A 144,179-nucleotide genomic window follows, 5' to 3' on the forward strand; every position below is an offset into this window, starting at 1 on the left:
GTCTATTATTGCATACCGACAACATTTTAATTCTTCTTTTATTTGATTGCAAACTAGTCTTGCCAACTGTGCCTAAACTACATAGGGTTGGTAGGTTGGTTGGTTGGTTGATTTGTGGGAGGGGACAACAGCGAGGTCATCCGTCCCATCGGATTAGGGAAGGATGGGGAAAGGAAGCTGCCCGTGTTCTTTCAAAGGAACCACCCCGGCATTTGCCTGAAGCTATTTATGGAAATCACGGAAAACCTTAAACAGGATGGCCGGACGCGGGTTTGAACCGTCGTCCTCCCGAATGCGAATCCAGTGTGCTAACCACTGCGCCACCTCGCTCGGTCGTAAACTGCGTATGACTACCAGTAGTTCGAATATGTTCCACAGACAGTTTATATTATCTATTAGTTTTTATTCTGTGGATCAAATATTTTGTGATTAGATGATACCATATCTGGTTGCTCAGACACTTAAATTTCTACAATGTCTGGCACTGTGCAGTAATGAAGAAGTCATGATAAAATATTACTTTGATCAAAGTAACGATTGGCTGTGCGCAGTTTGTCAGTCAATTTTTAACAGGGCGACCAAAGATTTTTAAATTCCTTGTCACATATTGCCAGACGCGCAGACGTTAGCGGAGACACTCGACGCCAGTCCCTTAGCGGACTTACCTGTCCGTGGCGCCTATTCAGGACTTCCGACAGATGGAGGGGTCGGATGAAAACATAGGGGGGAGCTCTTGCATTTTAGATGAGTGGGGCGGGCTATCCCCTAGGCCGCAGCCTTAGATATGGAGAGAGGGGTTCCATATACAAGGGTAGCTGTGTTTCACGGGGAGAGACTGGAAGGAGTCTTGCAAACTCCTTCTCTGCCGGATACGCGGGAACAGTCTGTGAAGCAACACCATTGTCTGCGCACTCTCCTGCAGCTAAATGAATTTGCGGACAAGCTATTTGTTGCATGCTACAAATAGCTTCCAACCCCAAGGGGGGAAGAATAGTGCAAGGGAAGGTCATCTTGCTTTTATTGTAGGAGACACCCCATTGGCAGATAGCAAAATGGCATTGGCCTAGTAGGTTCAAGTTATGTCGCCATTGCTGTCTCTTCAATTTTGATTTTATTGCAGCATAGAGCAAAAATTTGGATGCTATCCCTGAACGCGTCCTTTGTAGACATAGAAGTGGCTGTCTAGAGAAGTCTGCATTTTTTGGTACGAGATGAGCGTTATTTTAAATTTGATTGTGGTTAAATTTGGTCCGTGACACTCAAATAGCTGTGAGCTCCAAGTTAATTAATGTCATTTGGATTAAGTCTACGTCTTTCCAAGGCAGTTAACAGTGCATGGAGGTGGGTACTTCATACAAATATTATCGATTTTCTGTGTTATCTCATTCGCATATTTAGCGAGATAAATGGAAGTTTTACGTGGTGCCCTAGTATCTCTCGTCTTTATTTACATCAGCACTGCACAAGATACATGGTAGTGGCAACATAACAGTCACATAGTCATCTTCGAATACTTTCTCTTAAATTCACTCAACGGCGTTTCACGAAAACTAAGACTGCCTTCTTCCAAAAATTCCCATTGACGATCCCCTAACATTTATGTTAGCCCTTTTGTATGTGCTATGCCGACTCCAGTTAGATCAGAGTGTCTTTGAGATCGGCAGATGGACCGGGACTCCAACCTGCGACTTTTGCCTTTTGCAGGCATGTGCCCTACCGACTGAGCCATCCAAGCACGCCTCATTACCCATCCTCACAGCTTTATTTTGTACCTCATTTCATACCTTCCAGGCTTCACAGAAGTTTCCCTGGATACCTTGGCGGGATTAGCACTCCTAGAAGGAAGGTTGTTGCAGAGACATGGCTTAGCCACAGCTGTGAGCTTAGAAAGGTAGGAGATAAAGTAGTAAAGTTGTGAAGGCGCGTCTTGAGTCGTGCTATGGTAGTTCACAAGGGGACCACACCTACTGGTCGGCACAGGTTTCGTCCAAGCGTGTGGTATGTACAGGACTTCGCCAGAAATGAAATTGACAGAAGTGTGAGTCCCAGATGGCAAAGCATTTATAAAAAAAACAGCATTTTTGGCGCGGATCGGATAAGGCATGACCAGTTTTTTTAGCGTAGCTTACATGTGGTCGGAGAGCGGAAAGAGTGCAAAATGATGATCCGAGGGTTTTGGGGGTCGAGTCCCTCGATGGAAACCGTATTTTCCTTTTTATCTTTTCAATTTTGACGTCACTTTAGCTGCAAGTACCTTATGTCTCGACGACTCTGCAAATGACTCTCTAACAAGGGATTGCAAATGTGTGTAATCCCTTCTTGGAAATTTATTTGCAATCCCAAATTTTCCTTTAATTTTCATGCATTTTATGAACATAGTAATAAAATATAAGTAAATACGATATATTGAATGTCGATTTACAGTATTTGCAGCTTAAAAACTGAAGCAAAAAAGTATCCGCGTAGGATCTCGACACCACAACCCTCAGTTTACCGTGCTGTGCCCTTCCCACTATGCCAACCACTGCCTGGAAGCTACGCAAACGTAAATAGATAATTCATTGTACTATAAATTTTGACAAAATAGGTGATGACGAGTGGGGGCGGTCTCCTTGTCAGTCGGTTAGAGCACATACGCGCGAAAGGCAAAACTCCCAAATTCGAGTCCCCGTCCGGCACACAGTTTCAGTCTGCCGGGTGGTTTCAACACACACATTCTTAAAACTTCATTTACTGGTTTCGGGCATGAACAGTCATCAGAATGTCATATAAAAGAATACAGAGTATTGTGTCACATAATTTCAGTCTACTAACGTTGGTGCTCATCCTAAGGATGAAATCATGTAACACAATATTGTGTATAAAGTTCTTTTTTCCGATATTCCAATGACGTGCTACACCCGCTGCGCGATTCTCAGTCGCAGCTTAAACCTGTGTAAGCAATCCTTTTTACAGGTGCACTGCTCTTTTACTTTTACATAACTACACCGGAATCCATACTTAAGTGCCTAGCAGTGGGAGCTCTGATTTCTCTTATGTTAATACGATGATTATTTCTCCCTACGTAGGCGGGCGTCAGTGAAATATTTTCGCACTCGGAAGACAAGTCCGTGACTGGTATTTTGTGCAGAGATCTCGCCGCAACGAAAATCGCCTATGTTTAAATGACTGCCACCCCAACTCACGTATCATATCCGTGACACACATTGCCAACACCCTTCCAACAAATGTATTCTTCCATTCGGCTTCCGTAAAACTGATTTTAAGTGATTGACCCATTTAAAATCGTTGCCAGCCATAGTGTGATTAATGGTACGGCTGTTACAAGTGAGCGTCCCAGAAACTCGTCCATCTTCAATGACTTATCACTCTTTTGTTAGCAGCTAGTACTTCACAAAATACGTTCGTGAGAGACGGTATATAAATGTATGTTGTTTGAAAAACTGTACAGTGCGGTCACTCGTTAACAAATCGCCGAACATACGGGCACCCGGTATCTTCCGAAACCAAGTTTAGATAGTTTATTATCGCTGGAGCTGTCACTCATCGCTGGTAAATCTTTCATAGTAAGTAGCGTCCTAATTGAACAAATTACAGTCCTTGAAAAGAATTCGGGGGGGAGCGTGGGTACACTCCCCTTCCGACCATCGAAATGTAGGTTTTCCGCGCTTTTCCACAGTCATTTAGAGATGAATGCGGGGATGATTCCTTTGAAAAGGATGCGGCCCATTACCTTCCTCATCTTTTCACAATTAGACATCGTGTTACGTCTCCCTGAAGTCGACGTAACCTTAACCCCTGCTCCACTTTCCTTCTTCGAAGGGAGTCGTATATGTTTAACAACAACAAGAGAATTTTAAACATACCGTACCGCTACGCTGTTTCAAATGAAGTAATTAGTAACCCGCTGCGCTATTCCAAATGAAGTAACTAGTAATATATATTGTTGAGGGCAGTATTCGTGGAGTCTTGCTGTGGTTGTGCTCTGGATATTAACTTCGGTACCCTGCGTCTACATTTTTGTGTAGTGATAGTAGTAGTAGTAGTAGTAGCAGTTGTTGTTTTTATTCTGGATTCCAATATACCGTATTATTCCCAATCTTTTAGCTATAAAATCGTATTTTTCTCCATTCACTGCGATAGTCTTACGCCACCGTACTGGGAGGGCCTTTTTGCCCGCGTGTTACCAGTCAACATATTGCTGCATCAGTAACCTCCCCCTCATCCAAGTACTGCTTCCCGCAAAGTGCATCGTTCATTGGGCCAAACTGATGGCAGTTGGAAGTTGCGGAATCCGCGCTGTCTGGTAGATGAAGATGAACAAATGGTTCAAATGTCTCTGAGCACTATGGGACTTACCATCTGAGATCATCAGTCCCCTAGAACATAGAACTACTTAAACCTAACTAACCTAAGGACATCACACACATCCATAACCCAGGCCGGATTCGAACCTGCGACCGTAGCGGTCGCGCGGTTCTGGACTGAAGCGCCTAGAACCGCTCGGCCACGACGGCCGGCTTGTATATGAACAGCCCAGTTGAGTCCTGTTATCTCTCGGTTTCGCAGACTTGAGTGAGGCCTTTGCGTTGTCACAGAGACGTTCGTTTACATATTTGTGGCGACACATCGAATGACAATGTCCGCACGTTCGAACTTTGCAACAGTCACAGTTTCGTGTGGCCGGCCGGCAAGCAGGAGATTGGACAGGTTTGTGCGGCTGTGTTACGATGATGAAAGACTCCTCGCCTTACGTCTCACCGTGCTTTTGTTCACTGCCAGGTCTCCATAGCCATTCTGCAAGTGCCTACGAATACCTACGACGCTCTGGTTTCCAGCCAAAAGAAACTTAATGACAGCTCTCTGCTTGGAATACACCTCCGTTAAAGACGCCATTTTAAAGGTTGCGTACAGCGTCGTCGCCTATCGGAACTTCATGAAACTATGGGGGCCTGAAGTGAGAATATTCGACAATGTCCCTCAACAAATATGGCATTTTTTTCAACCGAAATTCGCCAAGGGAAGAAAATGGGTTGCACTACTTACTGAAAGCCCCTCGTACTACTGTTCATTTGTCGTTATTCGACAACTAGGCTTGTCGTCGGATTCAGTTTCTGTCAACTTTTTCCTTAAAAAAAAAATTCCCTCCAGTTTCTTCTGTTGCCTCAGATTTCGCTGGCTTGCCCCTCTGCTAATTTTGCGAAAATGAGGAGTGATGCACGCGTTCTGTGCCATTGTTTGACCGTTTCCTGTGTGAGTACTACTTCGCGCGTCCAGCCGAAAAATTACATTACGTTGCGTTCCAATGTCAAGGAATTCCGCTGCGACTGCAGGTACTACAGTCACAAGTGACGGCTGGTATACAATATTAATTTATAATGGTGTTAGTAAACAAAAATATTTATTCCCCGTACAATATGCTTTTGTATGTATCTTGGAATGTCTATAACGATTACGTTGATTCACATTACCATCTGAAAACCGTTGACTCGATTTTTTTTGAATCGTTTCGGATTTCGCTTATTGTTTCACAACGCATTAGCATCAAATAACACACACACACACACACACACACACACACACACACACACACACACGGAGTAACGTTTTCTCGGTCTCAAACCCAAGCTTAATAATTTGTGTCGGAAGGGAATATGGTAACACAACACGGCTCCCAGTAATTAGCATTTTATTTTGTAGTGCGCAACTCTGCTCGAAAACTCGCACAGCTCCGTGACCCCGTCTACTCTGGCACGCTCTCAGCTCGCCCCTCGCCTGTGCGCCCACACACACACACACACACACACACACACACACACACACACGGCCCCATTGTACGGGGCACGTGTCCCGGCGGTATCAGGCTGCGAGGGCGGCAGCCGGCTTGCGCCGCACGCAGCTGTCCCCATCCCCATCCCCTTCCCTGTCCTATCCGCGCAGATGGCAGACACGAGCTTCTGATTCATCGCCACGGCCCCCTCACAGAGGCACGGGCACATCCATCTACTGACACTGTCGGCTCTGGGAACTGCACCGTTTTTGGGACGTGCAAGTTCATGCTCTCGCTCGAGTTTGTGGTGCCGTATCATCGAAAATACTTTCACATGTTACTTACCACCCCGCAAAAATCTTATAGAATCATCCCTACTTGGGCGGAAATTGTTGTTATCGTATTCAGTCCGAAGACAGAATTGATGCAGCTGTCAGCGCTAGTCTGTCCTACGCAAACCTCTTGATCTCTTCGTGAGTACTGCGACCTACATTCCGTTAAGTAAGAGCGTGACTGGTATACACACAGGTGGTAAAAAATATCGCCTTAGTTCTTTCACACCCCAAAAGAGTGCCGGCCGGAGTGGCCGAGCGGTTCTAGGCGCTACAGTGTGGTACCGCGCGACCCCTATGGTCGCAGGTTCGAATCCTGCCTCGGGCATGGATGTGTGTGATGTCCTTAGGTTAGTTGGGTTTAAGTAGTTCTAAGTTCTAGGGGGACTGATGACCTCAGCAGTTAAGTCCCATAGTGCTCAGAGCCATTTGAACCATTTGAACATCCCAAAAGAAGGAACATTAGTCCTTCGTACAATGCCATAAAGCGTTAGTTTACTTTGAATTCTTGACTGAGACACGTAAGAAGAGACATGAGTGCAGTATACGCCTCGCGTTTATCCAAGATGTTCGATGCCGACTACCACACGTTGGTTCATCGACGAAAATGAAGATTGGATACTGCACGAGGACAATAATCCGAAGCACTGCAGCATCTTTGCAGCGACCGGAAAAAGGAATAAGGTGTGCTGATACTGGATTGGCCTTCACAATCGCATGCGCTGATCCCATTGACAATATATGGTCTAACATCAAACGAAGTTGCAAGGGAAAAAGATCTTCACTTTGAAACACCAGTTATCGACGCAGATTCGATGCATTTGGACGTCTCTCCGACGTGAATACGCGGAAAACTTGGTTTCAAACATGCCCCTGAGATGCCAAGCAATTATCGACGCTGCGGGTTATCAATTATAATTAAATTTTTCTTTTGTTTGTGTATAATGTACAGGGTGACAATTATTGAACTATATGAAATACGATCGTTATAACTTCTGAACGGTTTGCGTTAGGACGTTCAAACTGTACGGTTGGCCGAGGGCATGACGGGAATTAGTATGCGCATGCGCACACGTCTTGTTGTCGGCCATTTTCATTTGGATGGGTTCGTCGCTAAACAAAATTGGCGAATTTGGAGGACTGAGAATCCGCATTTCGCGATCGAGACGTCTCATCACTCTCAACGGCTGACTGTATGGTGTGCAATGCCCGTCCACGGAATAATCGGTGCGATATTCCTTGATGGTACGGTGACTACCGAACGGTAGGTAAAGGTTTTGGAAGATGATGTGATCCCCACTATATAAAAATGACCCTGATTTCGGCAAGATGTGGTTCATGCAAGACGGATCACGACCGCATCTAAGCAGGAGTCTTTGATGTCCTGGAGGAGCACTTGGGGACCGCATTCTGTCTCTGAGGTACCCAGAGGTCACTGGCATGGGCCTCCATTGGCTGCCATATTCTCCGGATCTGAACACAATCTGCCCCTTTTTTGTGGGGCTGTATTAGACAAGATGTACAGCAATAACGCCAAAACCATTGCTGAGCTGAAACAAAGCCAGCCAGGAGGTCGTCGACAGCATCGATGTTCGGACACTTCAGGGGGTCATGCAGAATTTCGCTATTCGTCTGCGCCACGTCATCGCCAATGATGACAAGCATATCAAACATGTCATAACCTAAATTCTAATATCTGTAATACATGTTATATAAAGTGTGTGCACTCCGTAGTTTGTAACTAATTTGTTTATTTTCATGTAGTTCAATAATTGTCATCCTGTATGTACATGTTTTAGTTTGCTACCAAATACATTTTTCTATTGATTAGCCCGACAACGACGTTATTTAGCAGACTGTAAATCCAAAATCTTCAACATTCTTCTGCAGCACCACATTTCAAAAGAAATCCTCTTCTTATCTACTGTCTGTCGTGTAGTTTTCACTTCGTACGTCGCCGCTCTCCAAACTACCATTTAAATGCTTCTTTACACGTGAACTTGTATTCAGTGTTAACAAATTCTTTTTTCATTGATGCTTTTCTTGCTGTTCAAAGCCTGTATTTTATATCCTTCCATCGTCCTGTTTTCCTGCCTAAATGGCAGTACCCATAAACTACTTTTAGTGTCTAATTTCCTGGTCTCTTTCCCTGAACATCGCGCGATTTAATTCGTTTGCTTACCATTAACCTTGTTTTACTCTCGTTGATATTCATCTTTAACCTTTTCACAACATACTACCCATTATGCTCAGCTGCTCTGTAAAGCCCTTTGTCGTCTCTGAAAGACTTGTGTGTTCGGCTGACCTCATGAGTTTAATGACTTCTCGCTGGGTTTAAATTCCCTCTCCAATTTTTTTCTATGGTTCCGTTACTGCTTGCGCAGTGTACGGATTGAATAAGATACGGGGTATGTTATGACTTTGTCTCGTTATCTTCTAAACTACTGCTTCCCTTTGACACTGGTCGACTCTTAAAACTGCCTTCTGGTTGCTCTAAAACTGTGATGTAAGTGAACATGAGTTCTGGCTCCAATATTTTCCGACCAGTAATTGCATGCGTCTGTCGTATCTTTTATACTGCGGGGTTTATAGCCAGAATGCACAGAAAGGTACCAAGCCAAGTGATTGCACGAAAGTCTATCGCTCGATCAACATGATTGTGCTTTTGGTATTTCTTTCAATGTCGCTAACGTCATATGTTGTAAAGACAGAACTAACAAAAGCGTAATATTAATTAAAACAAGTCATGAGTTTATTCAGGCCGTGTGTTGTTTGAATAAGATGATTCATTTATCACTGTTTGGCAATTAGGACGGAAAGTATTCGAGTGTACATCAACACATAATGCATAGGTCAGTGGAACATCGTACATGAATACAAACGAAAGTGCTGAGACAAGTTTGCAGTTACATCGTCACTCCAACTGAATACAAATAAAATTCAATACAAGATACCTGCTAACACTTACTGCCAAACGAACTGTGTAGCGTAAATACAATTGAATCTACATTGAAAATGACGAGTCGTAAGGTGATTTGTATTCTACGTATACAGACTTAGCCTCCACTGTTCTGTAATTCATTGCGATTTGTGAAACGGGTCACACACAATTACGCCATACTAATGTTTGCCACCCAGTTCTTTTAGTTCTACCAAGTGCGATTCCACGGTATACGAAGAATGCCCTTTCGCATATTTATTTTTTATTTTTTTTTAATATTTTTTTAATTCGCTCCACATTTACATGTTTGTGCTGCGGTAGTTCTGCATTATGTAAGTATGAATAAAAGTTTGATATCGCACATCAGTGGAAAAATGCAAAGCTCTTTTACAATATCGCACATTATTAATCAGTTTGTCAGTTCATCTGCTGTCTACATGACAGAAATGACACTTCAGTGATTTATAGGATGAGAGTGTGCTTCAGAACGGTTTGAAGTAGTGTGTGTCCGCCCTTAAGATTAGGTTTGGATACAAGTGAGTTGACGCTCACGGCAACAGCGAAGACAATCACTTCGCAGTTAAGAAGATATTTTTGCTCTGAAACTGATGATACCTTGGTGGTTCCGTTGACACTCGTGTCGCTTTTTGCCTGATTGAAATTTCTCGTTGGTTAAAGACGCTGGGAGCAGAGTGACAACTAAATCCAGCAACATACGCTCTGGAACGACAACATGGGAGGCGAATAGAGGTGACGAAGCGTGGCGATGCAGACTGAGCGAAGAGGGGCAGCTGCAGAACTGATTCATCCATCTGACACCATCTGTCAGCGACATCCGGCCGCTGTTGTCAGCGCAGGAAGCCGGCATCCAAGTTGCAGTTAGAGTGTTCGCAAAATACGCTGGCACCGATGCCTTGACAACACATTTCCAACGTGTAATATTACCCCTATGTTATATTTACTGGTTGTTTGCCAGTAGCAAGGGAAAGATGTTATCCACGTTTGCGCCATTTTAATCAGGCAGCTACAACTACATTAACACAGCGAGATCAAAATTACAGACGAACTACATAAACAGAATACTAATACCACCCGGTTTCACCCAGCTCCACTTTGTATAATAAGTTGCAGCTGTCACACCGCCAATCCGACTACTTTCTGTTCATGCAGTCGAGTAATTTCCGTCACTCATCTCTTTTGCCATCGTGTTCCTATGACGTCTTAATATTATACTGACAGCGAAATTTGTCTCAAATGAGCGCTCTGAATACAGGAAAAGATATGATAACTAAATGGTTCAAATGGCTCTGAGCACTATGGGACTTAACATCTATGGTCATCAGTCCCCTAGAACTTAGAACTACTTAAACCTAACTAACCTAAGGACAGCACACACATCCATGCCCGAGGCAGGATTCGAACCTGCGGCCGGCGAACCTCTACAACCTGCGAGTTTGATGATCAATGAAGATTGTTGGAGGCCGGTCTGGCACCGTTGTTCACCTACGCAATGTTTCGCATCATTCTCTTTACTACGTAGCTAGATTCACGGCTTTTACACCACCAAAAGTATACTGCGACCGACAGTGGCAACAAATTGTCTCAATCGTCAACGAACGTTCACGTGCGCGTAAACTTCGGTAAGTGGCAACAAAGGCGTACTTAGATTACAGTATTTGTAATAAAATCGTTGGTTGTAGGTCATCACGAGGCAGAGAAAATCCCTGACCCCGATATGATAACTGACCAGCATAAGTACGGACGTCTAAATGACGGATCGAAATGGAAATACGACTTTACATACGTTTGCGCAATTTTTTATTCACACTTTTAGTGGCTTTCCACTGTGTTGTACTTTTTAAACGATGACAAATTGCTGTTCAAGCACAACGTACGTCTCTCATAATTAATTATGGAGGCCAAGAATATAATTAGAAGTTCTTTATATTCTGTTACTGGCAGCGGCTCTATGACTGTAATCTTGAAGCTGAATCATATTACTGATCGTAATGTTCGGACAAAGAACACGGTACCGGTGTAACTATTCGTATGCAGTACATGACTTAAATTCTTCATTCAATTCTAAACTATCACTTTACCTGTCGGCATCGATAATCTTAATTTGTTCCTTTGAAACTACTCGAAAATGGAGGTTGGCCTTCATGGTAATGTGTTGCCATTCTGTTTACCCACTTCACCAGAAATCGACTCATAACCTCACATGGACGACACCCACCCACAAGTGTTCGTTTAACGGCTACTTGCATTAGTAAATAGTCAAAAATCTAATTGCATTATTCTGGTTGTTCTACCATGTCGTTTTATAAGATACGTAAAATGTTTAAATACTGTAATATTAAAATAATAAACAGAGCATATTGCGTTTCTGACGCTGAATATAAGACAGTCGACGTAAATTTTAATCGCTGAAGGTCATGTGCACCGTATGTATTAATGTGTATCTCCTTATACCTCCTTGTAGCTACTCCTCGCACTTACACCATTAGCTAGGAACGGGCTTTACTTATGAGTTCTGTACATTATCCCTAAGAAGCCTAACAGAAGCCCGACACGTAGGACCCCTATATATTTTGTCATACACGACCGTGAAAGGCTGGACAGCCCGACTAAAGCGTGACATCTGGCAAACCTACTTCTAGGACTGCTAACCGCGCAAACCCACTTCCAGGACTGACCGAGCGCTGTTTCGACAAAATCGGACAACACACTTTGACTTCGGGCCGATGTTCGTTTCCGGTCGCTAACAACGTTACTGGTCTTGCCACACCCGTATGGTTGCCCTGTTAGCGTCGTCTTGTCACTATAATCACAGGCATTAGTTGTCGAAATCCCAATACTTCAGACTAGACATATATGCAAAAGCACTGACAGTCAGTACACTGTTGACCGCTAGCTAAGGTTGACAAGGTTGGTTGCTCCGAGAAAACTGTGTATGGTACCGTTCGAGACATTGGATTACTGTTAAATACCCCCCCCCCCTTTTCAACCACTGCACCGATAGTCTTTCTAGACTTGGAGTGAGTTACGGAGTGAGTCATTAGTGGCTTAAGTGCTGAAGTAATAATCGTTTGTTGCCCTAAAGTGTAATGATGATCATAACCGTAAATTGCGTTAAGGTGCAAGTGATATAATTAAATCTCTCTTGGGTATTAATACTCCCTGTTAAGGCTAACAGAGGTTGGAAAGACGGAATCTTTTTCGATTTTGCCAAGGAAAGTGGCGCAGCGGTAACTCACTTGACTCTTGTTCTGGATGACGTCATCCAAAGCCCTGTATTACTACCAAAATTTCTCTTTCCCCGATTTCCTTAAATAGCTCGACACTGATTCGCGAGGACTTCTGTGAAAATGCATGGCCGATATCCGCCCACAGAGTTTTTTTTTTGTCTTTAATAATCCCGTCGTTGACGGGACATAACCCTAATCTTCTTTCATCCTTTCGCGATTTTCTCTTACAGTTCCTTCGTATTTTTGTTCTCTCACTCAAATTTCTGGAGTAATTATATCATGAATCCATGATACAAAAGTAGCCCTAAAGCTGGCATGAACCCGAAGGTTGGTTTGAACACAGCAGTGCTTTTCTAAGCAGTTATAGAACCTACACTTGTCTGCTCAAAGGAATACGGATACCTGTTAGTGGACATTCTTATGGGGTGTGTCCACACTTCTTAATGACGACTTGAACTCTGCTGGGAACACTTTCAATGAGATTTCCTGAACGTGTGTAGTAGGAGTCCCTTCTTCTCCAAGAGCCAAAACTGGAGAAGGTAGTGATGTTGGGACACTGGGGTCTGTAGCGAAGTTCACGTTCTAATTCACTCCAGAGGTGTTCCTTTGGGTTCACTTTCGGTTGTCGGCAGGGCAGTCCATTTCAGAAATGTTTTTGTCCACAAAACTTTGCCTCACAAATGGTGCTATATGACAGGATGCATTTTCGTGGTGATAAGTCAATTAGTCTCTGAACTGCTCCTCTCTTGTATGCGTTACAAGTTGCTGTAAAATACGTTGATATCCCTTCGCATTTAGCTTTTTCTTAAGTGCATCAAGGGGACAACACTAACCACGGGAAACACCCCCGTATCGTAATACCGCCTCGTTCGCACTTCTGTGACGGCAGGTAACGCTCTCCACACATTTATCAAACCCAAACCCGTCCGTCTGATCGCGACAGGAGATATTCATCACTTCAAATCACTCTTTTCTATTCATCCACTGCTCAGTGGCGTTGTTCTTTACGCCGTCTCAAGCATCGCTTAGCATTGATGCAGAAATGTGTGGCGTAAGAGGAGGTGCTCCACCATTTTATCCCTTTCTTTTTTTAACCTCTTACGCAGCCATTGTGCTAGCTGGACTGCTGGTAACATTTTCCTACTCACTAGCGACCCCTTCCGCTGATTTCGTGCGATATTTTACAAACGCCGAGCACAGTGCTCGACTGTCCGTGTTCGTGAGGAGTTTGTGTCTGTTTTTAAGATAGTGGACCTCGGAACAGGGTGCTCCAGAAGTATGGTGCAATAGCTTGTCCAATGCTATCTGAGACGTACTACTGGGAAAGGTCAGTTTGTGCACTATAAAATCATGTCCACCCACCAGTTCTTTGACAGGCGTTCAGTACTGCCGTTGGTCTTTGTCAGATATTGTTCCGTGTTCTAAGTGCTCGTCGAGGCTATCAAAGGGAAGCCTATTAATTTACAACGGGCGCCATTATATGTGCACCAAATAAGACCAATAGTCGCTAATGAATACCGACAAGACTATCGCAGCCCAACAGAAGCTAGTTGAAGAGCTCACTTTTTAGCAACTGTATATAGTCGCTCTTCTTCAAGAAAGATCCGTACCTAAAGACTCGAAAGTTACATCAATACACATGAAAGGAAATACGAGTAATCTTTTGAATTACAGACCCATATCACTGACGCCGATTAGAAGTCACATTTTGGGACATACACTGTCTACGAACATTATAAAATACTGCAGACAACCTTGTAAGTAGGGAAACCACGCTAGTGAGTAATCGTCTTTGGTGTAATAAACGGCTTCAGCTGTATTTAGTCCCTTGTTTATAAATCACTACCGGTTTCGTGCCACTGAAAGCCACACTAACATTCTGATTCGGGCTTAGACTAAAAGCGAAGCGGAAGGTTATGGGACAGAAACAAAGGTCATCATTTTACACTGAATCTATATATTTCTCCACAGTGTTCCAGGAGAAATGGTCAATATTCAGGGATATGACAGGCACAATCATTGGAAGCAAGAAAGCCCAGTGAACATGGGCACTGAAATGCATGCTTTACGGGCTACGAGCAATTGTTCATCTTCACTTCTGTTAAACATATGTTCTACTGAACAAGTGCTCATAGCTCATAAAGCATGCATTACAGAGCCCATGGTTGTTAGACTATTTTTCTTTTTCTGTTTGGTCCATACTACCTTCTCACAAAATATGGAAATCAAAGAGCTTCTACTAGAAGAGATTTGTGTCACACTGTCGAAGGTGAAGAGACGCTCGTAGCTCTTTAAAAGTTTCATTTTAGAAACCATGTTTATTAGACATTTTTGCTTCGAATGATCGTTCATGTCATATTCTTGAATATTGTCCTTTCCTCCTGGGACACCCTCTGTATACTATAAAACTGAATGTGTGTGTGTGTGTGTGTGTGTGTGTGTGTGTGTGTGTGTGTGTGTGTGAGAGAGAGAGAGAGAGAGAGAGAGAGAGAGAGAGAGAGAGAGAGAGAGAGAGAGAGAGAGGGAGGGGGGGGGGGGAGGAGGAGGGGAGCCTGGAAAGAAAGAAAATCCTACCTTCCATAGGGGTGGGGGTGGAACGGAATGATGTAGAAGTATAACTATGGAGTTGTCTGGAGTGATTTCAACAAAACCTTGTACATAAAGGACTCGTTACTTGCCTAAAAGTACTGTGTGGCTAATATACGGTTACTTAGCACCCTTGGGGTTGGTGTGGGGATGAGGAGCCGTGCCACGTAAAAAATTTTAGATATCGACCAAATATTCGAGTTCCTGACGGATGGCAGCCGACCGGTGGGTGGCGTATCTGGAGCTAAGAGCGGCCCGGGCGAAATGGAAGCAGCCGTGGAAGCCGGTCCAAGGCTGGCCGCATTGCTGGGAGCAGGAAACATTGGGAGAGTGGGAACGCCGTCTGGTCAGTTCCGAGGTCGCGTCCCGTTAGCCAGCCAGCCAGTCTGGGGTACACGCCGCGCCTGCGCACGCTACTTCACAGGGACCGGCGCCGTAGCACGAGCCGCTGGGTGTCTGTTGCCTGCGTTGATCCCCGAAGCCTCCGGCCGCTTTTCCCTTCGGCCTTGGCGAGCGCACAACACTGATGCCATTGCAGTAATATGCAGTCCGAAACACTAAAATTCTGAATCTGGGTTAGACTAAAAACGGAGACGAAGGTTGTGGAACACCCAAACAAAGGTCATCATTCTACAGTACCAGCCTGCGAGAATGATCACTGCGGCGAGCCAATAAGTTTATTAGGTTGTTTCGGGACCTAAGATACTCTACCCGGCAGAATACCACAGACAAATTCAACATCCTCTCTAGACTGTATGGTCTAAAACAGCAGAGTGCAGACACGTGTACAATATACAGGGTGATCAAAAAGTCAGTATAAATTTGAAAACTTAATAAACCACGGAATAATGTAGATAGATAGGTAAAAAATGACACACATGCTTGGAATGACATTGGGTTTTATTAGAACAAAAAAAAAAACAACCAAAGTTCGCAAAATGTGCGACAGATGCCGCTGGACAGCAAAACTGCTACCGTGACGGGTGAGAGGTACGCCGATATGTTACAGAGTCGCATCATCCCCAGCCTGGCTAATAAACACCTGCTGGAACGTACGATGTTATGCAGGATGGCGCTCCATCCCATATTGCTAGACGCGTGAAAGATCTCTTGCGCGCGTCGTTTGGTGGTGATCGTGTGCTCAGCCACCACTTTCGTCATGCTTGGCCTCCCAGGTCCCCAGACCTCAGTCCGTGCGATTATTGGCTTTGGGGTTACCTCAAGTCGCAAGTGTATCGTGATCGACCGACATCTCTAGGGATGCTGAAAGACAACATCCGACGCCAATGCCTCACCATAACTCCGGACATGCTTTACAGTGCAGTTCACAACATTATTCCTCCACTACAGCTATTGTTGAGGAATGATGGTGGACATATTGAGCATTTCCTGTAAAGAACATCATCTCTGCTTTGTCTTTCTTTGTTATGCTATTTATTGCTATTCTGATCAGATGAAGCGCTGTCGGACATTTTTTGACCGTTTGTATTTTTTGGTTCTAATAAAACCCCGTGTCATTCCAAGCATGTGTGTCAGTTTGTACCTCTCTATCTACATTATTCCATGATTTATTCAGTTTTGGAATTTATACTGACTTTTTGATCACCCGGTATGTGACAGACACGTACGCGGGGGACATCGCGGGCAAATAGCTAGTATTAATGTAAATTCCTGTATCCCGAGATAATCGTCTTCATGCGTAGTGCCTCAGGTGGCTTCTTTTATCGCTTTTAGCGAAGGTCGTAGTTTCCGCATAGCTCCCGCGTGCACAACGATAAGCTCGTGCAATGTTTCCATTGAGAGGGCAACGCTCCCGGGGATGAATCGTTTTATCTCCAGCATTTTGCGACAGGAAGCAAGATGAGATATCTTAAACGATTGTTGTTTTTGTCTGTGCGCGGTGCTTGTGTTTCGGGCCCCCTAATGGATGCGCCCCATTCGTAATGAAGCGCAGGCATGACTTGGTGGGTTAAGTGGTTGCAACAATTTTTTTTATACTCCCACTGCTTGAACTTCCAGGAAAACGGTGATCTCATTTATTTGCCACATACCAGTTGGGACGTGGAAATTATTCAACATTCATTTTCACGACTCTGGGAAGTTTCCCTGTAAATAACTATAGTGTACATAATGTAGTCACAAGTTAAAACATTTAGTTGTAATTTGGTGCAAGATCTTTGCATGATTTTACTCAAGATTTGTTTTCGTTCGCTTTCTCTACACACGACGCCACAAAATACAGAAACTGAGCAACTAGTAATATCGTATGTTGGCGTCAGGATTTGTAATGTTACTTTTTACTTATATTTGATTTTTTTACATGAACATATGATGCTCCACATTCTTTTTGAAACTGTTTAATGTAAATGGTCTCGTTAGGTAAAAAATCACTGATGTCATCGACCTGGAAGTGAGTTCAACGCCACAGTGCTGGACTAGGCATGGTCCTATTTGGAGGCAGTCTTCTACAGCTTACCGGAATTAGCCTGAGGCTTTAACAGAACACAAATACAATTTTTCGAAATGCAAAGCATTTTTGTCATTTCTTAGCCCCAAGATGCCGTCTCCATCCTGTTTTGTAACGTTAACTGTTTCCTGTGCTCATCTTATAAACGTCCACCCGTTTCGATGTATGGCTTGTTCTGGATAGAGTGGCTGTGGTGTATTGCAATGCTCACTTACAGTGAGTTTTGCACCGTGGATCAGATGATGCTCCACATCGAGTAACTTTTTATTAGGCGAAAATAATATGAAAATAAAGAAGTGTTTGATCCTAAGATTTCTGTACTGCAGTCTTTCCACTGACATAACCAGTAGTGTAAACATTTTTCCATATGTTACAACAACAATAATTACACTTGTACTGGAGGAAACGTTGTTTGAAATAGCCCAGTCTTGTACTGTTAACCATAAGACAATTATTGTTCGCACACACGTGAAGGTGGGAGATCTACCTAAGTAGCATAACATGATTAATAATTGTCTTCGGAGCCTTTCGCGACGGCATACATGAATAACACGTTGTCGGTTTTCTCCTGACGACGATGGCGGTGATGGCCATCGAAAGCGCGAGGATTTTATTCAAATTGACGCGGCTGGAAAACCGAGAACGTTTAATTCATAATTAATTAAAATTTGTAACCTATAAGACATAAAACATTTAACCCATAAAGTGGCAGTTAACAACAACTTAACAGTGTCGATAGCTTACGTGCACAAAATGACTGAAATGACATGAGGTTCCTCCAAGCAATGCTTTTTGGTCACTTAAATCGATTTCGTTCATCGTATTGGAAAATTATGGTTATTTAGTTAAATCCCTACTCGTGGAGTAATAATTTCCTGTGACGCTTACGAGGCATCATTAGCAGTGGCTCGAGCTAAATGATGTGCATAATCCCACATTTGCAAGAACTGTGCGACCTGCCGATAAAACAACGTTTTTGCGGAAGCAGAAACGACTGCCTCATCCTTTTCTGACATATTTGCATGCCTGTTTGTACTGCCTCACGGTGTTAATGGGCGAAGATTAAGAAGCCAATTCAACGATGCTGGTGTGAGAAGAGATACATGTTTCCCAAGACTAAAAGTATTCCATTACGATGTGCTTTAGCTAAGCGAGAGCCGATTTACCATGTGGCTGTACAGCCGCGTGCACTGATGTCATTGCCAGAAAAGACGACGGTTTGGGTCATCAGCTGAGGACGTCCGACACACACGCACAGGTACCCGTGTCCCTGAGCGGTGCTCTTGGCGGGAAGAATTTGGCCAGACATTCCTTAAACAAAACGAGCATAAATCATGTGGGAATTCTGTCTGATTGAACCCAAAAAATCTAGGGCAACCAGCAACCGTTACGGTAGCTGATAGAGTGGATTCCTAGGCTGTATCTCCATCTATAAAAACGTCGAACAAGTTATGCATTCCACCTGCTCACAGTAGTTCAGACGCAAATTTGACCTTTCTGCTCCTGAGATTTCCAGGTCAAATAGCAAAATAACTTGATAAAAAAAATAATGCATCAGATTTTTCATCGTCTTAGCCCGGAAAGGGGGATTACGACATCGTCTAGAAAGTTACCACTTCGAAAAAAACAGAAGCGATGTAATATTCCAGTTGTAAAGCACGGTACGGAATTCCCGTCGACACGACACTGAAGAGTCGACTATCGAACGACCGTAGTCGTTTAATGGCGAGAACAAGTCTTAAGTTCAGGAGACCACGTTGTCTGCAGCCATCTTACAAATTTAGAACCGTAAATGTTGTTGTTCGATTTCTGTAATGACCCGAAGCTTATCAGGATGATTCATGCAAGTGAAATTTAGTTTCTGGGCCCTCTCGCTTGGAACTCCTCCGTCAAACGAATGCATCATACCTTGTCCAGTGTGACTCATCTTGTTAGACGTTTCCTCGACTAGAACCGGAGACTCTTGGCAGTTGAAGGGTGCCATTCCCGGTGATCAAACCAGTGTCTGCATGGTTGCGACACTTCTTGCAGGGCGGTGCGGCGGAAGCGGTCTTCAGAGGAATTAATATCTCTCTTTATGTTTCCAGTATCTTGGCGTGTTCCCAAAAGGTGAGTTTGTGGATTATGTACTTATTTCAGGGTCAGTTTTAGGGTACGATAATAAGAGTCAGCCGCGAATTATTCCAGTATGTGTTATTACGAATTAATTACGTTATCGTCTCCTGCCCTAAGTATTTTATGCAGTGTGGGATATTTTTGGTAGCAAAGATGTTTGAAATAATGTAAGCTATTATGAAATCAACACATTCATAGTGTTAATTGAATTGTAAATAATGCTTACTAATACGGCCTTAGCATAGCGAACATTTAACCATCGCTAAGTTTATGAATACTTCTTGCTGAAGTTATTTGTCATCATCCGTAAGGTGGGCTTGATTCAGTTACCTTCAGCAAAATGGCTCTGAGCACTATGGGACTCAACTGCTGAGGTCATTAGTCCCCTAGAACTTAGAACTAGTTAAACCTAAGGACATCACAAACATCCATGCCCGAGGCAGGATTCGAACCTGCGACCGTAGCGGTCTTGCGGTTCCAGACTGCAGCGCCTTTAACCGCACGGCCACTTCGGCCGGCTTACCTTCAGCAGTTCACATCATTACAGCAGTTCACTTCACATCATTAATAAACTGCCTTGCATACTCATATCTAGCCCAGCTCCTGTTGTTCTTCCTTCCACCGTTCCTTCGATTACAGTATCAGCAACGAGTGATGTAATATGTGCCGAACGGTTTTATATCCTTGATTCATTATATTCTTTACAAGACATTTTCTTGCAGGACGTCGTCATTCCTTAATTGACATTCTTGTAGCACCACATTTCGACGACTTATACTTATTTCATTTCTATCTCCAGCATTTACATTTCGCGCGCATACAGAGCTGTGATATACACCCAGCTTCTCATGTCTCTTCTTATGGAGCCGAGCGAGCGGCCAATATCTAAGGAAACTAGTTTTAATGAGTAGGAAGCTCTGCGGCGTGATCTTGCGACCACCTTCGCTTATCTGTGTGTTACAGATGAATATTCGCTCCTTTCAGAACTGGAGTAATACTGTCTACGGTGACACAGTGACTGACTTTTAAAACAGTGCCGAGACATGTGTATGGTGGGGAATTGATGCTGTTATTGACATTTTGTAAAGTCCACAGCACCATTATTCTATTGTTACCATGTAAGTATAGCGTTTGAGGTCGACGATCTCATTTAGGTGCTCTTCGCAATGCAGGATTGTCAACGCTTTCAGCCAGTGACAATGCAGTAGATTTTGTCTGTGACACAACTTGATTTTTACAGAAAAAAAACTGTGGCCGGGCTGGGTTGTTGCAAAATGACGTTTGACAGTTGACTCAGCAACGTATACATCAGTTTGCACCACCTTTGTTTCTTTAACGCTACGTCAGTTGATAAAACTGTAGGCACGGTAGTAACGTCAACGAACACATTCCACCTTGTGCAGTGTGTGCATCGTTACTGAATAAATCGTTACGAGGGCCGTTTTTCCCATGTAGGTGGGACTCGTCAAAATATTTTCGCATTAGGAGGAGAAAGTTGTTGACTGAAATTTCAAGAGCAGATCTCGTCGCAACAAAATCCGCTTTTGTTTTAATAATTGCCACCCCAACTCGAATATATCCGTGCAACACTCTCCCTTATTCTGCGACAATACAAAACGAGCTGCCCTTCTTTGACCTTCTCCCAATGCTCTCCGTCAGTCTTATCGGGTAAGGATCCCATATCGCGCAGCAGTACGTCAGAAGAAGATGGTCAAGCTCGTGTAGGCAGTCCAGTAAATTTGTTGCACCTTCTATATAAGTGTTAAGTTTATAAAACGAAGTCTTTGATTCACTTTCACCACAGCATATTCTGTGGGATGGTTCGAGTTAAAGTAATTAGTAGTTGTAATCCCTAGGTATTTAGTTGAATCGATAGCCATTAAACTTCTACGATTTATCGTGTAACCGCAGTTTAACAGAATTGTTTTTAGTTCTCATTTGGAGGACTCGCACTTCTTATTGTTCAGGGATTTACCACTTTCCGAATCCACGTATGTGAATTATTTTACAATTCGTATTGTTCTTCAAACAAGTATACGAAAAAGAATGACCTGTGAGCAATCTAAGAGGCCTGTCAGATTGTCTCCTAAATCGTCTATGTAGATATATTTATTCTTAAATAGAGCCCTTACCATATATCTTACTCACGGCGCTTAGTCTCGAATTTAATGACAAACTTGACGTGGTAATTTTAGTTCAGTGCCGCGAGTGGTAGGCTAGTCGGTGCTTCACTGTCATAAGCTATAATGTGTCCTATAATCTTCTCTCTCCCAAAATCTTCTGTAGAGACTTGACAACAATGCTTCATGTTGAAAGTAGGCGTCACGGTTCCTACCGGCATGATCATAATAACTTTTCATTGTTAAATTAAAGGACCGTACGTTGCAGACATTGTCATCTTACATGGATCAAGCGATTGTTTGATTGTGTTGCTGTCTCTGGTGCTTCAGCCGAGCCCAAATTAAGTATCGAGTGTAACGCTTTCTGTCACCAACTTTTCTTTCAAATCTGATCACGTTGATCAGCCTTATTGCAGTTTTAATTGGAATCTTGCGCGAATAGTTTGATGTAGACTAAAGTTTTTTTCTCCACGAATAAGTTAGTTGACGCAGTGGTCAAAGTACACTTGCTGGATCTGCCTTCGGGACGAGCGGGGTTTCAAATCCTCGTTCAGTCCTGCAGTTCTGGTTTCCCTAAATCGATTTATACGCTTGTTAGGGTAATTGCTTTTAAAAAGAAAAGACTGGTTTCCTTTCCCATTCTTACCCAATCCAAGCTTGTGCTCCGGCACTAAATACCTCGTTGTCGACGGGACGCTAAATCCTAATACTACGCTGTCGATTCCTCTGTATAGCAAACATCGGAAATTTGCCGACGTTTGAAATAAGAGTTTAGCGAGCTCTTTCTGTAGTCCATTTTTTCCGTCGCGGGCCAATGTTTTTTTTTTTCAGACACATGTTATTCTTGCTAACAAGGGAAGCTCCCCATCTCCCTCCCCTACTGGTAAAATGGCCAATGAACAGCCCGTCAAAAACTGAACACACATCAAGCATGGAAACAGGAAGAAGGTATACTGAACTGGGGGGAAGAAAAAAAAAAAAAAAAACAAAATAGAATCAGTGGACGGTCCAAGCTTAGCAAGTGCAGTATTGAGCAGGCTTGAACAGCTGCGGGGTTAAGTGGTCACGGTTGTGTTCAAAATTACTTAGTGCCATTAATTTTTATGTTTTTTTCCCCATAACATTATGAACTCTCCACCCGGTCATTGAAATGTTTGTTCTCTTCTGTAATCTTGGCAGGTGTCATACTGTACACAGGTTATAGGATACGGTACCGTCGCAAGTAAATGTGATGATAAGTGAGTGGAGGCGAGATACCACATAGACGTCTCACAGAAATGAAACTGGTATGAAGTGTGTTACAACAAATGAAGTCAAGCCTCAAAACTTCCAAGACGAACTTAACTCCAAAAACGTTAAAAACATATGTTTTGACAGAGCGTAGAGAAACCGTGTGGTTGTGAAACTGTTGCGTTAATTCGTTGCAGCTTACGTGACAAACCATTACGTTTTCATAATTTCCTTGGGAGTGCTCACATTCATACAAACACCTAAAACTGGCAAGGAGATACATCTCACTCGTTCACCCAGTCACTCACCAGTCGTACAAATTACGTGCGTCGATAAGAGATTCCTATCATATGACCCACGTACCATCACTAATGCCGTGTATGACACACCAGACGTGTTTTCCGGTGGAGGGTTCGGCTGACTTCTCCCTTGTCATCGAACGTTTGCCGTTGCCATTTGGAAGCCATTTCCTTTCGACTGCTAATAGAATGGTTGCTTGGAACCAACTGTCAGTGTAGGTCCCCCCCTTACACCATGCTACAGACACAGTTTTGAATACAGCAAACGGCGGAAAAAAAATTGACACAAGATAGGTTCGAACACAGCTTGCCGGCTTGGCAGTCCGATATCGTAACCACTTGACGACGACGCCGTTGCTCTAATGAGCTGCTCTACATTGCACTTACGCTGGGACCGTTTACTGTTTCCATTTTTTTTCTACAGTTCAGTACGCCATCTTCCTGTTTTCATGCTTGATCTATGTTCAGTTTTTGTCGGGTTGCCCACTGAACCCTCTTACCACTAAATCTGAGGGGGGTGCGATGGAGAATTCCTCTTATATGTATGTTTTACGTGGCAACATTAGGCTGCTCAAACAATTTTTGAACGCATAATACTTTGACCTGCTTCTGACTCTGACTTCCTGGACACCCAGAATGTCCTGTGGACGCGTTGGCTACCTACCTGATGTCAAAACTTTTTCGATCCAGTTAGGCAGTGTTCGACAATTAATGCCCCTAAAGCACCTTTTTGCTCTAAACTCGGCCGGCCGGAGTGGCCGTGAAGTTCTAGGCGCTATACTCTGGAGCCGAGCGACCGCTACGGTCGCAGGTTCGAATCCTGCCTCGGGCATGGATGTGTGTGATGTCCTTAGGTTAGTTAGGTTTAATTAGTTCTTAGTTCTAGGCGACTGATGACCTCAGAAGTTAAGTCGCATAGTGCTCAGAGCCATTTGAACCATTTTTTTGCTCTAAACTCTATGGTAGTGTTTTAAGTGACGTAGTCTGGGGAACAACTTGTTATCGGTTTGCATTGCTAGATACAGAGGAAAATGCTGTTTAATGCAGCTAAAGCGCGAAACTGAATGTGTGCCTGTTGTGAAACGACATCGAAGCAGCGTTCTGTCGTTGCAGCTTCTTTCCAGCGATTCTTTCTCAACAAGAACGGTGATATTCCGTTGTACGGAAATAGCTAGCGTCGGTATCAGTTACGACCTTGATTCCCATATGTGGATGACGCAGGCCGGTTGGCATAGAGCGCTGTTCATAGCTTAGAATAGCTGACTTTCTGTGTACCAAACGATTCATCCCACTTGTTTACTGACACGATGGTGGTTCTGCAAGAAGCCTCTTGGAGACCAATTACCTGAGATGACTCTTCTTTCTTTACTTTGAGCGTCATACCTTAAACAGTGAATGTCTTGCGTTACTTCGCAGTCGTCTTTTTAATAACTAAATTTTAAGCTTTTAGAGTACCTTTTTTGCATTTGGAGGCGTTGTTTTTATTGGTGTAGAAAGCAGAGGAAGTAATTTATCATTCGGTTGATGGCGACGAGTAATGAGAACACAGTCATTTCACATTTTCACTTCAAAAACTTAACCACTTCCTTGGTTATTACTGAAACAAGAAAAAAGAAATTGTGAACTTGACGAAAGTGCCTTGAGCTAATTGAAAGTGCTCGTATTTTGTATGTTATTTGACATTGTAACTATTAATACAAGAAAAAACAGTGCTCATTGGAAACTAATAGCCATCGATTGCATATAAAATTTATCTATTACCTTTCGTATGAGGAACATGGGAAAAAACGGCACGCGAGCCGGGTTCTTGGCCGTCCCTGATACTGCGAATTAGTATTCCATTATTGTAGAGAGGTAGCAGAACAAGAAATATTGTAAATAAGCAATTGTTTACTGTCGTACTAGGAAGAAGACTACGGTTGCTTCCAGAAACAATCGTTAACTAGGAGAACCAAGAATGGAGGATCACGCCCGAAATTAGTCACATAAGTGATTCTTCCCGCCGTACAGCAACGATTTGTTACACGAAACCAACGTACTATGTGAAACGGCAATATTTGTTACAAATAGTGACATAATTACATCGATTCGTATGAAGTTATGGAACAGTGGTAGTTACTTTAGTGGATTTAGACGGAAAAATTCTAGTTTTCACATTTTCGGATTTTTATCCCATTATAAAATTTGCAATTTTCTGAATTTCTTAAAAAATGTAATCTACACTGGTTGAAAATGGTAATATTTTTACGTGCATTCCTTTAAGATCTAATAGAATCGGTAATTTTTTTATATAGAAGGCAATGGATTGCTATGTTTCAAAGATTAAATGGTGGTCATGTTCAGAAGCGGATGGGCACCAGGTTGACGAAGTTGAAACAAAGTTTGAGAGACAAGAAACTTTCTGGTGGTAAAATCATAAGCGGCAGGCTGACAGACAAAATGATTGATGAACTACAGCAGTATTATGGGATGGCCATTAGAAATAATACTGAGGATTTGTTGAAAATGAAGAAGGCAGTATGGGCTACCTTCTTTCACAGACTGTCAACCGATGAAAAACCAGTACACCACATTTGCCCTCTTTGACCTGATTCGTGGTGCAATTACCGCAATACCCAGTACTCAAAAAGTTAATACAGCCATAAACATTTCATCCCAGCAGCAGTCATGGATATCATAAAACCTATTTACAGAGACCTGGCAAATCCTGAATTACTGAAGAAGTGTCCATGGTCAGACACAAAATCCTAATGACTCGTTCAGTAAACTTATATGGACTCGCTTACCCAAAATTTTTTTTTTGTTGGAATGAAGACACTAAAGTGGGGAGTCAGTGATGCTGTTACTGCTTTTAATGGTGGCCACATTGGTAAGGTGAAAGTGCTAAAGCATATGGGAATTAAGTACGGTGCAGGTGCTTCTGAGTGACTATAAATAAAAAAAAGTAAGCATACATTGAGTTACAGTCTTTTCAAACTTTAGAAGCCGTTACTGAAAATTTACATTTTCTGTTGTATTTCCCCTAAATCTCAGAACCCACTTCGAGTAGAGTATTCAAATTTTCAGGGAGTAATAACATACATATCCTGTGTACTGAACTAAAAATAGTTCAAATGGCTCTGAGCACTATGGGACTTAACTTCTGAGGTCATCAGTCCCCTAGAACTTAGAACTGCTTAAACCTAACTAACCTAAGGACATCACACACATCCATGCCCGAGGCAGGATTCGAACCTGCGACCGTAGGGGTCGCGCGGTTCCAGACTGTAGCGCCTAGAACCGCTCGGCCACCCCGGCCTGCTCTACTGAACTAAATGAAGAACATAATGTCATGTATAACTATAAATTATTTAGGATAACGTAGAAAAAAGTACACAAAATTTTAACTGTGTAATTAAAAAAATTGTATTTCTGAAAGTAGTGGCTGAAATGCAATTATTGTAGTTTCGTAGACTCTAAACATACAGTTTTAATGTCCTGTAAAAGTTTCATGTCAATGGCTTCAGTGGTTCCCGAAATACAGGGAAGCCAAATCACTAAATTTAACATTGTCGGGATAGGGCGTTCCACCTCCCCTTAATAGTATATACTTGTTCTGAATCCTGCATTAACTATGCCCCACGATAAAACGTAGTAATTCGTTCCATTGGTCTAATAGCGTACTTTCAAGTGGCTATATTTTATTCAGTTAAAAAATGGAAGGGATAATAGTTGTTTGTAGAGGAACGGCTCGTGAATGTAGACATAAGACGTTACCCAGTACAGTACAGCTTACTTTGTTTCAGTTTCTAGTACGTGCAAAAGTGTAGTTATCTGTTCAATGACTTATTCTGATGATAGGATATAGGTATGTAGCATTGTTTTCAGATTACCAGTGCTTCTCAAAATTGAGAATTTTTAGTACTAGTAAACGTGAAAGGATGTGGGTTGCGGTTGTAAAGAGCTTTATTGCTTTTTTGATAAGGGATTTATTATTGTTTCCGAACTTCATTTTCTCTCGAATCGTTTTCAGAATCACAGTCTCTAATTATTGTATCAAACAGCGTGTGTACTGTGATCAATCTTAATGCGGATGTGGGGAGCGATGTTTGGCCAGGTACGGAGGGGTAACGGGCCTACTTGTGTACTAGGGTTGATGGTACAATGCCAAATACGTGCGCATGTATTGTTTTAGCAAACAACGCAGTTGCACCACGAGACACTTGCTTCTGGAGCTGCTGAATAAGTACAGCGAGGGGCGTGTGACGGGAGCAGAGGCCACATGTAAATGCTTCTGGGGGGCGTGCCTGTATTGTGTGTCGACACCTGCCGCCTAATTGTCACCAGGTGTTGACCCCCCCCCCCCCCTCTCTCTCTCTCTCTCTCTCTCTCTCTCTCTCTCTCTCTCTCTCTCTCTGTGTGTGTGTGTGTGTGTGTGTGTGTGTGTGAGAGAGAGAGAGAGAGAGAGAGAGAGACAGAAGGTTAATTCACATGCCCTCAGTTGTCATTTCCTTCGTCCTCTTGGAAACGTATCAGCATTTAGACCAAATTTTATCGTGTGGGACTCTTGCGTGACCCCAGTAATTTCAGAAACGCTAGTCAGTGTACGGAGATTTGTTGCAATTTCAGTGTTATTAGTGGCCGACAATCCAGGCATTGCCCGTATTTTCATTTTGCATTTTTTCTGTTGGAAACGAAGTCTTACGTATACTTCTGCATTAGACTCGGTGTGAGATGATCCCGGACAATTTCTGTACTTCACGTGTCTACAGCGCGATTTTGTAAGCAACCACATTTCAGGCATTAAGTCATCACTGATAACGCAGTGGCCGACGACCTTCACTTAACTACCGAGAGCAGCGGCGTTTGCGTAGAGTTGTTAGTGCTAACAGACAAACAACACTGCGTGAAATAACCGCAGAAATCAATGTGAGGCGTACGACGGACGTGTCCGTTACGAAGATCGTGCGAAGTCGGACTGTAGTGGGCTACGGCAGTAGGTCACAGGTGTGACTGCCTTTGCTAATAGCACGACATCGCTTGCATCGCCTTTCCTGGGCTCGTGAGCTTCTCGGTTGGATGTTAGAGGACTGGAAAACTATGGCCTGGTCAGATGGGCTCCGATTTCAGATGGTAAGATCTGATAGTAGGGTTCGAGGTGGCGTAGACCCTACGAAGCCATGAACCCAAGTTGTAAAAACTCCACTGTGCAAGCTGGTGATTCCATAATGGTGTAGCTGGTGTTTACATGGAATGGACCCAGTCCTCTGGTCCAACTGAACCGATAATTGACTGGAAATGGTTATGTTCGGCTACTTCGATACCATTTGCAGCCATTCATGGAATTAATGTTCCCAAACAACGTCCGAATTTTTATTGCGTCATGTCTCCGGACCACAATTGTTCGCGACTGGTTTGAAGAGCACTCCGGAGCGACTGATTTGGCCACCCAGTGCCCGATATGAATCCCATGGAACATTTCTGGAACATAATGGAGAGGTCAGTTCGTGCTTTGGCAACGCTTTCGTAATTATGGGCGTCTGTAGAGGGAGCATGACACAATATTTTTGCGAGGTAGCTCCAACGTCTTGCTGAGCCCATGCCACACCGAGTTACGACACTACGCCGGCCAAAAGGAGTCCCAACACGATATGAGGAGACATCCAATGACTTCTGCACGTCAGTATATTGACGGATATTGTTTCCTCCCACAGCCGTTTGTGCTTCGCAGTTGAAAGGGTGAAAAGCGCTGCCAGGTGTCAGGTATTTCCGTAAGTTGACTTGATTGTAGGAGTGTCTTGGTAACAAAGAATAAATGTCTTAATACTTAATGCATGCTGCAGCATTTTTTTCACGTATCTCATTGTTTATGACGTCATATCGTCCGATCTGTGTGTCATACAATGATTTAGCATTGCAGATGCTATCATGGGCATACGTGAATATTGTTTGCAAAATGTGTTGCGAATAGAGTTGATGGCAAAGAAGCAATACATTTAAACGCCAAGCCCAATTTCTATATTTCCTTTCAGTCTTTATTTGTGCCATTATGATGTCCAGTCTCAGATTAGGCCCTTTTCGTATCCTCAGCTCAAAGTGGTTCTACACAAAAAAGCTTGTATTTTCTGGTGGGTTATTCCAACTCATTTCAGGTCTCTTACTGCTATGATCCGTTTCATTGTTTCACTTTTAGCTATACTGCGAGTTTAATAGAACTTCCCAACTTTCCTATGTATCTGGTTGGTTCCATTCTTTAAATATATATGCACAGAATATTTGTCTGCAGTTACCATATCCGAATAAATGTTGGTACATTTGTGGTCTCCCTCATTTGCTGTTAGTCCATATATTCCTTCTTCGTGTATTTTCCTAATAACTTCCTTTTGTCGTTTTGATTCTTTCAACCTCCGTCTAACAAGTGGTACACAGAAGAAATTCATGTTTTAGGACCGTGTTGTATCTCAGTTTTGTGTATTTTGCGATGAACCTTTCCGTGAAAATGGCGTTATCTGCGTGTGAATGCGGATTCCTTTTGTGGCAACGAGTTTCATAACTAGTATTTTCTAAGACAGTATTTTTACAAATTGGACCAAATTTCGAAAAACCTAGATTTTTGGTATTTAGTTTCTAGAAGTTGATTGTAGGCATGGGGGCTCCATAGCTGCCTAATTCCAGATCCAGGCAATAGGGAATGTTAACCAGAACCTAAAATTACATTTATTCAAAATGGCTCTGAGCACTTAGAACTAGTTAAACCTAACTAACCTAAGGACGTCACAAACATCCATGCCCGAGGCAGGATTCGAACCTGCGACCGTAGCGGTCTTGCGGTTCCAGACTGCAGCGCCTTTAACCTCACGGCCACTTTGGCCGGCTACATTTATTCACTCCTGGACTTTGCTGTTAACAATCCATTGAAATTTGGGAATAATGGAGATATTCTTCAACACAATACTAGAAGGAAAACTGATATAGCCTTTACTCTAGTGCAGTTGTATCCAAGCTGTCGTAATTACCTCCTGAGGAGTAAAATTACTTTTCTGAGGGGGTAAAAACGAATGGATTCAATTGTGTTTCGGTCAGGAAAGTAATTATTTTTTTAATATCATTACTATTATCACTGTTTCATACTGATTACATTAAATTACCAATAATTACTAGCATAAATGTGTGTCACAATGTGATAGATGTTACGGCTTATGAAACGAATGAATAAATAAATAGTTCAAGTGGCTCTAAGCACTATGGGACTTAACATCTGAGGTCATCAGTCCCTTAACTTAGAACTACTTAAACCTAACTAACCTAAGGACATCACCAACCTGCGACCGTAGCAGCAGCGCGGTTCCGGACTGAAGCGCCTAGAACAGGCCGGCCACAGCGGCCGGCGGATAATAACATCGCACTCACATGGTCCACTCACTACATACATACTTTGTACCTTGCATCTGCGACAGTTAAATCCAGACATTACTATGTTATATGCCATAGTTATCTCCTGGCCTAACAATGAAACTGGATTATTTTGGCGAGAATGTAATCGCTCAGTGAGGCAGATAATTGTTACAGACGAGGTGCCACGTCGGACGTCTGACAGCACTATCAAACGCGACGACAAAATACGGGAAAATCTCTCATGCCTGCCGGACCATAGGGTTTGCTGCATTAGCGCGGTTTTTATGGTATCTGGAAACAACGGCTGGAACGTTCTACCAATCGTTCTGTACGTTCTTATCACGGAGCTCTGCCACAACAGCTTTGTAATAGTCCTCATCCTTGGAAAATTCGTGACGGCTGCGAATCAGTTCAGAGATGGCCTGAATGTTGTCAACTATGGTCGATGTCCTTCCTTCCGAACAGCATTATCCACTTCCGTACAGCCTTAATCAAATTGTTTGCACCGCTTCACTACGAGTAGACGCGACAGTTAATTTGGCCCATATATCGCCAGAATTTCACGATGATTCTGCATAAAATTTAGAAGCTTTGCCCATAAGAATCTTACTCTCCCGTGCACTTCAACTCTGGAGTACATTAAGTGCCCGCGTCATTTCATCTCTTATCTGCATCGCAGCAGAACTGTCTGCAGGAAACCCAGAACATATACTCTGTTCTGACAATGCGCCACCTCTGTCGTGCAATGCACACTGCGTGGGAAGACATGTGCAACTTACTTTTTGTAGTCCCCTTGTATAATGAAACATAGTGATAGTTTGTAATGATCAAAGCTGGAACAATAATAAAGTAACGTGGGTTTTTCGGTAATAAAATCGTTTTTTTGCCTTCGGCGTGGTGTCTGCCCAGCAAGTCATTATATGCTATAGGTAGGTAAGCAAGCCGAGTCGTCCCGGAAGGAAGTCACTACTTGCCCACATCCGCACAGCTGCCTGCGCGCCATGACGGGCCGTTCCGCATCGCGGCCAACAGGCTTTCAGACTCACTCCCTGATGAAACAACCCAGGGGATATCTTAGCCACCTGCCGGGCTCACAGAGAGAAGCCAAACGTCTCGGCGAGTTCCCGAAGACCTTGGTATTCAGTTAAGTAAACAACCATATGATTCACCTCTAGATGGACAACGCTGGGTTTCGGTAAGACTGTAACCACCTAAGTGGCTACGAGAAGTGTTTTGCACTGTTGAACATAGCGACAGAAAGGACAGAAAATATCAGCGTTTAACATCGCATCGAAGACGAGGTCATTAGTGACTGAGTGCAAGCTTGGTTGTTGAAGCAGAGTCCTTTTCAAAGGAACCATCCCAGTTCTGTGTTATTCGATTTATTTTACTCATAGGATGCCGCGTACTTGGGAGATCTCCTTACCCAAATAGCCGTTTCGTCAACATTCTCTAGAGAACCAGGAAGATGGACACTACCTTTTTCGCCTCGTGGAAGCAGCGATAAAAAGTCTGGCGAGTCTGTGAGTATTCCCATTATTTAACTTGCGAATCTACAAAATCCAGAAAAATATTGTCACGTTGCGTAAATTTGTGTTTCACTGTAATCCCGTTAGTTACAGAATTTACAGTTGTGTATTACATCTTGAATATTTAAGTCTACGGGACGCAAATTTCTGACATACGACGCTGCATTCGTCGTCGCCTTCCGTCACTACCATGGTCTCGATTTTCAGGTATTCTCAGTATTGATTTTTCGGTTGAGGAACAAGCAAGAGCTTATAAGCGATCCCGAGCCATACTGTTTCTCAAATATACTTTTACGCTTTTACACCAAAAGAAACTCCCTTCTACTGTAGAACTTGTTGCAGGAATGGTAGCAGTGAGACAAAATAGTTTGAACAATTCTTCCAGGAAGTTTCATTCTCAGTCATTCTTTTGGTAACGTCTACCAAACTGACAGACTGAAATTGTTCTTTACTACGCTGGAACAAAATACAGCCTCTAATTCTGCATACAACTGCGAGCGACTGAAGGACGCGCCATACGTTTGTAATAATGGATCAACACATATGACCGTTGCTAGGTGTTTTGCCGCCCTAGGCGAGGATTGAAAAATGACACCCCTCTTGTTTACTACCATTGGTCTCCCCGAATCCCCCCCCCCCCCCCCTCCCTCCTCCTCCTCCACCACCACCACCACCACCACCACCACCACTACTACTACTACTACTACTACCACCAACACCACTACTACCACCACCAACACCACCACCATCACCTAACAGCACAACAATGCAAATCTGCTATTATTCTTCTAATCTTAAAAGCTGCCCTCATTTTCTGGGGACAGTTCTCAGTTTTCATGTTTTCTCCTCAATTCTTCGACAGCAAATGTCCTCAACTTAATACAGGAATTAGCCCAGGAAACTGCCGATATCCTTCGAAGAATTATGCTTGACGCCAGTTTATAAGCATGCAGTATGTTTGTGAGGCTGCTCTGGAATGAAGTGGACGAGCGTAATAAAATGTGCGAATGTTGCAAGTAAAAATAAGCGTCGAAATTCCGGGTAAGCAGAGGCACTGATTCTCCTTTTTTAATTGGAGATACGGTATACAAAACTTTTAAAAACCGCCCGTGTGCCGGATTCCGCAGAGCTTTAGTGAGGTATAAATTACCTTTCAACGGCAGTCTGTGTATTTTTGGTTGGGCATATACACGTCATATCGCCCCCCCCCCCCCCCCCCCCCCCCCCGTCGAATGAGTTCGTGAAATTGTTTGCTGTGGATATGTCCGTAAAACTAGCAAAATAGTAAAACATATGTGTTTGTTCTCGTCCTTGGAAAGATCATACAAGCTGTGGATGTACGTATGTAGATATCTTTTTAATTACTGTTTTCTGAAGGCTTGTTATTGGGTATTTTGTGGGAATACTTAGCTCTGTTTCCTTCAGTCTTTGCTATCACGGCCGTTGGTGCAAGAAGCACCTTGCTTCCCATTAAATTGAGAAAATTCCGTGTTCGTCAGTTTTAACGAGGAACACTGCACCATCTGTACACTACGCCAGTCTTCAGGGAATTATCAGAGTTATCATGGTCCAGGATAGACGCAAAATACTTGTTGCGAGCCATCAGTCAGACATACCGAGAAATGGAAGCAAAAGAACGCACACAGAAGAACGGAAGAGAAACTCGGTTAGAAGATGAACAGTGTTTGGAGGAGAAGAAAGCAAACTCATCAGCTAAAAAAAGTTCACTAACGCTGCCCAGGTGTGCATAATTACGTAAAAGAATGTTACAGGTGAAATTTTATCCCGTTGTCGTCGTCTTTAATTGAGTCAGCTTTCATGCAGCTATCCGCGCTAGTCTCTCATTGGCAAGTCTTTATGTATGTAACTGCTTGCGTCCTGTTTCTGTTTCAGCGTACTTCAAGCATTCAAGCCTTGTCTCGGCATTTTTTATCTCCAACACATGCCTCTGCTATCAAAGGAACTATTTCTTGATGCGTTTGGATGTGTCATACCGACCTTCCTCTTTGATGTCAAGTTGTACCACAGATTCCCCCCCCTCCCCCCCCCCCCCCAAAATTCGTTTCAGTGCCAGTAGTTATTCTTCTCTAGTACCACGTCTCTTGCTGTCTAAACTGTTTGTCGTTCACATTTCACCTCCGTACAAGGCTACACTCCCTACAAATACCTTCGGAAAGGAGTTCCTAGTACGCAGAATTTATATTTGATGTTAATAAATTTCTAGCTTTTGGAAAGGTTTTTCTTGGTGTTGCCAGTCTATATTTTGTATATCTTTACTTCTGTCACCAGTTCTTTTGCTGCCTAAATGACAAAACTTGTCTAATACGTTGTGTTTCAGTTCTGTCTGCATCACCTAATATAATTCGACCACATTCCATTAGATTCATACTTGGGTAGTCGGGACCGTATATATTCACAATTTTCGTGATTCCAGATAAATGCTGAGTGACAGGAACACGACCTATTTCTTCGTGTGATACACTGGGTACGTCTTCAGAGTCAACTGAAAAAGAAACCCAGTCTCTGGCAAGCCACCTCATTCAGTTTTCTGGTAGTTCAGAGACTTGGATGTGGGTTCAGTGCTTAACGGGAGCAACACACAACCGTTATTGTCTTCCACTACCAGATTAGCAGGTATGCGGCAGTCTGGTCCGAACCTGCTGTTGTGGGGAGCCTCAGTAGATTACCAGACTGACTCTCCCTCAAATACATACGTACTCCCAAACGACGGTGCTTCCTTACATTTAAGGTATTCTAACCACGCTTCCTATATAGCAGTGGATAAATTAGCTTATTTCTTGTTGAGATTTTTCTTCCTTAGTCGAGTGACATTTTTTCCAATGCTCTAACCGTGACCAAGTGCATTGCCACAATATACTGTGGTTATAAGCGTTCATTAAAGCAGTATTTAGCTTCACTCTTTGGGTAGTATTGTTTAAGTATTATTCTGTCAGTGAGAAATGTATGAGATATGTTATTGCTCTAGCGCTTGCTACGTTAATGTCAGATTACGACAGCGTATTTCTAATTACAAATCTGTAGTTTCGTAGCTATATCCAGTATCAGATGCAGGAATTCAGACCGTTAAAAGAATCTTTAGCTGGAGAATTTCATCTGCGCTTTTTAAATTGATCCATCGGATATTTCAACAGTGCTAGTTTTGTCTTAAAGAAAAAAAAAAAAAACCTCATTAGATGGCGTATGTAGTTCAGAGCATTCTCTATTGAGGATAGTAAATCATTTTGAAATGTGGTGCTAAAGAAAAAAATGTTAAAGATTAGATGGTCAGATCTTGTAACCATTGAAGAGGTACTAAATTAAGTTGGGGGAGGGAAAAAATAGACGCAACTCGACGTATGGGATCGGTGATACGAAACATTCTGAGGTGTTAAGGAATCATCAGTTTTATAATTGAGGGAAAAGTGGGGCGGGGGGGGGAGGAATTGTAGAGGGAGACCAAGGCCTGAGTACAACGACGACGACAAGATGATGAAATGTACGGTCCGGGGCAGATTTGCCGAAAGCTACAGAAAAGGCCACAGAAGGTTTGTATTCTCATCATTTGGACTTGCTGCTCTTGTATATGCTGTGTTTGGAGTTTGTATTCTGTTTCGGATGTTGTCCTATTAAAGTGCTGGACATTTCTGAGATTGTGCTGACTTGAGAGCGCTAGTTCAGTACACCAGTAAGTGGTATAAAGAAAGGGTATCAACCATTTTTACCTACCGCTCATTTTTTTTTGTATCGCAGTTAGTAGTAAAATTTGCCAACTGCCCACCAGTTCGTCAGTAACGTTGATTTATAAAAACAGGGAAGTAACTTTACGTAATGAAATTAATAAAGCGGAGTTGCAGCAAGTCAGAGCATGAAGCATATAATAATAATTACTTACCAAATACTTTTTCCAAATTTTATGTAAAGCTAAAGCAAATATTTTTAACGGCCCACTATGAACGCTGGAATCCCAGTAATGGGCAGTAGGGACCAGATAGATTACAACTTTCCCCCTTGAGTTAGTAGTTCCCATGGGAAGCATACTCCGCTGGCGATTATGAGTGTGAATTTTTCCGCTGGAATTCGTCTCCCACAATAGATTTCTCGCCAACACGTTACAATTGTGAGTGTGTTATTAGGGTACAGCTTGTTTTTACGAAACGATTCTTTGTGAAGGGAAAGAAGTTTTGGACTGACAACGGAGTTACTCGTTTCCGATATGGAAGAGAAGCTAATTTTATTTTTATGATCTCGAAGGACTATAAATGCTGATATATTTGGTAAATAAACAGAATAAAAATTGTTGGCAACAAATCTGTATGCTGCGTAGCTGAGTAATTTGTGAAAGCTTGGCAAACGCCCTCGTACTGAAAAAGTAGCCCGTGATAAAACATTCAATGATTTTGTGCGCAGGAATGAATTCTCGTATGTATTTACTGATTGAGGAGTTTCCTTTTGCGATTTCCCTTCACCGTAATGTTGGAATACAACAATATTGCAGGAAGTTTCAAGTACGATTATTATGTGAGAAATTTAGGAATATACTAAAACCATCTCCTAGTGAAGATAAGTTAGACCAATTACAACGCACACAGATGCATTTAAACAATCATTATTCCACGATAGGGTTTGTAAAATAGTATTCAGAATAAGTCGAGCAACAGTAGTGAGTTTTGCTATTTGGGGAGCAAAATAACTGATGATAGTCGAAGTAGAGAGGATGTAAAATGTAGACTGGCAATGGCAAGGAAAGCGTTTCTGAAGAAGAGGAATTTGTTAGCATCGAGTATAGATTTGTCAGGAAGTCATTTCTGTAATTATTTGTGTGGAGTTTAGCCATGTATGGAAGTGAAACGTGGACGATAAATAGTTTAGACAAGAAGAGAATAGAAGCTTTTGAAATGTGGTGGTACAGAAGAATGCTGAAGACTAGATGGGTAGGTCACATAACTAATGAGGAGATATTGAATAGAGTTAGGGGGAAGAGAAATTTTTGGCACAACTTGACTAGAAGAAGGGATCGGTTGGTATGGCATATTCTGAGGCATCGAGGGTTCACCAATTTAGTATTGGAGGGCAGCGTGGAGGGTAAAAATCGTAGAGGGAGACCAAGAGATGAATACACTGAGCAGACTCAGAAGGATGTAGGTTGCAGTAGGTACTGGGAGATGAAGCAGCTTGCACAGGATAGAGTAGCATGGAGAGCTGCATCAAACCAGTGTCAGGACTGAAGACCACAACAACAACAACAAATTAGATTTAAATAAAGAAAAAATTAAAATAGAAAATTGGACGCGAAGAGCGTGTGAACTCACCCCCCCCCCTCCCGCCCCTGGGACGGGAATGAAAGGTTGTTGTTGTTGTTGTGGTCTTCAGTCCTGAGACTGGTTTGATGCAGCTCTCCACGCTACTCTATCCTATGCAAGCTTCTTCATCTCTCAGTACCTACTGCAACCTACATCCTTTTGAATCGGCTTAGTGTATTCATCTCTTGGTCTCCCTCTACGATTTTTACCCTCCACGCTGCCCTCCAATACTAAATTGGTGATCCCTTGATGCCTCAGAACTTGTCCTACCAACCGATCCCTTCCTCTAGTCAAGTTGTGCCACAAACTTCTATTCTCCCCAATCCTACTCAATACCTCTTCATTAGTTATGTGATCTACCCATCTAACCGTCAACATTCTTCTGTAGCACCACATTTCGAAAGCTTCTATTCTCTTCTTGTCCAAACTATTTATCGTCCATGTTTCACTTCCATACATGGCCACACTCCATACAAATACTTTCAGAAATGAATTCCTGGCACTTAAATCTATATTCGATGTTAACAAATTTCTCTTCTTCAGAAACGCTTTCCTTGCAATTGCCGGTCTACATTTTATATACTCTCTACTTCCACCATCATCAGTTATTTTGCTCCCCAAATAGCAAAACTCCTTTACTACTTTTAGTGTCTCATTTCCTAATCAAATTCCCTCAGCATCACCTGACTTAATTCGAATGAATGGTTTTAAAAACTAATATACGCGTCCGGAACGGGATGAAACATTGATATGTGATACAAGGGAAGTACCGTATGCCATGAGCTTCACGGTGCTTGGCAGAGGATAGACAGAAGTCCGCCACTGACAGGCCGTGTGCTACACCCCCTCCCCCCACACCGGCCCCTTGACCGGTATCGCTCGCCCCCAGGGAGCAGAAGTGCCAGTCTGCCTGCGCCTCAATGTGTTACCTGAAGCCTGCGGTCGCAGGTCTGAGGGTTACAGAACGCTGCCGGGATGTCACCGCTGGAAAGTCGCGGCCGCAGTTCTCCCGTGCAAACTCTGGTCGTGGTTGTGTTGCAGGAAGATCGACGCAGGTGGGCGACATGTGCAGTTTGTTCAGTTGTTTACAAATACGCGTCCGTGTGGTGTCGATTATCGAGTTTACGTAATGCTGACCGTAATGTGAAACACGAAGTGTTACAACGGGAGTTTACTTTCTGATGTTCTGTTGTTATGCATAAATGCATACAATTTAGTTTATGTGTTGTGACGAGAAACGTGTGTGTGCCCGACTACTCTTACCTATTGAGAATTAGTTGGGTCGTAAGGACACAGATATTGTCTTTGTGGGATACGGCAACTGGTAATGAGCTAAAACTGTTTTTCTTTTGTCTTTTGTGCGGCCATCGTGGTTTTTTGTTATGTGGAATATTCTTCCAGAGTTAAGAATGATCATATGATATACGTTCTTACCAAAAAACTTCACATTGTGCAGAGGAGAAGGTTTATTCCTTATTTTTCAACCATGCATTTCAGTTTCGCTACTGTGACTGAAATAATTTATGTGTTACGAATACCATGGAATAGTCATCATCAGGAAGTAGGGGGCTTAATGTGAAATGTTCTCCCTTTTTTTTTTTTTTTTTTTTCACGGACAACGCTTTGTGAGTGAGTGGTGCATTGCTATCTTCGCAACTCCCTTGCCGTGTAACACAAAGCCGAAAGGGAGCCGCGTTGCCGGTTCGCCCATGTCGACCAGGTGCGGTCTTTCGCGTCGGGTGGTTTAGTTTGCCGTACCAGGTACGGTGTGCGTTTTTAATTTAATGTCAGTGAGGACAGTTCCAACATCGAAATTGCTTATTTTTAAGATAGTGCCAAAAAATGTGTCCAGCGGCTAGTGAAAATAATTTGTGACGTGTGTGACTTGTGTACTTCACCTGCATTGTTGCAGTGTCTATTGTCGCCTAATAATCAGTAAAATGATCCACTACATGTTTATCTTTTTCCTGCTTTGTCTGCACTTAATTTTTTCACAGCTTTGGTATTCCATGGTCTGTATCAGCCGATATTGAAGGGTTGATGCCTAAACAACAATCGTCTCTTTGAAAAACCTCCCGATTTGTCGCTGCGTAGAATTTTTGTTACAATTTCCGTTTTTGTAACCAGATGTACTCTACCACAGTTGTCTTATATGTTTGGAGTCGCACCTGAAATGAATTCCTTTTAGGATAAAGTTTTTCCTGCGTTGATTATTTTATTTGCAATCGTAGCGATTACCCGAAATGAATTCCTTTTAGGAGAAATTTTTTCCTGCATAGATTATTTTATTTGTAATCATACTGATTAGCTAATTTGAACCCCGTGAGCGCTGCAAGCAAACATAATTTGTAAACCTCGTTCAAGCCGGCACAAGGTAGAAACATTTGTGCAGAAACAAGTACACGGTGTTTTGTATTGTTTGGATTTATCTGCGGCCGATATTATGTAACATTACGTTAAACACATTTAGCGATTCCACGAAAAAGGGGGGGGGGGGATAGAGAGAGAGAGAGAGAGAGAGAGAGAGAGAGAGCTGCGGGATGTGGAAAGAAGTCTATTTGTTAGTGCAGTGCAATGAAATTGCTAACATTACTAATGTTAATTGTCTTCGACTTATACAGCTTCACCATTTTCTGCAGGTTCTTTTCATTGTTAGCTACTGTTTGTCATTTGGGAATTTGATACCACATATGATGAATTATTCCTTATGTTTGACATGCGAGTGTGTTCATTGTACTTCCTTGCGCTGTGGCACATATCCTCATTATTGACGAGTTGCCGCCATCCACATTAGGTTTTTCTGAGCACATCTTTAGGGCTGACTCAAACGCTCATTGCTTCAGGTGTTTCCGTCGATTACTTCCGATCACTACAGCTAGAAGACGTGCCACTGGGTAATTTCTTTACAGGGTAGTTTGCTATTTTTTGATATAACGCGACGTCTTCGCATTTCATTCGTTTCCATCCTTTTCATGTAAGTGAATTCCCTAGTGGCAGGGTAAGCCACGCCGTCATATCCGTTTTTCAAGTGGCCCTGGTAAGATGCGATTTTCGGAATAATCTGTGAAGTGGCCCTGAACCTAGGGACCCTGTGTCGAAAGAAAAATATTGATAACACGAGGTATCTATTCATATAATGCGTTATGTATTAGAGTAAATATTCTATCTGCTCCAATATCTCCGTCTGTTTACGTACACAGAACACTTTTAAAAAGCATCAACCGGAGCAACCTTCAGAGAGATGACTCTCCCATCTGTTTTTGCAATGTGTCTATAGACTAATTGAGATAGAATATTTTCACAGCTTTTAAATACAATAATACAAACGTTGAAACCAGCAGTGTTTTTATTTTCGTGACATGTTAACAATTTTTAAGAAATTGGAACTTTAAATATGAAATTATAGAACAACTATCAGAAAACAGCTGAATGTTACCCAAAAATAAGTAAATTAAATCTTACGTACACTTACTACTCTTCGTTCGTGTTCTCACTCACAAACAATGTTTTATCCAGTCGTTTAGCCGATAATCTGTCGCGTGACTCTGACAATGCACTTGCCTGCCTGTGAAAATAAACGGCCAGGAGGGCACTGATGTCCCTGGGTTGTAAGGTACTCTTTGGCTAGCTTATAGAAGTAAGATAATAAAACTTTCACGAGTTCCCAATGCTTTAAAGGTCCAGTCCATTGGGATGACACAGGTGTCGCCAAACAAAGGGTCTTTCCATCCATTTGATCACCCAAAGCAGGTTCGAAGGAGGCCACTACCCTATCTTTTATGTTTTGATTTCCGCGTTATAATGTTTTAAGGTTATTCTGAAAGTCATGCAGCGTTTCAGGAGAATAATCGCTATCTGCTTCGCTGTTGCCGGTGCGTTAATGTAGATATTGCCTTAGCACATTACTCATTACTAACAAGGGAAACTCCCGCCCCCCTCCCCTCAGATTTAGTGGTGAGTTGGATAGCCCGTCAGAGACTGAAAACAGGAAGGAGGTGTACTGAACTGTGGAAAAAAGAAGAAAAACAGAAACAGTGTACGGTCCAAACGCAATGTATGCCATATTGAGCAAAGTCAATCAAGCTCTTTTTTTCCACAAAATTAGGAACTTTCGTCCGTCATTGACATGTCTGTTTAACGTATTCAAATTTGCGTAAATGAACTGTATTACAACGAAGGAATTCAAGAGTCAAAACTTCCACAACGGAACGCAAGAGACATAACATGCGGTATCTGTGTAGAGCAAACAGGAAGTACGTCTGGAGGTCCCTTCATTACACATCACTGTTGCAAACTGACATAACGCCATGACACACAGACAGATTTTAATATAGCAGGCAGACACGTCAATGACCGGAGGAAAAGTTCTTAATTTGGGGGAGGGAGGGGGGGGGGTGTTTGGACCTTGTGACATTTGAACCTGGAGCTCCCCTTTCTCAGTCCAACACCGTGACCACACAACCACTAAACGAGCGTGACTAACGCTGCCCAAATTGCATACATACGCCGTCGCGTTCTCGTTACTCGAGCACGGGGTCCCGTGTTCGCGTCACCATTAATGAAAGTGGCGAGATTGGGCTGGGCAAAGGGTGGGAATTTGTATGGGCGCTGATAACCGCGCAGTTGAGCGCCCCACAAACCAAATATCATCTTCATTAAATTACATATATTAAGTCTGGACCGTTCATTGTTTCTGTTTTTCTTTTTTTTTTCACAGTTCAGTAAACCTTCCTGTTTTCATGCTTCATCTGTATTCGTTTCCTGACGGGCTGTCCAATGGGCCAACTTATCACTAAATCTGAGGGGGTGCGTTGGGGAGTTTCCCTTGTAAGATCATTCAGTATGATATATTGTAAAAATTATTAATGTGAGGAAAAGTAGCAACTCAGAAGTATCGGTATCGAGGCGAAAATACTCGATACCAAGGAGGAGTGTGCTGTTTGTCCTCTATGCCAAGTGATCGTTTTTAGCTATCCGTCTACTCCAGTTTATTATCTCTGAGTATTCGGGTATTGATCATTTTTAGGTTATGACACGGCGCTTATGACCTCCGCTGTTTTGTTCCCTATAGCAAGAATAAACAAATAAGAAGTAGCTATTTTTCTGTGTTCCTACCTATACCAGTGTGAAGAACCATGTACACACCTGATCAAAAGTATCCGGACACCTGTTAGTGGACAATAACATGCGGTGTGCCTATTCTTCGCCCATATGACAGCTAGAACTCTGGTGGGAATACTTTCAATGACGTGTCTGAAAGTGACAAATGGGAGCCCATTCTTCTTAAAAGACCGAGTGATGTTGGACGCTGGGGTCTCGAGGGAAGACGACGTTCTAACTCATCCGCAAGGTGTTGCATTGCGTTCAGGTCGGGACGCTGGTCAGGCCACACGATTTCAGGAATGTTCCAGATTTTTCATAGGGTGAGTTGTCATGCTGATTTAATGATCTGAGAGGTGTTCCTTTGCTTTTATACTGGCGGCTCCGCCTCTCGTGACATCTGGTGGTCAATTCCGCTCTACATAGGGATGTCCAGTAGCTTATGATAAGATAGTGTATGTTTGGACATAATGGGGCAAAGTAGTAACAATAAAAGTTTGAGTCAGGTATGCATCACATGTACACATGAGGTGATAACAGGGAATCATATCTGGGGCAACAGTCATTGCAACCACATTGCTGCGGAAGATGTCCATTGTAGGGTGCGTAACCAGCGGCCTGATGGCCGGACACGCGCAGCTCCCTGCCCTCCCTTTTGTGCCTGGTTATTTGGCTAACGGTGCCCCACCTTTGTCTTGTTCCAGGTCCCGGTCCGGCTACGACAGTAACTCCAGCGATGAGGGCGGCGCTTCAGACGAATCGTCGGCGGAGGAGGCGGCGGCGGCGCCGGTCTCCGCCCGGGCCACGGGAACCAGGAAGCATATAAACAAAGGCCGCTGGAGCAAGGAGGAGGTGCGTACCGCACAGCCACAGCCGCCGTGCCGGCTTTCCTCGTAACAGCTGCGTGCAGCTCTCCCTGGGTCGCGTCCAGGGTTCGCTTTGGAGAGCGTCACAGTTTGTTTACTGTCTCATCCCTCCCTCCTTCCCCATATTTAAATTGCTATTACCGCCATTTCCAACGCTACACAGATGAGTACAATTTTAGTAATGATACTTCACAATCTCATTATGAGAAAAATGTATAAAATACTTTGGAGCAACAAACAACAGCAACCACCACTATCTATAGTAAAAACTACCCTTCACAAAGCACTGGTTATAATTAAAGTGCATCTACTCACAGGGGTCCAGTGTGGGCTATAATTCATCTACATCTACATTTATACTCCGCAAGCCACCCAACGGTGCGTGGTGGAGGGCACGTTACGTGCCACTGTCATTACCTCCCTTTCCTGTTCCAGTCGCGTATGGTTCCACTTCAAATCGTTTCGTACGTATACTCCCAGATATTTTACAAAAGTAACTGCTACCAGTGTTTGTTCCGCCATCATATAATTATACAATAAAGGATCCTTCTTTCTATGTATTCGCAATACATTACATTTGTCTGTGTTAAGGGTCAATTGCCACTCCCTGTACTAGGTGCCTATCTGCTGCAGATCTTCCTGCATTTCGCTGCAATTTTCTAATGCTGCAATTTCTCTGTATACTACAGAATTTCTCTGTATACTACAGCATCATCCGCGAAAAGCCGCATGGAACTTCCGACACTATCTCCTAGGTCATTTATATGTATTGTGAAAAGCAATGGTCCCCTAACTCTCCCCTGTGGCACGCCAGACGTTACTTTAACGTCTGTAGACGTCTCTCCATTGAGAACAACATGCTGTGTTCTGGTTGCTGAAAATTCTTCAATCCAACCACACAGCTGGTCTGATATTCCGTAGGCTCTTACTTTGTTTCTCAGGCGACAGTGCGGAACTGTATCGAACGCCTTTCAGAAGTCAAGGAAAATGGCATCTACCTGGGAGCCTGTATCTAATATTTTCTGGGTCTCATGAACAAATAAAGCGAGTTGGGTCTTACATGATCACTGTTTCAGGAATCCTTGCTGACTCGCACAGAGCAGACTCCGGGCTTCCAGAAATGACATGATACGCGAGCAAAAAACATGTTCCAAAAATCTACGACAGATCGATGTCAGAGATGTAGGCGCATAGTCCTGCGCATCTGCTCGACGATCCTTCCTGCAAACTGGAACTACCTGTGCTCCCTTCCAGTCATTCGGAATCTTCCGTCCCGCCAGAGACCTGCGGTACACGACTGTTAGAAGGGGGGCAAGTTCCATCGCGCACTTTATGTAGCATCGAACTGGTGTTATCGTATGGCAGCAAAATTTCGTAGATACCTTAATGCGTTAATGCGAAACCGATTTACGCTGGAAGAAAAAAGGCCACCACGTACAAATCTGACGCTGTCAATGCAAGAAAGACGTATAGAGATGGACCTATATGTAATGGATTACGAATGGGGCGTCGGCAGAATTCGGGAACCGTGTCAGAGTTGTAGTTGACAGCAGGTACGCTGAGCGCGTGGATACCCGCCTTACCGAGCTGGAATACGCTAACAGGCAGAGAGGCCAGCCGGCTGCAATCGCATCCACGTTTGCGGATACTGACGCAAGCAACTCAAAAGCATTCTCCGTTCAAAGTAGCTTTTAGTTTGTAACATTCATTGCCCATTTCTGAGATTCGTAAGTGTACATCCTTCCTTACACCCAGAAACCCTCCAGGCAGAAAAAAAAGTCCACGAATCAGTACGGATTTAGAAAGCATCGCTAGTGCGAAACTCTCAGCTTGCCCTTTTCTCACGCGATAAGCTGCAAACTATGGGTGAAAGGCAAGAGTCCATATTCCGAGTTTTCCGGAAAGCGTTTAGTTCGGTGCCCCACTGCAGACTGTTAACGCAGATCCGTGCATACAAAATGCATAGGTTCTCAGATATGTGAGGGGCTTGATGACCTTTCAAGTAATAGAACCGGTGTCCTGGACAGCGAGTGTTCATGAGAGACAAGGATACCATCAGAAGTGATCCCAGAAAAGTGTGGTAGGATCGCTCTTGTTCTCTAAAATTTGCAACTGTTTGCTGATGACGATGTGTGGTGTACGTGAAAATATCGTCGTTGAGTGACTGTAGGAGAATATAAGATGGCTTATAATTTCTATGTGGTGATGAATCGCAGCTTGCTCTAAATATAGAAAAAATGTACGTTAATGGAGGTGAGTAGGAAAAGCAATACTGTAATGTCCGAATACAGGATTAATGCTGTGCTGCTTGACACACTCTTGTCGGTAGCGATACGAAAAGAACGAGTACGTAAGGTCGGTAGCAGGAAGCGAAGGTCAACATTGGTCGATTTGAAGAAATCTAGGAAACTAAAGCTCACATAAAGGAGACCGCGTGTGAGATCCCTACCAGGTCCGATGAAAGGAAGACATAAAAGGCGTATTGCCAGATTGTTATCGGTAGGTTCGATCAATATTTCGAGTGTTACAGAAACATTGCGACATAAATGGAACTTCATGGAGGAAATACGCGTCCCCCCTCCCCCACGGGCGAAATACACACACACACACACACACACACACACACACACAAAGGCCGGGAAAGTTGGCGACACTTGCAGAAACAAACCAAACTCTAGGTAGACACAAAAAAATGGCGGTTGAAATGTTATGTTACAAAATTACAGTGACTACACGAAATGTCGATGATTTTAACAGGGTTTTTTTTCATGATGGAAGCGTGCATAGTTTTCAAATAATGAATTATACACTTTCCTATGTCGTTCCATATTATTATAATAAACTTGCAAGAACAGGTTTTAAATACATAATCAATAAGTGATAACGAAAAATTCGTGTAATATTACTGGCAAAAGGCGCTTTTCTTGTAAACTGCTACAATGTATGTAAAGCAGCTGCGAAAATAGCAGCCACGAGAAATTATATTATCGCATGAAGGTAAAGTAAGTGTGTGTGTGTGTGTGTGTGTGTGTGTGTGTGTGTGTGTGTGTGTGTGTGTGAGTGTGTGTGTGTACGTACTTGCGTGCCCGAGTGCAGAAGTGCCCGTTTTGGGGAAAACTGCATAGTTTCAAATGTTTATCTGGTGTTCCGTATCAATTTTGATGATGCCCTGCTATGTCAGTGCTTTCCGCCGGCGAGTGGAGCAGGCACTCTGAACAGGTCGACGCCTATAAGGCAAGGGATGGGTAAACACATCTAGGTTGCTGCTACTAATGGAGTGACCCTTGCCAATACGGGGGCGACGGAAAACCCCAGCTTGTGAACGAGTCTTCTGCAGGACTTCCTGGAAACTGCTCCACGCGAACAATGGGTTATTTGTGCAGTCCCATTCTAGGATTGCAGGTTGGAGTGTTCCAGGTAACTTGGACGGAAGTGCAACTTCGGTACCATTACCTCTCTGAGAAAAATAAGATAATTGACCATGGTCATCGTCACATAGCATTTATACCGTGATTGTTACAAATAACTCGGCCTGTTCTGCTGCCAGTCACATATTTAAGCCTTTACGTAAAAAAAAATAGCTACGCATTTCGGACATGACGTGCGTATCACTAGACGTTCTTAATGGCATTTTTGTGAAAATTTTTGTGAAAATTTAAGTTACAAAATAATCTAAAATTAACTAATTGCTGGTTTACTGAGACTGATTTAATCTTGGCGCAGCCGGTTCTTGTGGGAAAATGGGCTGGGCGGGATGTGTAAATCGTAAGTACTCGTAATACCTGCCACATGGAGAATCTAAAATGGTTAGTGCAACATATGGACGCCAAAGCACTGTCATGCGCTCCCCGTACGCTGCAGTTCCGCAGTCATTGCAGCCCGACACCACGGGTGGTGCAGCAGTTGTAATTGTTGATTGGTAAAAATCTCAAATGATGTAGCGAAATCGCATTGTTTGCGTGACCAGAGTGGAGAAAAAAGTGTGAACTTTGCGCAAGGCATAGCCGGTCCAAATTTTTATAAACTGATACGGAAGAAGTGTGAGCGTTGTTCAGAGCCCGGTCAAGGCGATTGCCAGTTGTAGTTTTGCGTAACAGATTTTCTCCCCATTTCGCTCGGAATTCTTTTCGCCTCACAAGGTGGTGTGTCTCTAGCATGGCGCACTCCAGTGTATATACAGTGTGTGCCCAGATCTTTCTCGGAAATAACTCTGGGGGCGACAGGAAATGCCGCCTTACTGCAAAGCTTGTCACAATACGCCCGACTCACCAGCGGCGCCAAATAGTTGCAAGACCTATTCACTAACTGTAGCTGTGTTTGCATCCGTATGTAATGTACTTTTTGCTTGTTTTGAACGAAATTGTCTACCTCATTGCGGAGCATTTGCAGATTTCACTTAATATCCGTATCCATGTGCCTTGCGAACGACGGTACAGGTATGGTGGACGATATATAGCGTACGTACCAGCAGCATTTTCCGTTCCCTACTCTACCCTGTTTTCGTTTTTGCGCATCCAAATATAGAACGCGTAGGGTTGCGAATTCGCTGCCTTAACTGCATCTGTCTGGAGCCACAATGATGCTATCCTGTACTCGTGGCAGAACTTCAGCAAAATGTTGCGCACGCCCCCCTGCCCCTCTTTCCTACCGCAGAAAGTACCTTTCACAATTCTTTTTTCCCTACACAGATTTCGCTAATGATTTTGGGAAAGGTTAACAGAGATTAATAACAACGAAACAAATTGCCCAGTGATGTTTGATCCAAGAACTACATGGGTTCAACGTTTGCACAGTGATAAGTTGGAAACATGAAATTTTTTAGGTTCTTTAACGTTTCTCTGAGTTTCATTCGCACTGGGATAACAACAAAGTACCTTAAATAAGGCCCACTTCCAGTGGACTTCCGACACCAGGTGCTTAAGCAAAGGGAAATAATACATTTGTTTATACGAGGGTTCAACTTAGTTGAGCAGAGTTTAGCTGTCAATCAGCACAACCACTAACAATTGCCGTAATATTATTAATCAACCACAGAAGGCTTATTGTTGAAGTCTTTATTGTTTACACGCCAGGTACTACCAAACGAAACTGGGCGGACGAAAAGTACTGGTTGGAAGGGCAAGTAAGTTACATATTCTCCAAATCTTTTTTACGTGTTTCCTGCACATACGCATCTCTGTCGTCCAGGTCGGCAGAGCAGCCTTAAGTGAAGTCGCATGTTTGTTTCAGTACCCGATTGCCTGTGCGACCAGTGTAGGCGGCAGCTGTGTGAAACAATTTCCACGTAAAGTCACAAACCATGTTACCGATAGACGCCCATTATATAGTAGTCATTTCTTTATTAAGCCTATTTTACACGGAGACAGTACGTTGCGAAACCAGATTTCGAAAGTGTAATGCTGGCCATTGTGCGCGCGTAGCTCACAGTGGCGAAAGTCGTGGGGTATGCCAAATTACACTACACGAATCTATCAGTAGCGTGTGGTTAGGTTAGGTGAAGTTTCGACAAAAAGAGACATAGTGAGTAACTGAAAAAAAATTGGTTTTTTGGAAGTTACGCTATATCCAGGTGCTTGTGGATCGTTAATGACCAACATTACAAGAATCAAGTGCAACACTGTTTTACGCTTTTAGCATTGCTTTTAATGCGTGATAAGTCTAATGATTTGATATTAGTAGTTGGAGACGTATTGGTAACCCACTCCGGTTCGTCTTAAAACATTTATGATCACTCTTGTTGTACTTTTGTCGTTTACACTCCCAAATTTATTACATTCTGGAGAATTAAGAGTAAATATTGTCCCACTGTTGTAACTGGAAAACAAATTTGTCGAAGACTGTGAATAGACAAATTAGCCACTCCTTTTAAATACCACATCATTCATGAAAATCGGTCGATATTTTCCCTGGCTGCATGATTTTCCGTAGGTGAGGTAAAGTAAAAAGTGAGAAAATTGATGGCCATATTGATTGAGCTGTGGCATCATAGAAAGTGCAATAATTTTCAACTTTATTGCATTTGTCATATTTCGTTAGATGTCACAGAGAAGTCTGGGATGTGGAAAGTGGTGGAAGATGTACGTTTTAAGTAGAATCCAATGAATGACGTAACCTTATGAAATATTATTTTATTAAATTGCTAATGTTAATCATATTTTAACATAAAACATCGGTTATCCATCGTCATTTGAAGATTATCAATTGGGTATTACCAACCTTCGAGTCGCTGGTTATGTTGGGTTTTTTAACCAGCAGCGAAGATGAACTTGATTGAACTATTAACAGAAGTAAAAGACATACATCAACAATACGGATTGGACCACACTCTCAGCAAGTCCAGACTAATGGTGATTGATTGAGGAATACAGATTGAACTCGCAGTTCGATTAAAGGAAGAGGTGCATTCTTTCATCTATCTTGGGTCAACCATCAGCTGCACGGGAAGCCGTAAAGATGAGACGGATCATGCTAAGGCTGGTAGCTATGAAGCATCACACCAAGATCTAGCAGAACAGAGCAGTAACGAACACCACAAAGGTCCGGCCTGTTGAAACACTCGTGTTTTCCGTCTTTTTTATGATTTCGAGACATGGACCCTTAAACCCATAGACAAACAGCGTATCGATGAATTTGAGCTTTGGTGCTGCTGGCGCAGAAAGCAGCGCATAGGATGGGTGTGGAAAGTGAGGAAAGATGTACGTTGAACAACTCGGTATCTCCACCTGGCTTTCTTTTTGTGTCAGCCAAAAAATTTTCCTGTTCTTTGGCAACACTGTGAGAAGAGGTGGAGAAAAAGTAGAGAGAATAATTACTGACGCTCAGATCGAGGGCAAAAGACCGAGGGGAAGAGCAGCGAGCAGGTGGATTGATCAAATCAAGAAGTTCTATGCTCTTATTGTTCAGAATTCTCTGAGAGAAGCTAGTAAGCGTCCAGGATGTCATGGCAGTTTTAAAAGCAATCCATCTGTGGATCTGCTTGCTGCAAATGTACATATGTATCCTGCAAGCAACTGTACAGGGAATGGTGGAGGGTGCATCGTACAAGTGTAACCGATTTTTGTTTCCTGTTGCGTTCGCGTATTGAAAGAGGGAAAATTGTTATCTCGAAGCCTGCTAACAAAGGAACCTCCCCATCGCACCTCCTTCAGATTTAGTTGTAAGTTGACACAGTGGATAGGCCTTGAAAAACTGAACACAGATCAATCGACAAAACAGGAAGAAGTTGTCTGGAACTATGAAAAAAATAAGCAAAATATACAAACTGAGTAGTCCATGCGCAAGATAGGCAACATCAAGGATTGTGTGTGTTCAGGAGCGCCGTGGTCCCGTGGTTAGCGTGAGAGGTCCTTGGCGGTACGAGAGGTCCTTGGTTCACGTCTTCCCTCGAGTGCTCCGTACGCGGACAAAGATCTTGCCTTACTCCTTGCCAGCTATACAGGGCAGAAGGATCAGGATTTGTACAATTGTATTGTGGGAGTGGACGTGTTACCATTCCTCCAGGTTGTACACCTCTTGTGCAACCGTTAGATGTGATTGGTTTTCGGCAAGTGAAATACTTTGTGAAAAGCTTCTATGATTTTGCAAAGCTGCACAGGTACAGAGAGCAGTATTGTTTACGTGATCATGTGTCAACTATCAAAGTTCAGGCACTCACACATAATCAACTTCGCTCTCCAAAATTCCAGGACATGTTCAGATTTGCTTGGACATATGCAGGATTTGACGGTCTATACACGAAAAAAAACATATGTTTTGACAGAGCACAGGGAAAACTGTGCGACTGTGAAACTGTTGCATTCGTTTGTTGCAGTTTATGTGACAAACTCTTATGTTTTCATCACTTTTTTGGGAGTGATTATCACACCCACAAGAAAACCTAAATCGGGCAAGGTAGAAGAACCTTTTTACCCATTCGCCAAGTGTACAAGTTCGGTGGGTCGACAACATATTCCTGTCATGTGACGCACATGCCGTCACTAGTGTCGTATAGAATGTATCAGACGTGTTTTCCTGTGGAGGAATCGGTTGACCTATGACCATGAGATCAAATGTTTTCGGTTCCCATTGGAGAGGCACGTCCTTTCGTCTACTAATCGCACGGTTTTGCGGTGCGGCCGCAAAACCCTGACACTAAACTTATTACAGTGAACAGAGATGTCAATGAACGAACGGACAGATCACAACTTTGCGAAAATAAAGAAAGTATACTTTTCACTCGAGGGAAGACTTGAACCAAGGACCTCTCGTTCCGCAGCTGCTCACGCTAACCACGGGACCACGGCGCTCCTGAACTCACACAATCCTTGATGTTGCCTCTCTTGCGCATGGACTACTCAGTTAGTATATTTTGCTTATTTTTTTCTTAGTTCCACACAACGTCTTCCTGTTTTCTTGATTGATCTGTGTTCAGTTTTTCAAGGCCTATCTACTGTGCCAACTTATAACTAAATCTGAAGGGGGTGGGCGGCGAGCTTCCCTTGTAAGATGACATAACCAAACATGTCCCTTCTTATGACCCCTACGTGAGATGATGATAGTGGCAGGATAATGATCCCACAGTCTTCTTCGATTACCGTTTCTCTTAAGATATCCAACAGGGTTTAGCGAGAACTAAGTTGCCTTTTTTTCAAAGGATACCCACTTAAGTTTCACAGGGTGTCAGTAAAACTTTCACATATGCTGCAATAAACTGTTACGATCATAGAAGCATATGCGTGAATTCGTTTGATGTTTGTTGTTATGCTTGTTTCATTAGGGCTCCAAACACTGTAACAGTACTGTAGAATTGGTTACGATACCGTCTTGTGTGTGATTTGCTTCACAGATGCATTGGTTGTCTCATACGCTTTCCAACAAATCTTGTCTTCCATTCGTCGTCCCCAATACTGATTTTATGTGATCGTCCCATTTCATACCACTTCTGAGTATTACTCCTAAGCATTTACTTTACCTCACCTACGAAAAATTAGGCATCAAGGAAAATATTGACTGATTTTCGTGAATGATGTATTTAAAAGAAGGGCCTAATTTCTCTACTTGCAATCCTCGACAAATTTGTTTTTTAGTTACAACAGTGGGACAATATTTACTCTTAATTCTCCAGAATGTCATAATTTTGGGAGTGTTAACGACAAACGTACAACAAGGGTGATCATAAATGTGACCGAAACGACAGCTGCCTTATATTATAGTTAAGTCTAAGGTTTGTCATAGTCGGCCTAGAATCGATACGGTCGCCCAAAGACAACACTGTCCTGTATTCAACAGCGTCGCCGTCCAGTGGGACGTATTGGGTTCTATTAGTCAAATATTCCTCTAGCTAGCAAGTTTCATATTATGAAGATACCAAGTATGAACCTATCTTGGTTAGTAGTCGACGATATGGTGCAATGTCGAATGCCTTTCGGAAATCTGAGAATAGGGAATCCATTTGTTCGTCTGCATCTGTTTGCGGGCTGTCGTATGAAACAAGCTGTTTTTCACACACTTGTCGTTTTCTCGGAATACGTATTGTTTTTTTCGAGAAGCCAGTCATTGTCGTGGAATGTCATCTTGACTGACCTTTTTATGCCGAGAGACAAAACAAAAGTGATCTTGGCCCACTGTTTCCTTCACCGAAATTGAGTTTATTGTATGGTTATCTCCTTGTAAGTCTAGTAAAGTCAGTCGGGTAAGCGACATTCGTTACAGAGTGATTCCCTGATGAAGTTACAAACTATCAGAGATTGTGGAGAAGGGTAAATGTATCAATTTGAGGTGGGGGACCCTTGTCCAGAAACGACCGAGTTCAAAGTTACAAGCGAGTTGAATACATGTATCGGTACTCTTGCTAAGATACTAGGGTACGAAACTTTCAGAGGTGGCAGTATGGATCAAAACAAGAAAAAATTTGTAAATATGGACTCTAAATGCATTCTGGTACGTTGAGAGGTATGGGCACTTGCATTCTGGTACGTTAAGAGGTATGGACACTTGTTCAGTAGAAGAGGTGTAAATTTCACAGTAGCGAAAATGAACGATTATCTTGGATCGTAAGGCATGCATTTTACAGCGCGTAGTTACTATTCATTTTTTGATTCATGCTACCACCTCAGAAAGCTGCCTATCCTACAATCTTAGCAACGATAGTAGCGGTATGTGTGTTCCATTGTGAGGGGTATTAAGAGCGATTTTCGCTTATAACTTTCGACTGTCGTTTCCGGCCCAGGGTTCCTTACCCCAAATTGATAACGTCTCTAAAAGTTTGCAACATCATCACGGAGTCACCGTGTGTATTGGTGCAGGTTTCTGGGATTCCAAAATTTCCCAGTTTTTTCTAGTTTCTAACCTTTATGTCCAGTCTGCTGCCACCACTGTAACCCAAATGTGTAATGGGGTCATGTCCAGCATGTTCTCCATCTCAGCGGTGGATCGTTGCTGATTCCGCCTGTTATGGCTGCGCTGTCTGTGCACCTTGGGGAAGCTCCTTAGCAACCACCATCTGTTGTACTTTGTTCCCCCATACTGAACCCCATAAATTATCATGGATCTTATTACAATGGTGCAACCATATCCATATATTAGATATTTGAATATTCTCAAGATCTTGCAACAGACGGACGTCAGCGATATTGGTGTAAAAGCGGTGTTGGTGTGGTGTGGTGTATAAGTGCTCCTGATATGTTACCCGTTTTGTAAACAAGAGTGACATACGCTGTTTTCCAGTCACACGGGACTATTCGCTGCACGAGCGATTCTCGCGAAGTGGGGCTAGAAAGGAGCTGTCGTCTCCAGTGTTAACAAGTGGAGAAGATACACCGCTGTACGCAGTATCCGTCCGCTGTAGCCTCTTAACGCGAGTGGCCAAGGGCTTGCCTGGGCGCCCCACCCTACCGTCCTGTAAGAAATACAATGCGCCAGAGAGCTCCTTTTGGTACGGGGGCTCCTGAAGGGTTGCCGCCCTGCTACTCCAAGTGCGTCGTTTCCCGCGACTCCGCGTCCTCTGCTGCTTCCCACCGGGGGATCGCGTAACCCCAGGGCCCTCCGCGCATACACACAGTTACCCCATTCGTAGGGCGTCCAAGGGCTGACCGCAGCTGCTTTCGCAGACCGTTGCCGCCTTGCTCCTCCAAGAAGCGTCTTCCAGTGATGATGTAATCCTTTTTTTTTTCTCGCTTGCGCTACTAGCAGCGGCTAGAGTTTGAAAGTCGCTCGGGCAGCTTGTAACTTGCCGCAAGTACTTGCAGAAGTGTTTCCTCTAGAACCGTGTCGTGAGATCGGCAAGTGGATGCTTACATTGTCGTGCTAAAAACGAGGGCAGCCACCATCGTTGTTGCTTCATTATTATTATTACTGAAGAAAAATCATGACGAAAATCAAAAAGTTAAGTAAAAGAAGAAATGTTTTGGTGAAGAATTGGATACAGAGGTGTACGTATTTATCAAGAAACACTATTCCGTGAATTTTAATTAGAGGGCTTCGCTCAGATTAAAACCTTTATACAATCTTCAAAAATCTTTTGTCTGTAGTACAATAAAATGTTCGAAAGCAGGTTACAAAAATGCTGCAAGCTGTATCATAAAAAACTTTGTTCTGCCTTACGGCTGGTCTTGTCATGGGGGAAACCACGTCAAGGAGGTCCACCGCATGAGCGTTTACGTGATTCCAGTGGTGGTTTCCCGTTGTCTTCCACTGATGATGATGATTAAATGATAATGAGGACAACACCCAGTTCCTGAGCGGAGAAAATCTCCGACCCAGCCGGGAATCGAACTCGGGCCCCTTGGCCTGACAGACCGCCGCGCTGACCACTCAGCTATCGGGGTGGACTGTATCACAAAGAGACCGCCTATTGAGTACTGTTCGATTTTTGCAAACATTATGCGTTACAAACGTAATGCATTAATGTTTATGGCGAAGATTAAAAATCAGCTAAAATTTAAAGAATTCCCTAGTGCCATTCCACTTTCCATTCTGGTGAAACAAAACGATCTGTTAATTTATTCGCACTTCCGTGGCTGACGGAAGTTAAATATGTATGTTTACGGGTTCCCTCAGTACATTTGTTTCGGTACGTCAATCTTTGTTCCACTCTCCTGTTCCTCACTGACATTGTACTGGTATTGAATACACAAAACTTCTGCAAGTGTGAGAAAAACTAACAGTAACTGGCAAGTTCGGCAGATACTTGCGGGAGGATACTGTTTGTACTAACTTGTGGAAGCGGCCCCTGCAAGTAAACGGAACTCACGGACGTCGACGTGCTGAGATTGTTTCCACGTCAAATGACTTAACAGTAGTAACTTCTGCCAACGACTTGCTGTTTATGTGCTAGTGGAAAAGCGCTTTACAAAGACCGGACGACGTGGCTGACGGGAATAGCTGTAACGCCAGAAATCGAATGACTCTGACAGTTATGCACCGGTTTTGCCTCGCTACCAACGTTTACTACAAAACAACACACTGTTTAGTGCTTACGTCATACGTTTAGTGCACATGTTAAAAAAAATTCAAACCCAATTACTCACGACAATTCAGCGATCTGAAAACATCCTCGATTATTGCTAAAGTGTGTCGGAATCATACCAGATATTACTGACAGATGATACCTATTTGTTTATTTACATTTTCTGTGTAGAGACTCATCAAAGTGATGGAGGTCCCGGGTTCGATTCCCAGCAGGGTTGGGGATTTTCTCTGCCCAGGGACTGGGTGTTTGTGTTGTGCTCACCATTTCATCATCATCCTCATCATTCGTGATAGTGGCTGGATAGGACTGTGAAAGAAATTGTTCTGTGAAAAAATTGGGACTTTGTACGGGCGCTGATGACCGCGCAGTTGAGCGCCCCACAAACCAAACGTCGTCATCACAGTGATGGCTTTTGAAAACGTAAGAAATAATAGTATCATTACATATTAGAGATTGTATCTTGTATCGGTTTTGCAGTTGATAGGCTACTGGTTCATGTCACAAGCAGTGTCTTAAAATTCATTAACTGAATGTAAACTTTTTCTACCATAAAAAGGATTAAATTTGTGTTAAAATAATTTCCCATGTATGTTCTCAGACAGTCGTTAGTTCGTTAAACAAAATGAAACCGCTGATGTATGGGTTTCGATAAGTCATTTTTAATGTTGCTCTTTTCAGGAAGTAGTTATATTTTTTTCCTGTCGTCATTATGTATTTCCCTTTTAACAGATTTAGAGAAAACTGTTAGAATAATTGCTTTAACACTGGCTGCTTCATTTGATTTGAGAGGCGCGATTTGACCTCACATTGTCTTATACTGAATGAAGCAAGATTAACCAGCACGGTAACGTGTTGAATATTGGTCAAGCGCAGATCCTGTTAGTGGTCAGAGAAGATAACGGTGAATTAAAGAGTGGCATTGCGAAACCACCAAAAGTTGTTTGTAATAATATGGTACATTGAGGGACCACTACACTCTGACCAAGATAGTTCCTGACACTTATTAGTAAGGATGTCCACTCTTCGCCTTTATCACGGATTAAACTCTGCTGGACACTTAGTGCGGTGCCGGGATCTGTGGAGGAATGGAAGACCATTCTTTCTCTGTCTGGAGCGAAGTCGGCTTTCTATTTCATCTCAAAGATGTTCCATTGAGTTCAAGTCGGGACTTTGGCAAACCAGTCCATGTCAGGAATTTTTACTGTCCACCAATGCCCCAGTGATACTGCTTTATTGATACGGTGCTGATAAAAACGATCATGACTCTAAACTGTGAACTTTACCTTTGCTGTACGCACTAAATGATGTAGAATGTATTCACATCCTTCCGTATTGAGCGTTCTTTAAGTGCACTAACGGGACCACAACCTAACAACCAAAAACACTGCTGTACCGTAACACCACTTCCTCTGTACTTCGCTATTGACACTACACATGCACATTCTGGAGGACGACGGTTCAAACCCGCATCCGGCCATCCTGATTTGAGTCTTCCGTGTTTTCCCTAAATCGCTTCAGGGAGGTGCTAGTATGGTTCCTTTGAAAGGGCCCGGCCGACTTCCTTGCCCATCCTTCGCTAATCCGAAGGGACTGATAACCTCAATGTTTGGTCCCCTCTCCCAGATCAACCAACCAACCACTACACATTATATGACGTGATATTCTCCATGAATTCAACAAATATAAAACCTTCCATCGGATTGCCACAGGATCCAGCACGAGTCATCAGTCCAGACCACTCGTTCCCAGTCATTCAGTGACGGAGCAGATATGGTAACTTGTCTGTCGTTACGTTTGTAATGACTGGATAGATTCGAGGAATGTACCACTACTGTTTCCCTATCAGACAGAAAGTTGCACTCACCTGTTAATCTTCTGTTTCTGGAATGTGGAGATATTAGTCTTTAGTTGCCGAAATTGATGAAGTTAAATAAAGGGGGCAGAGAGAAATCTACGGATCAGTAATAGACAGTAACTGAAATAAACTCTGACTATATTGAAAAACAAATGTCAGGTAGTCCTGTCGCAATGTTTTGTCGAGCCCACTTACAATTCTGAGTGACTTAGAAAACTCCAACCATACTGTAGGAGAGGTTATGAAATAGAAGATACATCGAGATACAATTAAACTAAACAAGAATGCGTCTAGTCCCATAACTAGTATTAGTCTTGGACTCAGTCTACCTCCAGTGATTTTGGCGCACATGGCAAGTGTTAGTAGTGCATTTGAAATTGGAATTTTTTCAGACAAATTGAAGCAAACCGTGCATGCAATTGCTATTTACTAAACTACTGGACGGATGCGAACTGTGCAATCGGGCCCTTGTAACATTTCAGCGACCCTTTTGAAATCTGACCCCTGGACACCCCTGTAGCTGTATGTAAGCGAATTAGGAAGGACGGAAGGAAGGGTGGAAACATACATATGTATAGAGTATAGGATGTGCGTACCCTTTCCGGTCCTGGTTCGATTCACGAGCCTAAGGGGTGGGGGGATGGGGATAAATCCAGTTGCTATCGCGACACAATTTCCAGGGCGCTGGTTACCTGCCCGTCGGGCAGAGCTGCCAGCCATTGTGTCCGATGGGACCTGTACCTGCCTTGCTTTGGAGCCGTGAGAGCGGCGGGGCGCTGCTAGCACGAGCGCTCCAAGGTGCACAGATGGCGGATGGGGAATCGCGCTTCACGGCTCTCCCCCATTTTATTACCCGCCGTGTGGTCATGTCCTTCATTATCCAACGTCAGAATTTGTGAATTATATGCACTCCAAGGGAAAAAAAGCGAACACCACGAAAGAATTATCCGATTGGGACGGAAATAGACATGATGCACATGTTGGATGATTTATTCAAGATAAATAGCTTCACAGATTGAGCAAGTCAATAAAGCGTTGGTACACATCTGGCTCGTGGGCGAGCTGTTATTCGGCTTGTCGTTGATGGAGGGATTATTGGATGTTCTGGGGCATATCGTGCCAAGTTCTGTACAAATGCTGCGTTAGGTCGTGAAAATCTCGAGCTGGTTGAAGGGCCCTGCCGATAACGCACCAAACGTTCTCAGTTGGAGAGAGATCCAGCGACCACGCTGCAATGGTATGGTTTGACAATCACGAAGGCAAGCAGTAGAAACTCTTCGTGAGCGGACGGGCATTATCTTGCTGAAATGTAAGCCCAGGATGGCTTGGCATGAAGGGCAACAAAACGGGGCGTAGAATATCGTCCACGTACCGCTATACTATGAGCGAGCCGCGGATGACAACCAAAAGGGATGAAAAGAAATGGCACCCCAGACCGTCACCCATTGTTCTTGGGCCATATGGCAGGCAACATCCAAGTTGGTATCCCACCGCTGTCCGGGGCGGCTCCAGGCACGTCTTCGGCATGGAATCTCATTAACTGGAGTAGGATTGCCTTCAATGAAAAGTTCCGATTTGATCTGAGCCCTGATGACCAGCGAAGACGTGTCTGGAGACGCCCCGATACCAACTTGACTGTCGCCCGCCATACGGCCCGACAGCCATAAGTGATGGTATGGGGTGCAATTTCCTTTCATAGCAGGACCCCTTTGATTGCAATCTGCGGCACTCTTACAGGACAGCGGTACGTCGACGATACGCTACGCCCTCTTTTGTTACCCTTGAGTGGCAAGCCATCATGGGCTTATATTTCAGCAAGATAATGTCCGCCCGAATACGCCTTGGCTTCTTGGCTGCCAAACCCTACTACCTTCGACAGCGTGGTCACCGGATCTCTCCCCAATTGAGACTGTTTGGAGCATTTTGGGCAAGCCCTCCATCCAGCTCGAGATTTTGACGATCTAACTCGCCAGTTGGACACAATTTGACACGATATTCCTTAGGAGGACATCCAACCAACTCTATCAATGAATGTCAAGCCGAAAACTGCTTTCATAAGTGCCAGAGGTGGACCAACGCGTTATTGGCTTCCTCAGTTTGTGAATATACGATTCTGTTTCTCTGAAATAGTAATTGTTTGTGTCTGTACATGTAACTTTTTAAAGTGTATATAGAACGGTTGAGACACAGACAGGCACAAAGAAAAGACTGCTATACATTCAAGTTTTCCACCAAAAGATGTTCTTTCGAAGTAGAAAACACACACATTCATACAGCTCACACACACATGGCTGCTGCGTCTAAAATGTGTAGCAGTCAGTGTCTTCGTTGTGCTTGTCAGTGACTCGAGTAGGTTCTCTGCAGGTCGTCCTGCATTTCGCTAGTTTTGGGGCGTTTCAACCTTCGTAACAGGCAACAAACATCTTACTCGATCAGTCCCACGGAGTTCCCCCGACGCTTCATTTACACATTTTTCTTTCTTTCTTTTTTTGCCTTTTTTAACTTACAAGGTATTATTTTACCAAAATTTTCATTGTGAATAGTCATTCTCCCGCTAGCATCAGGTGCACCGAGTTAAGTAATCAACCGGCCGAAATCCAGAAAACCTGAAAAATCAAACACACGTTTTTCTTCAGATACGATATGTGAGAAATCATTTTAAACAGTTTCAGCACTGAAAAACAAACCTTTTTTTTTTAATTTTTTTTATTCTGTCATCCTCGATCTTCCCATGTTCTCCTCGTCCTCTGCATTCCTCCTTTCCCCTTATCCGTTACATTTCCATCTACTCGTTTTAGTTACGTACCCCACGAGCGTTCTTTTATTTCTCTACCAATCTAGTCACACCAGTTCCACTCCTTAAGAACTCTATTCCCCTTATTGTATTCTGCTTTTGGCTATCTCCGTCAGTATCCGTGTTTCTGCAACGTAACTTAACATGGGTAGATAGTGTCTCTCATATACGTCTTTTCAACTTTTTTGGTAATTGCTTTGTTCCAAGATAGGCTTCTTATGCTTGGGAAACGCATTTTTGCCCCGTTCATATACCTCGTTGCCGTTTTCCCATCTTCCTCAGTTGCACTAAAATAAATAATGGAAACACTCTATCGCTTACAGTTTCCGCACAAAGAAGTCTGTTTTTGTCTTTAGTCCTTGTTACCAGTTCACTCTCTAAACTCATTCCGTAAAGAGCAACTATCTCTCGCCATAATTTAGGTATTCTTCGGGGTTAATCACACTGTTTCTCCGTATCATTCAGTGTGGGGACTTTGTGGATCGCAGGAACGCTCAAAAGTGGCTGCTAATCGGGCTCTGGTGAAGTTTGATACGAATAGTAGTGTGTACCAGCATTGGACGGATACTGCTCTCAGCCGTGGAGGAGCAAGACTCGGAATGGAGTAGCCTTGTCTTCAAGGCTCGTGAAAACCCAACCAGAAGAGCGGCATGCGAACTACCTCCTATAAAAAACAAATTTGAAACTTCCTGGCAGATTAAAACTTTGTGCCTGACCGAGACGCGAATTGGGACCTTTGCCTTTCGCGGGCAAGTGCTTCTACCGAATGAGCTACCCAACCATGACTCACGACTCGTCCTCACTGCTCTTACCTCCATCAGTGTCTCGTCTCCTACCTTCCAAATTTCACAGAATGTCTCCTACTAAACTTGCAAGACTAACACTCCTGGAAGAAAGAATACAGCGGAGACTTGGCTTACCCACAGCCTGGGGGATGTTTACAAAACAAATTTGAAGTTTGCAAGGCGGCATTGTGTCGCCAGGAGAAAATAAACTGTTTTATACGTCTGTGAAAGAAGAACAGTTCACATCACGTATTTTTGATTGATACATCCAGTTTCGCCCAAATTAGGCGATCTTCACATGTAAAATATGGAGAGGATGTTTGCTATCACCAGCATCAGCTGGTGCAGGCTATTTAATGTTTTATAATCTGAAAATGACCTAATTCCAATCGTAATAGTAAAAGATATATGATGTAGGCTGTGATTTGGTCATAAAATTAAGGCCCTGTGTGCAAAGTATTGTGCCTAAGTTCCATCCAGTATCCTCTTGGTTGGTTATTCTAGTAGTGGGAATAGGAATTAGGTGCAATAGTTGAGGCGACTGCTTTTAGATGCTCTCAGCAGTCTTCATGCAGTGTTCAGCATTTTCAGTTGTCGATAACTTTCTAAAGGATTTGCTTCTTCCACGTTAGAGTTTGCGTTTTCAGTGTTCGAATTTGCTTACGTGAGACACGGATAAGTTTTTTTAGTATGTGTGTAAACCATCATTTCGAAGTCATGGCGAAGCAGAGTCTACTTTTTCTTTGACATAAATAACAAGGTATTGACGAAACAGTACATTTTCGTCGACAGAGTCGAAGTTACAGGTGGCCAAATTATTATGTTACTCATGTTTCAGTGGCGTGTAAGCGGAGTATGTTTGCTTTGAGTAGACACCCGAGCTATCTGTTGGCACGTTTGAGATACATTAATGCTTGGTGAAAGCTGTTGTCTTCGCGAATTCTCCAGCGTAATATATACCAATAAAATCGTAGGTAAACGCAGTTTTGGGCTATGTATGAGGACAAAAAGGGATCACTAGAGAATGATCCTCACATCTTGTTCGACAAGAGCCACTGGTATGTGAAACGTGTCGGATGTGTTCTCGATGTTACGTGTAACAGAAATCCACTATTGTGTATAAATTAATGGAGCCACCCTCAGAGGAGAAAAAAAGAATTAAAAAGATATATAGACACAGCTTGTAAGTTACTGAAAGTTTTGTAAGTTTGTTTCAAAGAGGTAGTACTTACGTGCAACGAGAATGATTTCAAGTGCAATTTACTGTCGCTTATCCGCGGTATGGAACTAGAAAACCGCGAATAACCCGCAATGAAAGAACACGGTGAAGTTTGAGTTGCTCAAAAACAAAAAATGACGTATGACTGATTCCTGTTTCTGGAATTAGAGGAATGTTATCTTCATCACTGTCATTCACCTGCTCGGCTTTTCCTCAGGTAGTTGCTGAAAAATAGCATAGTCACTCAACATATCATGACCCGGCTCTGTGCGGTCCATTGAGAAATATTTTATTTGTAACAGTTTCACAACCTGCAGTAGTTTCCAAAACAACAGTTAATGTTGCTAGTGGGCAGTCTTCTCCGCCATCGGAATCACTAATTTCATCAATTTCAGGGTTAATGTTTTTCCAATACTTGGTTACAGTCGATTGTTCTATGTTGCACCACGCCTTCGACACTTCATAAATTGCGTGTGGTACAGTCAGTTGTTTTCAAAGTGTTTAATGATTGCTCCCCTCATCAATAAGCTTTTATGTCAGATTTCCTCTATACATTTTCTTCATGGCAGCAATGACACCCTGATCCATTGGCAGAATTAAGGCTCACATTAGGAGGTAAATATTTTACAAATATCATAGCATCATCCAGTTTCAGAACAAGTTCATTCGGATGCGATGGTGCATTGTCCAGTAACAATACAGCCCTTGCAGTTACATCCTTTAACGTTAAATATTCTCGTATTGCTGCACAAAGCAGTTGGGGGACCATGTTTATGCAGAAGTAACTTAATTGTGAGGGTACTGCGTGTCTGCAGTTTCGCCATGTACATAATTTTATTTGCTAATTTGCTTCGCAATCATTATTTGAAGAAATTCATCATATTTATTCTAAATATTTTGAGATTGTATATGTGTGTTATAAGAATTATTTCTGGCTTCAGTTCTACATAACTTTACGTGTGCAATTCCGACTTACGTTTATTGCCCACCCCAGTTCCTTCCCCTATGTCGAAAGAATTTCTGCGGCCGTCTTCCGCCCTCTGATCTGTGAACCATTGTGTTATACATAACGTGTGTTAAACAGTAGCGTGGTGCCTTATGTTCCAGGATTCCCGGCTGAAGCAGCTGGTGGAAGTGTACAGTGAGCGCTGGGAGATAATCGCGAAACATTTCCCTGACCGGTCGGACGTGCAGTGCCAGCAGCGCTGGCAGAAAGTCGTCAATCCGGAGCTCGTCAAGGGTCCATGGACGAAGGAGGTGAGCACTTCCGTTTTATTTTGTCTTTTTCCCTGCAGAGTGAGTAAACAGTTCTGAGAGTTTTGAACCTCGGTACTTTCTGAAAGAAGAAGAAGATGATGAAAATCTCTGCTTCCATCGGTGGTGCGATTTTGGACAATGTATTGACATTTCGGTGAAGAAATACTGATGCACAGCTGGAATTACGGCTAATAGACATACATACATACCACCCGTATCCCAAGACCTCTGTGTTTCCTGGCTTTTGAGTTGATGAACGTTCGGTATACGCAGTGAACATAATTTTGAAGTTTGTTCCCTCGAAGATGTTGGGACAGACTGTGCAGAAAAGCATAGTCACTCCCACGGGGCCTAGCCTTCACATTTGCCTCAATTCGAAGAGGAAGAGAGGGTGCAGAGAGAGCGCTAGTCATGGCACGAAAACAGTCCCAAAGCATGGCAAAACCACTTGTTGCTCGAGCGACACCCTCTACGCATTGCGGGCTAAACACATCGAAAAAGAGGCAAAATCGCGACTTGGCAGGTGACCGTAAACGCCTCGTTAGCTAATGTGCAGCTTCTTTGTTGTTTGGCCCATTGGAAAAGCGCAGTATTACGTGCCTCCGTGAGAGCGGTCTTTTACGAGGAACCAGCCACGAAATGTTTTCTTCGCGGTATTTAGGTAGATCTGCATTCACTAACAGCCACGAATTCTGTTGGGTTTGAAACTGATGTGACACTCTGTTTTGATCGTTTTTCGACCACTGTTCTTACGCCCTATGGCACAGCTGCGACGGCCATACTCTTCCTTGTAGATGAGTTGGACAATCTGCATCGGTTTGGGCAACGGAGTTCAGTGTGTGGTTATGGGCAAGTCGATACACAATAGGGTGTCTGCCATTCTTTTACGTCTCCACGCGACCCATCTCAGTGTGCGATGATTTCATACAACCGGCTGGCACAAACATACCACTGCTCTACTGTGACTTGCATCAGCGTGGTACCCGTTCCACAGCACAGCAAAACGATCAGTGTCGGGGAATTACGAGCAAGGATCAATCAGTGTGCCCATTTAAGGCGGGGGGGGGGGGGGGGTGAATAGTATTTCATCCCATAAGCTAATGTTGCGGCTCATATACTTGCTGCGGCACAATATGCCGTAAAGCCGAGGCTTCACTTACAGTTACAGCATGACAAAAGATATGAAAGACGGGGATTGTCTTTCTTTCGCCAACAATAAGTAAACTACACCCGTTGGAGACCAGGTATACCGATATAAATGCATATACGCCCTTAGCATAAAGATTTCGTTTGAGGGAAGAATTAATTAACTATGTCTCATACAAAAATAAATATTTCTTGTGCTGGCACGTTAGCAGCTCGCCGCGACGTCGTTTAAGGGAGTTACTCGAAGGGCCTGTCGACATAACTACCACACTTATGTAAATACGGTAAAGATTGATCCGATATCCTGCCGAGTAAGCGCAGTTTTAACGATGGGTCGTCTTTACTAGAGCCATGCTTCGTACTAAACTCTCTTATAGTTGACTGATCACAACTGTTAAATATAGTGAAACCTGCGCAAGTATAAGTAGTTCAACAAATCAATTTCCTCTCATTAATAACGCACAGCTTTGAGGAAGTAAGAAAATACAGTGTAGTCTCTACCGTGTCATTATTCGACAGTTAAAAGATTTGTTCCTTGAAACAGGTACCAAAAATCCGGTCATTAATTCGCGATGCGCGGTGAGTAACGGAGTGTGGATTGACAGATTTTGTCACGAATTTTTATGAAGTTGTGTATCGTATGCAGCGTTTTTCAACGTCCTTGTACAACTGTGCCATTTATCGCAGATAGTTGGTGCGCACTTAACCGAAGTGTAACTACAGAGATTGCCATATGCTGGATGTGTTAAACAGCGTAAAAAATCTTTAGTACGGACAGCTTTCTGGGGCGGAAAAAGTGTAAAATACGTAAGAATGATCATTAATAATTACAAACTAATTACATGAGAAATCATTTTGTGTGAGATTTAATACTTTCCTTGCTTGCAGATTTTTCCATAAAATTTCGGCGAAAATTCTGGAAATCTGCAACTTGCTGCCACGATATTTCGGCGCTGTCTTCTGATCATCTATACGTGAATACTTGTGAGGATACTCTGAGCTCACAATATTTAAGACGGCGCCGGCACATGCGTTGTGGGTCCAGTTGGCGTTGCAGATATCTGCCAGTTCGCCCGAAATTTTATGGACTAATCATTTTTTTTTTGCCTTATTCTGGAGAACGAGCCGGATTGACTATAGGACAACTGAAGTAGAGAGGGGTGCCGTAAGCCTTCAGTCCTACCGTAAGTTGGTCGCAGCAGTCACACAATCGCAGTTACGAGGTGCAGTGGAGAAGAGCAGGCGATAAGCAGCTGGAAGGTGGTACAGTGGGGCAGGAGCGGGCGACAGACATCAGACAGCGAGTTCTCACTGTGCTCCTACAATTCATTGACAACAGAGGGCTGTCGGTAATTGCTAACTGCAATACACCCTGAAGAAGGCTCAAATGGCTCTGAGCACTATGCGACTTATCTTCTGAGGTCATCAGTCGCCTAGAACTTAGAACTAATTAAACCTAACTAATCTAAGGACATCACACACAGCCATGCCAGAGGCAGGATTCGAACCTGCGACCGTAGCGGTCGCTCGGTTCCAGACTGTAGCGCCTAGAACCTGAAGAAAGCGCCTTGCAACGGTCGCCGAAACGTCGGAATTTTCTAAATGACAATACGGCCTCGAGTTTTGTTAACTGTGACAACGGCCGCGGAAGCCTACGTTTTCATCTAACTGAGCGCTGTTTGTCACAGTACTATATACGAGGAAGGAGGACTTACTAGGGAAGTTTAGTCGAGTGGTACATACTACCGTACAGATCTGGAATAATCGGGGTTAGTTCCAGATGTGATAATGTTAAGCTACCGTTGTTAAGCTTATTTAGAAGTGTACGTAATTTTATGTCCTATGAACGAGGTGCCCAAGTCCATGTTACCGTTTTCTGGAGTTTTCTATGTTCAGTCGTACAACCATTTGAACTAGGTATGCAGAAGTTTATTTTCACACGTCATGTATTTTCTGAACAGCAGCTCAACTGCCCACCAAGTACCAACTTGAGGCCTTCATGGGATAGAGTTGCGAAAATTTCTGTACGTCCAACCTGGACATTCCTCTTACACTGACTGAAAATGGACATAATTTGGGGAGCAGAAACTGGGGCAAACCAGGGAACTTCTCTTAAGCTTCAAAAGTAAATTAATTAATGGAAATATTTTCTCGGTATTGTGATAATCATCACGTATTTGTTTGACTGTCACCCGGTAACACTGATTTCACTATTGCTGTTGATTTTGTTCTGCCCAACGTCACAGTTTTTGGTGCTTTGGAATCATTAAAAAAAGTTTGAAGCTTAGCCTAGTACTGTCCACTGATTCAAAAGACATTTGATGTTTAACGGTATAATAGCGCGTTGCTAATTCCGTTGCTGTTACTAATTTGCCCTATTTAAATGAATATGAAACAAAATAACTATCCGTTTTTAAATGCTTACAGAGTACAAGTGTGATTATGCTTTCCGCTGCTTAATGATCCTTAATGTCAGCTCTCCTCCCGTGTGCCATAGAAACGCATCATAACTTCCACATTCTACTTCCTAGTCACTTCATTTTATGGCGAGCCATTCATCTGAATATTTTTCTTGGAATGAACACTTCCATTGAAAACAAACACTTCAGTGATTTTACCGCTCAAGAATACTCCTTCAGGAACTCCTGTCAACCGTGATAAAAACTTTAGTTATCTTGCTTAACAACCGAAGTTGAAATATAGGTCCATGCAAGAATTTGGAAAAAAATACAGTGTACGAAAATAATTATCTGAAATTCGAAATCCGGGACAAACTGCCGCCCCGAAGTATTTTTCGGTACATAGATTTCCTTAACCTGAAACCGGGACTGTCCCGGAAAATCGGAACGTCTGGCAACCTTAATAAACCATAATATTTTCGTCTTGGCAATTTTCTTGTCCTCCAGTTTAGAAAAAAATGGCTCCTTTCATTTGAAGTGGTGAGAGATCGAAATACGGTGCCGTATTCGACAGAACGAATGTTTCTTACAACTGCTTTTAATTTAAGTTCATGGCTGACTGCAATACTAGCCCTGTGGCGCTGAAGAAATTCGTTAAAAAAATATTTTAAAGAATGTAATCTCCTCGCTTACAAACTCGCGAAATAATAGAGTATGACTGTAGCGCGCAAAAAAAGTAAGCTTCGAGGCACATGCACAAAGAACGAAAAGTGTGGTTATTTTCTGATACTAAGTTCGTAAGCGGAATTGGGAGAAAATGCAAATATCAAAATTAAAACAAAGTATTCATTAAACGTGCACATATCATACGTACAGTTTCCATCGCAGTTCATTCGTAATCTCACTTGATCGATTTCCCTTCCGCCCCGAGCATGATGGAATCACTTCGCTCATCATCTCTTGTATTCGGCCCCCACTCCCGAGCAACTGCCAAGGTCACGAGTGATAAGCTTGCTGAACGCTTCTGCTGACCGCCCCCACAGAATACAGCAACTGATAGGTAAGGGCTAGTATGTTATTATCATCATCATCATCATCGCTCAGAAGTGACGTGTGGCCGATTATTATGCAAAAATATTACGGGATCGTGCGCATCATGTTAACGATGCTGATAGTACTTGGGGTAACAGTCATGATCTAACAACGACGGTTACTGACCGAGTGTATAAACTGTGGTCTGCGTTAAGTTTGTGCATTAGTAAGCAGGTGTCCTCTGTGCATTAGTAAGCAGGTGTTCTCTTCCCCTTTTCGATGCAACAAGTGTTATGTATTATGAAGGATGTTATGAAAATACTTTCGACAATGTATAAGATTCTCTCTCTCTCTCTCTCTCTCTCTCTCTCTCTCTCTCTCTCTCTGGTGTTTGTTAAAAATAAATACGTAGGCTAATAACAGTTTAGCCAAGATCTGTCATGAGGTCTCAAGTGAGTGATGTTCAGGCGTTAAATGATTATGCATGACCTCTGTGGATAGCAAATAAGCGCGGCAACCAAGGAATTCGATGACGCACGCTTCGGGAGCCTGAATGGGCACAACAATCATGTTCAGCCCAACAGGGATAAGTTGAAGCAAGGTCACGGCGACTGCTTGCCAAGGGCATCACGTGTCGGGAGACGTGAGGTGTGACGTAACGGCCGGTCGTTATCTTACGTCACGGCAGCAGTCCGAAGGCCGCGGTTCGAATGCGCTCTACTGCAAGTCAAGTGGCGTCGACAAGGATTGCCCAGCTGATGGAAACGCAGCTAACTTCGCTTCCCTCTTCTGTTTCGCTTTTAATTTTACAGGACACCTCTTTGAATAAATGTGAACGTAAGCTTACTGTACGATTCGTCTTGCGCTCTCATACAGCAAAATTAAAGTTATAATGGAACATTGTTTCAAAATAAGACGACCAATTCTGGAACGTGCTACTTGAGCGCGTGTTTTCATTCCATCTCTTCAGCTCCGACTTTGGGAAAAGTTAAGGTTCTTTCTAGTGTAATTTCTATAGGATGTTTGTGAACTTCATCCGGGGAGTTAGAACTCTGTCTTGCAATAGCGGAAACTCAAGTGATATCAGATACGACACTGTACAAAGAGACTGCATTAATGTCACGAAAATATTTGACGTTAAACAAATTCACCACAGTGAAAGTATTCGGTGTCATTAAATTTTTGCGTTACTTACGGTTCTGGTGGTGACGAAGCCTTTACATGGCTGGTAACACCCGTATCTGGTGATCTTGTGACTAATAGCATACCAGATAGAAAAGTCTACATGATGTTGCAAGAGGGACTATGCACAGTTTCTCTTTCGGAATTTTAAGAAATTTACTCCCTGCCAAGTATCACAATCATTTTACGAACTTACAAACATATATTTGGTAGAAGTCATTAAAAGTACCCAATAAAACAGAGAGAGAAAGTTAGCAACTTGACCAATGCCATTCATGGTTGGATATGGTCTTATGGAATAAAAATATTGACAGACTGGGAGGTATACTGTTTGTGTTTAACTTATTATGGTATCCATTGTGTCACATTCCATGGTAATTCATCTATGGTGGTCACAATGAAAGAAAATGTCAATATTTTGTCACCTGGTTCCATATGAGTGACTAAAAGGAAGTTTCGAAAGTCACTTGGCTGTGATGGTGAAACTGTTATAGAGAATTCAGTTCTTGAAATGGAGTTTCAGGGAGTGAATGGCTTTTATTTCTCAAATTTTGGATGGGTTTAATTCTCAAGTTTGTGTACCCTGAAGTTCTTCATTCATTTTATTGAGCGAATGAATCTACAATTGCGATCTTTATTTCTGAATTTCCAGTTAGACAGGAATCTCTTCTTTATCTCAAATCACATATTTAATAGTTTTCGTGGGTTATGTGGCACAGTTAATACAGCATTGGATTCTAACTAGGCAACAGCTGGGATAGTAATTCTTGCCTGACCTCTCAGTTACAGGTTTCCAATATTGTGCGCAAGCCACTCCTAAGTATATGCTCTTGCCTTGTCCACCCTGTACTGGTGTTTATCTCAAATGACCTTGATATTAATAGAATATTAGATACATTTACCTTTGTTCAACAGTTAAATGTTTCAAATTACATATCTGTAGGATGTTCGGCCCATTTAAATTGGGCATAAGGTGAGAATTTCCTAGTTCCTTCTTCAGTTTTGCCATTGAGATTGATGTGTTCTTTCCTGTCAGCAATAGTTAGACTTTGTGATAACAAATCCTTATTGTCTGCTCTTGTGTTTTATGTTGATATAATATGGCATGATTTGTTGTCCAATGTCAACAGGAAGATGAAAAGGTTGTGGAACTGGTTGAGCGTTATGGACCAAAGAAATGGACGTTGATTGCCCGCCACCTAAAGGGCCGCATTGGCAAGCAGTGCCGAGAGCGCTGGCACAATCACCTCAATCCTAACATAAAGAAGACTGCGTGGACAGAAGAGGAGGACATGGTCATCTATAGGGCGCATCAGCAATGGGGCAACCAGTGGGCTAAAATAGCAAAGCTGCTGCCTGGCAGGTATCTGTCATTCACTTTGCTTCCTAGTGTCATATGAGGAAGATGTACCTTCTTACAGAACAAACAATGAATAATGTAATTTAAAACAGTAAAAGGTGTCAATTCATCACAATTCTCTATTCTATTGTGTGTCAGTTTGGAACACATGCCAGTGATATTACTTTCTCTTTACAAAATTATTTAAATTCAGTTGTGTTTAATCATAGGTCATTTTCTTCATAGGACAGACAATGCAATAAAGAATCACTGGAACTCAACAATGCGCCGCAAGTACGAATCGGATGATCGTTGTGAGGGTCAGAGTCGGCGTGCTAAGGCGAGGGCTGCGAAACAGACGAGTGTCGGTGCTAGTGTTTCCAACTCGACAGATGATATTGACGATAAATCAGTTCAGTCACAGTTCCGAAACAACCTTACTACATCAGCGTCTCGTAGTGATTATTTGGCAAGGTCTGCTGACACATATAGCAATGTGAGTATATGGACTGTGATGATTGCAGTAACATGTTTGACAGATTTCAAACAAAATTTGGCGTAACAATTATGTTTCTAATTCCTTCAGAAATTTATTTAAAAAGTAAGTAAATCTTTGTGCAGTTGGTATGTAAATAAGTATTCCTTCAGCATGTATAGAAGTTATTTAATGATAGTTTGTTTTATTGTTTGTTGCTAGTAATGTTGGAAATTGTGCAGCTTAATCAAGGTTCTGTTAGCAGTGCAGTGATAAATTGATGTTGGCACTTATTGACATCTTTAAACATAATAGTTTATGGCTAAAATATAGATCCCCCCCTTTCTACATGATACCATATTGGCTCATAAATTCTTGTGTTTGTGCTTGATTTTGCTCTCAACTGCAGTATCAACAGGATGGTAATGTAGTCTGTAATTTACTATCCTTTATGGAACATACAGATATTTGACAATGATCTTTATCATAGTTTTCCCTACAACCTCTGAAGATAATCTGCGGATAAAAAGTAGAAGAAAATGTGTTTTAGATCTGGTAGTGGATAATACAAAATGTACAGAGTGGTCAGAAACAGCCTGAAAAGCTTGTGAGGGTGTTGCAGGGTAGGTTGTGCTGAGGATTAATTTTTAAGAAAAAAATTTGATACATCACACTGTTTCTGAGTTGGCCAGCATTGATGTAAGTCAAACAGGCCTTTCTGTGCACAAACCCAAACAGCCTGCCGGATACAATTATTGTCAGTTGTTCTCATAGCATAGACGATAATGCACGAGACAACTCAGCCTTTGGCTTGGGCTTCATCCTTGCTATTGTCCCACGTGCTATTTTTGAATAGCTCTCTTGTTCAGTTATAGGAAACCAAAAGAACAACATGCTTGGTAACACCGTCTCTGGCGGGCTGCTTGAGTTTGCAAGTGTGTGCAATGGTCTGATTGCTTAACTTGAAAGCTAATTAACTCATAAACAGTGCAACATATCAATTTTTTTCTTAATAATTATTTCTCAACACATCCTATTTATTCTGCAATATCCTTATAAGCGTTTCACGCTGTTCCTGATGATCCTGTATGTTTTGTATTGGTTTGGTTTATGCTGCGGACTGGAAGCAATAATTACTTCCAGTGACTGATATTAATGAAGAAATAGTGAACAGATCTCAAAGTATTAGCTGCTCTTTATACAGATAAAAGTGAATTGAATGTATTTCAGTGGATTTGTAAACAGCTTTGAAGATTTAAACCTGCTCACTAAACTGATGTTGACATGCATTCTTTGTTTTGTAATGTGGAATTTTGTACTATAATCCATAAAATAAGTGATCTGTTGACATTTGCTTTTTATTTATTGCTCAGAGTTGATTGTTGGATACCCTACAAAAAAGATCTTACTGTTTTAGCCTTAACTAGTCAGCCATTTATATTTTAAGAATGCAAATGGGTGGCAGTGAATATCAGATATAACTTCTCTATTTTGTTTGAATGTTGTCTGTTCTGAACATTCAGAACAGTATTCTGTAATTAGACACAAATCAGGTGAAATAATTGCTAACAACTTTAAGAAAGGGAGCTGGGAAAGTTTTATGATGTGTGTTATAATAGAGTTATCCTCGAATACCCTGTAATACTTCTTAGTATTGAAATTGTGGGTGGGTACAAATGTACTGAGACGCCAGTATTATTTGTAATAAGGAATGTTTAATTGTTGAGATGCGTATTTGTATATGTAGTTGTGTGCTTTCAAGAAGCAGGGAAGTATATATGGGAGAAATGAAGGGTTAATACATTTTTGAACTTTTTAACAGGACAAACTGGTCACCAGCCAGCTGTGACCAGCAGACTCCAAATACAAGTTTTCATTCATCAGTCGAGCAAGTTGCTCCATCATGTGGAACCCTGTTTCCTTCGGAGCAACTGCATGAACATTTCTTCAAGTCAGATTCGCCAATGAAACTGGCACGTCCAAATACTCCAGAGTACATTCTGTCATCTCCCCTCAGGTTTGTATTATAGCCTGTAGAATGATTTTGTTCAGTTCTGCTGGCAAAATACTAGTAGAATAGAAACTACTGGCCATCACGTCCAGGTCCCCCTAAGAGAGCCAAGTGAACTTAGAGATTGGGGTATTCTTACCAAACAACATTGCCCAGTTTTCAGTGTAATGAGATTAAAAATAATGCTGTAAATCTTTTAGGAGGAGAAAATATCTTCAGCAAACAATTTTAATGAATTTTTCAAAGCATGTACAAAATTTCTAATGGGTTTCAGTAAGATGTTACACAACAATTGCGTGATTCATGTAAATGTACACCCTCCCTTCAACCCAAAAATTTTTCAGGACACTTTTTTATGCCTTAATTCAACAGTTTTATTTGCTATAGATATTTTTTGAACGGTTACTACCTTGCAAAACTTGGAGAGATAATGCATTTGTGTTAAATTTCAGGTATTTCGATATGGAAATGCTATCTCATCCAAGTCCCATGAAATTGGAATCCGATGAGGGTTTTTCTGATGTTAATGTAATGGATTTGGTACATGGAGATGGTTATGGTTCTTCAGACATATCACCAGATAAGAATTTGGAGGATCGTAAGAAGGGGCCGATTGGTATGTGCGCAATACCATATAATTTATTTTCTTATTTATATGAGTTTTTGTTTACTTTTAGGTTTCTGTAATTCGAACTCTATACTTGCATATACAATTTTTTTTATTGTTTTCATGTGAATAAATAATAATTCAACAACAGTTTTATAAATGAGAAATTGTTTTTAAAAGCTCTCATGTTATGGATTATGTGGAAGTTGTGAATCATGTTAGGAACCAATTTTGAGTCTGTAGCTGTAGTTGAAGTAAAGATGGAATGATGTGGATGTTTTTGGAATTAAAATGGTGAAGAGGAGGAGAATAGAATTTGCATTCAAGTTTCAAAACTGACCAGTTATAGGTCACTTTCTCCACTCACCAATGATTAATAGTTCTCCATCATAATTTTTTCCATTTATTATTTTTATTGTGAGAAATACCATATATTTCATGTATTAGTGCAACATCCCTTTTGTGGAAATGCCTGAGGTTGAGAGATGGTGTCTTGATGATTGATTTGTTAATACAGAATACACACACTTTTGGTTGATTTCTGTTTTATTGTATAGTCACTGACAGGAAATTTGTATACCACGCTGACCTTGGGGCAGTGTAATCATCTCTCTGTTGTTGGGACTCATATTGTGTGGTGTTGATTTTATGTTACTTGCTGCAATACTTAGCACTGAAGCAGAAAATGCAGGTTTACCAAGAGAGAGAAATAAATAAAGAAAGAAAAAATAGTAATGTGGATGTTTTCATAAAATTACCATTGCTAACTTGAAAATTAATACAAGAATTTCTGTAAAATTCAGCAAAGTGTTTTTTTCCTCCATTTCTTAAATACCAATTAGTGCTACACTGTTTTTTATGTGAAACATAAGAGTTTTAATCTCTGTTTGGTCTTGGAAAAGTTGAGTGTGTTGTAGGTCTAATGAATGAAATATGGTGTATAATGTTTAAAATATTAAGGATAGGGTAATTAATTTGATGAATTAATGTGACTGATAGTTAAATACAAGAAATTATTTGCTGTGTGACTAATGTGTCCATTTTTGTATTGATATTGTTCATATTTTTGCCAGTAAAACTAGCAACTAATCTTCCTTCTGTGGATGACACAGGTTTGCGATTTGATGGTCAGACAATCCAGAACATACAGTCAGAGCTGGCAGCTGCTGGTGTGGTTAGAACAGGGAGCCTGATTCCATTTTCTCCGAATGTTGTTGCAGCAGCCAAGATGTCATCTCCACCGCCAATATTACGTAAAAGTATAACTCGAAAGCCAATAAAAGTTGAGCCATGTGACAATTCCCTTGACAATTTTGCATTGAGTGAAATGGCTGCTTCTTATCAGGTATGTTGCAGCTCACCTTATCTTCCAAATATTTGGAAGGAACTTGGGAAGTGCATGGAAATAGTTTGTAGTATTAGGCCTAAGATAGTTCCCTAAAGTAAATAAATGTTTTTACTACAGATATGTCAAACATACATGTTGTTTACTACTTGGTGAAGGCAGTCTTAATATAATTGGAAACTAAGGCAGTGTAATGTGTTACTCATACGTAGGCTCAAAAATCTCGACCACTTAATACAGTGTTACTATTCTGTTACATTTTAAGGAGTGTTGGCAGAAATATTGTTTTGATTCATTCATTCAGTCATTGTGTTCTGTGGATTCCTTCAAGATGTACAACATTTAGTTATGTGGAACAAAACAGAAGCAAATTGTAGAAATTTAATCTTTATATTGTATTAATAATAAACTACCACTATACAAATCTTCTATCCATCCTTATGGCTGCATAATTTAATTAAGCTTCTGCCTTCTGAGTTATAGGAAGTAGCTTCTGTTCTATCATATTCGTAGATTATCATTTACTTGATTGCATTGGTTACAGTGTCTGAATGACACTGATTCACACCTCTCGACTTTAATTTCTCTAAAATTGTTGAAATATACCTTCACATGTGGGAAGGAAGCATGGCATTTTATACAAGAAATTTTAATTAATTTCACCCCCCCCCCCCAAAAAAAAAAAAAAAAAATTCACACACACACACACACACACTCTCTTCTCTTTGTTCCTAAATTGCTGACTTGGCAATTCTTTGATGCCTCGCAATGTGTCCTGTCATCTTATCCTTTGTTTTAGTAGACATGTTGTGCCATTAATGTCTTTTCTTTCCGATTCTGTTCTGTATCACATCATTAATTATCTGATGTACTCATTTGATTTTCAACCTTCTTTTGTAGAACGATATTCACAATGGTTCTATTGTTATCGGAACTGCTTTAGTGCACATTTCACGCAAGGACAACTGCAGACAAATGCCTTCAGAGAAGACTGCCTAACACTTACCTTTATATTGCACAAAATTTCTCTTTTTCGGAAACACTTTTTGTGCTGTAGTCAATTTACATTTTATAGTCTTTCTACTTCAGATGTTGTCATTTATTTTATTGCCCAAATAGTATAACTTATCTGCTACTTTTAGTGTTTAATTTCCTAATCTAATTCCTTCAGCATCATCCGATATATTTCGACAACCTTGGCTTGCTCTTCTTTTACTTTCGCTGATGTTCATCTTACAGTCTCTTTTCAAGACACTGTTCATTTCATTCAACTGCTCTTCCATTTATATTACTATCTCTGACACAATGTCATCAACAAACCTCAAAATTTTATTTCTTCTTCCAGAGCTTTAATTCCATCCCCAAATTTTTCTTCAATGTCCTTCACTGCTAGCTCAATATGCAGATTGAATAACATTGGGTAAAGGTAAGAACCCTGTCTCAATTCGTTGCCAAGTGCTGCTCGTCGTTTGGCTCCTGTCTGGTTTCCGTGCAAGTGGTTGATAACATTTCACTCACCGTCTTTTATTCCTGCCACCCTCAGAATATCGGTGAGTGAGTGTATTCCAGTCAACATAGTCAAAAGCATTTTGTAAATCTCTGAGTGTTATAACTGTAGGTTTGCCTTTCTTCACTTGATCACCTAAGACAAGTCACAGGGGTCACTATTGCCTTGCATATTCCTATAATTCTCAGGCACCCAAACTGATCATCTATGAGGTTGGCTTCCACCATTTTTCAGCTCTTCAGCACCTACCTTCTGTGGAAATGAAGTTATTGTATTCTTCTTGAAATCTGTGGGTATGTCTCCCAACTTGTATGTTCTGCACAGTGCAGGCCGAAATAAGATATTTTCTTGGCATCTTCAGTAATTTTGAGGGTGTGGTTTACTCAAAATGTGTTTTTTAGATTTAAGTCTTTCAGCGTTGTGTCAAATTCCCATCTCCCTATCGCTTTCCGTAATGTTATTTTCAAGTTTGTTTTCTTTGTAGAGTCCTATAAATTCATTCCACTGTTCAGCCGTCCCTTCTTTGCATAGCACAGTCCTGGAATATAAACTCTTAATATTTATACCGGTGTTTATCGTTTCTCCAAATGTCTTATCAGTTTTCTATAGTGGCATCTATCTTTCCCATAGTTTTGCATGCTTCCTACAGATTTGCATTTCTCCTCCAGCCAGTATTACTCTACAATTTTGCACCTCTGACAAGCTTATTTTTCTCCAAGTCTGTATTCCCTTTTCCCTGGTTTAGTTCCTGTTTATTTCTGTGTATAGACTGGTTTCCAGATGTGCAGCATTTAACAACTTGGCAAGAGGAAGTTTTTCCTCGCCATTTGGCTGTCAGTTTTCAGACATGTTATAGTAATTGTAATTTTATTAACCCTGTAGATTATACATTGTGTGTGAAGCAGCACATGATGATATAGGACAAGTAAAAAAAATGGAAAAATGGAGATGAGATGATACATATTTTAAAAAATTATGGTAGTGAACTTGTAATGATACAAATGTTCATGTTTACATGTGTAATGTCAAGAAACAGAAGGGGTGGGGGGAATATGAATGAGCCTTGTCCCTTGTATCATATATATATAGACACACACACACACACACACACACACACACACACGAAGTAGAATAACTTTAGTCATGTCAAAAAAAGTTCTTTTCTACCACATTTCCTTGTACAGAGTAAAGGAGCCGGGGGGAGGGGGGGGGGGCAGGCAGGCAATGTTGTACACAAATTATTTTGAAAATATGATGCAATTGGATAAATTAAAAATTGCTCACGAAATGGTGCCACCCACGAACATATAAAAGGTTAAGAAAATGTGCAAGCTTTAGGAGCCAGTAGTCGCTCCTCCTCCTGGCAGGAGAGTTCAAAGGGAAGGAAGAGGACTGGCAAAGTTTAGCAAGAGAGGAGAGTTCAGAAAAGTCACACACTACCCTGGGTCAGGGGTGACCCATCAGGTGGGATGAGAAGGAAATTTTTTGTCATTATTGCTTGAAAATTTTCAGTTGTGTGATTTTATGGGTAATGATATTGGTGATAGTTGTACCTGTTTGAAAGCTGCCACAGGTTTACCTGTGATATTTTCACCGTAGCTGATGAGCATTCCAAAGCCAACTCAGTTTGTTTTGGCATGCAACTGATCATGGTTGCTAAACTTAGATGTAATTCAGCTGAAGTTACCATCTTTACTAGGGGAGGAATCTTAAACAACTACAGACATATTATACACATGAGACATTAAACTTCAGTTGCAAATTTAAGGCTGTAAAAGTAAATGTTAGTTGTAAAAATTGTCGTATAGCAACTCAAGAGGAAATTCTTAAACTGTTTTTGCTGTTATAATGTGAGAGGCAGTTTTTGTGTGTATGTTGAAATTGTTTCAGGCATCTGACATGAGTGATTCCCCAGCATACAGTACAAATCTGCTTTGTAGTCCATCAACACCTGGGAAATCAGTTCCATTCAGTCCTTTGCAGGTAAAACTTGAAAAGTAGAGAATGTTGTAAACTTATAAATATGAAAATTTTTTCCTGTTAAACATTAAGTGAGAGCACTGGCAGTCTGTGGCAACATACTGTTACCATTTTTGTTAATACTGTGTTTGAAAGAAAAAAAAAAAAATCTTTCTGTCAGATGTCACAACTTCCTTCTGTAGAGTTTTCTCTTTTAGCAAAGCATTTTTGTTCTAGAAATTAATTTTGCTTAACATGACAGTCATTTTAGTGGAATGAATTTATTCTCAGATTAATCCTACTTTTAATTATTATGACTAATACAATTATTAATTTTATTTGCAGTTCCTGAATACCAGTTTTTCGCTTGAAGACAATTTTTCAAGTCCTTTCCGTCGCTTTGCTACTGGCCAGTCCACACCTGTTCGTGGTGGCGGAGCAGATGATGCTCAACAAGAAGATAGTCCTGGACCATTGTGTACGCCTAACCCTCCTCTCCCAGTTGGTCTCTTCAAGAAGGAACCATCTAGCAAAGAACACTGTACGCCAAGCAAGTCGAGGCGCAGTCTGCTTAGTACACCACGGACGCCTACTCCTTTTAAGGATGCTTTGGCTGAATGCCAAAAGAAGGGCGGTGTGAACTACATGGTAAGATGGATTATTAACATAATACATTTATGTGCTTTCTTTTGGTACTAACAAGGGGAAGGCCTCAGATATGGCCAGCCAATTCGGCTCAAATTTAGCAGGTTGCTTGTGTGCGAAACGAAGGACTCTTTAAGATATTTTGGCTCAACACCCCCACAATTTTGAGAACATCACCCCTAAAGGCTATAACGAGCAATCAACTCATAATTGGAGGCATCGATAGATAATTGTAAATAGAGCATTTTTCATCATCAGGTATGGGGTCCGCAAACGCAAACTTTTCCAGAAATCGAGGAAAGAAACTTTTACAACTGCCGCTTCTGTACCCAAATGGTAAATGCTTTTCGCCGACAGCGGTGATAGTGCAACGGCCGAGGTAACTGGCTGGGAATCGGAAAACCTGGGTTCGAATCTCGAAGAAACCTAGCGGATGTTCTTTTCATTTGTATTTTTCCATATCTCAGTTGATACGGATAGGAGGGTTAATAAGGTAACTAAATCAATAAAGAATGATGATAATAAGGTAGGCAAACTAATTTCCCAAACGCCGTGAATTAGTAAAGTATTAAAATTTTAAGCCTTGTCACATGAAATCAACTCCGAGTAAGAGTGCTGCGAATTCCTCATGAGGGATCACAGGTAGCCTACCGCGTGATGCTTGTTTACTGCGAGGCACGGGACAGAATGCACGCGGGGAGAGTTATGTTGTCCTGGTTGCCTCTTCGTCATACCATAGTTGTGAACCTGGTGTCCAGCACGAACCTTATAGACGTCAGTCATAAAGAGTTGTTTTCTGTCATTAGGCTGCCGAGAACCTTGCGGATACACTTAGTGATTTTTCCATTGTTAATGCGCCGAATGAAATACGTTTTGTGAATGAATATAGTGTTCTTCTGTAAGTAACATACGATGAGTACAGTATGTAGTTTGTAGTAATTAGCTCGTCTGTTTATGCTGTAGTAACTAGTTATTGTTTGTGGTGTCATGTCTTTCAGGTGCATATTCTGAATAATGGAAGATGTACACCCTTTGACTAGCGCTGTAATATATAGTTGGGAGCCTGTCACAGACGATGGCAAGCGGGAAGTAACCGACGCTTTGTTTTGGTTTGTAAAAGTGTTGCAGGACAGATGAATTATCAATGCACTACTGGAAGCAGGCAGTTCTGTTTCTCTGCGTTTCAGATTGATAGGAGCGGCTATCATCGAGCAATTTTTGGAGCTGACGAATGAAATGACTTTTGTTGATACTGAAGTACTATACCATGAAGACGAAGCAGAAGGTGATTCAGTGGAAGATATCCTGACTTGTGAATTGCAGAATGGTCGTAACACTTTGGAAATCTCCACGTCACTGGGAATGTGTGCTTCATCTGTTCCCGATGAGTATTACGAACCAGTTACTAAACAATTGAAGTGCGGTGCTATACTCCTTGGAGTGAAAGTAAAAGCGGTAGTGCTAGCTAGGAATCATCCAAATTGGAACTTACAAACACTGAAAAAGAATGGAGCAACAACAGCCCTGAAAGGGAAGAAGGACTTGAAATTGTGGGAAAGTGATATCGTTAAAGGAGGGACAAGATATGACAAATACCAGGCGATAAATAAGTGGACATATGACCGATTAGTCGTAACGAGAATGTAACAACGAGAATACTTCAGGAGTGGGCTGCGGGGGCAACACTTCAATATACAGCCAACAAAGATTTTACATTTGCTGCATCATTATCTTGGGCAAATTACGTAATCAGCATGGTTTCAGAAAACATCGTTCTTGTGCAACGCAGCTAGCTCTTTATCCGCATGAGGTAATGGCCGCTATCGACAGGGGATCTCAAGTTGATTCCGTATTTCTGGATTTCCGGAAAGCTTTTGACACCGTTCCTCACAAGCGACTTCTAATGAAGCTGCGGGCCAATGGGGTATCATCTCAGTTGTGCAACTGGATTCGTGATTTCCTGTCAGGAAGGTCGCAGTTCGTAGTAATAGACAGCAAATCATCGAGTAAAACTGAAGTTATATCAGGTGTTCCCCAGGGAAGCGTCCTGGGACCTCTGCTGTTCCTGATCTATATAAATGACCTGGGTGACAATCTGAGCAGTTCTCTTAGGTTGTTCGCAGATGATGCTGTAATTTACCGTCTAGTAAGGTCATCCTAAGACCAGTATCAGTTGCAAAGCGATTTAGAAAAGATTGCTATGTGGTGTGGCAGGTGGCAGTTGACGCTAAATAACGTAAAGTGTGAGGTGATCAACATGAGTTCCAAAAGAAATCCGTTGGAATTCGATTACTCGATAAATAGTACAATTCTCAAGGCTGTCAATTCAACTAAGTATCTGGGTGTTAAAATCACGAATAACTTCAGTTGGAAAGACCACACAGATAATATTGTGGGGAAGGCAAGCCAGAGGTTGTGTTTCATTGGCAGGACACTTAGAAGATGCAACAAGTCTACTAAAGAGACAACTTACACTACACTCGTTCGTCCTCTGTTAAAATATTGCTGCGCGGTGTGGGATCCTCACCAGGTGGGATTGACGGAGGACATCGAAAGGGTACAAAAAAGGGCAGCTCGTTTTGTGTTATCATGTAATAGGGGAGAGAGTGTGGCAGATATGATATGCGAGTTGGGATGGAAGTCATTAAAGCAAAGACGTTTTTCGTCGCGGCGAGATCTATTTACGAAATTTCAGTCACCAACTTTCTCTTCCGAATGCGAGAATATTTTGTTGAGCCCAACCTACATAGGTATGAATGATCATCAAAATAAAATAAGAGAAATCAGAGCTCGAACAGAAAGGTTTAGGTGTTCGTTTTTCCCGCGCGCTGTTCGGGAGTGGAATGGAAGAGATAGTATGATTGTGGTTCGATGAACCCTCTGCCAAGCACTTAAATGTGGATTGCAGAGTAGTCATGTAGATGTAGATGCAGATGTAGAAATTTCAAATCAGAGTATAAAATTCTTCAATGAAATGTCACTAAATACGTCTCTCATAAGGAGGTACAAAATATAGAAGATATGCAGAAAGTGGCGGCTCTTTTCAGCACGCAAGCGGCGTCACTTATAACCAGTTTTAATCGTGATTACGTGATCAACACTGATCAAACAGGATGCGAGTATCGGGTGAACATTCGACGCACGTTATCACATAAGGGAGAAAAACGAACCCTTGTCGCAGTTGCTAGTAAAAAAAAGTAACACATTCGTACACGGCACAATATGCCATCACAGCCTCTGGAAAAGTGTTGCCTAAGGTTTTCCCGTGTTTACAAGAAACGAATGTTACATTTGGTCCTTGGGTTATAGAAGAGGTCAGTCGTCGAACCGACTCATTGAAAAATGTTTACATTAGCTGCTCCAAATCCGGGAAACTGACGAATGCGATTTACAGAACATTTCTTGAGAATGTTTTAAAACCATACGTTTCTGATAGCAAGTTTTGTCTAATAATTGGTTTCCTGGAGTGTTCAAGTTAATACTACAATATATGACACAATGTTTATAGATGGCGAGGGTCAGCTGACGTGCACAGTAAAAGCAATACCGCCAAACTGCACACCCTGTGTACCAGCTGTGTGATATTTATTTCTATCACATGGTTGAAAACTTTATTTGCAGGCTTCAGAATTGCAGTGCAGTGTGCTTCTGGAAACCCAGCGGGAATTGCACAGATGCAATAACTATTCACAGCATAATTCATAACTAACTTCCAGCACCGATTTTTCAGGCAATGAAATTGTATGTGTGGTAAGTGTCAAAATTAATTCCCGAAAAAGACATATTTTAAAATGTAAACCAAGTTTGTTTTCCGCCGACTCTTCGGAAGGAACAGTGTAGCTGTCGAAAGATTGCATTCATTAGATGTTCTTGGCGCTGTGAGTATATGTTTCGAATTTTTATATGACAAGTACCATCCATTTAGTTGTTTGAAGAAAAGTGAGGTCACGTAACAGTGACTGGAAGAGCCATTGTAAAGTGACGTGGAGTAACATTTTAGTTGTTTACTATCCCAAAAGGTTTGAGAAATTTATTTGCCTACCTTATTATTATCATTCCTTATTGATTTACTTACCTTATTAACCCTCCTATCCCTATCAATTGAGATATGGAAAAATACAAATGAAAAGAACAACATCCGTTAGGTTTCTTTGAGATTCAAACCCGGATTCTGCGATTCCCAGCCAGTTACCTTGGCCATTGTGCTATCAGTGCTGTTGGCAAAAAGCGTTTACCATGTAGGTATAGTAGTGGCAGTTGTAAAAGTTTCTTACCGCGATTTCTGGAAAAGTATGCGTTTTTGGACCCCATACCTGATGATGAAAAATGCTCTATTTACAATTATCTATCGATACCGCCAATTTTGAGTCAATTGCTCATCATAACCTTTAGGGGTGATTTTTTTCAAAAATGCGGGGGTGTTGACCCAAAATATCTTAGATTCCTTCGTTTTAGGTTGTGCACAAGCGACCTGCCAAATTTGAGCCGAATCGGTTGGCCGTGTCTGAGGCCTTGCCCTTGTAAATTGCATGACTGTGTGTTGGGAGGTGGAAGTGTATATTAATTTGGTAAGTTAGTAAATTTGTTCCGCAATTTTTCATGGCTTCCTTGTTTCTAGTGTGTTGTAGAGCAGTGATTCACATCAGTATGTAATACAGTGTGAATAGCAGCATTTGAGCCTCCCTAAGTTGTTGAGTTTGAATGTCTTTGTCTATGGAACCGTGTCATGCCATTTACAATTGATATGCAGCCTATTATTATGGAAAATAAACTCTGTTTCCTAATATCCATTGTGCAGTGGCAACTGTAAGAAAATAATCATAAGAGCAGTTTGTAAATTTAAAATGCAAGTACGGGACGCCTTTATTATGCTCACATAAATTTATTGGTGATGGTAAGGTGAAAGGAGGTAATGAAACAGACTGTCTTTAAAGAATTTTTTGTAGTAAGAGAAATGTACCACCTAAGTTTTAGTAGCATTAGATTATTAGAGAATGTTGCTTGTACGTTAACATTGAAAGTTGTTCCGTTTTTTGATTTCGAGGGTAGTAGTGACAAACAAATTTGTATTGATAGTTTGTAACATAAAGAAAAAAATATAGTTTAAATGTTTTTGTAATATGGAGAATTGTAGATATTCGTTTCATTTTTAGCCAGCTTCTTTGTCAGTGTATCCTCCAGGAGAGGGAGGTAGGGGAGATATTTACCGTACTCGTACTAATGGAACTATTGTCAAAGCTTAAAGTAATCACCCAGAATTCTGCTACTTTTCTCCTTGTCCATCCTCTGTGCCAGGTAACGCTGACCGAGATGAAAAGTACCTCTTCTTGACTGTGGAAGATGAGAAATTTTCAACTAATAGTACTGCAGGTTATCGTTGTTGTGATGTGTGAGGAAATTCAAAATGCATTTCATTCTGTAATTTTCATATTTCTGTACACTTTTGACTAACTAGTCCACACAATACCACATATGAATGCATATAATTTTCTTGATATGAATATAATAGGGAAACATTCCACGCGGGAAAAATATATTTAAAAACAAAGATGATGTGACTTACCAGACGAAAGCGCTGGCAGGTCAATAGAAACACAAACAGACACATACATACACACAAAATTCTAGCTTTCGCAACCAACGGTTGCTTCGTCAGGAAAGAGGGAAGGAGAGGGAAAGACGAAAGGATGTGGGTTTTAAAGGAGAGGGTAAGGAGTCATTCCAATCCCGGGAGCGGAAAGACTTACCTTGGGGGGAAAAAAGGACGGGTATACACTCGCACGTGCGCGCGCGCGCGCGCGCGCGCACACACACACACACACACACACACACACACACACACACACACACACACACACATATCCATCCACATATACAGACACAAGTCTGTATATGTGTGGATGGATATGTGTGTGTGTGCGAGTGTATACCCGTCCTTTTTTCCCCCCAAGGTAAGTCTTTCCGCTCCCGGGATTGGAATGACTCCTTACCCTCTCCTTTAAAACCCACACCCTTTTGTCTTTCCCTCTCCTTCCCTCTTTCCTGAAGAAGCAACCGTTGGTTGCGATAGCTAGAATTTTGTGTGTATGTATGTGTCTGTTTGTGTTTCTATCGACCTGCCAGCGCTTTCGTATGATAAGTCATATAATTTTCTTGTTTTTCATATTTGATTTCTGCCTTAGTTGATTGTCTTAATAACCTTTTTTGCATATTTTTAATGTTTTTCTAACAACTTTCCATATAAATGATAGTACCACATTTTGTACAAGTAATTTATGTGTTATATTTTTTTATAAAAAACTATATGTGAGATCTGTTTTATTCGTTACTGGGACTAAAAGTAGAATGGTGAAAAGATCTTGTCAGTTATTTTGGTTTTTCATGAACTTTTCATTTTGAAAGCATGTTTTATGAAGCAACATCTTTTTATTCTTAAGCTTCAATGACACTTCCTCCTATTGAGAATTATTGATCACTAATAGCTTCATCACGAGTATGTGGAGCTCTATTTCCCACAATGCATTGCATTTTCTGATATTAGTGTAACACCATCTGCATCATTGTCATTGATATGGAGCAATAAATAGTTACGGATTTGACCTCCTGATTGCCATTGCTTCTTAATATTAAAATGTGTCCCCTTGATATTATGAACTCCCACTGTTTATCTACACTTTTACAGTATAGGTTTTTGGTTCCATTCTCCTTGTTTCCACACAGTAATCAAATACTAAATTTCTACGTTGAGTGCACCCAATCAGATGTTCACCCAACTCCAAAGCTAAATGCAGTATTGTGGAATTATGGCCGACCATATCTTTGATCAGTCTCAAGAGTCATCCAACCCCCCCCCCCCCCCCCCCCATGCCCTTAATGTTTGCTTGTTCAATCCTTCAAAATGTTGAAGTACATTGAATAAATGCTTCAATTATTAAATCAATTCGTGCATGAAGTGATTTGTACTAAAAAGTGGAAGTTAATTCTGTACAATTAATTACTTCACCAAGAAAGTGAGGTAGAAAAAAATATGAAGGAATAATGAACAGGAACTCTATAGATCTGAAAGATGACCTGATTCATGAATAATGAAGGAAAAAATTAGATTCTCACTCTGCTCATCATTCTCATTGAAATAGTAACTACAGTAGATCTACAATTATCCAAGTTCTGACCATCCAAATTGCTAATGATTCAAATCACAAAATAATGATTCAGTCTCTGCACACTATTATCCTTCCGTCTGTGAACCTAGTGCAAGTGCAGTATGAACATTATTGGGATGATAGTGACCGTCACCAGGTGGACTTTTACTGTTCCTTCTGATTACTAGCCACTCTGTGTGTCATGTACTTCCCGACTGTACTCGTTGTTTTGTTTGTTAATGGCTTTTGTTGTCCACCATGGCTTCCAAATTAAAATGTATTGTGTTATTGTTAGCAGGACAGATAGAAAATTTTAGAGCAATCAGATAGAGCAGTTACGAGTAAACAGTTGACTGAGATGTACGATGTTGGACAAGCAACAATTTCAGATATTAAAAGGAGCAAACTAAACTTTTAAACTTCGTATCAGCGCTTGAAAATGAAGATGAAAGTTCCTCAAGAAAAACAATGAAGGCAGCAACAAACACAAATTTACAAGATGCCATTTTCAGCTGGTTTTTGCAGCAAAGTTCCATGGGAAAACTAATTTTTGGTCCAATTCTTTGTGAAAAAGCTAAGATCTTAGCTCGGAAGCTTGGTTGTTCATTCTTTAAAACTAGTAATAGTTGGCTAAGAGATTTTAAGTGCAAGCACAGCGTCCGTGAAATAGATTTAAGTGTCAAGAAATTATGAGCAGACTCCAAAGCTGTAGAAGATTTTATTGAAAAATTTAAAGTTTTAGCAGACTCCCGTGATGATGAGCTTTTGTACAATGCTGATGAAACCTGTCTTGTTCAGAAAGCTCTGCCTAAAACCAATTTAGCATCTAATAGGGAATGTAGTGCTCCAGGACAAATTTAGTAAGACCGTGTTACGGTGCTTACCTATGCGATCTCTGCGTGAAGCTATAAAATACCCCTTTTGTTGATAAGTAAGTCAAAAAGCCCAAAAGTATTTCAAAATGTGAGAAAGCTTCCCCTCTTCTTATAAAAACCAACCCAAGGCTTGGATGTCGGCAGCATTGTTTATCAAGTGGTACAATGAAATTTTCATCTGTGAAGTAAAAAAGCAACAAAAATCTCTTGGAAAGGAAGGCAGTGGAATATTTTGATTGTTGATAATGCACCAACTCCTTCCACCGGAGAACTGTTGGAAAGAGGAAATGGCCAATTTACAACAATCTTTTAACTGTCAAAGTCCAAGCTTGTTGCCACCAGTGGACCAGTCTATCGGAAACCATGAAACACCATTACAGAAGGGAACTTTTGTTAAAGAGTGATGACAAAGAAGGTGTGTTGGGTAATGACAGAAAAAAAAAACATAAATGTGAAAAATTTCGCTTACGTGTTATCTGAAGCTTTGAGCTTGGTTAAGGCAGTCAATCAAAACATGCATGGAACAAGTTGAAAGGCATATCAACTGAAGAGGAGAAGGAAAAGGAAGAGGAGAAGGAAAAGGAGAAAAAGGCAAAAGAAGCTCAAGAAAAGGAAATGGAAGAGACAGGAGAAGATGAGGATGTCAAATTAAACACCTTTCAGCTGTCTAGTTTCCAAACTTATTTTATTTGGCTACCAGTTTTGGTGATTTACTACGCCATCTTCAGGCCCTTGACCAATGTGTAGGAAGATTCCATCTCACTTCAGGTGAAAGGTGTTTAATTTGACATCCTGTACTGAACAGCCGAGTCCCGCAACTATCTCTGAAATGATGGACATACAGAGGAGAAGATAAGGATGACGTGTCACTTGAGGAATCAAGAAACATTCTTTTGAAAATTCCTGAATGTTCAGAAGTTAGTGCTGAAGCTACAGCAGAAAGGATGGTATGTGTTCCGTCAGACCCTGGGTTTCAAATTCTAAATGATGATGAAGATGATGAACTTGTTGAAAGTGTGAGAGAAGAAAATGTTGAGCAGTATGACCTTAATGTGGAAGTTGAAGCATACGCGGGACCATCAGCTAGTGAAGTGTTTGCTGGCTTCGAAATTGCGTTGAAGTAGATGGATGGTCAGCCCGAGTGTGACCACAAGCAACTTCTTACTGTGAAGCCCACGTGCGACTTGGCTGCCCGAAAACGGATGAAGCTTACTTTGACCAAGATGTTCAGGAAGCAAACACTTTCAGCACCTATACTGTACAGTTTGCTATATAACATGTACATAAAAGTGTTGCATTTTCATTTTAATTAATTAAAATCTTTTTTTCTTCTTCCATTTTCAAAATACAGTACTGTATGTACAGTATGTAGTTGTAGTAGTATGGTATTCTGTCTTACAGCAGGTCTTGTCATGGGTTAAGCCTTTTCACTTTTGTCTGTCCATAGCCAGTCTTTTCATTTGTGAATATTTGTCTCCTTTGACATTGTCCAGCATTTCATATCTTCTTTTTCCTCTTCCCCTTTTCCCTCCACCTCTCCTTCTATTCCTTCCTTCAGTAAACAGTCCCTCCTCAAACAATGTCCAATCCAGTTCTGTTTTCTCTTTCTGATGACTTTCAGCATGTTTCTTTCCTCTCCAACTCTTCTTAATATTTCTTCATTCCTTACTCGGTCTCCCCATTTCACTTTTTTCCATTCTTCTCCATATCCACATATCTAGTGCCTCCAATCTTCTTTCGTCTTCCTTCCTCAATGTCGGTCTCAGCCCCATACAGTGCCACACTCCAGATGTAACATTTGGCAACTCTTTTCCTCAGATCTTAATTTAGTGGTCCGCAAAGTAATTTCTGTTTCCTCTTGAATCCTTCCTTTACCATTGCAATTCTTTTCCTAATTTCTGTTGAGCAATAAATATCATCCATTATTACACTTCCCAAGTAATTGAAGTTATTCACTTGCTCTGTTTTTTCTCCCCCTATTTTCATACGACATTTTCTACCCTTTCCTCCAATTACCATGCTTTTCGTTTCCTTCTTGTTAATCTTCATTCCATATTCTTCTAATTTTGTGTTTAGATCATCTAACATTTGTTCCATCTCTCTTGCACACTCTATCATCACAACCATGTCGTCTGCAAATCTTATTCGCCCCACTCTCCAAGCCCCTGTACAAACTCCTCTCTTTCCATCAAAACTTTCATTTATAATTTCCTCCAGATAGATATTGAACAGTGTCTGTGATAAGCAACCACCTTGTCTTACACCTCTTCCCGGTTCCATTTCTTCACTCATCACACCTCCTATTCTTACTTTTGGTCTCTGATTCAGATATAAATTTCTAATTAGCCGTCTATCACTCCAGTCAACTCCATGTTTCCTTAGGATTTCCATCAGTTTGCCCATCTGGCACACTGGAAAGCCTTCTGAAGATCAATGAACACAAAATATGCCTTCCTTTTCTTCTCTGTGTACCTCTCCCCTATCTTCCTCAATAGCCCAGCAGCATCATTAGCTCCCACTCCTCACCTGAAACCAAATTGTTTATCTCCTATTACGCAATTCAGCTTTCCATATAGCCTTCTATTGAGCGTCCTCAGCAAGACTTTGGCTGCGTGCGATATCTCTGTTACTCACATTTTTTGCTGTTCTTTTTCTTTTCTTTAGGTATTAAGATACTTTCTGTAAAGTCCTTTGGCCATTTTCCTGTTATGTATATTTGACTACATAATTCAACCCACTCCCTTTTCCCTTCTTTCTCCAATGACTTTAACGGTTCCCCAGGAATCTCATCAATTCCCATTGCCTTTCCATTTTTCATCTCCTTCATAGATGCTTCAATCTCACTAGTTAGTATTGCATTTCCTTTGTCATCATCTGCAACTTTATCTTCTTCTTCTAGCCCAAGCTCTTCTTCACTTGGTCGGCTGTCTGCAGCATACAGCCATTCTCTATATTCTTCCCATCATCGCATTATTTCTTGGGGTTCACTCACCATTTTACCATCTGCTACCTCTGCTTCCTTTAGTACATTGTTGTTTATCATTTCCCTGAATGTCAAATCCATTGCTTCTTTGTACATCAAATCATATTTTCCTTCTTACTCTAATTTCTCTATCTTGTCACACATTTCTGTCAACTATTTCTCCTTTGCCTTTTCTGTCCCCCTTCTTAATTCATTATTTAACCTCCTGTAGTTGTGCTTCCCTTCTTCTGTGTTTACAGTTTTCCATTTCCTGTGGTCATCCTTCTTGGTTATCATATCTGGTGTTACCCATCCTTTCTTTACTTTTTTCCTCTCTTTGACTTTGACTCCAAGTGTTTGCTTAACTGCCTTTTTGATCCCATTTTTAAAATGATCCCATCTTCTTTCTGTGCATTTTGTTTCCTGTCCGTGCATCATGATTTCACAGTATGCATACTCTAATTTTTCATAAGTGCCTTTGTCTTTCACTTTCTCAAAGTTAATGTGCTCTCTCTTCTGTCCTTTTCAGGTTCCTTTCAATTTAACTAGAACCTCAGCTACTACTAATATATGGTCTGAATAAATATATGCCCCTGAATAACTTTTGACACTCTTTAGGCAATTTTGGCATCTTTGTTGTATCATTATGTAATCAGTTTGATATCTTTTGTTGTCAAATTAAGATATTCAAGTATACCATCATCTTTTGTGTTTATCAAATAGAGTATTTCCAACTACCATGAAATTTACATTGCAGTATTCCAACAGTGTTCGCCCTCTCTCATTTCTTTCTCCCAGACCAAATTTTCCCAGAGCTTTTCCTTCTGGTCCTTCACCAACTACTGCATTCCACTCACCCATTATAACAATACATGCATTTCTTTTCTCTCTCTCTGCTAAGTTTTCTATCTTCTCGTAACATTCTTCTACCTCTTCACCTGAATGATTACTTGTTGGCATATTGACCTGGATGAAATCTAAGTCTTTCTTTTTCCCTTTCAGTCTCATCATCCTTATTCTTCTACTAACATATTAAATCTTGATAACCTTGTCCTTTAGTCTTTTACCTATCAGAATTCCGGCCCCATACATTCAATTTTTTTCTTCAGCTGAATAGCAGCTGAATAGTACAATCAGAAGTCGGCACTTTCCAGTTCTCCACAACCACCCCATCTCACCTCACACATTCCAAGTACATCCACTTTGTTTCTTGCATTTCGTGTTTGGCGTTTTCTAATTTCCCTTCTTGGAAAAGGGTTAAAACATTCTAAGTCCCAATCCATAATAAGTCTTCCTTCTTCTTCCTTCCTCCTTCCTTCCTTCCTTTTCCATTTGCCCTAATCTCTGGAGTCCTCGTTGTAGTCCCCTCCCTGAGATCCAATCGAGGGGAAGCTTTACTTCCGGAATATTGTACAAAGAGGTCCATCACATGAACGTCTAGGGAAGTATTTCGAGTGGTGGTTTCCTGTTGCCTTCCACTGTCCTCCATATCCTGTTGGCTCATTGACCCGGTTTCCCACTGGGATTGGTTACCCAACCTTCAACTGGGTTGCTCAGCTTAACAGGGGCACCACTTGTACGTAGGATTGTGGAGAATTGAGATGAGAGACACTAAGAGAACTCTCTTGTTGAATTCTTATATTCGCATCTCACCCCCATTTTTATCCAGAGTCACAAGGTTGTAGCAGTGACTCCCTCAGGTATCTAATAACTGTAATTAAAGTACATAGACCCTTTTTTCGAAAAACACACAGTTATTTGATTATTTGAATGGGCATGGTCCCAGTTAAATTGAATAATTGGAATTCTACTGTATACGCATTTACAAGAACCTGAACTTTATTTCAGTATTGCAAATGAAGTATTATTTCTTGTCAGCGCATTAATACCTGTTAAGTTAAAAGTAAATTTTAATGCTTTTTATATTCTAGTATCAATGTGTTAATATTTACTGTTTTTTTTCAGCCACAAACGCCTACAAGGCTGGTTGAAGATATCACTGAAATAATTAAAAATGAGCAGAACTTGTCAGACACACAGTATGATATGCATGGCAATTCACTCTACATTGGCCAGGTGTGTTTAATTGTGAGTTTTTAAATCTTTTCTTCTTATATCTGTTTCGCATTTGTTCAACTTTGGGGTGGATTGTACAAGACATAATTTCCATAAATTTATTGCTGCTTTGTTTAACCACATTGATTTTCACACTTTTATGGCATGTGTGCCACATGTCCATAAGTGTGATTATGTTTCCCGTCTGTTTGTATATTGGAACAAGGGAAATTTTTAGTAATGAGTGAAATGTCTCTTTGTAGAGTAGAAATTTAAATTTACAAATGCTTCCTGTCATACTATTTTTCTGTCTACACTAGACTGTCTATGACCCAAAAACAGAAATAGAGATAGAATTAAAAGGGAAGAGAATAATTGTACCAAACTTGGGTCAAAAGACTATTTTTTTTATTTTATGAATTAACCTATGGTGATGTCATTTTGTATTATCAAATGGTTTTACTATTATCTTGTTTTGCAGAATGGCCTGGGTGACAGTGGCTATCTTACTCATAAGCGGAAAGCATCACCTGCGACGGGCAAGGAAAATACTCTTCCTAATAAACGTGTCCGTAAAGCTTTGGCACCTTCTTGGAGCACACCAGGAAATGTTACAGTTCCAGGAGTCACCGATTGCTTATTTATGTCAGAGACGCCTGTGAGTTTTGTATATGCAGTTCACAAACATGATTGACTACATTTATGCATGTAACAGCAATAAAATACATTTCATACTAACTTCAATTTTAGTTGTTTCTTGAAATATACAGTGTACAATCTGATAACACAAACTTCACACCAATAGTGAAGTGTCAGCTCATACTACTTATGAAGTGTGGTGATGCATTCATGTCAATGCAATAATGTTTACATGAAGATTTATGAATCTCTGTACAGAGCTTATGCCGTAGATTTTATGAAGTCCTACACTCTTTTTCAGACAACTGTCAAGTGTTTCCTTAGAAAGTTTCTTCTACCCTCCGTTGTTGTTGTTGTTGTGGTCTTCAGTCCTGAGACTGGTTTGATGCAGCTCTCCATGCTACTCTATCCTGTGCAAGCTTCTTCATCTCCCAGTACCTACTGCAACCTACATCCTTCTGAATCTGCTTAGTGTATTGATCTCTTGGTCTCCCTCTACGATTTTTACCCTCTACGCTGCCCTCCAATGCTAAATTTGTGATCCCTCCGTATAAGTTAAATTTGTTAATAAAGTTGATAACTTCCCTCTGATAATGTTACTGTATATTGAAACTAAAAAATACGGAAAACAAACATAAAATCATACTTAAAACACCTTCTGCCACGAACTGGAGGTTAAAAATGGTTGCTGCAATCATCTACAAAACCCTCACACTCCTTTCTTCGTAAATTAATGAAGTGAGTTGAATTATTGTGTCCCCCTAATACTAATACTCTAAAATTGTAAATAGTAGTTTTGCAATGCTTAACTTAGTTGTGTAGGCACAAGAAATTTGTGAAGTTCCACTTGAACATTATGCAAATGATTAAAGTGTTTATAATAATTTTTAGTGTAATTAAATTTATTACAATGGTAGTGAATTATCCACTTTGACAAAAAAGTCTGATGTGCCATGAAAATTGCAGTGTCATTTTATTGAAATAAGATCACTAAACTCAGAGGAGAGTGGGCATTCGTGTGTGCGTGCGTGTCTACATCGTGGTAAGCACATTCCTCTTAAATGGAGATCATAGGATTTGTTTTCAGTAAGAAATCATTTCTTTGAATGTAGTTTGCAGCAAGAAAAAGAAGTATACAGTTTTGAAAGGGGCCACACAAACAAATTTGTTACGAAATTAATACTTCTTAATTCTATTACAGTGACTTAAGTTGTGCAACATTAACGTACAAAGAAGTAAAAAATTATTTTGCTCAATTGTGGCTAATGAACAACATAGTCTTTGTGGATAATTGTTCACTTCCTCAAAACCAATTCCTCTGAGGGGCTTTGTGATGTTGGTGTACAGCATTCTACAAGTGACATTTCACTTATGATGATAGTATCATTTAAATCTCGAATAGTGCTGCTGGTTTCAGTCAGTCAGAAATATTGAGCCAAATACAGAACTCCTCTCGACTTGGGGCAATGAAATCAGAGAAACTCTTAGGGCTACAATTTTATTTTTCAATTTTGTTAGGTCAGTTTCAAGCCTAGAAGAAATATATGTATTAGCCTACTCTGCTTTGAAGACCTAAAATTTTTGGTGTAGTATAATCAGTGTGATCAGCAAGTGAGCAAAGAAACACCATTTTCCATAATTCTCACATATTTGTTGATAGCAATGACCTACAGCTGAGATGAAGAAACAAAATTTTCTGTGGTGTCTAACCAAGTTGAGAGAACAGACATAACTGAATAGTAATTGTGTGTCCTGTTGAGATGGAAGATCAGAGAAGGAACTTGGGATGCTCCTACACACGACATTAGTAAAGAGAAAATTTAAACAAGACCTAGGTGTTCTTCTGTATATTTTCTGTTTCCTAAGTAAATTCAATACCAAAGAAAGCAGGGGTTGACAGGTGTGAAAAATACCGAAGTATCAGTTTAATAAGCCATGGCTGCAAAATACTAACACGAATTCTTTACAGACGAATGGAAAAACTGGTAGAAGCCTATCCGGGGGAAGATCAGTTTGGATTCTGTAGAATAGTTGGAACACTTGAGGCAATAATGACCCTACGACCTATCTTAGAAAATAGATTAAGGAAAGGAAAACCTACGTTTCTAGCATTGTAGACACAGAGAAAGCTTTTGACAGTGTTGACTGGAATACTCTCTGTCAAATTTTGAAGGTGGCAGGGATAAACCACAGGGAGCGAAAGGCTATTTACAATTTGTACAGAAAGCAGATAGAGCAGTTATAAGAGTTGAGGGACATGAAAGGGAAGCAGTGGTTGGGAAGGGAGCGAGACAGGGTTGTAGCCTCTCCCCAATGTTATTCATTGAGCAAGCAGTGAAGGAAACAAAAGAAAAATTAGGAGTAGGTATTAAAATTCATGGAGAAGAAATAAAAGCTTTGAGGTTCGCTGATGACATTGTAATTCTGTCAGAGACAGAAAATGACCTGGAAGAGCAGTTGAATGGAATGGACAATGTCTTGAAAGGAGGATATAAGAAACATCAACTAAAGCAAAACAAGGATAATGGAGTGTAGGCGAATTAAATCGGGCGATACTGAGGGTATTAGATTAGGAAATGAGACGCTTAAATTAGTAAATGAGTTTTGCTATTTGGGGGGCAAAATAACTGATGATGGTCGAAGTAGAGAGGATATAAAATGTAGACTGGCAATGGCAAGGAAAGCGTTTCTGAAGAAGAGAAATTTGTTAACATCGAGTGTAGATTTAAGTGCCACGAAGTCTTTTCTGAAAGTATTTGTATGGAGTGTACGATAAATAGTTTAGACAAAAAGAGAATAGAAGCTTTCGAAATGTGGTGCTACAGAAGAATGCTGAAGATTAGATGGGTAGATCACATAACTAATGAGAAGGTATTGAATAGAATTGGGGAGAAGAGAAATTTGTTGCATAACTTGACTAGAAGAAGGGATCGCTTGGTAGGACATATTCTGAGGCATCAAGGGATCACCAATTTAGTGTTGGAGGGCAGCGTGGAGGGCAAAAATCGTAGAGAGAGACCAAGAGATGAATACACTAAACAGATTCAGAAGGGTCTAGGTTGCAGTAGGTACTGGGAGATGAACAAGCTTGCACAGGATAGAGTAGCATGGAGAGCTGCATCAAACCAGTCTCTGGACTGAAGGCCACAACAATAACAACAACAACAACAACAACAAGTAACTTAAACACAGTGATCTCATACACTGATAATCCTTACAAAAATTAAGTGTGCAACAAACAAAACACACTGTTCGTGGTAGAGAGTGCACTTCATTTTCTTTGGGGGGGTTTAGATCTAAAACAAATATGCAAACAGTGATGTGCAAAGATATCATCCATATGTGTGCAGCAGTTCCAGTGAATTTGGCTTTGTGGGTTTTTAAAACGTGTCTTGACTTTCTAGGCAATGGTCTGTTCTGATGTTTCCGATGTCAGGAAAGCGACTCTGCTGTCCGAATGGTGAGGCAGCACAAGTTCACAATGGCCTTTATTTAAGTAAACAGTTGTGCATTAAATAGGAAAGAGTTGTGTACATTACTGTATAATAAAAAATGCAGAAAATTGGATGGGTACATTCCATGAAAAGTAGCTTCATTAGGAGGTGCAGAAAATATTTCTCTTGGCCATTGTGAACACTTCATGTATGAGAGCATATTGATGTGCTAAAGTTGTCAGTTCAAATGAGGAACGTAAACGCAACTAGATAATGCTGACTAAGCTTACAACCCATTTGAGAAGCAGTAATACTAAATCAGAGTGCGAGCTGACAATTTGCTAACTATATATGAATGACAATTATATATCTGACATTATTTTTTCCCCCAGCTAACATTTGAATTAAAATTATTCCATGCATTAGAAAGTGCGATTCTTTGTAATTTATTCTCCTGTTGTATTTGCTCACACAGAGTAAATCACTGGAGGCAGACACGTCAGTTCTGTTTTCCCCACCATACATACTGAGAGAAGTACTCCCAGAAGCGGATGAGCTAGGAGTTAATGAAAATCCTCCGCCTAATATTCGGAAACTTTCACCTGCCGCAAAGGTATGTTCCTTGTTTTCTCAATCAAGCTCTTATGTTTTGAAATTTAGATTTTTAGCCTTTGCTTGATATTATCTTAGTTCTACTCAAATGCTGCCTTAGTAGTATCAGCAAAAAGCCGTTTGCATGATTTTCAGTGCTTGATATGATTGTAGATGATAATGATGCACCACTAAAGTAGTAGATGTTTCCATCTATAACTGCTTTGATGCAGATTTTGTATGCATTTTGATAATTCATTTTAGCACAATAGCTTTCAGTATTAAGAGTTCTATGATTAGTTTAGTGCCTTGTTCATCATTAGATAATTTCTTAGCACTGTCAGTATGATCGTTGTGTAGTGAAAAATGAAGTATTCTCTGCACTTCGTAACTTCAGTCTGTAGCTGTGGAAGCACTGTATTTTGGTTGTGTACACAGGTTTTTTTTTTAATATCCTGTTCATTGGTAATGTCATTCTGTACAGTATAGCTGCATTGCATTTTGTTTTTCATTTTTGTGGCTCTCCCATTATGGAGTTTGATAGTGATAATAGTGTACTCATTGATGCTTAACAATTGCGGGTAGAAAAGAAAAATTACATTTAGCAGTAGGTCTATGGACAACCTTTCCAGTATCGCATTAGACAATTTGAAGTAAACTTCAGTACAAAAGACCCCTTCACACCAAGATATTTAACTGTCAATTATATGACCTTGGCTGCCATTTGCATTTATTTTATCAGAATTATTTTGATTATAAATTGAGAACTTAACTTAGGTCCTGGTTGTGTCCTTGTATGCAACATTAGTGATGTCTACATAATAATAATATACGTCTGTCATTCAGATTTGTACAAGAATGGTTATTACTAGGGATTGAAAAAAATTTGCATTTTGCAACAAATGCAAAATAGATGTGAATTCTGCCTAAAATGCGAAAACATGCAATTACTTAATTGACCCTGTTCAGTGGCGAACTGTATCCATATGAACTATTTTATCAGAGATAGTTCAAAATATCAGAGATAGTTCAAAATTGCTTTATTTTCTGCATATAAATATTGAAAATCTAACCAGTTTTCAGTTACTGGTGTTGTACATCATCTGCCAAAGCCCAATTTGGATAGGTAATGTACGTAAGAAACTTTTTGCAAAATAAAAAGATAATGAAGCAACAACATATGATCTGGTGCCATGTCAATTTTGGGCAGTTAAATTGTCTATTCAAGATAAACATTGCATAATGCAGTGTATTATCCATCTGTGGGACCTAGCATTTTATAACAAAGAAAGACGTTTGTTAGCTAAAGCTCAAAAGACAATATAATAAGTATGCTTTTAATGTCCCAAATTAGGTGGTGGATGTTTCCAATTATGGTTGCATTGAATACTGCCAGAAATTGGGCCTGTAATCAGTCGTTAACAGTACTCATGTAATCTTAACAAGCAATTGGTCAGTAGCTGTCCCTGAAAGCTTTTTCTTATGCGTTGTCTGTTGTTTTCTTACTTTGAAATAAGTGAAGCGACTAATCCTGGTCCATCACGGATTTTGATTACGACTCCTGCAACATCAGTAGAAATGGGCAATATCTGTGGCAGTATGTCAGTTCCACTGTAGGCTACTGCCCTGTGAAGGGAAGGCAGAGTTTGTTTCCCCGCACTGCTCCTTTACCCTCTAGCGGTCAGAATTGTAGTGTGTCTACAGTGGTGGCCATCTGTCACTACATCCTATAGTGCCTGCATTCTGTGCAATAAAAATTGGAAAACAAAATCTCATTCTCTGCCATAGCGTTTGCATAATGAAATCTGTAATGTTTTTCAACTGCGCTGAAAGTCTTCTCGTAACTGTAAAATAGGGTTACCATATGTTTAGTTCTAATTCTGCACAAACTGTCTTGCCAGTTCCATCTGTAGTGTTGTCAAGCATGGGTGATGCAGCTATGAATGCCCGTGAATAGTCACAGATTGTCGAATTGGGTGGGAAAAGACAATATTGTCCAGAAAGACCTGAAATCTGCAACAAATTCGATTCACCGCTGGGAAAATGCTGCAGCTTTTAAACAGAACTCAGTTTTGAAACATTAAATTCAGCCAGATGAAGAAAATGGCAGCCATTTTGGAAGAAAAAAGTGTTGGAAGTTTTTTTGCAAAAGCAAAGTTCCATTCATGAAGTTCCCGATCAGCATGTTTTATTAACAGCCAGTTTCAAAGAACTAAGGCTTTGTTCATCTTTGCTCATGTAGTGTGACAGTCTTTTAAATTTGTGCAGCTAAATATTTACTAACAAACAGTGGACAATCCTGGATGGAATAATTATAGTATTACAAAAAAGATAGTTATTATTGACCATATAGCAGATATGCAGAGTTGCAGATAGGCACCACAAAAAGACTGTTAAACAAAGCTTTCAGCCAAACGTAACTTCATCTGAATAGATGACACACACACACACACACACACACACACACACACACACACACACACACACACACAAACACACAACGTGGCACCCACCCAGTTTGCTTCTGACAACCAAGCAGAGCACAGGACGCATAACGACATGCAAACAATGTTCTGGCAGTAAAACGGAGTATATTTAATTCAGTATGTGTTCAATATAATTTTTACTAGTTGGTGAATAATGTTTGTGGTGACAGCACACTGTGCTGTGTAGACTGGGGAGTAGCTAGTTTGAAAGGTAATCCAACACTGATATTTTGATTTATGTGTTTGCATGACTAAAGTGCCATATTTGATATTTTCCCTTTTTGAATTGTATAGTTTTAAAAGAGTACTACTAAGTAATTTGATGATTTTGAGTTCGCTATTGCTTCGGATACTGCATTTGTGATTGCACAGTTCGGCAGTTGGGTATCAATCCACCAGTTTGTATACATTCTGTAGGATTCTGAAGACAATGTTATTTTTATAGATGCATCAGTCAATGATTCACGCCCTTTTAAGAGAAAAGAGGTGTCAGTTGTTACTTATACCCCTTTGAAAATTTGATTGCAGCACTAATTATGCTGCATATCATTTAATAGCTTCTGCTTGCACCCCTAGATATAATTATCAGTAGTGTTCACAAGAAAACAACAAGCTGCAATTGTTTTTATTATTGTTGCAGTATTTATTTTCCTTGCAGTTAAACATGGATTGCAGTATTAGGTTGACAATTGAGCTTACTGGTTTTTTTGTAATATGGTGAATGCTTCCAAGAGTATACCAGAAAATACACAGAACTTCATCTGTTCTGAGACAAGCGCACAGCTGAGAAAAAGAATCGCACTCCCTTAATTGATTCTTGGTAAGTCAACATTAATTTCCAGTTAGAGGACTCAGTTTCTTACCCTGTGTTGTGGATTTCAGTGTTACAAAAAGTAAACTAAAGAAACTGGACAGACTGTTTATTCTGTGTGAGAGATCTCAGAGTTAAAAGTTTCAAACCTGTTGTAATAGATTTCAAGTCGTAGGGGCAGCCATGAGGAGACCAGATTTCTGAAGCAATTCACAAGTATTGGAAGATAAGGAAAGGTGACATATTTTCTATGTCAGGGTGTATACGACCCGGGACAACCGGGAGATCCCGGAAAAACCCGGGAATTTTTTCATCCGGGAGAAACCCGGGAATTGTTTACAATTCCGGGAATTTTTCATTGTTTTACTTTTCAGTTAAAATTTTGTGTTATTGAGTGGTAAGAACCAATACTCTAACAAAGGATATTACTGTACCTCGCTACTGCAGAATAACACTGCAGCAACGAAACATGAACGAGAAAGAAAAAAACAAGTAAAATAAACTTCAGTTGCAAAGGAAATGCGCCGTATACAACAACAAAACACAGTGCTCATCCAAGCGTCTGCCAACAGCAAAATGTATCAAAGAATTTTGGAAGACTATGCAATGCTTCATAACAACAAATTGCCTCCCATGAGCGTGACGTGAAGACTGTTTAAATTAGATTTCTTTGAGCAGTTGCGGGCGGGCTCTTGGGCATGCGTAGTTGAGTCGCGTATGAGTAGTATCTTCTCCCGCTTCTTGTTAAAGAAGTGTGGCTTGGCGCCACTACCTAATATTGCTGCAGTTCAGAAATATAGTAAATCCGGGCCTGATGCACAGAGCAGTCTTGAGTTGTGGTGGGGAGGTGGGTCGTCTCCACGTGACCTGTGTTCACGTTCAGTGATTTTGTTGTTTCCTCTTCGTTTATTGCTCTCACGTTAAATGATAAAACGAATTTTTGTGACTGGGAGATATCAAATGAATTAAAATACGTTCGCATAATTACGGATGGCTAAAATATGTCATTAGTTTCAGATTTTACTTCCACCTTTCTGACAGTCAAGCATTAATCTCTTTACAGAACAATGAAGTTATCTTTCTCGCTTTGCTAAAGAGATTTGGCTTCTATTAATCTTTTCTGCTGAGGCAGTCAGTTTATTTGAAACAAACTGTTTCATTTCACACTGTTGGTTGGTTTCAACTGTTCACCGATTTCAAGTGCACATATGACCTTATGCCATAATAAAAAAACCAAACTTGAGATACTACAATACTGGTACTCCAAGAAAAGTTACATTCGAATATGGACATACGAATGTGTACTTTAAGCCGAATTATGCATTTTAGTATGGTTCACGAAATTCCGATGCTCTTGAAGTATCCTGTGATGTGTTGTTTCTTTTATGACCTAATGTAAGATCTTTTAATGTTTTACACGTACGAACATATGGCCTTCCTGCGTCATCGCACGGTGACGACCGTTATCTGGCGCTCTCTTGCAACTGCTTTAACGAACCTATTTCTAACAGGTAGCGGGAAAATATTGCGAACGGTGGTTTGAAAAGCGTTACATACATTAAAAACAAATTTCTTTTTACGCAAGATGAACTATGTGCGAGGATGTATGATGAATTTTGTAAATAACAAAGCGTTTGACTTTCATTTAAAAATCCACTCTTCGAACACAGCCATTTAGAAGAATTTTGTGCTCAGAAGATCACACATTTACGCCGTTATTAAAAATTTTACTGGCACATTTGTGTGATGTATCTTAAAGTATATCACACGCAGAAAAGATCAACAATATATGTGGAAGCTTAGCTTCTCTCCCAGCTTATTAATCTTGGAGACCAATATTATATGTGAATGCTATGTATATTAATTTAAACCATTAACTTCTCTTATTTGTGTTTTCGCACTACTTAAGAGTGATCTTGCTATTGGCTGACTACATCACGTGCCCTATTATGCTGTCATCAGCTGGCGAGATCACGTGACATCAGTGATGAGTCGCTTACAAAAGCGCATCGCAATCTCGATTTCAGTGCTTTGGAAAGTAACATGTGGTATTTGGTGGAATTCGAATTTATACCTTTGTAATACGAAAATATGCAGTGTACATCAAAGGTGTTTAGGTGTTTCAAAATAGGGACCCCCCCCCCTCCCGCCTTGAGTTTCGTTTGCTAAAGTGGCGGGAAATTGTACGTTGGTATATAAAACCATAAACATTGAAATGATTAATGAGTTTTACAGTGCCAAGGAATAGTATACGGTCAATTAACCGGGAAATCCGGGAATTTTTTTCCTTGTCCATGTAGACACCCTGTATGTGCGCTTTCTTACGTTCTTATGTATATACATATTGTATTGACTGATTAGTCTTTCATGGGTCTGCAACATTATCTGTTGACTGCAGCAGAAAAACTAGGGTACCCATCAGGAAAGGTTCCTGTCTAATACAAGGTGTGATTGGAAAGTTTTAAGAATGGATCCGCTAATGCTTACTGGTTTGTCAGGCAGGTACATGGAGGGTGGGGAGTGAGACATTGCCTTGTCCTTGAATCCCCTCTGACAGGAAACTGCATTTCCTTTACTCAGTTCATCGTGGCAGCTGGTTGAGTGCGGGTCTGTTAGGGCTCGTTGCCGGATTCTGTCTGCGTGAAAATGGACGTAAAAACGGGTCTATGAGTTTGTGTGAAATTTTGTTTTAAAACTGGGAAATCGGCTTCTGAGACATACGAACTATTAAAAACAGCTTTTGGAGATAATTGTATGAGCCAGTCAAATGTTTTTGTCTGGTTCAACAGATTTAAAAATGGCTGCACATCATTTAAAGATGAACCGTGGTCCTGTAGGGAAGCAGCCTACTCACGCCGTAATAAATTCACATCAGTCTTTCCATTGTGTGCCAGCCAGTCCGCTGTAACTAGCTCTGACGTCATAAATGTTGCGCAATACTTTAAAACGTCAGAGCTAGTTACAGCGGACTGACTGGCACACAATGGAAAGACAGATGTGAATTTATTACGGCGTGAGTAGGCTGCTTCCCTACAGTCCGACCGTCCTTCCACCTAAAAAACGAATGAAAATGTTGTGAAAGTTCCCGACTTAGTGCGCTCTGATTATAGACTTAAATTAGGGAGATGGCTGATGAACTTTGTTTAAGTTTCTATGCAGTTCAATCAATTTCAACTGAAGATCTGAACATGCATCAAGTGTCCGCAAAATTCATTCCAAAAGTGTTGTCAAGTGATCAGGGACAATACTGACTTGAAGTGTACCAAGAACTGATTAATCGGGCTAAAAATAACCCAGATTTGTTAAATAGGGTAATTACAGGTGATGAATCGTGGGTATATGGATATGATCCTGAAACCAAAGTGCAGTCTTCGCAGAGGAAGACTCCAGGTTCACCACGACCAAAAAAAGCACAGCAAAGTCGGTCGAAGGTGAAGACAATGTTGGTGATTTCTTTCAATTCTACCGTGTTGTGTGTATGAATTTACCCCTGGAGGACAGACAGTTAACCAGGAATACTGCAAATGTGTCCTAGAGCGTTTGCACGAAAAGGTGCAGAGGAAAAGGCTTGCATTGTGGAAAGACAGGAGTTGGGTGCTACACCGTTACAATGGTCTGACTCATCATGCCTTCTCCATCGTTGAATGTTTTACCAAATTCAAAATTCCTGTGCTTCCACAACTGCTGTATTCCCCTGATTTGGCCCCTGTGGACTTCTACCTGTTTCCTAAACTGAAGCTTTCACTGAAAGGGAAGCGATTTGACTCGATTGAAGACGTCCAGGAAAATAAGGGTAGCGTCCTTAACACACTTCAGGAAAAAAATTTCCAGGGATCTTTCCAAATGTGGAAACACCGTTGGAGTCGGTGTGTTCAGTCATGAGGGGAATATTTTGAAGGAGATGCATCACAGTAGCATGTAAGTACTACCATTGTACAATTACAAGCCCATTCTTAAAACTTTCCAATCACACTTCGTACAACCAGGAACTCTGAAAAACTCCAAAAGTTTTCTGCCTGAACAACATCCTGCCTTTCTGTGAATAAATTTTGAACTGGCCTGTAAAGAACAACAGCCAAGGTGATGAGCGAATGGACTGTCAAACATGGTTTACTCTTCGAGAATAATGTATTGAGAAAGTAGAACTGTATGTATTATATACTATGCAGTCAAGACAATGCTAATGTGAATAAAAAGATTAATAATTAAATTTCAGTTATTAATCTTGCTCCCTTATATTTATGCTTTGGAAATCCCAATTCCACAGAATCTCAGAGCCGCGAATCTAGGCTCAGCAATATGGTGATGGACAGACACCAAATGCCAGGCACCATAGCTCCCTGCCACTGAGGTACGCGATGGCAGGGAACAGTGATTTGTGAGGATCCTTATGGAGGAAATAGCTGGAGGCAGAACCTCACTCTATAACAGAAAGCGGAATAAATAATAATGAACCATCAGACCTACCTCTTAAAAGAATACAACCATGAAGAAAGCACAAAATAACCAGCCTTAAAATGGAGTGAATAAACAGTAAACCAAGCAAACTCTGGAACTCCAAACTGATTATTATAAATCTCTGGTAAAAACCGCAACTAAGTAATTTTAACAATTACAATGCAAAAACAAGTTCTGTTAATAATGATTATAAAACTACTTCACTATACAAGTACATCACATTTCACAGGGTTGATGCACACACCACATAGAAGGTTTTTAAGACATATATCCGCAAACTTCAAGTTAGCTAGTGTGGTGGCCACTGATTCAACTATACACAAACTACTGCCCAGCTACAACTCTACAACAACTGCTTAGTCTCAATAACTATAATGTCACTTTAAGTTACACATTACGGTCACTTAGTTCTTATGATTTTGAATTAGTGGGACTAACCCTTTTTATTTTTACTGGCACTAACTGTAGCTTAATTTAAATCTTAACACTTGGGAGGGTTAGCTCCTTAGACCCAAGCTGGACAAGGTGGTGAACACTGTTGTCATGTGTTAGCAGAACATACGACAGCAGCACTCAACTGCAGTGTTCCACTTCAGCAATTATGGTTGAATACAAAAGCCCATCTCTGCCTTTAAGCCAACTGAGCTAACTAAGCTTTGTTTTCCTCAGTCATTTACACAGAAGCAAATAGCCACCACAGCTCAAATTGACACATTAATGTCAACAGGCACTCATATAGCGCATGCAAAAAAAAAAAAAAAAAAAAAAAAAAAAAAAAAAAAAAAAAAAAAAAAAAAACCGCACACACATTCTAGTAATACAGGATCACTAGCCAAAAATGTCCTCCCTGTAAGCAGGCAAAGCATACTCTCCTACTCTCCTCTGTCTGGGTGTCGCAGCACGCCAGTACCAGCACAGAGTGGTAGCCCCAGTACAGCACTGGGGCGGAACTCAAATTACCACGGCAGACGGACGAATCGGAACAGCATTTCCTGAAAACTGTTGGCTTAGTGTTTTGTCGCTAAAAATCGCAGATTTCGCATTGTTGTTTTTCCTGGCTGTAGTTATAGGCATTAACAATTGCACAAGTTTAAACAAACAATTTTCTTACTGTTTTTGAAATATTCTTGGGTATTCACCAGAGTGTTGCTGGCAGAGAATATTTCAAAATCATAATATCCCTGGAAATCCTAAAATGTCAAAACTTTCTCTCTGACTTATTATTTAACATGTTTTTAATGATAAAACGTACATTCATCATGAGACGTATAATTTCCAAATGAACTTGATGTATTGCAACCTGTCCTTCATAATGACAGTTAGCAGCTTAACTATTTGAACATGGAAGGTAATATGTGAAAGATACTGTACTGAATGACATTACTTTTGAAACAACTGTATTTGTAAAGGGTAGTTCACTGTGGTGGTCTGTAGCACTCAATTTCTTGTCCTTCCTCAGCCTCTTGGATTGTTCAAATCTGCTGTGAAGAGGATAAACTTCGGGGAAGTCACCAATATTCGTGGGCTGCCAAAGGTGAGATATTACAATTTTCTAAATATATGAAGCTTAATACACAGGTGTGAAACATTTGACTCATTATTATTCCTTCATCTTTGTGGCACTTAAAAGTAGTTGCAGTGAAGTGTTTTGCTCTGATTCGCTATGATTCATAGTATTCGGGGAGTTTGTTCCCCCCCCCCCCCCCCCCCCCCCCCCTTCCAATATGATTGTTCTGTTTGATGTATGCACACTAAGGTAAACATGTTTCGTGTCTTTGTGTGATAAATGAGCATCTATGATTCAGACGATCTGTGAATACTACTGTTGTTGGTATTCTGTAAGATCAAAACCAGAAAATAATTAGTTTATCTACATTCAGTTCTTATCACTCATGTCTTTACTTGATGTCTTTACTTTCGGTAGCAAAGAGTGTTGTTGTCTCCCTGCTTGAAGTTATATAACCATTTCATCTTCTCATTCTTTTTCTATGCTGTTTAGTTCAGCTGGCTACAACAAGAATCTGTTAAAAGTGTCTTTATAAAGGCCCATTTTCACCTGGCATGGTCCAAATTGAGCAATGTTTATCTGTGTGTAACATCAGTATTCTAACAATAGATGATAAAGTGAAACAAATCATAACACATACTCTCATTGCAAATGACAGAAATCTTTCGAACTGCATCCAGTATATCTTTTTATTCACCTTTATGCCTCGTAAGGTCAATAACACCTTCATACTGTTAACTCCGAAAGAACTGAACTGCGATTGAATTGATGTTGACTGTTACATGAAAACCTGAGTCCACCTCCTGGAACCAGTAGTCAGCAATAGCTAAAAAAGGCCATTAACTTTTATTTCCTTTTGTTTCGATTTATAATTGGAAATTTAGTTGTACTCAGAAGGATTTTTATTCATGTTTCACTCGTTATACTAGCCAATAAATGCTGCCATGGAAAGCCCGCTTTGCATATTTATGACAGTGACTGTAGCTAAGTATTCATAAGAAGCTGTAGGGAGAATGGAAATGTGATGATTGCTGTAAAGATTTGTAATAGAATTCATCAATACATCCATCCCTTCATTTTCTTCTGTAGATAACAATATAACAGTATGAGGCATTTCAGGTGTACTCCCCCATCTCCTCCTCATTTTATAAGGGTGTATTCCTACCGACTTAAAAGTGGTGATTTGCTGGAGAACAAATTTGCACACTGTCCTCTCGTAAATGATTCAGTTACTGATAAAGACACTTCTATTGGAATAATGCAGATGAAGATTGCTATAATGATGACATTGTGTAACCATGTATCTTGTTGCAGTAATTACTTTGTTGACCTGAGGTTCTGTTTAGAATATATTGCAGTTACTGTCTGATTAAAATAACTTGCTATTTTTGGCAGGAGGGGAAGTAGTATCACCGTTTAGGTAATGCCGATGGCGAACTTTCCCCTGTGCTACCTTTAGTTCACCTTGTTGTCTGACCATAAGTAAACAGTAATCAACAACATGTTGTTTGTGTGGCTTTCTTGACATGTGCTGACAACAAAACTATCCTTCGCTACCTCCATGCCAAACTGTCAGAAGTCACAAGTTACTTTAATCATACTTAGTACAATTTGGCTGCTAGCTGTTTTTGAATTGTTATCCTTAAAGTTGTCCTGCATCTACATTTTCTCGATATCTTTGTTTCTGACACGGTAATGTTATCATGGCTTTGGGGGTACTCTGTATTCCCTCATGTTGTTTTCGGCTGCCACTTTGGTCTAGTTTGTCAAATACTGAAACTCAAAAGCATGTTCAATGCAATGCAAATGAGAATTAGTATCAGACACTAGGCTAATGTGAAGCCTTAGAGGTAGCAATCATATTCCACTGCCTGTCAATTAATTTAGTTTTCCTTTTTTTCCCTCCCTCTTACAGCTTGATGTGCGATGGGAGATGGTAGCTTGTGGTCGTACAAGAGATCAGTTGGAACTAACTGAACAGGCCCACAGGTACCTCAATCAGTCTGCTCTACAGCCCCGGTCACTCAACCTTTAGAAAGGTTGCGAACAACATGTGATATTATGTTACAGTATAAAATGTGCTCAGCAATTGAGTGTTGTATTATACTTGTTATAATTAAAAACTATCCAGTATTTTTGGTACATGGAGAAAATGTACTGCTTTTGTGTGGTACATGATGTTTATTATGATACCTCTTCTGTGAAATAATAGAAGACATTCAGTTATCTGCCAGTGAGTGTAGAAAAGTGAAAAAACGTTGGAGGGGACACTTGCTCGGAGAGCACAATGTGTTCTGTCATGGTCTGGTCAAATGATGTAACGGCACATTGAAAAGTGTGTGTGTGTGTGTGTGTGTGTGTGTGTGTGTGTGTGTCAGTGTCAGTGTCAGTCAGGGAAGCAATAGGAGAAAGAGAGACTAGTACCAAGTAAGTTAATCAGCCAGATGAGAACTGCAGTGTGTGTAAATGTCTGAAAAAATTGTTAAGTTTCCTTGAAATGTTATAGTTTATTTCTTTCTGTTTTTTATGTGTGTGTTACTCTTGCATTTAATTTATTTTGTATGTACTATGCTAATACATTAATTTGTACATGTAAAAGCATATTTAGGGTGGTTTTGTAAGAAGATAACAGAGAAAACTGGAAAAAGAATAATAGTATTAAACGGTTAATATTACTTAACTTTCTTCAGTCTGTATAATTTTGTAAAACAGCTATCAGTGAATATAAAAACAAGTATTGTGAAACAGATATCTATCGTGTGTGATGCTGCTTGCATGAAATGCAGAGCGCACATTGAATAGAGGAGACAACTGTTTCACAAGTGTTTAGTTTTATACTTAATTGAACATATAACACAGCTCTCGCGTGCACAACCTTCACTGCATTATATTATAAGCATTTAATTACACATTAGTGGCAGCTTTAAGTTTTAGCACTCACCTTTTCTTTGAAGGTTTTAGGGTAAAAAAGAATCATTACATGCATGTGCTGTGTATTAATAATATATTTCACTTGTACCTGGTGGTTGTTGTAAGAAACTACACTACTAATGAGTCTCATGCAGGAGTGTGATATCTGGTTTGAGTAACTGAATGTTAATTTGTAATATCATTGATGTAGGAGATGTATGCAATACAGTTAAGTGTTTTGTATGAGAATGATGGCAAATGGATTTTATATGCTTACATATTTTGTGTGTGGCATGGAGCCATCACATCATTTCATTCTCAGAGATGCATGTTCAGCACCATGGTTGTGTTTCCTCATTCTTTGAGTTTGAATATTGAGGGTCTTATGAGCTGTAGATAATCATTTATGTGGCCTTTCCTTAAAACAACGAGCTCATAATTATGTGCCTTACCTTTGATATATTTAAGAAGTGGAAAACAAGAGAACCGTTAGTGTGATGTAAATGTTTATTATGCATTTTGCTTGAAGTATTGTCAGTGTTGAAAACCAAATAATTTTACATTGTATCTTTCTGTGGGCATTTTGCCCACAAAGAAGACTGTATAGATGTAACAAAGTATTTTCATCGAAGAACACTGTGCCTTCATGTGATTAAGATGTTAATTGGACTACAAATAGTTTCATATTGTGACTGGATCTGACATAAACCTGTAAAGAAGACTGTACAGGAAGAAATATAAACTTTCATTTAAAAACTTTATACTTCATTGCTATAATCTAATTATTACTAAATCTTTGACTTTGATGCTGGCAATATTGATTTCTACTGTGTGTTGTTTCTATTTAGAATGCAAATGTTTACTCAAGTGAAGGAAATTGAGGATACACACACAAACTACTGTCTTCAGTTTTAATTACAGTGGGTAATATAATTTATTTATTACGTGTGTGTTTCTTGTTACCAGAATAGGAGTTCATGAAAATCTGTAAGAAGAGGGTCCCCAATTAATTATTGGGAAACTGTGTAGAACAACAACAACAACAACATTTTAGTAAGTTATTTCAGCGCATTTGAGCCTATTTCAGATTACCTGAGGTCTGAGTCTTACCCCCTCCTTTCCTTAGGAAGGAACTATGTATTCTAAAGTATAAGTATAGATTTTTCGGCTTGTGAATGTGTTATTCGGCAGCCCTTGACAGTTTGCTTGCTTTTGGTAAGTAATGACCCATTCTGCCTGCTGCTAATTTGGCTGTGTTCTCAAGTCAGTTTACCGGGTTCGATTCCCAGCGGGGTCAGGGATTTTCACCTGCCTCGAGATGACTGGGTCCCTATGAAATCCCCAAACCACCTTCCCTACCCTCTGGCTCCTACCCTTGTAACCGCCCCCGGTGTAAAACCTGTCCCATGCACCCTCCCACCACCACCACCTACTCCAGTCCTGTAACTCGGAAGGTGTACACGATCAAAGGCAGAGCCACGTGTGAAAGCACCCACATGATTTACCAACTGACCTGCCTACACTGTGACGCATTCTATGTGGGAATGACCAGCAACAAACTGTCCATTCGCATGAATGGACACAGGCAGACAGTGTTTGTTGGTAATGAGGATCACCCTGTGGCTAAACATGCCTTGGTGCATGGCCAGCACATCTTGGCACAGTGTTACACTGTCCGGGTTATCTGGATACTTCCCACCAACACCAACCTATCCGAACTCCGGAGATGGGATGTTGCTCTTCAATATATCCTCTCTTCCCGTTATCCACCAGACCTCAATCTCCGCTAATTTCAAGTTGCCGCCACTCATACCTCATCTGTCATTCAACAACATCTTTGCCTCTGCACTTCCGCCTCTACTGACATCTCTGCCCAAACTCTTTGCCTTTGAATATGTCTGCTTGTGTCTGTATATGTGTGGACGGATATGTGTGTGTGTGTGTGTGCGCGCGCGAGTGTATACCCGTCCTTTTTTCCCCCTAAGGTAAGTCTTTCCGCTCCCGGGATTGGAATGGCTTCTTACCCTCTCCTTTAAAACCCACATCCTTTCGTCTTTCCCTCTCCTTCCCTCTTTCCTGATGAAGCAACAGTTTGTTGCGAAAGCTTGAATTTTGTGTGCACGTTAGTGTTTGTTTGTTTGTGTGTCTGTCGACCTGCCAGCACTTTCATTTGGTATGTCACATCATCTTTGTTTTTTTACCAAATGAAAGTGCTGGCAGGTCGACAGACACACAAACAAACACAAACTTACCTTTTTTCCCCCTAAGGTAAGTCTTTCCGCTCCCGGGATTGGAATGACTCCTTACCCTCTCCCTTAAAACCCACATCCTTTCGTCTTTCCCTCTCCTTCCCTCTTTCCTGATGAAGCAACTGGTGGTTGCGAAAGCTAGAATTTTGTGTGTGTGTTTGTGTTTGTTTGTGTGTCTATCGACCTTCCAGTGCTTTCGTTTGGTAAGTCACATCATCTTTGTTTATATAGATATAATAGAGGGAAACATTCCACGCGGGAAAAATATATTTAAAAACAAAGATGATATGACTTACCATACGAAAGCGCTGGCAGGTCGATAGAAACGCAAACAGACACATACACACACACAAAATTCAAGCTTTCGCAACAAACTGTTGCCTCATCAGGAAAGAGGGAAGGAGAGGGAAAGACAAAAGGAAGTGGGTTTTAAGGGAGAGCGTAAGGAGTCATTCCAATCCCGGGAGCGGAAAGACTTACCTTAGGGGGAAAAAAGGACGGGTATACACTCGCGCGCGCGCACACACACATATCCATCCACACATATACAGACACAAGCAGACATATTTAAAGACAAAGAGTTTGGGCAGAGATGTCAGTCGAGGCGGAAGTGCAGAGGCAAAGATGATGTTGAATGACAGGTGAGGTATGAGTGGGGGCAACTTGAAATTAGCGGAGATTGAGGCCTGGTGGGTAACGGGAAGAGAGGATATATTGAAGAGCAACTTCCCATCTCCGGAGTTCGGATAGGTTGGTGTTTGTGGGAAGTATCCAGATAACCTGGACAGTGTAACACTGTGCCAAGATGTGCTGGCCGCGCACCAAGGCATGTTTAGCCACAGGGTGATCCTCATTACCAACAAACACTGTCTGCCTGTGTCCATTCATGGGAAAGGACAGTTTGTTGCTGGTCATTCCCACATAGAATGCATCACAGTGTAGGCAGGTCAGTTGGTAAATCACGTGGGTGCTTTCACATGTGGCTCTGCCTTTGATCGTGTACACCTTCCGGGTTACAGGACTGGAGTAGGTGGTGGTGGGAGGGTGCATGGGACAGGTTTTAAACCGGGGGCAGTTACAAGGATAGGAGCCAGAGGGTAGGGAAGGTGGTTTGGGGATTTCATAGGGATGAACTAACAGGTTACGAAGGTTAGGTGGACGGCGGAAAGACACTCTTGGTGGAGTGGGGAGGATTTCATGAAGGATGGATCTCATTTCAGGGCAGGATTTGAGGAAGTCATATCCCTGCTGGAGAACCACATTCAGAGTCTGGTCCAGTCCCGGAAAGTATCCTGTCACAAGTGGGGCACTTTTGTGGTTCTTCTGTGGGGGATTCTGAGTTTGAGGGGATGAGGAAGTGGCTCTGGTTATTTGCTTCTGTACCAGGTCGGGAGGGTAGTTGCGGGATGCGAAAGCTGTTGTCAGGTTGTTGGTGTAATGGTTCAGGGATTCCGGACTGGAGCAGATTCGTTTGCCACGAAGACCTAGGGTGTAGGGAAGGGACCGTTTGATGTGGAATGGGTGGCAGCTGTCATAATGGAGGTACTGTTGCTTGTTGGTGGGTTTGATGTGGACGGACATGTGAAGCTGGCCATTGGACAGGTGGAGGTCAACATCAAGGAAAGTGGCATGGGATTTGGAGTAGGACCAGGTGAATCTGATGGAACCAAAGGAGTTGAGGTTGGAGAGGAAATTCTGGAGTTCTTCTTCACTGTGAGTCCAGATCATGAAGATGTCATCAATAAATCTGTACCAAACTTTGGGTTGGCAGGCCTGGGTAACCAAGAAGGCTTCCTCTAAGCGACCCATGAATAGGTTGGCGTACAAGGGGGCCATCCTGGTACCCATGGCTGTTCCCTTTAATTGTTGGTATGTCTGGCCTTCAAAAGTGAAGAAGTTGTGGGTCAGGATGAAGCTGGCTAAGGTGATGAGGAAAGAGGTTTTAGGTAGGGTGGCAGGTGATCAGCGTGAAAGGAAATGATCCATCGCAGCGAGGCCCTGGACGTGCGGAATATTTGTGTATAAGGAAGTGGCATCAATGGTTACAAGGATGGTTTCCGGGGGTAACACATTGGGTAAGGATTCCAGGCGTTTGAGAAAGTGGTTGGTGTCTTTGATGAAGGATGGAAGACTGCATGTAATGGGTTGAAGGTGTTGATCTACGTAGGCAGAGATACGTTCTGTGGGGGCTTGGTAACCAGCTACAATGGGGCGGCCGGGATGATTGGGTTTGTGGATTTTAGGAAGAAGGTAGAAGGTAGGGGTGCGGGGTGTTGGTGGGGTCAGGCGGTTGATGGAGTCAGGTGAAAGGTTTTGCAGGGGGCCTAAGGTTCTGAGGATTCCTTGAAGCTCCGCCTGGACATCGGGAATGGGGTTACCTTGGCAAACTTTGTATGTGGTGTTGTCTGAAAGCTGACGCAGTCCCTCAGCCACATACTCCCGACGATCAAGTACCATGGTCGTGGAACCCTTGTCCGCCGGAAGAATGACGATGGATCGGTCAGCCTTCAGATCACGGATAGCCTGGGCTTCAGCAGTGGTGATGTTGGGAGTAGGATTAAGGTTTTTTAAGAAGGATTGAGAGGCAAGGCTGGAAGTCAGAAATTCCTGGAAGGTTTGGAGAGGGTGATTTTGAGGAAGAGGAGGTGGGTCCTGCTGCGACGGCGGACGGAACTGTTCCAGGCAGGGTTCAATTTGGATGGTGTCTTGGGGAGTTGGATCATTAGGAGTAGGATTAGGATCATTTTTCTTGGTGGCAAAGTGATATTTCCAGCAGAGAGTGCGAGTGTAGGACAGTAAATCTTTGACGAGGGCTGTTTGGTTGAATCTGGGAGTGGGGCTGAAGGTGAGGCCTTTGGATAGGACAGAGGTTTCGGATTGGGAGAGAGGTTTGGAGGAAAGGTTAACTACTGAATTAGGGTGTTGTGGTTCCAGATTGTGTTGATTGGAATTTTGAGATTTTGGAGGGAGTGGAGCTGGAAGTGGGAGATTGAGTAGATGGGAGAGACTGGGTTTGTGTGCAATGAGAGGAGGTTGAGGTTTGCTGGAAAGGTTGTGAAGGGTGAGTGAGTTGCCTTTCCGGAGGTGGGAAACCAGGAGATCGGATAGTTTTTTGAGGTGGAGGGTGGCATGCTGTTCTAATTTACGGTTGGCCTGTAGGAGGATGCTCTGAACAACCGGTGTGGATGTGGGAGAGGAAAGATTAAGGACTTTTATTAAGGATAGGAGTTGACGGGTGTGTTCATTGGCTGAGGTGATGTGTAGGTGAAGGATTAGGTGGGTGAGGGCAATGTACACAAATATTCCGCACGTCCAGGGCCTTGCTGCGATGGAGCATTTCCTTTCACGCTGATCACCTGCCACCCTACCTAAAACCTCTTTCCTCATCACCTTAGCCAGCTTCATCCTGACCCACAACTTCTTCACTTTTGAAGGCCAGACATACCAACAATTAAAGGGAACAGCCATGGGTACCAGGATGGCCCCCTCGTACTCCAACCTATTCATGGGTCGCTTAGAGGAAGCCTTCTTGGTTACCCAGGCCTGCCAACCCAAAGTTTGGTACAGATTTATTGATGACATCTTCATGATCTTGACTCACAGTGAAGAAGAACTCCAGAATTTCCTCTCCAACCTCAACTCCTTTGGTTCCATCAGATTCACCTGGTCCTACTCCAAATCCCATGCCACTTTCCTTGATGTTGACCTCCACCTGTCCAATGGCCAGCTTCACACATCCGTCCACATCAAACCCACCAACAAGCAACAGTACCTCCATTATGACAGCTGCCACCCATTCCACATCAAACGGTCCCTTCCCTACACCCTAGGTCTTCGTGGCAAACGAATCTGCTCCAGTCCGGAATCCCTGAACTATTACACCAGCAACCCGACAACAGCTTTCGCATCCCACAACCATCCTCCCGATCTGGTACAGAAGCAAATAACCAGAGCCACTTCCTCATCCCCTCAAACCCAGAATCCCCCACAGAAGAACCACAAAAGTGCCCCACTTGTGACAGGATACTTTCCGGGACTGGACCAGACCCTGAATGTGGTTCTCCAGCAGGGATACGACTTCCTCAAATCCTGCCCTGAAATGAGATCCATCCTTCATGAAATCCTCCCCACTCCACCAAGAGTGTCTTTCCACCGTCCACCTAACCTTCGTAACCTGTTAGTTCATCCCTATGAAATCCCCAAACCACCTTCCCTACCCTCTGGCTCCTATCCTTGTAACTGCCCCCGGTGTAAAACCTGTCCCATGCACCCTCCCACCACCACCTACTCCAGTCCTGTAACCCGGAAGGTGTACACGATCAAAGGCAGAGCCACATGTGAAAGCACCCACGTGATTTACCAACTGACCTGCCTACACTGTGATGCAGTCTATGAGGGAATGACCAGCAACAAACTGTCCATTCCCATGAATGGACACAGGCAGACAGTGTTTGTTGGTAATGAGGATCACCCTGTGGCTAAACATGCCTTGGTGCGCGGCCAGCACATCTTGGCACAGTGTTACACCGTTCGGGTTATCTGGATACTTCCCACCAACACCAACCTATCCGAACTCCAGAGTTGGGAACTTGCTCTTCAATATATCCTCTCTTCCCGTTACCCACCAGCCTCAATCTCCGCTAATTTCAAGTTGCCGCCACTCGTACCTCACCTGTCATTCAACATCATCTTTGCCTCTGCACTTCCGCCTCGACTGACAACTCTGCCCAAACTCTTTGTCTTTAAATATGTCTGCTTGTGTCTGTCTATGTGTGGATGGATATGTGTGTGTGTGCGCGCGAGTGTATACCCGTCCTTTTTTCCCCCTAAGGTAAGTCTTTCCGCTCCCGGGATTGGAATGACTCCTTACGCTCTCCCTTAAAACCCACTTCCTTTCGTCTTTCCCTCTCCTTCCCTCTTTCCTGATGAGGCAACAGTTTGTTGCGAAAGCTTGAATTTTGTGTGTATGTATGTGTCTGTCTGTGTTTCTATCGACCTGCCAGTGCTTTAGTATGGTAATATATATATATATATATAGAGTTCAGTGCCACTCACTTATGGGTCGTTACTTCCATATAAACAAAATGGAAATTGCATGAACTTGATAAAGTCTTTCTTTTAAAGCATGTGGGGAGCACTTTACACGTCCTATTGTCATTGCCTCCTTTTGTCATGCTCCCCTTTCCCTGACCCTCCCCTTCTTTCCAAACCAGACTCTTGACTATATTAATGTTGCTGACTGGAGACAAATTCTCACCTTAGTTGAGAAACTGAATTCTGTTCAGGAATCTGTTCTGTTGTGCAACACTGAACTTAGATCAATTTAACTAGGTTTGGTTTGATCTAAATTAGCAAGAAACATACCTAGCAGCACCACTAAAATAGCTATCCACTTCATTACTGCACTTCGACTGCAAATATCAATAGTTTGCTCTTCAAACTTCTCCAAAGCAGAAAAAAGATTTATTGCTGGAAATCATATTATGTCAGTGCAGTGCAGAGACATAATAGAAGGCTAACAAACTGCTGGAAATCATATTATGTCAGTGCATTGCAGAGACATAAAAGAAGGCTAACAAACCGAAAAGCTACTATGACCAACAAAGAAAAGGCATTTAAAGAAATTGCCATTGACTTTTATTCACAGAACAGGGCAGATAATGACTGGAAAAGTTTGAAAATATGTTAAACGGCAATATAAAAGAAAGGACCAGGAAACATTTGTGCATGATGAAAGTATAATTTGTAGATGCAGTTGCAATTATTATATTTCATATTTATGGAATTACATGTGCTGTGTGAACTCTATCAAAAACGGTGCCAAAACGTCTGGGGTTGAAATGGATAAAACCGGAGGCAGTAATTTCGTGTGTAATTTCCTCTGCCTAGTGATACAGAAAGTGAACAGAAGCTAACTGCAGCCCAGAAACCACAGTCTTATTTCTGTTTCCACCGCTATGATATGACTATGTAGCTTTTTGTCCGAAAGTTTTTATGCAGTGGGTGGTATTTATTTGAATATGAATATGCTCAGATTAATCCTTTGAGATGAAATTAAGTAAAAGGTAATTTATAGTATTATGTTTTATACTAGTTCATTTCTTTTTCTGAAACGTTTAAATTATATGGAGGGCTGCAGTTCATTTGCAACATCAGGTGACTGTAACTTCATATAAAAATATTGTTCTCCTCATTAATGACAGTGAAAATGAAAACAAAAGAGAGAATGTTTCTCTTGAGCTTGTAAGAATGATGTTTTTAAGCAATACATTGTGCATTTTGGATTAAAAATAACATCTAACTACAGGCAGATTTGCAATACAAAAGCCACTATTTTGTTATAGAACCTGCAGTGTCGTACTCTTGCTTGTGGAAGATGAAATGAAAATGGTAACACTGAAAGTAGATAAAAGAATTAAAGGACTACAACTGAGAGAAACAGAGATTTTCTGTAGGTACTGAAATTTCTTCTTTTACTCTTCTCTTATCAAATACAGTGACATCTGTTTTAAGCTCCACATGTAATGTGCAGTGACAGATAACATTGTGCAAGACGAATGCTGTGTCTACAAGAGCTGTAGAGTAATTTATTTTTAATGCGAGTCCTAAACTTAAACAGCTCGGTGTTTCGCACATTAGCAGACACTGCCAAAGGTGAGAGAAGTGGCAGGAGGAAAAAAATTATTCCAAGAACTGATCCAGAATTGAACTTGGGATCTTTTGAACGGTATTGCAGTGTGAAACCACTGCACCACCAGAACGATCTTTAATTGAACATCATTTTGCTAATTGACTACTATACACTCAATAATATTTTTGTTCTTCAAAATAAATACAGGTATATATTTTATGTTAGGTAGTTAAAAATTTATTAAGAATTGTGTAGTTAATGCTATTTGAACCTAGAGAGCCCCTTTTTGTGCGAGCTGTTCAGTCATTATTAGTTACTCTTGAACTTGGTACACTTAAATGTTTCGAATTTCCCTTTCTTATTCTCCTGCTAATCACTTTAATTAGAAATTGTCTCCAAGAATTGTTACATGATCAGTTACTATCTGCACTTACAATCACAGACAAGAAAAATATTTTGACCTTCAGCGTACGTATTTACTTCTTTTCAACTTCTGTGCTTCGGACCTGTGAAATTTCTCCTGTCAAAAATCATCCTCATTCACAGCAATACAGGGTGTCCCAGGAGCTATGGTCAGTATTCAGTTGTCCGACATGAACACTCATTTAGGCTAATATCACTGTCCAATGAGAAGTTTAGGCAGGCAGGTGCTAAAGAGCTCCAAAACTCACAAAATTCTCACAACAGGAAAGTAAATAATAATTTTACCATATTTAACCAAAATATTGGTGGGTTAAAGAAATAAGTAGATTCTCAGAAAAGTAAAGTAAAAAATAATGTAGATGAACTCCTGGTTTGTTTAGATGACATTGAATCTAATAATGTAATAGATATACTATGCCTGTCTGAGCATCACATTGTGTCTGATATGGAAAAGGTAAATATCAGTGGTTATAAACTAGTTGCACCTATGAGTAGAGAGAATAAGGTGGGAGGAGGAGTTGTCACACATGTCAAAAGTTATCACTGTGTAGAAAGCTTAGATACAAAAAAGTTTTGTCTAGAGCAACATATAGAAGCATGTGCCTGTCAACTTAAACTGAAGGAGGGCTCTTTTATAATTGTAACAGTATATAGGTCCCCTTCAGGAAACTTTCATTTATTCCTGGAAAACTTGGATGCCTTGTTGTGCTATCTGTCAGATAGGGGAAAGCTAATTATTATTTGTGGGGACTTCAATGTTGATTCATTGAAAGAGTGTAATAGGAAGAATGACCTGGAAGTCTTGCTCGGTTCTTTCAATTTGACATCTGTCATTAATTTTCCTACTAGGCTAGTAAAGGACAGCAGCACATTGATAGATAACACTTTTATAGACCAAGATAGGTTTTTTAAAAACATAAATTCTTGTCCTGTTGAGAATGGGCTTTCTGATCATGATGCTCAGCTAGTTACAGTGTATGACGTAGCTCCATTCAGTAATTCAAAACTACCCTCCAAAGTTGTGCATTCAATTAATGACTTAACAATTAGAAATTTCAGAGAAAATCTTCAGCAGTTAGACTGGGATGAGGTGTACAAGGAACCTGATGCTAATTTAAAATATAACTTATTTCATGATACACTTGTAAGAGAATTTGAAAACTATTTCCCCAAGAAAGTAGTTAAATCTAATTATAAGAAACTACGCAAAAAAACCTTGGCTTACTAAAGGAATAAAAATATCTTGTAACCACAAAAGGGAACTGTATCTAACAACAAGAAAGAGTAATGACCCAGAAACAGCCAAAAGTTATAAAAACTACTGTGCTACATTAAGAAAGGTTATTAAAAAGTCCAGAAGCATGTGCATCATGTCTGAGATTAATACCTCTGATAACAAAATCAAAACAATTTGAAATATTATTACAAGGGAGACAGGACAACCAAGAGTACAGGATGACGGCATCACCATCAAAGTGAATGGTAAATTTGATAAACAACAAGCTGTAAGTTGAAAACATTTTGAATAATCATTTTTTAAATGTTGTAGAGAAAATAGGATCTAAATGTTCAGCAGAAGAAGCAAGGCAGTTATTGGAAGAGGCCTTACCCACACCATTTGATACAATTGAAATCCCACCCACCTCTCCATCTGAAATTAGGAAGATAATAAACTCGCTCAAGAATAAAAGCTCACATGGGATTGATGGCATTTCCAGCAGGATAATAAAAGCTTGTTCCCAAGAAACAAGTGGGATTCTTAGCCACATATGTAATAGCTCTCTGAAGCAGGGTATTTTTCCAGATAGTCTGAAGTATGCCATTGTTATACCACTGCATAAAAAAGGGGATACATCTGATGTCAACAACTACCGCCCAATCTCGCTTCTGACTGTCTTATCCAAAATTCTTGAAAAGTAATGTATTGGAAATGTCGTGTGGCTAGGGCCTCCCGTCGGGTAGACCGTTCACCTGGTGCAGGTCTTTCGATTTGATGCCACTTCGGCGACCTGCGTGTCGATGGGGATGAAGTAATGTATTGTAGAGTAGCTTCACACCTTGTAAAAATAAAGTTTTAACAAAATGTCAGTTTGGTTTCCAGAAGGGTTTTTCAACGGAAAATGCTATATATACTTTCACTAATGAAATATTAAATGCTCTGAGTAACCGGAAGTCACCCATTGGGATTTTTTGTGATCTATCGAAGGCTTTTGATTGTGTAAATCATGGAATAGTTCTAGGTAAGCTCAAGTACTGTGATATGAATGGGACAGTGCTCAAATGGTTTAAATCATACCTAACTGGAAGAGTGCAGAGAGTTGAAATAAACAGTTTACATAATATGCAAAAAACTGGTGATTTCTCAAGCTGGGGAACAATCAAGAATGGGGTGCCACAAGGTTCGGTCTTGGGTCCTCTGCTGTTCTTAATATATATTAATGACTTGCCATTCTATATTCACAAAGATGCAAAGCTGGTACTTTTTGCCGATGATACAAGTATAACTATCACACCCGACAGACAAGAATTAACTGGTGAAATTGTAAACGATGTTTTTCAGAATATCATTAAGTGGTTCTCTGCAAATGGGCTCCCATTAAACTTTGACAAAACACAGTATATACAGTGCCACACAGTAAATGGAACGACCCCATTAATAAATATAGACTTCGATCAGAAATCGGTAGCTAAGGTAGAATATTCAAAATTTCTAGGTGTATGCATTGATGAGGGGTTGAACTGGAAAAAACACACTGAGGATCTGCTGAAACGTTTGAGTTCAGCTACTCATGCTATTAGGGTCATTGCAAATTTTGGCGATATACATCTGAGTAAATTAGCTTACCACACCTATTTTCATTCTCTGCTTTCGTATGGCATAATATTCTGGGGTAACTCATCATTGGGTAAAAGAGTGTTCATTGCACAAAAGTGTGTAATCAGAATAATTGCTGGAGAGCTAGAAATCTTCACCGTAGCCTCACAATAAATATATATATATATATATATATATATATATATATATATATATATATATATATATTTATTCACTTATGAAATTTGTTATTAACAATCTGAACGAATTCAAAAGTAATAGCAGTGTAAATGGCTGCAACACTAGGAGAAAGGATGATCTTCACTTCTCAAGGTTAAATCTAACTTTGGCTCAGAAGGGGGTAAATTATGCTGCCACAAAAGTCTTTGGCCACTTACCTAATAGCATGAAAAGTCTGACAGATAGCCGTATAGCATTTAAAAGGAAATTAATGGAATTTCTTAATGGCAACTCCTTCTACTCATTAGATGAATTTTTGGATATAGTAAGTGGGTAATTTCCCAACCTCCAAAAAAAAAAAAAAAGTTTTGTCTAATGTAATATCTTGTATAGACACCTTTTATTAACCTGACACGTTCCACATCATTACGAAGTGTCGTATACATGATCTATGGAACAAGTACTAATCTAATTAAAAACAAAAAAAATGTAGTAAAGATGGGCTCTAAAATATATACTTTATGAGCACTAGAGTAGAAATATGTTTCATAGTAGTGAAGATGAAAAAGTGTTCCCAGGTCTTAAGGTATACATTTTAGGATCCATGTTTACCACCTCTGAAAGTATGGCAAGCAAAGAGCTTGCACTAGAAGAGATACATTTCACAGTATTGAAAATGAAGAAGCGGTAATAACTCTTAAGATATAGTTTGTATTTATTTATTTATCCTGTGGATCACATATTGTACAAGTACACATGATATAGGACAAGTCATTTTTCTTAACAATATGTAGTTTGGAGAAAAAAAAATAGGCAATGGACTGCCATTTAAAAAAATGTACACAAAATTGTTCATTGATGAATATAGTAACTTCACATACAGAGAATACAAACAATTTACATGGGGAACTAAGAAACATGTAGGCAATGTAGTGCTACTTTAAATTTACACAAATAATCACTGAGATTACAGAATAGTGAAAATGTCAACTGGAAACACAACAGAAGGACAATGTCATTTAAAAACTACATTAAACATGAAATTAACATTGAGATTTCACAGACAATTAAGTTTTAATACTAATAGAATGTGTACTTGTACATTCAAAAAGCGAGTTAAAAAATTTTGGGAAGTGAAACTGAAACATAGTTATGTAAAGTAGAAATTAGGTTATTATTTTGCCTACAGAATGTTTTACTCTAATCACAGTATTTTACAAAAGAACTTTATAATTTTTCATTTCTGTAATACGACACCCAGATGAGTTATATATTTTTGGTATGATGATGTCCTTGAAAAAAAATTGATGGATATTAGATTGCCCTCTGGTATAATGAGCGTGTATATCATTGTTTTGGATTAATTTGCCTGTTCTTGAGAGGTATTCCCTGGTGAATGGGATTGTTTCTTGAATGAATAGGGATGGGATGCTTAGAACATTAAGTTTTATAAATTGACATTTACAGGATTCCAGCTTTTTGAGGCCACAGATTATCCTCAGTGCTTTTTTTTGTAGTTTAAATATATTTGTGCTGTGAGTTGAATTTCCCCAAAAGATGATTCCATAGCGGAGCAACGAGTGGAACTGCGCATGGTATGCTTGCATTAGTGTGGATTTACTTGTAGTAGATTTTAGTATTCTTAGTCCATAGCACAATGATGAGAGTTTCTTTGATAAGTTGTTTATATGTGTGTGTCCCATTTTAAATTGTGTTGGACCCATAGACCCAAAAATTTTGTTGCATTTACATTTTCAATTTTATCATTATTTAACTTTACTTGGATAGTTTTTTGATTGGATGTGGGAATTAGATGGAAGTTGATACATACAGTTTTCCCACTATTAACAATTAGGCCATTTTTGTTAAACCACTCAGAAAGTTTTTTCATAGAGTTATCAGATATTGTCTGAAGGGATTCACGGCTAGATCCAGTCAACACTATGCTTGTATCATCAGCAAACAGGATAGTTTTTTGTGGGCTCATACGTTCAACAAGATCATCTATGTAAATGAGGAAAAGTAATGGCCCTAGAACAGAGCCCTGGGGAACACCATATCTTATTGTTCTTTCCTCCGAGAGGAAAACCGTGTTATTTATTTTATTCTGTACATTAATATCGTATTGAAGTGATAGCTTCTGTCTGCGGTTTTGTAGGTAAGAGCATAGCCAGTTGTGAGCCACACCTCTTATTCCTCTTCTTTCCAATTTAGCAAGCAGTATTTTATGATCTAGTACGTCAAAGGCTTTAGAGAGATCTAAGAAGATACCTGCAGCTATATTATGTTGATCAATTGATTTCAGTATGTGGTCCAACAGTTCAAAAATTGCTGTCTGGGTGGATAAAGATTTACTAAAACCATGTTGTTGAATGCTGATTGGTGCGTGGTTTTTTATGAAATTTATAAGCCTGTCATAAAAAAGTTTTTCCAGGATTTTTGAAAAGATGCTTAATATGGATAATGGTCTATAATTGGATACTAAATCAGGGGAACCTTTCTTTAGTAATGGTGAGACTTTAGCTATTTTGAGAGCATCTGGAAAAATGCCAGTTTTTAATGATTGGTTGTAGATGGTTGATAATGGCTTTACTATATGGGGAGCACACACCTTTAATATGAGGTCAGGTACTTCATCATAGCCACTAGAGATTTTATTGGGTAACAATTTTATTATGTTCCTAATTTCATCAGGGTTTGTTTCATAAACAAACATTGTAGCATTAGTGCTGTTTGACGTATTGGTGGAATTGAAGAATGATACCTTGCAGTTTGCCTGAATGAGATCTTCTGCTAGTGAGGTGAAATATTCATTGAACTTGTTTACAACTGTGTATGGATCTGTGACCTTAGAGTCATTAAGTGTTAGGGAAATGTTTTCCTTTTTAGGTGTTGAACTACAAGTTTCTTTTTTAATAACTTTCCACATAGCTTTCATTTTGTTTGAAGAGTTTCTTATGAAATTGTCATTCCATAAAAGTTTTGCCTGTCTAATCACTCGAAGATAAGTTTTTTTGTAGGCTTTACAATAGTCAGAAAATTCTTCAGTGACTATGTATTTTTGTTACCCACGACTTTCTATTTTGATTGCTTGAAGTTTTTGTTTCAAAAGGAAATGCTGTATTAAAGTAATAAAGGAAGGTGTTATGGAAGCTTAAGAACATATTATCAACAGTTGTTTGCATGTAAACACTGTCCCAATTTTCCTTAGCTAATAGGAAGTTAAAAATCCTAATAATGCCATCTGAAAAGTTTCTTCTTTGAAATACTTTTTTGGGGCTGATTTTACTATTTTCCATCTCAACGCTCAGTAGCTGAGCATCATGGTCACTGTATCCCATGCTCAGTACTTCGCCAGTGAATTTGTAACCAGTATCAGTTATGAAGATTTGATCAATTATTGAATCACTATGCTCAATTATTGAATCACTAGACTTTTTTCCTTAAATCAGAGGTGGGGACAGATTGGCTGAATGAGCAGCACTCCAGCTCAGACAGGAAAAAAGACCAGAGTTTGCACTATGTCGGAAGTTAACCTTGTAGCTGCTTGCACAGCTTGCCATAACAATTTGAGACGGGACGTGTATCAAACCAGCTTGTGACACTGTTGTGGTGTCTAATATCTCATTCTATTCAGTGCATTAGATTGTGGGGTTAAATAAATACATCCAAGTATATTCCTTTCATTAGTTTATGCATAGGGAAAAAAGTAATTACTTCCACATCTGAAAATTAAATACTCCTTTGACTACTACCTGTTAAATGCAAAAGGCCAACATAAAAGCTTATTTAGAATACAGCTAACCAATGAATGGCAAACCAACTGAGTGGAGAAAGTCGCTAGCCCAAGAAGAAACAAATGAAGAGCAGTTCAGACTTGGTCCTAAGAACAAAGAGGTGTACATTGACTGCTTTGCCTTTGCAGATGACTTGGGCATTTTTGCTAACAACATCAAATCAGCAGTCAAGATCAATAGGCTGTCAGAAATTGCTGGAAAATTTGGACTCCAGATCACTATTCAAAAGACAAAATACATGACAAACATCTGTGATGGACCTAAATGGATGATCACCAATCTGGGAAAAATCGAGTGAGTTAAGAATTTCAGGTATCTCAGTGAAGTCATCCAGGAGAATGGATTAGAAGAAGAAGCAATTAATATCAGGATGAGGACATTAGATCAGGCTTACCAACTGACAAAGGATACCTGTAACAAAATGTCTGAGAGTATAGGGGCTAAGTCCCAACATCAAGCTGAGTGGCTGGAAAAGTGAGAGCATAGGATATTAAGGAAAATCCTAGGTAATAATGGGTTGATGGACAATGGTGAGGGAGAGCAAATGAGCACTTGTACAGCAAGACAGAACCTATCACAGCATCCATTAAGAAGAAACGATTGTTATTTTACTGTCACCTCATGAGGATGGATGGTGACCAACTAACAAAAAGAATATAGAGTTTCATCCAATCTAAGAAAACAAGGCTGAGATGGTTTGAAGAACGTGAAAAAGATCTTAGGCAGGTTGGTGTCTTGGAGAGAGAAATTCCTGACATGCACAAATTTAGAAGACGGGTGAAGAACTACCAAAGTTTTAAAATGGCATTAATGTCCAAAAGACGGAGAAGACCTTTATCCGAAGAGCATAAACAGGCACTTCTTGGCGGGCTCAGAAGATAGTTACAGGAAGTCAAAGCCGAAACAAGACCTAGACACTAAAATAAATAGTCCCACACAGTCACAGTTCACAAACATAGCCATTATGGCCAAGAATAATTATGAAATTGGTTGTTGCCACGCAGTCCAGAGAGAGTCAACTTGATAATTAAAAAAAATTCACCATAACAATTCAGTAGATGTATGTCTCTTTTCGCTGAAAAAAATGAGTTATATTTGGTGCAATTGATCTTGCACTTCCAATTTGCAGAACTGCAGTGAGATGTGTGTCAGTTAGAGTGGCTCTTTGTGGAGATTTGTTCTATCTTCATTAGAGAGAACAGTTTTTCACATAGATACGTTGAGCCAAACGTTGATAGCAGATTGGCAGCCATTATGTGCATTTTTGGGAAATCTGTTTGCAAAAAAGTTCATAATAGTTTGGATAGGTTTGTTAGTGATTCATATTTAGCCTTCGGTTCACTATCACTTCGAATTGTGAGCAACTCACACAGTAGAGCAGACAGAATGTCGTCAATTATTATAGTAGTTCATAAGGGCACATCAAATACTTTCAGATCCATCGATAGATCATTCAGATCTCTAAATCAGGTGGAAAATTAGTTCACAAAACTTGAAAGAGTACCTGAAAATGTCTGCAGTTGATCTTGAGTTAAACTAGATTTCTGCATTAACAATATAGGAAAATTGGCTAACTAACCTTTCATCATTTGATGCTGCCAAAGCTCCAGCATTTGCTGGAAAGCAGTAATACTGTCTTCAAAATAACTAGCAAGTATGTTGCTTCCCTGCAACATAAGATTTAAGTTTTATTCATGTACGATGTGATGTCGGTGTGAAACGCTAACTCATTAATCCATTTAAGATCAGTGATTTCATTTCTATGAACAGAACTATTTCGTCCAACAAATCAAAAAAGTGATTCAACATTTTACCTTCACTGAGCCAATGAACTTTACAAAAATGCACAATATCACCAAATTCACACTTAGTATCCTTCAATAGAGCTTTAAATTGTCTGTGGTTCGTCCATGACTCTTAATAAAATGAAATGTTCTCACTACGACAGTCACTATATTTGCCATTGTGACATTTTTTGTGCACAGGTTTTGTTGCTGAATCAAACAATGCACGAATATGAAGCTTAACTTCATGTTGCAACAGTTTGCTTCTTAGACGACCTATAAGTCGTGCTCTTCATCCAGTCGTGCCTGGTGCTCTAACAGTGGCAGCTGAAATGTGTTTTTCCCGCTTTAGACCAAACCAGATAAATACATCTTCCACACACTGCAGTATGTCCTCATCTGTCATGGTGTCTTTGAGAGCACATAAATGAAGGAGTTCCTCTCTTACTACTAAATTTGTATCAGCATCTCTAATAAATATTGCCAGCTGGGCTGTGTCCAATAAGTCATTACTCTCATCAAATGCAACAGAAAAAACCTACGTGTTTGAAAGGACATCCATTAATTGTTCCATAATGTTACCTGACAAATGTTCGGTACGATGAGTTATAGTGCGCCACAACAGACTAAAACTTGTGAAAGGCTTGATAATTGTGGACGCAGTTTGTCTGCTACAACTTCCAGACTCTGCTTCACAAATTCGCCATCACAAAATGGCCGGGAAGAATGGGTGATAAGCAAAGCTATTCTGTGATGAGCATGAACAGCTGCACTGGAAGAGGAGGCATCACATTCCTGTTTAAGAAATTAACAAATTTGTCATTTCAAAGCAAAATTGGCTTTTTTGGGCACCATAATTAAGTTATATCATATGTAGATACAACATTATAATACATACCTCTACTTTATTTCCTTCCTGGCATAGATTATTATGAAGGTTGTCGTGTTTCACCCTCTACATTTCCATACTGGTTGAGGTGATGTGTTATGTAGTGACATTCTAAATTCTACCTTTGTTAAGCCTAATATTTTACCACATACCAAACATTGTGCTTCTCCTCCACTTTCGGTGTAGAAGTAATCATGCTCCCAACTAGAGATGAACTGTAAAATGCAACACTGCTTAACAGCATTGCTTTGACTACTCATTTAAACTGCACAACACACTGTACCGTAACATGATGTACTCAGCCAGGTTCATTGTTGTGGCCATGATTGCACCTTGACTGCACATATTGCCATCTGGTCTTTACAGCACAAACTATTAGGTAGACGTCAGCTGCGCTTGGCTCTGTCCGCAATCACGCAGGTGGCTCCAGTAGTGCGGCTCTCTCATTGCCCACATATGCCTTCAGTGTTCGCTCTTATACTTGAATGTTGACCATTCCTCCTGAGGCACCCTGTATAAGCCAATATTTAAAATTAATACAACGCAGATTAGAGTTCATTTTCTGTTCTAATTCAAGATCAGCTGTTTTATGTAATCAGCCCTTACCTTTCAAATTGGGGTGAATGAATGAATGAATTATCTTTCAAATTGTTTGGTATCAGTTCTAAATCATAGTCATGAAAGAAATTCTCGTCACATTGTTAGCATCAGTTGAGAGTTAAATTTTAAAGTACCATATCACCAGTTGTATGTCTAGGAGGATCATATTTTAAGCGGACCTGAACATCATGACCTGCAGTTTTTATTAGTATTTTGAAATCTGAAAACTCAAGAACGTTAATAGGTATTGGAATGAAACTTTAACCCAATAGTTAGTGTATTGTGACCTCTGTGTCAGAAAAAAAATTAAAAATGTGGAATACACAGTATAGTGAATGTTGATTTTTATGTTACATGAAGTTTTTTTAGGTACATTGTACTTGCACACTATTCAAAGTAAAAGGTCAAAACAGATTTTATTGTTTTAATAATTAACTTGTTGAAAGAGTAAATTGAGCATATTTATCAATTTGTTTTGTGCATTTAAAAAAGAAAGTGTTTTTTGAAAGTCAGTTTTTCTGCTAGTAGTTTAAGAACATGTGACATGCTCCAGCTTAAAATGTTTAATACATTATTGATGGTTGGTTGGTTGTTTGAGGGATGAGACGAAACTGTGAGGTCATCGGATTAGGGAAGGATGGGGAAGGAAGTCGGCCGTGCCCTTTCAAAGAAACCAACCCGGCATTTACCTGGAGCGATTTAGGGAAATCATGGAAAACCTAAATTAGGATGGCTGGACGCAGGATGGAACCGTCGTCCTCCCGAATGCGAGTCCTGTGTGCTGACCACTGCACCACCTCGCTCAGTAATACATTGTTGAATAATGTGGTTTACTGTGTAGGCAAACAAAACACTGTGTTATTATTCATGCAAAATTTTGTTTTTGCAGCTTTAATATCGGATGGGAAAATGTTGATTATGGGAAACTGAAACTGAAGACCTGTATATAATTTTCTTCTCAATGGTAACTTGTCAAATCATTCCAGCATAATTTTGTTGATGCAGAGTGTGCTTTTCATAATTTTTTTAGTTTTCTTTCTTTTCTTTGCTTTTCTGGCCACCTTTGTCATGCTTTTACCACATTTTTCAGCTTCAGAAACATGATTGTCTGCTCATAGCAGCCCACTTTTCATGTAGTCCCCAGGTTTGATCCCTAGTTTGCTAATGGTTTTTTTAATATTATTGTTACTCCTTCATTAAAACATATCATGGTGTCCATCACACCAATCTGAAAAGCTGACATGCCGACAAAAACAGTTTTTGGCAAGCATTTCCAAATGCAGCTATTGAAGGTTTTATTCAGGTTCTGTGTTTTGCCATTCAAACGTTTTTCCAGAAGTTTATAATCTGAAAGATCTACATAGTACCATAGTGTGTTTCCTTTTGGGCAGAGACCATGCTGTGGATGGTCATCAGCAGATATTCTGTGAAACAGTGTTGCCCGAATCCTCATGGCTAGATCATTATATTCTGAGGGGTTTTCTGTTTCTGATTTGGCGAGTCCCTTGTCCACCAATTACTTTGCCGTCAGAGTTTTTTTTCCTGACATGCCCTTGCAGAGTTTTCTAAGTCTTGCTCTTATTTTCTTCTGCACATGTCCTCTACATTACTTCCCCCCCCCCCTCCCCCCCCTTCAATTTCACCATATGGTTTAGCAGCCACAGCACTATTGAAGGCTTTAGGGTCGCCATCATCAAGGTAATGAGTGTATTGCATGCCACAGCTAGCAGTTGACATACTAAAAATAAACTGCCCGTTCATCCCGTACCACCATAGAAACATTCAAAGCTTTTGTCACATTTGTGTTCCTTTACCTTACTGGCACAACCTTGGCAGGTTTCTGACATTCATAGTCCAGCACCTTGCTGGTATCTAAAGAGGTAACTGTGACACCTCCATTCAGTGGTGTATGGCCTCTCTTCTCCAGGAACTATCCAATGCAGCAACAGCATCAGTAGATTCACAAATATCTACTGTTTCTTTCGCTGCCCTCTGCATAGAAGCTTCATTGACTTTTGTTAGGGCATTATGCAAACATTTGTAATACCTATAAAATTTGACAGGTGGCAGTGAAGATCTGTCATAGGACAGAATACCTATGCTGCTTTTCTTCCCTTCCCAATACACCTGATGGCATAAGCAAGGCAAATATTCACATCACAATATTTTATGCACATTACAGATGTCTTTGTACATTTCATTAATTTACATACTTGACGTTCCACAACAGTTTTGCTGGATGGGCCTCTTCTTGTACTTATGTCCTCACTAAATGTAAAGAATTTTTCACTACTACGGTATTTACATACAGCTACAGATAAAAGTTATTCTAATAGTTTGCACTTACTATTTGAAATGTAACCATCATTTTCACTATTTACCATTATTTTCACTTTTTAACACCAACATCTTGTTCATTTTCAGTAAGATGTTTTGACTCACATTGTGAAGCACTGCCTGGTGACTTTTAGGCCTAACCTCACTTTTTTGTGGTGTAACAACTTCTTCATTTTTATGGTTTCCAACAACACACTTGTGTTGATTACCATAAAATCTACAAGTGCAATTAAACTTTGCTTTTTACAATCTAAAATGGTTGAAATATGCAGTCACAACAACAAGATTATAACATGAATGCCCTCAAAAACCACAAGTCAAGTCAAGTAATCTAGTTGTACCAACAGAAAGATCGATTGCAGTAAATCCCTGCTGATACTACAGTCAATATTTTTATCAAGGATATTACACAGACGAGTTGCTGTGGAAATAGCTTGGTCAAAAAGAAATAATGAGATATCGTAGACAAGGTTTTGTGTTCATCAGTAGTGTGACAACTAGGCATTCACGTGCCGCATCTGCTTTAGAAAGGCATTTAAATATGAAAATGATGAGGTACTACACATGAAGTATATACTTTTAGACCCGAGGAGAATCACGAAGTTTTATTAAATAAAAAATTTTCATTTTTTGTGTTCCGATGGCATCCAGATCCTCTTAAATGACTAGATCCCCTGATATGAGCTCATAGCAGCTTTTGAACATTGTAGGTCATTAAAAGTGTTCTTTAATATCGTTCTCTCTTTGTACTGTATAGAGGACTTTTACTACTTTCGGATCTGAAGATGGATGGTGACAGCTGAAACAGTAGTTACATTAAAGACTAGCTTGAACTACTAGTGAAGATAAATAACCAAGTGTTAAATTGGTTCCTATTTGACAGAACAGTAATGTTAACTATTCCCATCTCTAGTTTAAATGTTTAAATGCCAGTGTTAACTCTTGTTGTTGTTGTGGTCTTCAGTCCTGAGACTGGTTTGATGCAGCTCTCCATGCTACTCTATCGTGTGCAAGCTTCTTCATCTCCCAGTACCTACTGCAACCTACATCCTTCTGAATCTGCTTAGTGTATTCATTTCTTGGTCTCCCTCTACGATTTTTACCCTCCACGCTGCCCTCCAATACTAAATTGGTGATCCCTTGATGCCTTAGAACATGTCCTACCAACCGATCCCTTCTTCTGGAGAAACACTTTCCTTGCCATTGCCAGTTGACTCTTAATGAGAGAAAATAGAAAGGTCTTAGTAAGAATGATTTGTTGTTGAAACTGATGAGCACTTGATTGTCAATGTTCATGCGACTACCTAAATCTGGAATAGCTCTTCCACACATTAACTATGCTGTCCATTTTCTCTGCCTTAGTTTGGCACACATTTAACTTTGTTTCTTACCCTCCTCCCTTTTTTAATACAAAACAATGTGAGCTTGCTATAAATAATTTTTGGTAAAAAATGCATGGATTGTAAAGAAATATGTATATTAGTCTATTTAACTATTTTGAAAACAACAGTTAGAAGGCAATGGACCAGCAGGAAATGAGAGGAAATTATGGCTTCATTCCAGTCAGTTCAGAACTTTTAAGAGACATTTACACTGAACTGGCTATGAAACAGTAATCACATATTCTGAAGGAGCATAGATTTTGTTTCCAACACTAAAAACAGAGAGACAAAAATAAGCTATCAGAAGTTAAAAACAAAATTGGCAAAAAAAGTGGGCACAAAGTAAAACTAACTTTTCACATCCTTAGCCATGAGTTACAATTGTAGTATGAAGTTATTTAAAAAAAGAAAGAGTTGTGTTAACCCTTTGGCTCCTGTAGTCACTACCGAGGTTAACATTACTGTAAGTCCAAAATATACTTTTTGACTTTAAGGCTTGCCTGCCAATTAAGCGTTATTGCAAATCCACAGGTGTAGAGATAGCTTTTTCTTTAATGGCTTCTGAGACAGTTTGGTAAACCACTATGAAAGGTGTGTGTCACTTTCAACATACATGAGTAGTTCAGTGTTTCTTCGTAGCTACATGTCCATATTACTTACTGTACGTGTGTGTCTACTGCTGACAAAGGCCTTAATGGCCGAATGCTATATTTGTGTGAATCGTTTTGTTGTGTCTATCGCGACTCAGCATCTCCACTATATGGTGAGTAACAACTTTCCTCCTCTGGTATTATTACATTCCATTCTGGATTTTCCATTGTTTGATTACTATATGCTCTGCTGTATAATGAAGTAAACAAATTTGACTATTGTCAAGCAGGTAGTTTTGAACCACACATTGTCTGTTGTGCAGTTCATACTCTCAATTCATGTGAGGGACGAAAGCCATCTGTGATATAACTTTTGTTTATGGTAATTTTCTAGTCAAAAGCATCCTTTTACTTTATTTAGTGAACAAAATATACTGATCATCTGTTCATAATTTTTATATCTTGGAATTCTTTGTGAACCACATTAAAAAAAAAAATTAACTTCATGCTTTTTGTGGTATGAAACTTATCTGATAGCTTCATGAACTATTTTTTACTACATTAATTGAGTGCTTAAACACTGAAGGAGAACAGATTTCCTGTTTGTAATAAGTACACTATGTAAAGAGTGGTCTATAGCACAGTTCTAGTCCTTGCCTTTCTTATATTTCCTGATAATCTCTTGTTCATTGCCAATGGACGAAATTATTGTGTATCAGACAGTTATTAATATAACCTTAATGTAACTTTCAAAATCAGGCAGACATACTGGTAATCCTTAATGTTCATCGTTTGTTGTATGTTTCTCGGCACAATAATTCATTCATAGATAACCACAAAAATCCTAAACAGTTCAATGAAATGCCCAAAAATGATACAATGTGTGTGCAATTTTGCTACAAAAACTTCACTGTAATGGAAATCAAGATGTGTCAAATTTTGTTGTTGTTGTTGTTTTGTTGTTGTTATTTTTCTATGTGATGCGTTGTATACTGTATTTTTACTTTTGTGTATTTCACAAACAAAATAGACATTGCAGCTCTTCAAACTTCCAGTCTCTGTGGCTGTTACCAGTCATTTGGAAAGAATGTTCAAAGTTTAAAAATATTGTAGCAAGCTACTGAGGTATAAGTGAAAAATCCACTGTATGCTTAAACTTGCCATCAGTGAGTGGTTCCTGTCTATACTCATGAGAAATCGAAGTTGGCAAGGAGGCCTGAGTTAACTTGGCAGTAGTGCTGAAACAAAATCCAGAGGCTTTGGTTAAACTTGTCAATAGCAGTTACAGAGTGGGGCAGGGCATGGCCAAAGAATTTATCCAGTTATTTATTAGGATAGTGCTATTGAAATGAAAAAACTATCTACCTTATCCTCTGCTTCTATCATTGTAGAGACAGGTGAGGAGGAAATCTAAGAAATCTTAAAATCACAGTGACTGGATGGGGATTTGAACTCCTCTCCTCCTGAATGTGAGTCCATTGTATTAACCACTACGTCAACCCCTCACTTGGGAAATCACAGGTGGGAGGGGCTCCCCCAGATAGAATAGGCACCAAAGGAGGGAGGTGAGGAGGGGAGGGGGGGAGGGAGAGCTATAACCTGCTGAGAAAGTAACTAATCAGCTTCATGTAATGTTAATGTTGCAAACAAACAATTTGAAATACACACTAAAGAGGACTGAATACAATTTGAAACAACAGTTAGTTTTCAGCAGCTATTTATATTGATTATGAATACGATTTGTTACTATCTAACTTCACAGCATGAGTGATTGCTTCGGAAACTGAGTGAAAATGTATCAACCTCAGTTTTGTCCACTGGTGGACGTAATACAACGATGGTACTCACATTTAATTCTAAACTGAATTGTTTAAACATGATGCCTTATACTTGATTAATGGTTAAAAAGTTACTGAGATTGACAATAGTGGAAGGAATGTGACAGATATTTCATTAGTAAATGTGTGCTAAAAACAATTAAATGGATCAGAATTGCAGGGAAAGCTAAATTTCATACATTAATCAGTTTCAGTTTCATATAGTAATTTCTCTCTCTCATCAGCAGGAAGATGTAGCTGTACTCTCTCTCTCTCTCTCTCTCTCTCTCTCTCTCTGTGTGTGTGTGTGTGTGTGTGTGTGTGTGTGTGTGTGTCACTCTTTTCTAACCTTCCCCAACCGATCCCTTTTTTCTCCCTGCAGAAAGAGCTACAGTTATGAAAGCTAAGATAGCTTTTTCTCCTTTTATTTGTCTCTCTTGGCAGTTCTTGGAATTTTTCTTTCTGAAGGGAAGTACTGGCCATCTGTTATGCTTCCTTGCAATTTCACAATTTTCTCAAGTGAATTTTTGTTTTGATACAGATAAACCGAGTGAGGTGGTGCAGTAGTTAGCTCCTAGACTCGCTTTCGGGAGGACAACAGATCAAACTCGCATCCGGCAACCCTGATTTAGGTTTTCCATGATTTCCATAAAATCACTTCAGGCAAATGGTGGGATGGTTCCTTTGAAAGGTCATGGCCAACTTACATCCCCATCCCTCCCTAATCCAATTGGACCGATGACTTCGCTGTTTGGTCCCCTCCACAGATCAACTGACCATATGATGTACTACATCTTCCAGGTAGATATAAATTCTCTCCTTGCACAGCTGCCACAAACTTGAGGAGGATGAGTTACAAAATCTTGGGATGGAAAAACATAGTGTTTATCTGGTGCTGATAACATTCCCTTGGGGTAAGGATTAGTTAACTTGAGCCAGTGTTAGGTGTCAGGTCCAAGTAAGCTGTAGAGCAGGTTGAGCAGCTGCACTGTGAAATTAAAAGTTTATCGTGCTGGAGAATGTTATTCAGAATATGCTGGAGAACAGCAGAATCATATGGACGTATTGATTGATAGTCAGTGAACCGTGCACTAATGCTAAAGGAGTTCCTCACAGTGTGACATCTGGTGTAAGTCCAGCTCAATGCTCTATCTGAATTTCTTGTGCATTCATTATTATAACCTGATATCATATACGCTAAGTTCTAAAAATGTTATGCAATACCATTCATGTCTGCAGTTCTCACTGAAGGCAGTAGATTTAATAATTTAGAGACTAAGTCAGTTTGCACCAAATACTTCAATCCATTGCTCTGATGGTACATTGGCTCACTGATGATGCGAATATTGATGTCACCAAAGGTAGAATTCGTGGATGTGTTGCAGTTGGGCTACTTGCAGTATATCACTGATGTGTATAACTTTTCATTCTATTGTACAGCATTGCATACCAGAGCCTTGCTGACACAGTATAAACCATTCATTACTCTAATACAATAGTACACCTTGGTGTGGCGTACTACATGTGTTGCATTGACCACATAGCCCACAAGCTAACACACTTCTACTTCATTTTCTTAAGCTGGCTAAGTCATCTGCAAAACGGATTCAATAAAGTGATGTATAAGCTACCTGTCCATTATTGAAATTTAATTCAAATTTAAAATATACGCGAACAGTGACTTAGATTAAATTAGCATTGTGTGCTTGTTTGCTAAGCTTAGCTCTAAAAAACAATCAGTGTAACATTACTCAGCATATCAACTCAAATTGTAACTTGTACCAGTAGTATACAGGGTGTTAAAAGTGTTCCATATATTGACCAAAACACCATTAGACGTGGACTCTAAAATGCATCCTGTAAAAGCTATGAGCTACTACGGGGAAACACATCTCTTCTACTGCAAGCTCTTTGCTGTTACGAATGACCAGAATGCAATAAGCAAGTGAGGAGGACACATTACTCTCATATTTTCCATGTAGAGAGAAGGGAGTAAACATCTGTCAGTGTTACTACTGTAAACAGTATTCCAGTTCTAAGTAAGCGCAGTGCATACATTAATTGTAATGGAATCAGTTTTTGTTTCCCTGTATGCTGAATAATATCCAGGAGACAGGGTACCACCTGTACAATTATTCAGTTGTAGTTTGCAGGGACTAGCAGACTCTGACTCTGTAGGTCAAGTAGTGGTGGATTGTATCACTCCTAGCATCATTCATGCTCATGTTATGGAGGAGTTAGTATTACAATGAATGTAAGAAGATTGTGGACCTAGTGTACGTAGAATTTCAGTATCTATCGGGGTTAGTCATCCTCCAGTATGGTTGATCCTGCATGAACAGTTGCTATACCAGTATTAAGTAGAGCTATCAAAGCCCTTTGGCAACAAGATCAACCTGCCTGAATCCAGTTCTGCCAATAGCTGTTGCAAAGATATCCTTAAGATCCACTTTTTACAATACAGATACCATTGATAGGTGAGCCTGATTACATGCAATACAGAATTTTGTAAATTTTCATAACCAACGTGTTGTGATGCAAATCCACGCACAGTTGAAGAAGCAAGGCAACAGTCCACAACAGCTGAAGATATGATTCATGCATGATGGAACACCAGCCTATTTTCTCCATTGTCTGAGAACAACTCACACAGACATTAATTGGGCAATGAATTGTTCATTCTCCACATCTTAATTCCCTGAACTTTTTGCTGTGGCGATAGCGATGTACAAACTACAGATAGGTGATCCACTTGTTGTCTGATTCAAACAGCCTGATCACTTCTAAGGAGTGAGCAATCAGTTACTCAGAAACAATTAGCATTAGCTCCTATAATCCAAAATGTCTTTCTGGTGACATTAGTGAGTGAAATGAAGATTCTAAGACAGGATACTGCAACAACACCTCGTGTCACATGCTGAAGTAAACATTTCCCAAGCCATAAAAAAACGTGCTATAGACCAGATGCACATACAGATTTGCATATCTTACTAATGTATCTTTAATCAGCCATGAAAAGTACAGAAAACAAAGATAAGTTCTTTAGAACACTGCATTAACACAGAAAACACTGCTGCCTTCCATGGGATGTAAATGATGGCTATTTACAACATACAGGGTGTCCAGAAAAGGACTCCCTGATTTCAAAATTAAATATCTCGAAAACAAAGATCGATAGAGGAATGCAGTAAACAGTGTGTTTATTGTGAAAGCTGTAAGAAGTTTATACAGCAGTTTGAAATAATAGTTACAAAAGCTGCTAACAGATGGCGCTGTAATCGCCATATGTAATGCCTAGTATAAATAGTGATCCGAAGCCCAGAGCGATCAGTTCCACTATTGAAACGTGAAAGGAGGTTAGCGTACCGAAGGAAGAGACTAAAACCATGTACTCCATTGAACAACGCGTTTTTCTGGTGCTAGAGTACCACAGGTTGGAAGAGAGTCCTACGGCAACAAGGCGATGTTTTCAAGAACGATTTAATGTTCCAAATGGACCCAATGCGAAAACCATTCGTATGCTCTTCGCAAAATTTCAACGAACAGGCAGCGTAACTGATGATCTAGTGGGTCATGTTGGCCGCAAGCAAACCACAGTTACGCTTGAAAATATCGCCACAGTTTCTGGAATTATTCAGCGAAATCCAATGTCACCCGTCCGTAGAATTGGATCGGAGACTGGTTTGAAGCGTTCCAGCACGCAGAAAATACTGAGAAAGAGCCTACACATGTTTTCATTCAAAATTCAAACGCACCAGGCCATACCCGTATGAGCTGTGTAACAAAGGGTTGCTTTTGCTAATCAGATGCTCACAATGATTGATAGTGAAGGATTTGGTGTTGGTTGCATCTGGTTTACAGATGAAGCACACTTCCACCTGAATGGATACGTGAATAAGCAGAACTGGTGATTCTGGGGTTCCGAAAAGCCATATTGGTGTGAAGCGAAACCCCTGTATTCTCCTAAAGTCACTGTGTGGGCTGCAGTATGCAGCAGAGGCATTATTGGCCCTTTTTTCATTCGAGAAACGGTCACTGGTGCATGTTACGTTGCAATTTTGGAACAATTTGTCGCCACACAGCAAGCGTTAGAGGATCGACCAGGTACTGAATGGTTTATGCAAGATGGAGCCCGACCACATCGGACCGAACAAGTGTTTCGTTTTCTTGAGGAATACTTCGGGAATCGAGTCATTGCTTTGGAATATCCCAAATTTACTGATGCAGGCATGGATTGGCCTCCATATTCGCCGGATTTGACTCCCTGTGACTTTTTTTTGTGGGGCACAGTGAAAGACAAGGTCTACCCGAAACATCCCATCACGCTGGACGAGCTTGAATCGACGATCTCTGTGGCATGTGAATCCATTTCGGTTGAGACTCTACGAAATATGATGGCGAATTTCATTCTTCGTTTGCGCCACCTCTGTAGTGCCAATGGTGAACATTTTGAAAACGCTGTGATGTGATTGTTTGCAAAGATTGTTTTCATACGATTATTTCACTTATGTATGCTGATATGAGCTGTACAGCGTACAGCGCCATCTGTTAGCAGATTTTGTAACTATTATTTCAAACTGCTGCATAAACTTCTTACAGCTTTCACAATAAATATATCGTTTACTGCATTCCTCTATCGATCCTTGTTTTCGAGATATTTAATTTTGAAATCAGGGAGCCCTTTTCTGGACACCCTGTACCACAGTGGTGTAGAGTAAATTGAGAAGAAATAATTTGATATAGGGCACTTGTCATCTATCAAATTGGGGAAACCACCTCAAATTGTCCTACAAAAGCTGCCTAAGCTATAGTGCACACGGGTTGCGTGAGATTTTCTTATTCTCTCACGTTGTTCGCATAAAGTGTTAATTGTAGGTAAAAAATGGAGAGGACCTTTCTTCTTGTAAATTTAATGCAGGTTAATTTTGCAATGGGTTAAATTTTTATTAGAGGCTACATTTTTCGAGTTATTCAAGAAAAACTTTCAAAAGTGACCTTCAAATACGCCTCACCCACATTCATCCCTTGCCAGTCAGGATTTCCAATATGTTTTCCATGGCACTCCTACCACTGTACAAAAATGTGTGGCTACATGAATTATTTCCCATATTCGACCTCTTTTGGTCTTTATTGACTGCGCTATTACACATTGGCTTAGTCACGCACTGTCAAATTGTAAAAGTGTTGTTTGTGCTAATTTTACATGAGTTTCATGCATCTGAGCAGCATAAAATTAACAATTAAGTAGTTTTGTTTGTCTGGCCTGTTTACTACAAAACTGCTGTGCTTGTAAGGATTAAGTTTACTTTGAACTGCACATGCAATTAGCTTCTGAATCAAGACACAAAGCCATTGACGACATTAGCTGCCAGTGGACATTGATTTAAATCTATGGGGAAGGTTGAAAAATGTGTGCTGGATTGAGACTTGAACCCAGGTCTCCTACTTACGAGGCAGATGCACTGACCAATGCGCCATCCAGATGTAGTGATCACCGCAACTGCACAGACTACCTTATCATGCCACCATCAGACCGAAGTTCTACATACACTACTAATGTAGTGCCCTATGCCCGTTATCCTCAGTACTCACATGACATTTCACCAATTCCTGTAAGAGTTCAAGCATGGTGTCTGAAAGAACAGACACCAATTAAATAATTAAGGTGAGGATAGCTAGTGATCACTTCTGTGCAGATGTATGCCATGCTCAAACTCTTATAGGGATCAGTAAAATGCCTCAAATAATGAGGATAATGGGTAAGGGGCACTACATTAGAAGTTGAGAATTTGGGACTGACAAGAGGCATGCTAAGGTAGTCTGTGCAGTTGTGATGACCACTGTGTCCAGATGGCACAACGGTCAGCACATCAGCCTAGCAAGCAGGAGACCCAGTTTTGAATTCCAGTCCAGCACAAATTTTCAACTTCCCCCCTTGATTTAAATCAGTGCCCTCTGTTAGCTAATGTCATTAACTCCTTCATGTCCTGATCCATCATGGTTACAAGATGGAAATGGCGTCCATTCTTTTGGACATGTTTAGATTAATGTTGAAAAAACAGCCTAGTCAGTGAAGATAATAAAGGATAAAATATGCGAATTAATTATTGCACTCCCACATTTTTGTATAGTGGTAGAACAAGACGCCACCGAAGTAAGCCTGTACTCAGTCTAATTTGCCATTGTCATGCACTGAGTATCCCACCTCAAGTGGCAGGTCCCCCACTACGATCCACATGTATGTAAATGAATTGTGTGCAAGCAAATGGAAGAAACGGTTGGACTGTAGCTGTGTGCCCTTGATAAACATTAAGAATCACTAAGTCACGATGGGGACTATCAGCTATGTAACAAACAAGGATTACAAATCATCTGCATTTGTTGTTGTGGTCTTCTGTACGAAGACTGGTTTTATAAAGCTCTCCATGCTACTCTATCCTGTGAAAGCTGCTTCATTCCAAGTAACTACTGCAACCTACATCCTTCTGAATCTGCTTACTGTATTCATTTCTTGGTCTTCCTGTATGATTTTTACCCTCCACACTTCCCTCCAGTACTAAATTGGTGATCCCTTGATGCCTCAGCATGTGTCCTACCAACAGATCCCTTCTTCTAGACAGGTTGTGCCACAAATTTCTTTTCTCCCCAGTTCCGTTTAATATCTCCTCATTAGTTACATGATCTACCCATCTAATCTTCAGCATTCTTCTGTAACACCACATTTCAAAAGCTTCTATTCTCTTCTTGTCTAAGCAAGAAGATGGCATCATGTGAAGTAGTATGTGTTGATAAAGTGAACAAAAGTTTCAGTGAAGTAGTGAAAAAGCAATTTTGTAGTAATTGTAATGGAAAATTAGGAAGCTAAATGAGCACTTAATATGTCTGCAGTTCATAATGGATGATGCATTAAGATGTGAAAACCCTCACTCACCTAACAAATGATAATTAGGTGCTGCAAAAGCTACAGACACTATGGGTTCCTGACCTTCAAACAAGTAGGCCTAAACTACGAGACTGGAAAGAAGTGCTGAAAAAGCAAAACAGGTATCAATCACGACAAATGAACAAAAGTTTGTTGATGAAAACAGGTATTGTGTTCTCTCAATAAGTGATTGCTGTGATGACAGTAAAAATTAAAAAAAATTACTCTTGATAATGAACATAATAAATGTAATTTTGAAAGAAACACAGCGAAAAATACGAAAATAAGATGCATCATCAGAACCTTAGTAAAAAGTGTAATAAACCTCTGAAAATTACTGTAATGAGCCCCAAAAAACTTACGAAAAAAAGACAGTTAATATGGAAAACGGGAAAAGTTCACAGTGCGAACATAGTCAAGGCAATGCAGTCAGGGACTCCTTCAATGAACACCATAACTCGGGTACTCTGAAACACACTCAAAAGCGCAATGTGATTTTACTCTTAGATGGCCATGGAAGAAATCTAGCTGAAATCCTAAATAACTCAAACAAACATCTTCAAGTGACCAGTGTCGTGAAACCTGGAGCGCAAACAAAAAGTGTCGTACAAGATGCTGACTTGAAAGGTAAAATGCTGAATAGCAGTGATTTTATAGTTTGTGTAAGTGGTGCAAATGATGTGGGAAGCAATGAAGCTGGTGTCTGCATTGAAGCTATGAAGTTTGTCCTTGAAGAAAATAAGCAGAAGTACTATCTGACCTATAACTTTTTAAGAATAAAAACAACAGCCTTCTCTAAGCATATGTGAAGGCAAAGTACTTGACAAAAAAAATCATAAATGACAGTAAACTCAAAATATTATCACATAATGTTCAAATTATTATCAACGAAATTGAACAAATTGATGAATTTGTAGGTGGTAGTAGACTTCATATGTATCTTCTGAATGAACTACTGTGCAAAACTGAAGAAATGTATAGCATTAATTCAATAATTATAAAACTGTTAATGTGTATTGTAGGAAGCAACATGAAGGTGAGGTGGTGGTGTTGGTATTTGTGGTAAAAATAATGTCCAGTGCGAAAACATTGATTGGGTAGATAAATTTACACGTGAGATGGTTTTTGAAATAGCTGCAATAAGAATAAAGCTCGGAAATAGCAGTATGATAATAGCTAGCCTGTACAGATCCCCAACTGATGACCTCAGAAGTTAAGTCGCATAGTGCTCAGAGCCTTACAGATCCCCAAACAGTAATGGAAGAATTCTTTTGTCATTTAGAGGAATTTGTTGATAAACTCTTATCCCATAAAAAAACAGACTATAATAGTTGGTGATGTGAACACTGATTCCTTAACTTATAGTATAAATCATATGATATTGATATATTACAGTCCTGTAATTAGTCCCATATGAATTCAACACCAACAAGAATAACATGTGACTCTCAGACATGTATTGACCACATTATTACAAACTTAAGTAAGGAAGACCTTGCTGAGAAACCCATTTCAGATCATATTACATTAGTGCTAGAGCTTCATACAGACAAAGAAATAGTATCATGGGGACCTATTTAACTATAAAAGAAAGCTAGACTCTCATATATTAAATGAAACCTTGGCACACAAACTGGAATCAGATAGGCCTATATAAAACAAAAGATTCTGGCTATAGTGACCACCTTTTGCAATTACTAACCATACCTGTAAATCACATTTCGACCAGTCTACAAAATATTATCTATAAAAGGAGTTATAGTCAGAAAAATATCGAACACTTCCAGTATCTAATAAGCAAACAATCTTGGAGAGAAGTACATGATACCTCTTTTACCAATGAAAAAATGAAATTTTTTTTTGAATATTTTCAATTGTAACTTTGCCATGGCTTTTCCACTAAGGAAAGTGATTTCCAGAAGCACAAACAGATTCAGAAACTGGATTATATCAGGCATTAGAGTATCTTGTAAAAGGAAGTGGGAACTTTTTCTGCACTCAAAAAGTGACAGCAGTCCAGAATTTCTTAGTTATTTCAAAAAATACAAGTTAGTTTTGCAACCTGTCATAAAAGAGGCAAAAGTTTAGGAAAATGACAAGTATATTATGAAGTCATCCAATAAAACTAAGTCAGTGTGGAAAGCTGTGTAGGGGAAGAAGAATGTCACTGACCCTAGGGCAGTTGCAAACAACTTCATTTCTTATTATTGAACTGTTGCTGGGAAATAGGTGATGGAAAAATTTGGTAGTCCACTTAGTACAACATTGATAGAACTTTAATCTATTGAAATAAATAATATATCCATGTTCCTCAGTCCAATAGGTCCAACATAACTCCTAAATACTGTTAATTCACTGAAGAGTAATTATTTAGCTGGTATTGATGATATTACAAATTATAATATGAAAATAATGGCAAGACTCATACATTTTCCTGTATTAGATACATACCACTCATCCTCATCATATGGTGACTTCCCATAGCAACTGAAAATGGCAAACGTAGTATATAAGAAAAGTTGATTAGCAATGTATGAGTAACATAGGCCTGTGTCACTACTGCCAGGGTTTTTGAAAATTATTGAAAAAGTGTACCTTTCACAACTAACTA

At 40.6% G+C, this 144,179-nt stretch overlaps 1 protein-coding gene across 1 annotated transcript; it reads left to right on the plus strand.

The window, feature by feature from the left end:
* Positions 1-38,244: 38,244 nt before the first annotated feature.
* LOC124798952 (myb-related protein A) lies at positions 38,245-109,908 on the plus strand. Its single transcript, XM_047262485.1, has 16 exons — positions 38,245-38,366; positions 43,116-43,263; positions 63,486-63,635; positions 70,525-70,757; positions 70,980-71,229; positions 71,273-71,334; positions 73,031-73,225; positions 73,672-73,835; positions 74,939-75,171; positions 78,569-78,661; positions 78,983-79,285; positions 92,227-92,337; positions 92,798-92,974; positions 96,865-97,002; positions 106,195-106,269; positions 108,158-109,908. The coding sequence occupies exons 1-16, from the start codon at positions 38,287-38,289 to the stop codon at positions 108,275-108,277; spliced, it is 2,532 nt and encodes an 843-aa protein (XP_047118441.1). The 5' UTR covers positions 38,245-38,286; the 3' UTR covers positions 108,278-109,908.
* The last annotated feature ends 34,271 nt before the right edge of the window (positions 109,909-144,179 follow it).

This window comes from Schistocerca piceifrons, chromosome 5, assembly GCF_021461385.2.
Source record: "Schistocerca piceifrons isolate TAMUIC-IGC-003096 chromosome 5, iqSchPice1.1, whole genome shotgun sequence".
In the NCBI taxonomy this organism is placed as follows: domain Eukaryota; kingdom Metazoa; phylum Arthropoda; class Insecta; order Orthoptera; family Acrididae; genus Schistocerca; species Schistocerca piceifrons.

Excerpts from the sequence above, each read along its gene's own strand:
- LOC124798952 (XM_047262485.1), top strand. The coding sequence starts at position 38,287 with ATGTCACCGCTGGAAAGTCGCGGCCGCAGTTCTCCCGTGCAAACTCTG. Across the intron at positions 43,264-63,485 it reads GCCGCTGGAGCAAGGAGGAG|GATTCCCGGCTGAAGCAGCT; the intron begins GTGCGTACCGCA and ends CTTATGTTCCAG. Across the intron at positions 73,836-74,938 it reads TCGTAAGAAGGGGCCGATTG|GTTTGCGATTTGATGGTCAG; the intron begins GTATGTGCGCAA and ends TGGATGACACAG.